This window comes from Ixodes scapularis, unplaced genomic scaffold (genome assembly GCF_016920785.2).
Source record: "Ixodes scapularis isolate PalLabHiFi unplaced genomic scaffold, ASM1692078v2 PGA_scaffold6__148_contigs__length_123643588, whole genome shotgun sequence".
In the NCBI taxonomy this organism is placed as follows: Eukaryota; Metazoa; Arthropoda; class Arachnida; order Ixodida; family Ixodidae; genus Ixodes; species Ixodes scapularis.
Genome location: NW_024609881.1, coordinates 89,729,737 through 89,835,376, shown reverse-complemented (window position 1 = coordinate 89,835,376; position 105,640 = coordinate 89,729,737). Strand labels below are relative to the sequence as shown.

The 105,640-nt window shown below is 46.9% G+C and overlaps 3 protein-coding genes across 3 annotated transcripts; all 3 read left to right on the top strand.

Moving 5' to 3' along the window:
• The first annotated feature begins 22,261 nt into the window (after nucleotides 1–22,261).
• On the top strand, nucleotides 22,262–77,012 carry LOC8028603 (sodium/calcium exchanger 3). Its single transcript, XM_029981093.3, has 13 exons — nucleotides 22,262–22,586; nucleotides 59,928–60,260; nucleotides 62,530–62,656; nucleotides 62,747–62,875; nucleotides 65,155–65,361; nucleotides 66,099–66,266; nucleotides 66,911–66,973; nucleotides 69,002–69,174; nucleotides 69,732–69,964; nucleotides 70,444–70,782; nucleotides 71,658–71,836; nucleotides 72,552–72,881; nucleotides 74,691–77,012. The coding sequence occupies exons 2-13, from the start codon at nucleotides 59,929–59,931 to the stop codon at nucleotides 74,919–74,921; spliced, it is 2,511 nt and encodes an 836-aa protein (XP_029836953.2). The 5' UTR covers nucleotides 22,262–22,586; nucleotide 59,928; the 3' UTR covers nucleotides 74,922–77,012.
• Nucleotides 77,013–89,566: 12,554 nt separating this feature from the next.
• On the top strand, nucleotides 89,567–90,402 carry LOC120837328 (uncharacterized protein K02A2.6-like). The gene is made up of 2 exons (XM_040499526.1): nucleotides 89,567–90,300; nucleotides 90,393–90,402. Exons 1-2 carry the CDS (start codon nucleotides 89,567–89,569, stop codon nucleotides 90,400–90,402), a joined length of 744 nt encoding a protein of 247 aa, XP_040355460.1.
• A 4,858-nt stretch (nucleotides 90,403–95,260) lies between these two features.
• LOC121045989 lies at nucleotides 95,261–97,780 on the top strand. Its single transcript, XM_040499528.1, has 3 exons — nucleotides 95,261–96,032; nucleotides 96,738–96,892; nucleotides 97,382–97,780. Exons 1-3 carry the CDS (start codon nucleotides 95,540–95,542, stop codon nucleotides 97,631–97,633), a joined length of 900 nt encoding a protein of 299 aa, XP_040355462.1. The 5' UTR covers nucleotides 95,261–95,539; the 3' UTR covers nucleotides 97,634–97,780.
• The last annotated feature ends 7,860 nt before the right edge of the window (nucleotides 97,781–105,640 follow it).

The following is a 105,640-nucleotide window of genomic DNA, read 5'->3' as shown; positions in this document are numbered from 1 at the left end:
GTATATAAAGCCCAAAGTACAGATAGTACTACTAGTCCGTTGCAACTCAAAAAGTTGGGGCGAGGGAAAGGACGGCTTGGGAGGATTAGCGTTATTTAGTGACTTGGTTCCGTCTGCTTCCTCCTCTCCTGCCTGCCTTTCCCTCACCCTACCTTATTTGTCTTTTATGCGACGGGATAGCCCTGAGATACTTCTGGAAAAACGACGAAAAAGTATTCCGGAATACAGATACATGTGTTCGCGAACGGTGCTATGTGGGGAGGGCGTAGTTCGTGGCGAATGCCAATGGCAATTTATGCTTGTGCTCCTCGTTTTGTGTCATTTCATGCACTTCCTCTTTCCTCGAACTAATGCAACTAAAAAAAGCATGTCACACCCGGTGAACCACATAGTTGCTGAACGGTAAAGACTGCGTGCTATGCTTGACACAAAGCTTGTTAACGTAGCAGCTTGGGCGAGTTGGTTGCACATGATTACACACACCACAGCGCACTATAGCAAACAACACTCACACCTTACACACGAAAAATAAAGCGAAATTCAAACAAACCGCGCTGACTGACAACTCTTTTTATATAACTTTGTCTTCTTCAACCTCTAGCACCACCGAATTTCCCAAATCACGCGCACCGATCTCCTAGATGCCTAAAAATGTTTTCTCTTTTTCTGTCAGGTGTAAAGATGGAGTACTTATACAGTTGTTATAGTTCCTGGCGATATGTTCTGCGTCGATAATTTCTCGAGTTAATTGGTTTCTGTTTCTACCTAAAATTGTACAGGATGGCAGGTGAACGTCGCACCCACAATCCCGGCAGTGTATGCCTAGATGCCCTGAGTTGGCTCTGGAGCTGTTGTTGTTGTGTTCCCGGAGCCTATCATTAAGGCATCGTCCGGTCTGACCTATGTACACTTTCCCGCACGAAAGGGGAAATGAGTACACCACTTCATCGGCACACTCAACGAACCTGTTCTGATGGTTTTTGGTGCAGCATACTGTTCGGTGGAAGCTTGGCAACTTGTTTAAACAAGTCAACTCACCTGATTTCCACCGAACAGTATGCTGCACCAAAAACCATCAGAACAGGTTCGTTGAGTGTGCCGGTGAAGTGGTGTACTCATTTCCCCTTTCGTGCGGGAGAAGTGTTTCGGCGTCTCGCCGCAGCGGAGCGCCCGTCGCGTGCTTCTCCTCTCATCCGTTGTCTGGCGCTCTAACTTTTCAATTTCAACGGCTGCTGGCTGCTTCTCGTGGCGATCTTCCAGGCCTTGCCAGTATAGACCTTTTCACCCTCCTCGGCATGGGCGCTGCCATCTTGAAATCACGTGACGCGGCAGCTTTAGGTTGCTTCAACTTGCTGCTCCGCTCTCCCCTCCGCGCCTTGGCGGATGCGTTGTATTCGTGTTTTTCGTTGCGTTTCACCGCGCTTTGTTGCCTTACCTCGGAAACTGTAGTCCGATACGTATACTCGACGACTAAGACATCTCGGGGACTCAGATGTCCTTCTGACAACTGAGGTTTGTTTACTAATAGTGGCGGAACATTCTCAGTAAAGCTTAGTTCACATGCAGCGGTTTTGGCCCTAGAGCGGCGCGATTTCTGCCGTAGCGGCGCTCTGGCCAGCACCAGCAATTCAGTGGCACGAGCACCGTGACGGCAGAAATCGCGCCGCTTTAGGGCCAAAATCGCTGCATGTGAAACACGCTTTAGAAGCGCGTGTATTTATATCGCGCATTTAAGATCGGAAGGACTCAAGAATAGTCATCGCAAGAAAACTATCTGTATTTCCTGAAAGTATCGTTCTTTGCAACGTTTCCTTTGATTATGTGAGGAAACTCGCAGAGGAGATAGACAACGAACGTTCAACTTGTATTTTATCTGAGGTCAGGCGATTTATTTATTCATAATATCACACCTACATGTGTAGTAGGCTCTCAATCTTTTTTTTTTTTTTTTGCACTTATGAAGTTTAAGAAATAGTATACCGTGGTTGCTCCCATTTCGACACTCATTTAAGTGATTTATTGATTATATTTAAATAACCAGTTCAATCCACTTAATTTATTTTAACACAAAGGTTGGGACTGCCCGCGTAAGAAACTGGTACAGACACTTTACAGTAGCGAGTTTTAGAAAAAAAGTGCACTAAGAGATAACGTCGTTTGTTTCTATTTGCAAATCCAAACGCGGTTTGGGTTCGACGCATAAACAATATTGACGACGCTTTTTTTTTTCTTTGCGTACGTTGTTTTGTTTTTGTTAGTATCTAAAATCCGCAATCATTGGCGCCGACAAAAAAAAAAAAAAAAAAAAGAGCCGTCTGCATAGCAATTACTCGAATTTAGGATTGCCGATGGCGAATATAGGTTTACTTTTGGTGGCTGGCGACGCCGAAATTTACAAAGCCAATCTGTTCAAGCAAATAAATAATTGTTCACACAGGTCTGCGAAGTTTTGTCCTAGCGCTAGGATTCAGCGAAACTTTCCGAGGGATTTCTCCTCCCGCGCCCTTTAATTTTATTTGGTCAATTTTTGGGAAGACAAATGCCAGATTTAGTTTGACGGGCCTGTTAGGTATATCATATCTTGAGTAAGCAAATGTTCATATAACAATAATTTATTTCATTGGGCCAATATCGCGAAATGCTGCTTATGAGTACATTAGGAGGGTTGATAATTTAAGAAATTTCCTACTCGGCCCGTCAAAACATGCTCGAGTACTCAATTAAAAAAAAAAGAGGCCTAGACGATACTACTTGTTTATATCACGATACATTTTTAGTCAGCGAAGTTCACTAAAGTTTGGGTGCCCTCGAAAACCAAACAGTGAGTAGTAAACTCGTGAGTTCATCAGTTCTGACCGAATCAGCACATTGCTAATCAAGCTGTCGATATGCTTCTTTACATTCCCATGTTAGTCTCGTCATCAGTTTGTTTTTCTTGAAACTAGTTTCATCGGGTACGGCCGTAGACGATATATATAGTAATCTTCCCTGTTCATCAGTCAGGCGTTTCGCAACCGACCATAATCAGGTACATCAAAGGAGTTGGTAAACCATATCTCGCAATTTAGGCTAAAATACACCTCGTAGTCCTCAAAGTGGCTCAAAAGCACTGTTTCATTGGTTGTGTGGTACAAGAAAAAGGACTGTATCGCAAAATTAAGCAAGAACAACGTAAAACAGCAACATAGCCGCGTTCATGTTGAAACCGAAATTAACCAAATTGAAGCAACCCAATGGCGCCGAGTGCGTCAGCGCCCTCTATCCGCCGGTGAGGCAACTACTAAAATGAAAAGGCGCTACTTTCAGGTTCCGCGGCGTCGGTGGTTCCACCAATGTGCAATAAACCGTTTTAGAGCGCAGCTCTTAGGGGCCCGTTCCCGGCTTGAGCGCCGTCGCCGTCGGCGTAACCAAGGTCATCCCAAGGTCACTTGACCCCAAGGTCATCCTAAGGTCGGTCACGTGACACCCAAGGTCACGTGACTCCCCAAGGTATCCCCAAGGTCACGTGACACCCAAAGTCACGTGGCTCCCCAAGTCACGTGACACCCAAAGTCACGTGGCTCCCCAAGTCACGTGACCCCCGATGACGTCACCAGTGACGTCAATGATGACGTCACCGGCATCCGCATCGTCAGCGTCATCATCACTGATGACGTCATCAGTGACGTCACTGATGACGTCACCGGCATCCGCATCGTCATCGTCATCATCACGGACGGCGTCACCGGCATCCACATCGTCATTGTCATCATCACTGATGACGTCATCAGTGACGTCACCGGCATCAGCATCGTCATCGTCATCATCACTGATGATGTCACCGGCATCCGCATCGTCATCGTCATCATCGCTGATGACGTCATCAGTGACGTCACTGAGGACGTCACCGGCATCCGCATCGTCATCGTCATCATCACTGATGACGTCACCGGCACCCGCATTGTCATTGTCATCATCACTGATGACGTCATCGATATCCGCATCGTCATCGTTACTGATGACGTCATCGGCATCGTCATCGTCACGTGACCCCCCAGGTTACGTGACCCCCACCCCGGGTCACTTTACCCCCTCAGTACCCTTCCCTCCTCCTCCTCAAGAGCTGCGCTCTAATTCGGCGTTACAGGGAGTTGTAAACGGCTTTCACTTTTTTTTTCTTGTTTTTTATATATATATATATATATATATATATATATATATATATATATGGGACGTTATTTTTTAAAGGGTTCTATTAGAAAGAGTGGAGGACTTTGTGAGAGGAGCGTATTTTGTTATTCTTGCAAGTAACCTTCTTTAAACCTAGAGGTGTTTTTCTTATGTTGGTGATCGTGATATACGGCAGATTCATGTAATAAATTCTGAAGAAACTTCCGCCAAACACATGTTTCGTATATTTTTAATTTATCGTAAAAATGGCAACAAATGTAACGGGATAACTAAGTCTGGCAAAGTATCGCGATACAAGTGATACATTTTAAATGTATTTCACTACTGAAACACAAATGCAATTTTTAAATGTATTTCACTACTGAAACACAAATGCATTTTTTAAATGTATTTCGATACAGAAGCACAAATACTCGAAAGTATCTCTGCGATACATTTGCATCGCGATACTGCCCCTGCCCTGTCAGGAAATTGCTACGCCCGTGTTCGGGTGTTGGGTGTGATGTATCGCGAGTAAGACCCAGTTGCAGCCGTTAGTCGCTCGACTTGTTCGTTTTAATCATGGCTCCCGACTGACCGAGACCCGTGCTCTTTCAAACCGCGCTCTTCCCAACATGTCCCGCCATCTGCTATAGCATAAGCAGATACATCACATCTTCCCCTCACTTGGCTGTGATCCCGTATCTTGTGGGCGGTCTTCTTTCCCGCGTTCCTGCCCGGATGGGCATAGCCACAGGTTCGGACAGTTCGTGGCCTTCTGCACTTATCACGTCAGCTGGTACCTCTTCGGCCTGAACGTCCAAGCCCCAGGCTGCTGAAGGTGTATCACTCGACCGACGTGCAGCTAATAGCCTTAGTCGTATGTGGTCCATGTGCCGTCGAACTAGTCCGTCTTCTGTCTGGATTATCCATGACCGCGAACCCAGGCGCTCTGTGATGACCCCCGACATCCAAATTCGTCCACTTGGGAACTTCAGAACCCATACGGATTGTCCCACCATAAACTGGTGTGGATTTTCGGTTGTCGCTTGTACTTCGTCCTTGCGTACGCGTATCAGTCTCTCAAGTGGAGATGGCAACTCTCGCCCAAACATCATCCACGCTGGTGTCTTGCCTGTCGCTGTGTGCACTGTGGTATGTTGCTTGTAGAGGAACCGTGGTAGAAAACACTTTAATTCCTCCCTTCCTCTTTTAGCAAGCGCCTGCTTCAGCTGCTGCACCATCCGTTCCGCTTGACCGTTTGTTGCGGGGTGGTACGGTGCACTTGTGACCGGCAAAACTCCATTTAGGCGGTAAAATGTCTTTATCTCATTTGAAACAAAAGCCGACCCATTATCCGATACCACTTTTTGTGGTACACCAAACGTCGCAAAAACGTTGCGTAACTCGCAGATAACGGATGCTGAGGTCATACTCGAAATAGCGCGTACTTCAAGCCATTTAGTGAACGCATCCACAATGACCAGGAACACTTTTCCGTCCACCGGTCCCGCAAAGTCTACATGAAGGGTGTCCCACGGAGTCGATGGTCTTTCCCATGTTGGGCTGCTTCCTTTGGGTATCACCTTCTGGTGTCGTTGACACGTGTCGCACTGGGCCACACAGGACTCAATCTCCTTGTCGATTCCCGGCCACCAGAGGTAACTTCGGGCGCAAGCCTTCATGGCGACCACTCCCCTGTGTCCTGCATGTACCAAGGCTAACGCCTCTGGTCTCATAGAAGTGGGAATTACGATGCGCGATCCCCAGATTAGGCAACCTCGGTGTATGGATAGTTCCGTGGACTTCATCTTGTAGGCTGTGAAACGCTCGCCAGCTAGCTTCTTGACCTCTCCGCTCTTGACTGCTTGTAGAACTTCAGGAAGCGTGAGGTCCACAGCAGTATGGTCTGCAAGGTCTTTAGCTGTCATGGGAGGCTTAGTCAATGCTTCCATCATAAGAACGTCCCCTGGTGGTGGCGGTTCATCTTCACTTTCTCTTAATGGTAGTCTGCTCAACGCGTCTGCGTTTTGGTTGTGTTTTCCTGCTCTGTAGACGAGTTCGTAGTCGTATGCAGCTAATTTCACACACCATCGTGTCATGCGCGGTGACAGAACCGCTGCCACTGGAGCTTTCGGACCCATTATCCCAGGCAAAGGCTGATGGTCGGTGGTTACTTTCACGTGACGTCCGGCAAGATATCGGTGGAAACGTTGCATGGCAAACACAATCGCCAGTCCTTCTCGATCCAATTGCGAATAGTTCTTTTCCGCTTCTCCCAAGGTTCTCGAGGTAAACATGATGGGAGCTTCGTTTGCGTCTTTGTCTAGCTGCGCTAAAACCGCTCCAACGCCATACGGTGACGCGTCGCATGATACCACCAAGCCTTTCTTCTCGTCATAATGTGCTAACACCGTTTCCTGGGTAATGGCTTCTTTCAATTGTTGAAAAGCTTCCCGGTGCCTTTTGTCCCATTTCCAGGGAGCGTCTTTTTCGAGGAGAGCGTAGAGCTCCTTTGCAATGGTTGCCCGATTTGCTATAAATCGGTCATAGATTGCTAACAGGCCGAGAAACGACTGCAAAGTTGTGCGATTCGTTGGCTCAGGCATCTCCTTGATGGCTTTGAGCTTATCGTCGGTAGCATGAACGCCTGCCGCATCAATGATGTGTCCGAGGTACCGCACTCGCTCAACTGCGAAACGACACTTTTCCCTTTTGAGACGAAAGCCTGCTTGGAAAAGTCGTGATAATACCGTATTGAGCCTTTCCAGATGTTGCGATGGTGTTGATCCGCTGATAATTACGTCGTCTAAGTATATTCCGATTCCAGGAATTCCTGCTAGCACTGTCTCCATAATTCGTTGAAAAATCGCCGGAGCTGCTGAAATACCGAAAGGCATCCTCTTGACCCTAAAAAGTCCCTTTGTGGTGTTGATGGTCAACACGTTTGCAGTCTCAGCAGTCAGGCTCAGTTGTTGATAGGCCTGAGTGAGATCCAGAGTTGAAAACACTGATCCGCCCTGGAGATTCGCTAGTATCTCGGAAATCGTAGGCAATGGGTACACCGCTGTCCTTGCTGCGGTGTACTGATGACCTCACCAGTGAGGTCATCAGTCATCAGTCATCAGCATCACACTCGAAACATTACACCCTTGTGAGTGTGAATCAACTTTCGCATCCCAGGGCTAACACCGGAAGGGGATAGGGTGCTAGATGTGAGTCAGTTGAAAGAGCACGGGTCTCGGTCAGTCGGGAGCCATGATTAAAACGAACGAGTCGAGCGACTAATGGCTGCTACTGGGTCTTACTCGCGATACATCACACTTTTGGCTCAGCTATTGCGTTTACTCAGTTACCTTCACACTCGAAACATTACACCCTTGTGAGTGTGAATCAACTTTCGCATCCCAGGGCTAACACCGGAAGGGGATAGGGTGCTAGTAGTGAGTCAGTTGAAAGAGCACGGGTCTCGGTCAGTCGGGAGCCATGATTAAAACGAACGAGTCGAGCGACTAATGGCTGCTACTGGGTCTTACTCGCGATACATCACACTTTTGGCTCAGCTATTGCGTTTACTCAGTTACCTTCACACTCGAAACATTACACCCTTGTGAGTGTGAATCAACTTTCGCATCCCAGGGCTAACACCGGAAGGGGATAGGGTGCTAGTAGTGAGTCAGTTGAAAGAGCACGGGTCTCGGTCAGTCGGGAGCCATGATTAAAACGAACGAGTCGAGCGACTAATGGCTGCTACTGGGTCTTACTCGCGATACATCACACTTTTGGCGATACATCCAAAAGTCGCCTCGTCGCCCCTGTGAGGCAGACCAAGTTCTAGGCTGTATAAACATACACACAACCCAATTTCTTTTATGGGTTTTATATTAGAGGCACAAGGATATAGCCAAAGAGGCAATTCTGCATAAACGCATTGAGATACCAACTCATACTATCGGGACTCGCGGTAATCAACCTGTGTATAGATCTCAATTTTTGCCATGTATGAGAAGAATGAGCTGTACCGAAGGAATCGGGCACGCATGCACTCGGCACAAACTGAAGGGAGGGGATAACCTAAACAACAGGAAAATTACTAAAGCTTGTGCCAGGGCGGCCACATCATTTTCAGATATGCCAATGTGGCTGTGGTGCCCAAACAAACTGTATTTCAATATGTGCTCATCGGCACATGTAAGTACTTGAGGCAAAGATGATCGTCACCTCCAACCAGCGAATCGCAAACTGGTTGAGATAAGCGTTTGCCTCACTGTCCCATGTGATGAAATCCTGAAGTCACTGCAAGAAGCAGAGACCAGAACGGTATACCTAGCGCAACAGTGCCATGTTTCTTTGTTCAAAGGGTTTTCAAGTAAGGAAGCTAAAGCAATACCAAAACAAGTCACGCAGGTATAAATACGTGTTGGCGAATTTATTGGCGTCCGCAGCACCTCAAAGTTCCGGATCGTATACCCAGATGCCGCTGGTATACTAACACTACGAATGGGCACCTCCTCATGCTTCCATGGAGTCTTCCAGTCTTCCAGACGTCAAAGATGTGTGCGGACTAGGTGGTAAGGGGAGCGTCAAATGGTAGATGTCTTCGAACGCAAGGTGGGCTTCAGGTCAATGATTCAGTTGGAGCGAGAGAAAAATAATATATAAAACTCTAGCGAAGCCTCATGAAGGATCCCGGCGCTCCGAACGCCATGTAGCCGGCCACTGCCACGGTACCCAGAAGTGTCAAGATGAGCAGGACACCCAACATGGCCGCCGCTCTGAACACGAGGGACCTCTCGGCCTCCTCCCGTCTCGCCCGGGTCACCATCTTGTTCATCAGGACTTGCTTGGCGTCGCCCGGCGTCGTCGAGCTCTTGCAGAAGATAAATTAGCGCTGAACCACCCGGTGTTCTGTATTGTGATTGGCACGAGATGCTCTAGGTCGCGATGATGTGTCCCTGATAGTGATGTTAATGTCAATGGTGATGCTTCAAAAACAACTTCTTTCTCTTTCTGTGGTAGCGCTTTAGAAGAAGTAAGGCGCGTGGTGTCACCGCCATGCAGAGTGCGGCGTGCGAAAGAAGAAGACGTGGCACGCTGCTTGTACGAATGCGCTGCGTGCAGGAATGCTTTCGGATTCCTACACGTAAGCAGTCTTAAGTGTCCTCCTGTAACCTTGTTGTGGAGTGAATCAACTCTTTATTTTGGCTGTCTTTCGGTAAGCAGCTGTCCGCCGCTTCTTAGAGAAAGTGTAATGCCACGTGAGTGGCTGAGTTCGGCAACGCACGCTCCTGTCACAAGAAGGAACGGGGTCCGCTTCCCCCTGGGCATGGTTCCTTTCTTTCATAAATCATTGTTCTTCAAGAAAGTTTCAGCCCATTCTTGGCTGTCATCGTGTGTTCTGGTTCAGAGCGTTCCTGAACGTAAGGTGTACGAGAGCGACGGTAACGTGCCGCTTCGAGACAGTCACCCTTCCTACTCAGGATGCTCGACGCCTTCTATTTTAGCTTGTAGGTACAAGTTCGCCTCATTAAACATTCAGTTTTCTCAGTTATTCATCGTTTCCCCACTCGTCATCCGCGACATTCTGATGGAGGTGAGGGGTAACGCTTACCCACGCTTACCCACGCTTCAGGAATGCAAAAGTTACGCGCTGATTCGGGTCATATATACCCTTCCGACACACGGTGTTTGAGGCCCTGGGTGGTTTCATTTGAAATCGAACACGCGTGTCGGGGTGGGTATTTTGATTTGTCTCAAGAAATTATATATTACAGCCACATTTCCGTAACGAACAAAGCCCTTTTTAATTATTTTTTGTCACCACAAAACTTTGGAACGTGAAATTCTACATTTAGGCTGCGTGATTTTTGTGCATGATCATGATGTAGAATACCCGAGACTGTGGTAAAAGCTGGGAAACTTGGTCGAAGAAAAAAGAGAGGGGAAAAGATCGCGCCCAGTTCTGTCGGTTGTTATGAACGTACCCAGTTCTGTCGGTTGTTATGAATAGATAAAAACGAAAACACTCACAATAATTTTTTCTTGCAAATGTATAATGCACGGTTTATTTTTTTATTTAAACTACACTCGTGTGGTAGATTTCACGCGAGAAATAATAATAATAAAAAAATATAAAGGCAAACATCGCATTTTTTACTATTTGGTTACATATCTGGAACCTCGTATCTTAGAATTTATTGTATATTTTATTTACTGTAATATTTTATACGCTTGTAGGTCTATACATGTGTTATCGACTGGTACCACTTTAGTTTAATTTATTTTCAGAAAATAATTTATTTAAACTCCTACATTTTGTCAAGAAAAAAAAAACAAAAAAAATATAACTATAATTTGAACTCGGCTTATTAAAAAAAAACATTTTATATATTTTTTCAAAAAATGTTATTTTTGGTGGGTATAATTAAAGCGACCCCCTTTTTTTCTGTTTTTTTCTGTGGAAGCGCTCAAACACAGCATCCGAATCGGCAAAAGGCAGGGCGGGGCAGTTATATAAAAAAATATGATGGATTACAAACACTGCGATATATGCATTTTCAAACCAAAATACCATTTATCTTTTATGTAACGGAATGCCTCTAAAGTACTTTTGCAAAAATGGCAAAAAAAATGATCAGAGATACCTTTTTTTTCTTCCCAGTATGAAGGGTGGTGTTCCTGGCAAACGCACGACCTTCCGGGGGCTTGTGTTCCTCTCTTTGTATCAGTCTATGACCCTCCCCTAACCTCTAACTCTTAATCCATTCGCAGTTACCACCCCGAACGCCGCTAAAAATTCATCATCACCCTCGGTGACCCACTGGAGGCCAACGACCGCACTTGCATGACTGCATGACTGCGTTAGATCTCGTTATGTACGTCCCTCTTTGATCTTTTCAGTGTGTTTTCTTTCAACCATGCTTGTTTTGAAGGAAAAATAAACCAATTGTTAGTTGCGCCTTTCCTGTGTGTGTGTGTTGTCCTTCTTCGTCCTAGATTGAAAACTTTCGCAGCGCAGAACAAAAAATAATGAAAAACCAAGTAGCGCAAACCCAAGCTTTATGCTTGCTTGATAAAAGGCGTCTGCCTGAAATGAACCCTGTTTCGCTGTGAGGGTGTGTCTCAAACTGTCGTTTAATTAGTCTGCACGCCATTGGTGACCTTCTCTTGTCTTCAAGGTGCCGAGTCACCGAAGCGGGCGTTGACGATCTTTCCACAAATGCCAGTGCTAGGGAAAAGGATCCAGTGAAAACTAAAATTGCAATAGCCTGTCCTGCTGCGGTAATGGTGAAGGGAAGTAAGCGGAATAAGAGGAAACAAAAACTGAAGGCTGCTGCAAAGCGTCTATTGTCTGATAACTCGGGCGGCGGAGAAAAGCTCACCGGAGAAAAGCTCACCGCAAAACAGGCGGATACGGAGAAAAGCTCACCGATCTTTGAGCGAATGCGGAGAAAAGCTCAACAATTCTTAAAATTGTTCTCTTAACTTAGCGGATTCTGCGTCATACGCGGCAATTTAACAGAATTCGAATTCGTCACTTCATTAAAAATATGTCATATTTTTTTGTAATATTATTGAAGTTCTTGGGCATATTTACTAATTCCTCAGAAATTAGTAATAATCTATTTTGTATATTACTGAAGCTGCAAGTATAAAGTCAGAACATCGGACACCGAAAAGAAAGACAACAATTTATTGGCAGCTGACAGTGCGCGTTTGTAGCTCTTTCAGATATAGAGGTTTGTTCTTCGCGAGCTAATATGAATAGCGGTGTGGTGAACCACATCAGCTACAAAGATTGTGTTGTGCCTGATAGATAAGTATGTGTTTGTTGATGTAATCAGTGTCGGCTACGCTGTTTTCTTTCTGTTATTTTCACTAATAATACTTTAGCTGAGAGAACAGCCTCGTCCTGGTCGTGTGTGTTGGCCTCACTCAGTCTTCGCCGTTTCAGCGGTTTCCATCATGTATAACGTTTACCAACTCGCCCAATTCGCTACCTTAGAGAACACTAGTTTTTATATAGGTCACGAGTAACAGCGGTGACAGTGTGCAGCTGTGAAGGTCATGGGTGGCTCGCCGTAGAAGGGCACTATCCCACAAAGGCAACGAGTGGAAACACCAGCACGAACGGCTAGAAAACGTGCATGTCCGTGGAAGAAAGACACCTCGATATCTTATTGACTGTTTTATCATTTTTTTCAGAAGTTAACAAAAGCCTCAAAGAGAATATCAGACATCGCGGTGTTGCGCATCCACTTCCGGATTTTTGGCATTTAGAGTTTTGATTTTTAGGTTTTAAGCAGATATTATTAAGTTTTCAAACTTTTTCCTGTTCTGCAAGTTCATAAAGTTTTCAGTCAGGATTTCGTTGCCTAGAGGGTAAACCACAAAAAATACTCGCCGGCAATTATAAATTTGGGAGCAATATACCCAATAAGCTTAACAGAAATGGACATTTTCTTTTTTACAAAGTTGACGAATGTTAATGATAATAAATTTAATATATGTTACGCATGATACAACAGCCTTCATCTATAAAAAAAAGGGAAAAAAAAATCGGTCAGCTTTTTTCTTCATACGCTCAATGGCCGGTGAGCTTTTCTCCGGTGAGCTTATCTCCGGTGAGCTCTTCTCCGGTGAGATTTTTTCCGGTGAGCTTTTCTCCGGGATTCTGATAAGTCGGCCCGTCACTCGACTCGATCGTCCGCGTCGCCGTCCGCCGTTGACTGTGCGCCTTGTAATTTTACAACGTAGATCTCACCTATGAAGTACACCTTTGGCGGAAAGTTTAGAATGCTACGTGCAGGCGCCGAGTTTTACGGGCCATTTTACATTGAGCCTCGGCATTTCAGACACAGCGATATATCGGCCCATCGGGACTGGGACCGCCGATGTCCGCGTCTCCGCCCCGCAGCTCTAAATCGGCCCAAATGCCTGGGATCTTGTTTTTTTCCTAGACGATTGCACGAACTCTGTGTACCGAAACCACGAACCAGATTCGCTGGTTGAACCTGCGGGCTACCGTTCTTTTCATACCTTATACATACAACAGGCTGACACAACGCCCGCGAGCCCGAAGGCCCCCTCCCTCATTGTCTTGGTGCCCCCTTGACTCTTGAACGCCGAAGGCTCTCTGACGACGAAGGCGCGGCGATATCTTATCCTTGGAGACTGACTCACCGCAAGAGCAGCGATCTCGGGGCGGCCTCATTGCGGCACCCGACGAAATGACCGGCTCCGGTCACGATGTGGATTATTCCGGGGCACGAGGGATGCGCGCATAGCGGTACTGAAGCGCGAGATGAACTGAAGTCTCGTCGAACTGGTCTCCCTTGACCTCTGAACCAGCTGCTACCGATCCCAGTGTAGACGGGGCAGCGAGGCCTCTCGCTACGTTTCGTGTACGCGCAGGTTTTTGTTTTTGCGTGGTGATGACACCTGCGCGATTTATGCGACCATTATGTGTATAAATCGCTCGCTACAATGATCGGAGTAAAGAGTTGGACACCAAGCGATAAACGCACGACGATCAGAGCTGTGATATGTTTCACCAGCCGACGCTACAAGTTGATGGGACCTATCGGAGAGTGTCAAAAACGCACCATCATGGTGTTGGTCATATTTCTGTACGGGATCTATCCTGGCTTAACCAATCATAAACATTAAAGACCTATATGACTTGCTCTTTTGACACTACCTGATTGGTCCCATTACCTCTGCAATTCAACGAAGTATTGTTCCACGCCATCTTTTCGAGAAAGTAGATAGGCTTTTGACTAAACCATATTTGCAGTTTGTGTGCAGCGTACAGTCGGGAGCAAAAGTTTGCGGGGCACCGGAGAGCGTGCCGAAATGCATTACCGCGCCGTTCGACGGCGCGGCGCCGCATTAAGGAGCCGCGCTTTGCGCATGCGCGCCTTTCGTGCACGCTATCCTGTCTCTTTCGCTCGTTTCTTTCCGACGCACTCCTGATAACAGGAGCTGGCGGCAGGGGCGCGAGTTAGCGCTTCGCTGGCTGTCATGCTGAGCGTCTGCTTCAGCCGCCTCAGCCGCCGCGGCCGCGCTTTGTGACGGAGCTCGGGGGGGGGGGGGGGGGGGGGGGGGAAGGGGGGGACAACCAGACGCTCCGTCACCCAGCGCGGCTGCTGAGGCAGCTAAAGAGGACGCGAGACATGGCAGCCAGTGAAACGGCAATTTGCGCCCCTGGCGCCGACCCCGGTTATCAGGAGTGAGTCGGATAGAAACGAGCGAAAGAGACATGACTGCCAGCACGAAGGACGCGCATGCGCAAAACGCGGCTTTTTAATGCGGCAGCGCGCCGTTGCACGGCGCGGCGATGCATTTCGGCACGCGCTCCCGTGCCCCGTAAACTTTTGCTCCCGACTGTACGTATGCTTGTTTCTAAAAAAATAGCGTAACTACAATTTTTGAACGGTTAGGTTTTTGCTTGCGATTTTGGGGATGGTTTCCTGGCACGAGTGTGCAAATGTCTCGTTTTGAAGTCGTTTACCGCGAACATCGGTTTGGTGCAAAGATGTTTAAAAAATCGTAAAAAACCATAATACAAAAAAAAAAAAATTAGCTTTTTTTTTTTTTTTTTGGTGAAGACGGAAGACCAGAGAAGCTGTACTATGGTGGGAATGAAGTGATGGCCGGCCGCAAGTCGGCAAGCCAGAGTGGAAAGGCTGGAAAAGTTGCCGCCGTCTATGAGTGACGGCGGCAACCAGGCAACCAACAAGCAGGTTGTCTGATGGACACCTTCGGTTATAGATGGCGGTAGCTGTCCAGAGTTTCGTGTCATCCTTTGTTTGCTGACGGACACGATGCTGGGGAAACTAGCCCTTAACAGCTTCGCTGTAAAAAATGACGTCAACTTAACACAGAAAAAAAATAAGAAACAAAAAACATACTGACGCAAAATGCAGGCCTCTATTCTAATTTTTGTGTGTGTAAATTGAGAACACAGTTTATTGCTTGCTTGAAGGCACAACCATGGGAGGTGTGGTAACCCTTGTATTGGTTGCGAATGGTCTGTGTCTTTTTGTTGGCTTCTTTTCCGTGCTATATTTAGTTGTAATAAACTTTTGAATGATATTCGTTTCGAAGATAATGACAATTCACTTTTGATTTGAACGCGCAGAGGTGGGCATTTTTTGTTTCTCTTTTTTTCTTAATGAAAGCACGAACTTTTTTCGGTCGAGAGTTATTAATAAATTTAGAATATGTCGTATTCAAAACTTTCTGATTAAGCGCGCGTCACTGTGAAGAAATAAATGGCGCTGCGTTATTTTGTGTTTTTTTAACACGATACGAGAAGGAAGAAAGGTAGCATTTTGGTATTATTCCATTCGACCACTGCGTACAACTGTTCATGTTGTTATTTAAAGTGTTGGGAAGTACTTTAAGTGCACTGTACTTAAAGTACTACTTTAAGTATAGGTAAAATAGGTTTAAAAAATGAAAGCCGCTTACAACTCCCTGTAACGCCGGATTAGAGCGCAGCTCTTGAGGAGGAGGAGGGAAGGGCACTAGGGGGGGGGGGGTTAAACTAACCAGGGGGGGTCACGTGACCCCCAATGCCGATGATGTCATCACTGACGTCACTGGTGACGTCATCAGTGACGATGGTGATGCGGGTACCGATGACGTCATTAGTGACGTCACTGATGACTTCACCAGTGATGATGACGATGACGATGCGAATGTCGGTGACGTCATCAGTGACGTCGCTGATGACGTCATCAGTGATAATGACGATGACGATGCGGATGCCGGTGACGACATCAGTGACGTCACTGATGACGTCATCAGTGATGATGACGATGACAATGCGGATGTCGGTAACGTCATTAGTGATGATGACGATGACGATGCGGATGCCGGGGACGTCAATAGTGATGATGACGATGACGATGTGGATGCCGGTGACGTCATCAGTGATGATGACGATGACGATGTGAATGCCGGTGACGTCATCAGCGATGATGACGATGACGATGCGGATGCCGGTGACGTCATCAGTGATGATGACGATGACGATGTGGATGCCGGTGACGTCATCAGTGATGATGACGATGACGATGTGGATGCCGGTGACGTCATCAGTGATGATGACGATGACGATGCGGATGCCGGCGACGTCATCATTGATGATGACGATGACGATGTGGATGCCGGTGACGTCATCAGTGATGATGACGATGTGGATGCCGGTGACGTCATCAGTGATGATGACGATGACGATGTGGATGCCGGTGACGTCATCAGTGACGATGACGTCATCGGGGGGTCACGCGACATCGGCGGGGGTCACGTGACCTCGAGGAGGGGGTCACGTGACCTTAGGGGAGTCACGTGACCTCGGGGGGGGGGGGGGGGGTCACGTGACCTCGGGGGGTCACGTGACCCCCCACGAGGTCACGTGACCCCGGTGGGGGGTTCGCGCGGTGCATTATGGGACATTTCCCATGATGCACCGCGCGGTTACGCCGACGGCGACGGCGACGGCGACGGCGACGCCGCTCAAGCCGGAAACGGGCCCCTAAGAGCTGCGCTCTAAAACTTCATTACTTGAAGTGTATATTCGTTGATGATGTACTTGTACTTTACTTAAAGGCCGACGACCAGACTCGAGATTCTGCAAGGCAGAAGATCCTCCTCACCCTGGGGGAAGAGGAAAGAGGCAACGGTGGACAGGGTAGAAGGGGGAGAGGAGGAAGTTGGGGAAAAGTGGAAAGCGCGAACTGGTCGTCGGTTTTTAAAGCGTAAACTTTCTGGTGCCTTCCGGTATAAGGCGGCTCCCTATGGACAGAGTGGTCGACAAAGGGCACGAAAAAGTGCATTTCGGGAAAGTTGGGATTACTCCGTTGTTTTTGGCATCCACTGCCCAATCCTTTTTCTGTCGGGGTGCGGATTTATATGTATTTTCACCAGATCGGTAGAAAATCTCCACCCTGCCGGGTTCCCGCAGGAGTGAACTTCCACGGAAGCCATCTCTTGTCACTCTCAGTAGGCAGTAACTACACCCTCCGAAAAAAAGGGTGTATTATTACACCCTTCGTCCCGTATAAGAAACCCCAAAACTTCAGTTTGACGTACAGCGGACTGACGTCGATCTGATGGTACAAACTTTCACGAGGGACTTGATAGCCGTGGGGTACAACTTATTAAAATAGTTAATGCACGTGTTATTGACTACAAAAAAATAATAAAAATAATCGGGTTTTTTTTTGGCCCCCTGCACAATCTGTTTTTTTTTTTTTTTTTGGGGGGGGGGGGGGGGGGGGAGGGCGGGGTCTTTGATACGTACTTTAGCTATTTAATAAGTTATATCGCACCGTTGTCAAGCCCCTCGTAACATTTGGGGCCGTATGTTCGACTATAGTGCGCTGTACGTCGAATTGAAGAGTTTGGTGTGCATTATATGTAAGGTGTGCATTTTCCGGTTTTAACCGAAAAACACCGATAAACATCCGTCGGTGACGAAAATATAAAATCGGTTAAAACCGAAGAACACCGGTGGTTGGATATTTACGCCCTGGTTAAAACCGAAAAACACCGGTCGTTGTTAGTTTCCGACCTAGCGAACGCGTTATCTCGTGGATCCTGCATTCTTCCAGTGTTTATACATGGCTTGCAGGTGGCGTCAGTGCGCCCTCCTTTTTGGGGGTCAAAAGCGTCTAGTGAACGCAGTGGAAGCTAAGCTCTCATACGCCTTTCCCCTATTGTGTCTCCCATGGCCCCCTTTTGTGGAAAAATTAACACAGTGGAGGGTAGGCTCTCACGTGCCTTTTTCTCATTGTGTCTGGCCAAGTGATGTCGGTGCAAGCCATGTATTCAGAGGTTGCTGTGGTTCCTGGAAGACACTGCCAACGTCCGTGTCGTACAGGAGCGTGCGTTTTCATCCTTGCGGGTTGCAAACCGCCAGGAACGTGCTGCCATGACGGCAGCACGTTCCTTGCGTGTAGATGTAAGCATGAAAGTATGCTTGCATCTACTATGATAACAAAGTGTGAGAAATAGTTGCTTCCTAGAGAAGAAGTGTATGAACTATGTGAATAAAATCGGAACTCTCTGTATGTGATCAATCGCTTTTTTTTCACCGATATTCACCGATTTTAGCCTTGTCGTGACACGTTCCACCGAAATACACCAGTGTTTTGAAAACAAATAAACACCGAAAAACATCCGCCGATTTTTCTCACAAATAAACACCGGAAAGTACACACCCTAATTATATGGGACAAAAAAGTGTAAGGTAACACTTCTTTTTTTAGGGTGTTATGGCTGCGTAAAGTTTTGAAAAAGGCACGGGGACGAGCGCGTTAATCAGAGAAGTGCCTTCTTACGCTCGATGAAATTAAACTCATTCAAGGAACACACGCTCGCGTCCTTGGCTTTCTCAGTGCTATACTAAACAACTTTCGAGGTCGAGTATATATATGAACACATCAACCTCTAACAAAAAAAAAAAAAAAAAAAAAAAAAAAAAAAAGAAGAAGAAAAAGGGTTATGGTCATTATGTGAACACGTGCTATCGTCTTTCGAGACGTTATCCGGTCATTTCTGTAAGCAATGGCGGCTATAATACCGATACAAACGGGTGTCTTAGAAGTTGATTGTGTTGAATATAGTTCATCAGCGAGAGTAAAACAACTTCTCTGTGGTTACTTGACTTTATCCAATAATCGCCGCCATTTCCAAAAAATAAACTGATGCTCTCCCAATTACCCCCAAAACAATGTACTCCAATTAAAAAAAAAAAAATCTGTAGAGCGAATGAAAGGAAATCATTAAAGATTGTGCTTAAAAAGTACTTCTACTTTACTTTGCGAGTACAATGTATTTATAGTACCGTAAAATCCCGGGGGATGCCCCACCCCCGAAAAGTCACCCACCCCTATTTTTGGCTTGATTTGCTATTCTCTTTTAAACTCCGAAAGACAGCCCACTCCTAGTAATCGTAGTGTCGGGATCAGCGATGACCTCGGCGTAAATGCGTCTAGTTAGCTATGGCGGTATCTAAGCGAACAGTGCTGACTGGGAAGTGCAGTCGTCTTTGCTTCATTGCCCCTCGCCGCGACAACAAGTTTGACAGAGACACGTAATCTAAAAATAGGATTTTTTATACTTTTTTTTTTATTGCACACCGAAAGTTAGCTTACTCCTTATATTCCCCAATTTTCTCTCGATTTGAGTTGGGTTCGAATTTTTACGGTACCTTACTTCGAATAAATTGTGCGCGGAGTATTTACTACTTTACTTGAAGTACATAACCCTTTGTACTTTACTTCAAGTACCTTCTAAATGAACTTTATAAAATACTGGTTATTTAATGTAGTCAATTCATAGTTTACCAAATCTTTGTGCTAAATTACTGCGCCATGCTTTAATAAACGGTGATCTGGGCTGTATGTTTAAAGAGGGTGTCAATCCAAATGAAGCCTTTAATAACATTATAATTTTATCGCACGACCACTAACAAAAGCGACTTGAAGCCATTTGTCCAGTTAACTCGTTGTCCAACAATAATGTTTACATACAGCGCAATGCTATTTATTTTTATTCAGTTAATGTGTTGGAGATTTCTCCGATGTAAGCTTTCTTCTATGAAATTTTGCCACCATGCTTCGTTTCTTCAATAGTAATTAGATTAAAGAGAGTAAAGAAATCTATTTAATTAATCAATATTTGGTAGGTTATATATTCGCGCCATCAGCAATTTCCTGTGGACTTGACAACCTTGGTATAACCCTGTTGTGGGTTATGCGAGCCCTTCTTTTAGATTGACTTGTACGTTGATGCCCCACAGCTCAATACGCAAGAGCAAAACGTAGCGCAAAAAGCTGCGTTTTTGCTTTTTATTTGACACCCAAATCTCGCAAGAAGTACTTCGCGTAGTGTACAGCTTCCTAAACCCTGCTACCCTGCGATCAATCAATAAACGTTTTAAAAATAAACATTGTGCCCAATACCCGGCTTTTCGCGCTGCAAGGAGCTTTTCGATTTCAGTGCACGAAGAGTAAAACACATAATTGACGCGAGTGAATCAGCTAAGCTAAAAACAACCAACGAGAAAATAACAACAAAAAACAAACATACGACGTAAACGCAGTTTAGATGGAATGACTGTTCCAAAGAAATAGAGTGAGCTTGTTTGTAAGAGCAAAGTTTCTCAAAACGAGGACAGAGTTCGGAGTTTGGACATCGTAACTCTAAGTTCCGGCTTGGGGTTCAGCTGCGACCTTTACTTTGTTTTCATCGACGCTTAAAAAAAAAAGCCAAGTTCGCATAGTTTTTTTTTACATTCTTTAGTTGCTTTTCGACTAAACACTTTTTTAAAAATTTCTTTAATTACTGAATTTGTCGTGACCCTGTGGTCGTAACCCACAGTTTGCCAAACACTAGTGTAGGTATAACTAAAATTCCGTGTTTTAGGAGTTTTTTTTTTTTTTTGTTATTTGCGTGGGACGTAAATTGAAAGTTGGGATGGGTCTGCGGGTGGAAGTAAGGAAGAGGAACGGACATTGAGGTAACTTCAAAACGTTAGTCAGTTACTACAGCGTGACTTTTCGACGCGCCACTAGTCACGCCGGGCCTTAGTCACTACGACTGCGTCGGCATGCGTCACTTTAGTCCGCGGTCAGACCAACGAGGCTACGGGACAGAAGGAGAGAAAAAAAGAACTTGGCATCATTTCTAAAACGGAGTAGCAGACATCGTCTCGCAACACCGGACCCCCGCCAAGGACAAGCAGAGAAAGAGAAACGACAGATTAGAGTGCGCGGTCAGCCACCGGATGTTACGTCTTGCCCCGAGCCGGAAGCGCAGTGGGGGAGTAGTGAGATGTCTTATTGAGGGAAGGAGGGCTTTGAGCTGAACCACTCTTTACAGCTTTCCGATGCTCCCGATTTATACCACATTTTTTTTTTTTTTATTGAAAACAATCGCTATGCAAAAGTTTGTTTTTTAAGAAAATAAAACCATGGAGGATTGGAATCACTTTCACCTGATTAAATACTACTTATCGACAATGGGGTGTCCCAGGGTGCCTTTATGTGCGCTTTGCTTAGGGTGGAGACATCTGGTCATTTTGTCCCGCACGTTTATTTTTCTTTGTTGTTGAAAGAGCGTGTCCCTGCAGGCGTTTCTGGCGCTGACTGTACTATGGCGACATTTTGTTTTCGTCAATTTCTTTGCATTTTACCCGTGAGCGCGTGCTGTCGGCATCGTGTACTACAAAGGGTGGCATCACCCTAAACAGAGGGACATTGAGGCACCCTAGGTTGTCCGGGGCAAGGACATACGAACACGATATCCTAGGATGCACATTATCTAATTTCTCCATTCCTTTCCCATTCATAAAATAAAAACCTGCTTCCGTTGCTGATTCATTCTGATCAAGAAACTTATATATACATAGTATATATGTATTGTGACATGATGCATGGGAACTTGAAATGCTGCATAATCTCGCAGATCACAACCCTACTTGTTAAAAAAAAGTTATATGACTGTTTTCTGATAAAATTTATATACCGCCTTATATGTTTACAGAACAGATCATAGGAGAAAATTTTCTGTTTTCAACAGGGAATGCGAAAAGACAGTACTTTAATGGTTGTGGAACACAAAAAAAAATCTCTCCTTCCCGGTGGAATTATGAATTGAAAGTATGAAATTATGACTGATTTTTAATAATTTCACCTAATTCAACCTGCCGAAATTTACCTTCCTCAACATTTACCTCAAACAAGTGCCGTTATCTTAAATAAGCGTCCCACGACGTGGTATTCGATGGGGAGGCGAGATCATATCAAAATCGTATTGTACGAAACAGCACGAATCGCAGACGACGAAACCACCTTGTGCGCGCTTCCACAAATCTCAGCATTCCGCGCGCTTGGACCATATCCCAGAGTTCATCCTGTGTTAGTCCTCCCTCCTGTCTCCTTTCTCTTCTCCCCTCCAGCTGAGAAGAGAAAATTCAGAGACAAAACAAATTGGCGGCGACTGAATGAAGCAAACGAAGCCGGCCCGTCGTCGTCCAACAGCGCCGACTCGCGGAGGCCGCAACCAGTTTACCTACTTTTTTTTTCCTTCTTATCCTTTGATATTTACGAGTCGCCGTCACACGCTTTTTGGCGCGGCTTTTCCATCTTTATTTGCTTGCTTTTTCCTCTCCGGTTCCTCTCCCCACACTTCGGCTACCCTTCGCTTGGCGCGGCGGCAGTCTTTCTGTGGGGCGTTGTGTGTGTTGGTGGAGTTTGCGTGCGTGCTGCGCCGTGGAGCGAGCCGAGAATTTCTGCTGCCACCATGTTTTAGCCGGGTTCGCGGTTAGCAGACGAAGTTAGCAGACGACGCGGCGCAACGGTCGTTAGTGGTGTGTTGCAGACGGATATACCCCTCCTGTCGTCCGATTCCGTTCCCATAAAGTGAGTAGATAGATATACTTTTTTTTTCGCTCGTATGTTATCAGATTGCGGGGTAGTTGGCTTGTCATAAACACGGAAACGGGCGCCGACGACGCTGGGTGCCGAAATTTAGTCGAGATCCATTTCCCGGATCGTTTACGACACTCCAATAAGGTGCCGGTTCCGGGGTGTGGGTGTGGTCAACGACAGTGGTTGACTTCACGCAGTGCTTGACGCACTCGCGTTTATCACTTGATGACTCCATGTCCGCGTGTAGTGACAATGGAATCTGAGTGGCGTTGCACGTGCCTGGTTTCATAACGTTCTTTTATGGGCAGTGAATAGCTTGGGGTTGTCGTGTCGGTATGCGGCAGTAATCCCTGACGCCTGTTGGATAACGATTTCGACCTGTTGGTCGGCCATGGATGAGAACGTCCCGTCTGCTTCGAGCGGGCGTAAAGTTTTGGGTACTACTGTTATACGTGCTGGGGGTCTGTGCTTGGATACATACAGGGATGGGCAAAATACATGCAAATATGTATCTAAATACAAATACAAAATACTTTGTTAAAAATGTATTTAATTAAAAATATAATTACATTTCCAAAAAAAGCATTTAAGTACAAGATACAAATACAACCAAATGTATTTAATCTCCTCCAAATACTTTTCCAAATACATTCCTCAAAATTTGCGTCAGCGACTTCAGGGCACCTGCTACGGGTTTCTGGGTATCTCATTTTAATTTTGCATCGCATACTCGGGAGTTATTGTGCGAGGCTCTAGTAATGTAATAGAAATATAATTACAAAAAAATGTAATCAGCCTGGACGTAATAGGTGCAGAAAAGTACAGAGCTTCAAGTAGCTTTTTTGTCGATTACATTTTGGTGTAGACCAACAAAGAACCGAGACGAAAAGACGCGCAGCACTAATTAGGTAATTTTTTATTGTTGCAACTCGCACCAGTTACGAAAATCTGAACGACCCACGCATTTAGAATGTTCCAGGCAAAAATATGGATGGAAATCAGGCTGAAAAGCATCAGAAGTTGTCACAGGCACTTATTTATCCAGTCTGCCCGTGAACGTCGATTTCGTCACTATCTTGCCCTGGATTAGCACCGTAATCACAAAGTCACTAAACGCTTGTGCTTGATTGAGAGACACTGCATTCGGTGCAGAACGTAGTTTTCTTCCTGCTCTGGACAGTGACAATAAATTGGAGGGATGTATTTTCGCGCACAAAATTGTATTTAATTACAATTGTATTTGAAATACCCATGTTTTAGTATTTAAGTACACACGTCAAATACATTACCCAATTTGTAATTAAATACAAATGCAAAATACACGAAGTATTTGAAATACGTATTTCAAATACTTGTATTTGAAATACTGCCCATCCCTGGATACATAGGGACGAGTTATTAACTTATATTTAGAAACCTAGCTGTAGTGCTTTCTCTTGCTTTGTATGTAACAAATATATAAATATTGCTGTAACACGCAAAGAAGCTTATGAGTGTCTTACTTTTTTTCAGTTTTGCATATAACATTGATGTGTTTATATACTGTAATTTGAAAATGTTTACGGTTTATGTGAGTGTGCGCTAGGAATATGGTATATACTACCATTGTTCAATGCTGAGTACAAGAAATATGAATGTTGTAAGTGATAAAATGCTTATAATCCTTTTTTCTTAAGATTTGTTCTGCTACAACCATTATGACTTGTCAAATGTTTTGCCCAATGACCCAGTGAAAAGTCGTTTCAAATTTCAAGAGCAATATTTTGACAGTTCGCTTTGTTCGTTTATTAACTTTTCCTAAGCGTGATTTTTTCTGCCCTTCGTATTTTATGTTTATTTAAAGGTTTATGCTCATGCAACATTCTACTTATAAACACCGGTTGTTTCTTTCACAATTATATACCATTAGATGTAAATTTTCTCATTTTATAAAGCATATATACAGTCCCACTAAGTACATCATATAACATCGACATCTTTGTGAGAAAAAAAAAGGAATACTGTATTACGTTATCTGTGATACAATATGTCAATTTACAGTGGGCATGATGTAGTATTGTAGGTTAGATATTACATGCATCCTGGCATATCTGGCACACGCCCATCTATGCGCCACTGTTCGTGTTATGTCATCAGTACACACAAGAGGTGGACCCAAATTTTGCTCCAAAGACAGCAGCGACTACTTTAACTTTTATAACTATATATATATATATATATATAACTATATATATATATATATATATATATATATATATATATATATATATATATATATATATATATATATATATATATATATATAATTTCTTTTTTTTTTTTTGTTTTCAGTGTTTATTTTTCTTCGAAGTCGGGGGTGTTTTTTGGGGGAGTTTATTTCTCGCATAGATTTTATGATTTTCGGTATCAATATTTTGGTGTCGGAAGCCGAATCGAAGTTGATTGGGGTTTAAGTCGAAAAAAATAGGACACGGGCATGGGGTTCTCCAGCGTCCGGGACACCAACGCAAAGAAAAAAGCTATTTTACCCGAGAACAAAGCACGAGCTAGGATGTATTGTTCTGAAGAAGGAAGAAGCCTCGCGGGTTGGTCATTGCAAACTGAGTTCTTAATCCGCATAAATGAAAGCCGTAGAAAAAAAAAATTGTTCCGTAAATTGTTATTATTATTATTATTATTATTATTATTATTATTATTATTATTATTATTTACATCTTCGACAAATTACCAGACGTTTTTAATCAACTCGATTCTCTACGATCTTTAAAAAAGCACCTGAAAAAAATGTGCTAGAAACCATGTATGCATTTTTTTTTTTTTTTTTGCGAATAACATTTTGAACTCTTTGGACCTTTCTTCAGTTGGTGATGAATTCACATAGGCATTTGTTTGTGTCTTTATCCGTGTCTATGCTGTGAGTACTGTATATTTGTGTATCCCTGAACGCATCTGTAGATCTAAATTTGTGTATATATATATGCCTCTGAGCATCTTTGTGTGATATATGCTTGTATACACATATCCGTTTTCTTTTTTTCCCAAACATTTACTTTTTTTATTACTTTTTGAAAGTGTACATTGATTTATCCATGTGTTTAAATATTGCTTTGCCATGAAGGATGGTATAGTGTAGTTATAGCAATAATCTCTGTGCTTCTTATTTTGCCATTTGTGAATTATTTCAAATATCTATACTGACTGCCATTTGTGAACTATTTCAAATATTTCTACTGACTGCCATTTGTGAACTATTTTTGAACTTCTAAACTGACTGCTATTAGCATACCAAGAACGCCCGTCTACCACTCACATTGGGTAACATCATTGCTGGGTCGTGTCACACAAGCCAACCCTGGCTTCGACAGACCCGAGTCTAACATAATGAAAAAAATCAAATGCTGGAATAAAATATTATTATTATTATTATTATTATTATTATTATTATTATTAAAGTACCTCCAATTCGGTGTTTTTCGAGTATCTCCGATCTTGGTGAAGGCTGTCTCGGGACTTAATTTTCAAAAATTAATCAATATTTTTGCACAAAAAAAAAGGACAAAACAAACAAACAAACAAACAAACAAAACAAAAAAACAACGGAACTTTATTTATAACATATGGACGTATCTCGTCATGCCTGACACATCTACTCACCTGCCACGTAGACATACTACAACATACTTCAGTTTTGCATGTTACTTGATCAGACTACCGGACAGATACTCCGACTTTAGCGTACTCAAAAAGCAGTTTCACTTTCGACAAGCACCCTAGCGGACATAACATGTGTTTCCCCTGGCGGTGGGCACATTAGTTCTTGATTTGTTTCAGTTTCGGAGGTGTGAACATAAGATCTGACCGGTACGAAGCGCCTCGACTAACTTACCGTCATCAAAGGGCTTTAGCGCCAAACTTGCGCCAAAAGACTGATCGGACCCCCAACCCAAAGTAAACACGTACGCAGTCGTTGTATCTAATTCACGCATCGTGTTGTACCGACGTCTCGAACGTGCAGGCTCCATATGTCCTCCGCTTAGTAGTATCTTCGACTTGTTTCTTCAACAGGCTCAACAAGACCGCCATTAGCTTGGCACAGACGCCATAGGCGGAGGGCAAGTTCGTCTGCTTTTTGCACAGGGGTTGCGATGATGTGACAGAATGTCGAGCCCTTATTGGCTAATTGGAAAAAAAACAAAATGGTGGGTAGACCAATTAAGGTATCTAGAATTGAGGTCTACCCCCAATCCTTTCATTGAAAGCCAATCAGAGCTCGGCATCGTTCTGACGTCACCACAACCCCTGCGCAAGAAGCTGACGAACTTGCTCTTAGCATACACTGAGTTGATGATAGCGATCAAGGTTGCCAGGCGGAATTTCGAAAAAGGGTCTACTGTTAACTTTTCTAATGGAACTGTTCGCTTTCGTTCGTCGGAGTAAAACAAACAGCTCCGGTTGCCCCAGTGACCCCCAGCTCTAGAGTTTAAGCACGTCTTTCCAGTTCAGCGTGCATCACGCTCTGCATACCATCAGGTGGTTTTATCTCTAACTTAATTCAGCGAGTCCGGCTATTTCCGAGAAAAAGAGGCTGTTAATGGCGCAGAGTACGCGTCGTAATTTCTGAAGCGAGCGGGGAAAGTCGCTTCGCCTAGATTGGCTTTCTCCTCATTATAGAATGAGTCAACTTCCTTTCATTTGGCTCAAGGTTCGTTCCGGGCTGCTTGGTATACCCATATTTGTGCGTGTTGTCTTGTCTTGGCTACTTTTTTTTTATGTAGTCTGAGACGCAGTATGGTTGAAAGCAAGGACCGAATGTCAGTTTACTTTAGTTACAATGCCTAACATTTAAGGTCCCCCCCCCCCCCCCCCCCCCCTTGCATATGCCTTTTTTTTTTGCAAATTATGACTTGCTTTTGAGTACTTTTAACGGACTCAAGTATCCTAAGTTTGATCGCCATGATGTGTGCTCAACTGCTGAGCGAGTGCTGACGGCGTGCTTGCACAGTTCTTTTGCCAAGTGTATTCCGCACCCTCGAGACTGCCGGTCTTAGCAGCCTATTAATCTGAGCTCGTTCTGAGCACGCGCTCTAAACGTCGCCCTGAAATATGACATCCAGTGAATACGCTCCGTAGCAAGTTGGTGAACTTCGTGGTAAGTAAACTATTCATATTATGCGCACTAGTTTAATCGTGAGTTCGTATAGTAAGTGACTTGAAATGTGTGTAGTGCAATGTATATGTGTCGCTAATATATTCAAGTAATGTATAATATACTGCATGAAAAGCATTGATTGGTAAAGTATTCTATGCAATATATCAACCTTTTGCGCTTAATGTTGCTTTTCGTAGTAATTGTTTTGCGATGCAGTCGATTTGGTATACATATATTTCTTGTTTTTCTTTTTAAATTAACTTAATGTTATAAGTATATCGTTTTGCGTAGATTTTACGCTTGTTAGATTTATAGATTTATAATATAGATATAAAATGTACACTTTAAGTATAAACGTGCGTGAGATCGGAAAATATATCAATCTCTCATGGGATATGTTTAGCATTGTGTAATAAATATAAATTTAACTCCGTATGCACGTGCATAAAATTACAATATTTACACAAACGTATTTTATACGCTTCGGCTCATCTTCCAAAAACAATTTCGATGCACGTGTACGCAAAGTTTTACGTATAATTATATACGCGGGAACAGCTAGAGTTAAACTGAATTAAATATTGAATTAACTGAATTAATTAAATTAAATAATAAATACATAATAAATTCACAGCCTTGTCATTTTCGGACCTCCCTCTATAAGTAGACGCTTTCCGAAATTGTGAAATGATGCATAGATTATGCGCAGCCGCCATTAGTTGGCCTCAACGCTTCCGGCGCGAGGCCCGTGATTGGTTCCGAGTTGACGCCGAACACTTCCGAGTGCACTCCGAATGCTGGCGGAGCGCTCGTGTCCAATGCGTGCTCACAGTGCATGACCAACTAATGGCGGCCGCACATAATCTATGCATCATTTCGAACAGAGTCTACTGCAGTGACCGGCTCGCCCAAGCGCTTTGCGGGAAAGTATAGACGCTACAAATATCATAGAGTGTAGAAACGTATCACTCTTGACGTAAGATAAGATGCAAACACTCGACGATGGGAGCGTTCGCAACCGTGCCCAATTTCATCACACGAAACCGGTACACATCAGAACGACAGAGAGGGGTCGATATACAAACAGATATACATTAAACACACGTTACATTACACACAGATTACTGGCGACTCCAGCGAAATCGACGGCACCTAACGGCTAGAACATAAAGTTGTGACGGCAGGTTTACTCTCCATCCTTCTCGAGCAAACAATCAGAAATGCACAGTGCCTGGCGGTCTAAAGACAAAGCCGTAAATGTAAGTTGAAAACACGCGATGAAAACCACGTGTTTTCACGCAACATACACATTACACACGCGTTATACATTATACAGATTATACGTTACACACAGTACACATTGTACACATGTTATGCACACATTGTCAATTACTCGCATATATTATACATACACATATACACCCATATATTGTACATTAGACACTACACACATTCCATTAGACAGATTTTATATTACACACTATACCCACGTTAAGCCACACAACATTGCATCACGGAAATGTAAACACTAAACACTACGCAGGAATTACATTACGTGCATATTTTATTACGGGTACATTATTCACCATGCATTAGACACATCCTATACATGAAACAAACACATTATAATGTGCACACACATTATACATTGCACACACCCAAACAGGCACGAGTTTAATAACAAACATAGACGTAGGAATGACAAAAAAAAATCTATTACACAATAGGACACAGAGCGCGGGTTACCCCAGTTCCTGCGGCTACATCGTCGATCCACAAAACGACAGCCGCATTTATTGTAGCATGTCACCCGCTTTGTCTCGCTGCTTATTTCTGTATGCACGATTTTTTTTTTTTTGGTCTTTCTTTTATGTCGCCCTTGGCAGTGTTCGGTTCCGCTTGACCTTCTTCACAGGCCTCGGATTACGTGACTAGGGGTAATATGGAAACGAGGGAGAGAGAGAGGAGGAGGGAGGGATGTACGAAATCCGCCTGGTGGTTACGGAAGCGGATCGCCTTGCATTGCTCTTGAAATGGCAGGCGTGACGGTAACGGTATAACACTAATGCGGTAACCGTAACCGTGTCTGGTTGGGAGGGACTGCTGTGGGAACGGCGCTGAATCTCTCCGTGTTCTCATTCGGATGAGAGGAGATGCATAAAAAGTCTACTAAGAGGTGCTGAAGGGTAGGTATATACAGATTCGAGGAATCCAGGTCAAAACCCTCGCTCGATACGCCTAAATATTGTCTTTGTTTTTTTCATTGTAAAGACCTCATAGTATTTGCATCGGTATAAGAAGCACCAAGTGAAGTCTTTGTTCATGAATTCAGAGACGCGCAACGCAAAAGATGAACACGGTGAGAAGGAATGCATCACAGCATTGACTTTCGACCGAAGCTAATAGACATAACATCTACAATAGACTGACGTTTATTATGACACACATTTTCTTTTTTGTAAACATGATTAACCAACTTGTTTAAGGTACCATCTGGAAGAATTAGAGGTGGAACCATAGTGGTTTTTCCAAGTGCAGTAATGGGACATTTACGTATTTGGCTGAAACGAAATGAAAGTATTTGAAGGCCTGAATTATTCTCAGACCCACAGAATATTTATTATAACTGTCAATATGCATTCGTAGATTCCAGTTTAGAATGCGTCATGTAATAAAACGTAGACTCGATACATTTGAATATGATCGATAATCAATTCTATGAAGCGCTCAGCCCCGGTACGGTCAAACATTCAAACACCTATAAGAAAGGTGCACACACACATAACGAGAAAAACATACAAAATTTAATCTAAACTAAAAACACAAAAAGAAAACTGAACTAGACACACCTTTTGTACAATCACAACAACTAGTCACAAAAAAAAATCGAAGGAACTAGCCTAGTTTTGTCAAAATTTTACTTACCTTTTACTGAGGCTAAATTCCACGAATTTTCTGCATTTATATGTGGATGGAAGGATCGACACGAGAACATGCCACGGTATCAAGGGGGTAATTAACCTGTTACATGAGTTTATATATAGCTAACGCACGTCGTACACAGGATTACGACGGAGAGAGTTGGAAACGATATGCCCCACAACTCTGCCACGCCAAAAATTCACCGTCGAACAAAGCACAATGGGTCTTTCGGCCTGATGAAATATTGATAGATATTTCTCTAGCGTGACGGCATGCGAATGTGTATATATATATACACGACAGTCAAACGTGAGCGTTATTCCGGAAGTACTCAGTACGGAAGGTACGCATACATCACCGTATATACTGCTTACCTGTTTTTGATTTTTTTTATTGTCTTTTATGTTTATTGTTTCTCCTCACTTTTGTTTTATGAACCCAATGCGCGCAGACTTGTACGGCTCTCACTGCAAGTAATCAAATAACTTGTAATCGATTACATTTCTGAGTAATTCTGTAATCATTGGAAAACATATTTAAGAAATTAATCCCAACAGTTCTTTGATTACGTTTGAAAATACTGAAATTACTTCATTATTTTTGCCTATTTTTGTTTCAGCGAGGCTGTTTATGCCTAGGGTTCCGTGGATTTTTCGTTTGTGTCAACAAAAACTCAGAGAGGGCTGGCACCGCCCCCTCTTTGTCGACGCTGCAAGCGCTTGCGTGCCTAGTTTCCATTCCTTCCGCCGGGAGGCGCTCCCGTCACGCGTGTCTTGTTTCCTCCGGCCCCTCGGGGCGGCGATAGTCCTCGACATGTGTGTGCGCACCTTTCGTCACGATGACCACCGATCGAGGCAATAAATGTGTTAGTATACCTTGTTCAAAATCCTGTGTCCCGTTTGTGTCGCGTGCTAAACAGCTTTGCTGGTCATCTACCTTTACAGAGTGGAATGGCTCAGGATTTTTTTTCTGTAAAGGCGCCCTTTGTTTTTACACATTTCTTTCAGATTAATCCTGGAACCAAGTCTCTTTACTCTAGCGCTGCCAAGCCTAGACAGTTACCATAGTTACCATCTGTGGGTCACGTGACGACAGAGGCAAAAGTCACTTCGAGCTATGATCGACATTGGTGACGTCGGTTACTAACCACTGATCTACTATAACCACCGGTCGGCCATCTTACGTCACCCGCTCTGGCGCTGCCAAGCCTAGACAGTTACCACGGTTACCATCTGTGGGTCACGTGACGACAGACGCGAAGATCACGTGACCACAGCCTTGACAACGCTTCAGCGGGTGACGTATAAGGTGGCCGACCGGTGGTCGCAATCGCTCAGTGGGCTCGAAGTGGCGATCAGCGATCCAGCAAATCGCCATAGAGATCAGTGTTACTAACAATCACGTTGGAGTAACCGAGAGGCCAAAGCACAACGAGAAGCCAGATTGAAACGGAGAAATTTCGACATGGTCAAAACCAGGCATGTATGACGAGCGAATGGCCGTTGTACGAGCGTTGAAGCGTAAGGCAATCGTCATGGAAGGCTGGTCAGAGGGGCTACCGGAAGCTACGCTCTGACAGGCTTCGGTATACCTGCTCAAGGTATTCCCACTTAAAAAAACAACAAACGAAGACCTATTTTCTCGAGTAACTGGGGAGAGCGCTTCGGAAGCAGCAAAAACTTTCGTTTTCTCTTGAAAGATGTGAAGTGTTCAAAGATATCCTACAATGTAATTGATCATATCAACATTCATGATAGAGTGAGGGCGTATAAAAAAAAAAGCTGACTTAACGATAATTGTTTGGCTTTACACTGGCCTAAGTGCCAGTGGGAAGTCCGTTTCGATCTGCATGAGCATCGTGCCGGAGTGCGGTCGTGTATCACTACAGCGTGATGCACGCTAAAGACCCCAGGATGGCGGTTGTACGTACTGGCTAAATTTCTCACCTACAAAGGAGACACCACGCGACCATTGGCATGACCGACTTCCCGCTGGCTAAACAAACACACAACACAATAACAATTTATTTTATAGATTTGATTTAAACAAAAACCAATGTCTCAATTTACTTTAGTACCCACATCTTTTTAGGGCTATTCATGATACGATTAACGTTTCTTTTATGCGTACCTGGTGCAGGAACTCTAAATTACCCCTTTATCGCGTTTCTTTCTTTTTCCTTGTTTAGCTGGTGACATAAGCGTTTGGAAGGGAGAGGGCGTGGCACCGCTAATCGTAACGAAACGTTAAATATAAACTAGTAGTAATTAAAACAAACGATCAAATACTTTTAAAACGATCGTTCTAAAAGTATTCAATCACGCTTTAGTATTTTCAAGTTTATAACTACACTTCAGTCACAAAGTTGTCATAATGTCCTATACCCTTAAGTATTCTGGCCTGAGATCAAAACAAACGACGTGACTCATTAGAGTAGTGAAACATATACCGAACCCCTCCAAGAGAGGCATCTTTTTATAGATAAGTTAAGACATTTTTAATATTCAATCACTACCGCTGGGTACCACAAACTCCCTGCCATTGATTATACATCTCTCGCACGTTCTTATTCAGAGATACCATAAATGTTTTTGTTTCCCACCATCATCCGCGATGTCCCACGGGAAACAAGAGGTAGAGCGCAAGACATGTCTTCGACTGGAGAATCAGAAAACTGAATACCCTCCCTCTGGCTTGAGCCGCCAAAAACAGACATCATTGTCTGAACGCAACTAGAGGCTACACACGCAACGTCCACTTTGAACAAGCAGCGCAAGCGGGACCAGACAAAACAAACGTATACCCTCCTTTTCGAGACACGACAACAGAAACAAGAAAAAAACAATGGAGGACCCAACCAGTTAAGTCAGAGGGAGCTTTGGCACGAGCACGTCACGCTCCGAATCGGTCCTTCTGACTTTTTTGTTTCGTTGTCTTTTTTCATCTGTGTTTTTGTTCTCGCAGGGTTCGGCTGTCACTTTTGTTTTTTTAAATGGCAGGCTTCCTTCGCTCGCCTATTTTGGTCAGCTGCTTGAAAGAGCAACAGCAGCAGCAGCTGCTGCAGCAGGCGCATCAACGTATCTTGCCCTACAAAAGCATCCTGTACTTGTTGTTCTCCCTGTGTTGTCGTTCGTTTTATATTGTTTGGAGTCTCGGCGAGCGGAAAAAAGAAGAAAAGGTGGTTGTAAAAGGAGATCGGCTTTGTTGGGGTCTCTCACGGTCGCTGGACAGCTGGCTTTCAAAGCGCCGCGGCGTGCAATCGTGTTTCTAGACCAGACCGGCTCCAGGGTCAGCGAGAGAAATTCCCGGTATGAGACGCGCCGTGGATCGGCCTCTTGAGATGCTTCGTTGAGTGTACAATACTTTGCGCGTTCCGTTTGTTGTGGAAAGGAGTGAAGTTTGAATCCGCGCGTACACACGATTAAAAGATTCGACGCGTACACGTGTATTCTATACTTACGGACCGTTTACCCTCCCTCCATCCCGCGGTGCACTTTGTTCTGTTAAAGATTTACGAGGGCATAGTTCTGTTTTTTTCGTTGTTTTTTCTGACCTGATACGGCGATAAAACAAGTTGTTCGTCCCGCGTTCGCGTTTTTCTCATTTTTTTTTTTTCTTATTCTTCTGTCTCGGTGGTGAAGACCGTTCCAATAATGGGCATCTACGCGCTACCGTCTTTACCTGCTGGGCTGTGTGACGTGTTCTGAGCATGCGCAGTGGCTACCTTCTTGCGGAATATCACACGCTGCGCACGCGCCCACAGCCCAATGACTCGGCAATTTTTGCCCGATTGACAAGAGCTGGAAAGGTGCATATGTCCAGATGCACTAAAGCGTCCGATTTTTATCGATCATTTGGGATCTCTTCACACAACTAAGCATTAACAGCACCGACTAAACAAAAGTGTCAGGCTTTTTTTAATGAATATAAAAATTAAGGACGGGAAATCGATCGATTAACCTACCAATTAATCGATTAAGGCTTTAATTGCGATTTCTTTCTAAACCGGTTAATCAATCAAGTTTTAACAAACCAAACGAAAAAAAAAAACGCTTTTCTCACGCAGACGTGTACGGGTATATCGGTAGGAAGGACGAAACCTTAGGTGACATTTTAAATTAAAGTACACCGTAGGGGCGAGATTTGTAATTCCAGATATGTGCAGGAGGATAGGTGTCCCGTCCACTTGAACGTCGTCCGAGTGTCTGTTAATCGCAGCAGAGGTTATTGTAATCAATCAAAGGAGGTCATTCTTTCTTGCGGAGAGTATCAACGAACCCCTTTCGCCGTGTGCAGCTGAAGTAGGAATCTGTGCGTGTGAGTACTTTTGAACTGTCCTCAACTACACATCGAGATTAATTCATAGTGGAAATTCTGTACCGTGCCGTTTATCACATATGTGACAAAAGCAAAAAATAAAATGCCATGTAAATTTGACGTTCTAAAAATATTATTAACGATACCGATTAGTCGATTAATTAATCGATTAAAAAGTTCCGATTAATCGGATTAGAACTGTTAATTGAAGCGCAGCACTAATTAAAAAAATATATGTGCATTTCGGCTTACCCAACGGTTTGGGTTTGCTTCAGTTCAAGAAAACAAACCTTACATATGTAGACTTCGATTTTTATTGTAACTGTTGAAGGGTCAGTATAAAATTAACGTAGGGAAATACATAACTGTTTTCTACTGGCTACGCCACCCGACAAAGGCACTGACTTACCATTCTATCTTACGAACCACGCATGAATGGTTTTAAGTTTTCCCTTTTTTCTTTTCCCTCGGACAGCCTAGTGGAATGGAATGGGCTTTCTTACGATATTACTAACCAAGAATCTGCTGGTGCATTCGTTTAACCTCTGTGTTCCAAGTGATTGTGTAACTATTTTGTATTTTTACATCTTCTTTTGTACGTAATTACACCTTGACATGATTCCTCCGATGGAATCAGCATTATTTGGAAATGAGAAAATAATTACAAAAAGTCGTGACTGACACGAAACCTCCCGCCATGCAAGGCTATTCATTGACTTTTTACTGCGATTTCGATTGTTAATGTATACAGGGTGTCCCCCCAAAATATGTTTACAGGGTTTTCTTTACCGCAAAAATAAACGGTGCATCGCCGAACGCTTATTCTCTGCCTAGATGCAGCGCAGGAGGTTCGAACCATATGTCGAAGCTCCAGCCCTAACCGTTATCTTAATCAAAAGTTATAAGTAATTTTCTGAAATGTTTAATGGAGAAAACGGGGACCACTTTCGCTTGTGTGAGCCAACTAACTGGTGCCATAGAACTCCGTGTAAGAGGTTCATTGGCCCCCATTTTCCCATCGAAAATTTCAGGAAATCGCTTATAACTGTTGACTAAGGTAACGGTTGGTGCTCAAACTTTGGTATCTAGTTCAGACCTCCAGCGCTACATTTGGACAGAGAATGAGCGTTTGGCATGCATAGTTCATTTTCGCGGTCAAGAAAGCCCTGTCACGTGACCATGTCATGTGACGCAGAATGTGTCTATGGGCGGCATAGACACGATTATATACGAACATTTTACGCTAAAGAATGTTGACAGGGGTGACCAAAACGGGCTACGTGTCATTATAACATCACGTGAGAATGTGAAGTCACATGACGTCACGGTTAGTATGCAGTGTGATTGTGCGTAATTCGTGTGCAGTAGAACAGATCGAGGAACCTCGATATTTTCGTAAACCAAGTGATTGTAAGTCCGTTTTAAAGTAATTAATAAGATTAATGTAACCTATTTTGGGCGCGGTTCCGACGTTTCAGTAGAGATTTCTGGCTACCAGATTTTGTTTGTGCTTTGCTCTTTCTTTGTGGTATGAGAATATGCTTTATCGTTGTAATTGAACTAGAGTAATGGAAAGCGGTAACGCTGTGAAGTACCACGGACATAGTCATGCATGACTATGAGGCTATCGTAATCCGAGCCTGTTTGAAACGTGATGCTCGTGTCGAAGTATTTTTAACAAGCAGTATCTTGGGATGCTGCATGTTAAAGAAGTGCCAAGCTGTGCTGTAAGGTTCCAAATCACATGCTACCTCACCTTTAATAAGTGATCTTCAGTGTCGGCGTCGTTTTTTTTTTTATGCTCTCACATTTTGTGTCGTTGTAATAATAAAAATAAGAAACTACTTTTTTATGTAGAGAAAGAACAAAGAATCAACTGTGAACTTTTTTTTTTTTAAATTAAAAGTCACTATTTGCACGAAAGAACCGTTAAGCTTGAAGAAGTTAAGCCAGGTTCTCCTTTTCTCTGCAAAAATATAATTATAGTTTCAATTTTGTTTTTGTAACGTTTACGAAGCTGTATGTCGTACATTACTAATGGCATATTTACGCTTAGAGATCCACACTGGAGAATGAAAAATTCTAATATGAAGGGAGAGCTAGCACCTGTACATTCAAACACGTGCTTTAACACTCCTGTTACAATGGCGATGTGGAATGGCTCAAATGCATTTCAAATGACATTTGAGCCATTCCGCATCGTTAGAGCCGGTTCCTCGAATCTCTTTTTTTTTTTTTTTTTTATCCAGATAGCATTTTCAAATGTCAAATGTGATATGAGTATGACGTGATACTCTTCTAAATCAATGTAACTTGGATTGGCATTCCTGTTTGGAGTAATTTAATTGATCAGCTAGAATAATTAATTTGTTTTACCAACCCCAAACTTAAACTTTTTTTTTTTTTTCACACTTCGACGTTTTTGAGCATAAAAGTTCAACATACTGTATATGTGCGAATATAAATACTGGAATGATGTTTACCCCAATGCAAAGAAAAAAAACTAGGAAACTTTTTTTCTCACTTGGTTACATAGTTATTAGTTTATTATTATTATCAAATATATTAAGTATACAAAATCTAATCATTCGATTAGAAATCGACTCAACAAATATATTACCTATCGATCCAAGCCAAATTTATTCAGGAACACTTTTTCGTTTGTTACGTATTGTATTGATAAATAAAATAGCATATTTACCAACAGGCTTCAATAGTGCGAACGTGTCTGCCTTTCTAGATAACACTCTTCCTCTTTCACGCTGCTATTACATTAAACGGGCTTAATCTCGTAACCTAGAGCCACTACATGAGCTACGCTTAGAGTATGGGCCCTCCGTTCCCCGATCTGCTACTGGGTGCCGCCATTTTGGTGCTTAGAGGAGAGCAGACGCAACTGTCGGTCGTCACAAGTCAATAATGCGACTTCCTCAGCCTTGTCGTTTTGCTCTATCGCGAATTTTTTTAAGACTTCTGGAAGACGGAAAAACGTTTCCTACGATTTCAGAGAAACTTCAGATAACTGGCAACCATGATATTAAGCCCCAAATTGACCCCGTAGGTGTGACGTCATGGATCCAAACAAACCGTTGCTAGGGTCGTTGTAATGGACAAATACATGTGGCTCGGTTTCGCTACGAAAACCCGACCGTTCAAAAATCGGGAGTATTATTTTAAACTTCTAAAAATCACAGATATAGAAACCTTGAATATCATATATGTTTCGACAGAAGTGTGCCGATAATCGCTTGTTTCTGAAATATTTACGACTGCAACTTCCGGTTCTCAAGATGCCTGCAGCAGACGACGAATGCAAGAAGAATGCCGTCTGCCACACGCCCGCCGGCCATGCCGGCGCCGGCGTTTGAATCGTGTGAATAAAGACGATATTCTGATATTGCATTTGTTTGAAATATAATGAGTTTCAGACACTTCTAAGAATTCGTAGTGGGGTGCGATGCAAAATATGGTTTATCAATCAAAAGTCTGGGCGTCGATCGAGATGATCGTCTGCTAAAAGATCGCAATGCACCTGTGAGAAAAGCACTTCAGGCGATCGGTAGAGATCCCAAATTTTGTTTGCGGACTCGCGCTATGGGAGGGTGCTTCGTACCTGGTTGTAACCATCGCGTGGAAAAAAATTCCTGCAGTTTCTTCAGATTTCCGCAAAACCCCAAAACGCGAAAGAACTAGATAAAAAACAAAAGGTGAGTTTATTACAGATTGTACTCTCATCGCGGGTTCGATGGAGATCTTCACCGAAAGAGCACATCCACTAAATTTAATGTATACAAAAAAAAAATTGCGAAATTGCGATTTTTTAATAACCTGACAAGCTCAATAATAATAATAATAATAACAAACGACTTACCTCGACGGCGTACGATTTGTTTCTTCTGCTGGCCTGCACTACACCGGTAATACACTTCAGGTCGTCGTCGTAACTGATCTGCATGACGCGGTTTGATTTTACGGAATTTTTGCCCCTCTAAACTAAACTGAGTGCTTCACAGCAAAAAAAAAAAAAAAAAAAAAATAATATTAATAATAAATAAAAAATAAAAGCGCACATTGCGGAGGCCTCTACGGCCATAGCGATGCACTTGCTTGTGTCGCTCGTTTACCGACGCAATTCAATGAAGACGCCCGCTGCAACAGAGGCCAGTAAATCTGTCGTGTTGTCTGCTACAAAAGCAAAGTAGAGTGGAGTACTTCAGAAATGGCTTTCATCGTTGCAATACGACGCTGAGATGACAAGAACATCTTCATAATTTGATATCAAGAAGTTAGGTTGCTTACCAAAAATTATTTACTTACTTGTAAGCAAAAATCTAGCCTCATCTGGAGTCTCCACGCATCAGTCCATAGCAACGCCCCTAGCAACGGTTTGTTTGAACCCAGACACCATGTTGTGACGTCATCACATACGGGGTCAATGACTAAAATGTCGTCACACTGAAGCGTAGCTTATTTGGTGGGTCTATCGTAAGCCTAGCCTCACGGCTAGCGGTATACATTAATAATAAAAAGATAATACGCATTTCCATATGAACGAGACATATTGTTGTTGGGATAGTTGGTGCACGATTTGAATATGTCTGACGCGGGTTATTGTTCGGGAACTTGCAATGCTTGTTTTTCTTGCGTCGTGTAACCGGAAGAGAATTCCAACTGGAGGATGGCACACGATTTGTCGGAATGCGGTGACGCAAGACCAGGGTTGCGGCCGCCCACGCACAAAGCAAATAGGAGGGAACGAAAAACAAAAACAAAAACAAAAAAAACGAGTTTTGCCTTTGGAATAACGGGGTCGCGGTAAGATTGAACGCGGGTCGTTTCGTTTCGACATCCAGCACCATCCAACACCCCGGATTGAAATTAAACAGCGGCTAACAGCAGTGTTCTTTTTACCTGCTATCATTCATGTCAAAGCTACATGGGGGTCAATATACTTCGTTTTATAATTCTTGTTCAACCGTTTGGTGACCGACTCACATGCATCTTTTTTTCCACCTGGCTTATGTGCACCCTATAGCTGTGATAGACGCACCTCGATGTGATAGATGTACTTTTAGTGAAGCACTACTCTCACACTTTGTTGAGTAGTGGCTCTGTCTGTCTGTTTGCACTGCTTCCGCTTGTTTTTGAATATTGTTTTTGTACACCTCCTGCCTGGGCGTTCTATAGAATGCTGGCAGTATCACTAAATAAATAAATAAATATATGTTGCGAATGATTAGGTTAGTGACGCGACGCCGAACATGATGTTTCCTTAGATCATGCCATACTAAGTGTCATGTCACGTTGCAGACGTCGATTTTATAGTGGAAACTTCTCTTTTAAAGCTGGTTCACACGCTTGTGGCTGTTTACGACCGTGTCCCTCAAAACATCTTAAAATCTCTTACGAAGAGAGGACACACTATCGCCATCTATCGGATAACCATGAAACGCTTGGCAGTTTCCTTAAATTTACTTTTTTATTCGACCGTCATTCTTTCTTTTTTTTTTTTGTTTGAAAAGCTTTTGACAATGTTATATACGACCATTTACGTACATTTGATATCGTAAATATTTAAAAAAACTTCGCTCCAGTGAAATGTAGTTACAGGGTTCCCTCATAGATGGCGCCAGCATGCCAGTGCGCGTTCTCGTCGCAGAAGATCGAAGAACTCGGTTGTAAGCAAACAGGTGTGTGAACGGGCTATTAGTCCTTCTCCGCTCTTTCCCCCTAAATAGCTGCAACCAATTCTTTAAAAAAAAGGTTTTTACAAAATGGCCTAAGCATACACTTATGAACTAGCAAAGATGAACCTGCGAATTTATACCCTAGTGGCGAGCAAAAAATATTCATTCCTGCTCGTTAAATCACATTGGGAGCTGCGATCCTTGACAAGAACCAATCAACAACGTAGTTTCGTGATTGACTTCCAATTATCCTTAGCGAGGAATGCTGCGACGTCATTGGCTACCCGGTAATGTGACGTGATCGGGCGCAGGACCTGGCCCTGCCGTCAATCACCGGTGCCATACTATAGCTGCGGTTATTGTCACGAAGGAGTTTGTTTCCACTGATGTAACCACGGCACCACCGTACCACTGTTTTCTCTCCTGGTAAGACGTCACAAGGGGTCGTAATGCTATCGGACGTAAGCACTCGCAAGTGTGTTATAGTGAGCCTTTTTACGTCATGACTCTGAATCTACACAGGTAGTTGGGACATGGCGCAAAAAAATACGCCCTGAAAGTCGGACACCGCATCGGGATGGAATGTTGGCGGAAGTTTGAGACGAAAACAATCAATGAAATGATATAACTATGGAGAACGGCGCGTGAGCCCATCGCCATTAGGCGGCGGGCGCGATCCCACGCGATCGACACCAGAATTCATAATATCGTTGCGTCACGCTGCTTCGAAGGTGGGACGGGAGAAGAGTGAGCGTCTTGCGGACACCCACGGGCACGTACTAGATAAGCCTATGGAGCACATCCGTCTCGGCAAGAAACACCGGTTCTCGAACGTCCTACAACGCGCGCGGCGGCTTCAATGGAATTATTAGCGATGCCTTCTTCCCTTTTTTCATATTGTTTTTGTTCTGTTTCTTAGACAACTGCGAAGAACTTAGAAAAAAAAAAGTTGTTTCAATGTTTTCTTTTTAACGCACGTTCTTTTTTGAGTTGAATTCGTTTTGTTTCTTTTTTTAATAAGATGAACATGGCCGTATTCATAATTCTTTTGGGCGTCAAAGTGTAGGTAGGGTTTAATAGAGTGCGAGTTGCAGATCTACCATTCTACAAGCCATACAAAAGAAAAACGAAGGGGGCGGGGGGGGGGGGGGGGTAGAAAGAGGTCAATGCTCTTTAAAATGCAAACGTGGTGAAATACAGAACAGAGTTATACCCCTGTGACGCCCCTAAAGCTCCTTTTCAATAAATATATCCTTTCCGCTAAAGGATATTCTGGTAAGAGAGCTAGCTGCTGTCACACGGCCGGCAAAACACTAGTTAACCACCTATATGGATTCTTTTGCGGCTGACCACACGAAGTTAAAACTGAAACTAAAATTATTATATATTTTTACAATTGTTTTAAACATTACATGAACTAATGTATCGTTTACGAACATTTTTTGAAACGCAAATAAGTCAAATAATAAGGAAAGGAAACATTCGCAAGAAGCTTTCGTGTAAAAATAGCTATACACACTAACAACCATGACAGCTCTACTAAATTTACAGTTGCTAAATTATTGTCCGCTTACTGAAACCTACAAATCATTGAAAACTTGTGTCTTCCCATAGGTAAAATCTGAAAATGAATTATCTCCGAGTTTAATGATTTGGGATACCCCGAAGGGGAGGCGAGTTGTTGAATAGCCCGAGGCACGCGAGGCGGAAGAAGATACACATCGTCTCCGACACAGTTAAGATTCTAATTATCAACGAAAGCTTTTCACAGGTACAGTACCGTCAGCCAACACCTGGAAAACCAATACTGAGGTGAGTCCTTCAAAGTTCTAACGGCAGGCAGACAAGATTCTGCCTCAGCTCGCCTCCAATGTCGTTAGCGTCGACCAATCATCCACTGAGCCCATGAATACGGCTATCCCGAGACACATGTCCGTGAATCGTCCTCCGTTAGGCCTAAGGCTGGCACCGCGCAGCAGCTCGCCGTATAGTACCTGTCCGACCAATTCCTTTGTCTCTATACTCGCGAGCTATTGTGTGTTGCGCGTCGTCCCGAATCCTTGAGACAAAGAAAGAAACGACAACAAAAGAAGGCATAGCCGAAAGAAGCCCAGAGGAAAATTGTCTGAGCGCTTTTGGTGCGCTATGCACACTGGTTAAAGGTACATATATGACGTGTGCCGTACGTACTTCCCTCCACTCCCCTAACACTTTTATGACGAGACAAAGGTGATGCTAGACTGAAAATGATCGCAAGCACAAAGACGGGTAGACACGCTAATAACAGGGGTGGGAGTTAGCGGAATGTGCATGAGTCACGCGCCAGTTGCGGCCTCCGAACATGTAACTTCCAACGTGACTCTTTCGCGTGTCGTTGGAAGAATGTATTCTACTTCAAAAAACGGAGTGATACTTTTTTTTTTTTTTTAAAATAAATGTTGGGTCTGTAAGTCTACCAACACTCTTAAAGACACCAGTGCTTCGGTTTTCTCCGTGGAGCGCTGGGTGGACCAATCAACCAATCACTGCGCCCTCAGTTCCATCGCAGACTTCATCTTTAGGCATAATTTCAGTCTTTCGTCGAGCTCCCGTCGTGGAGCCCACTGATTGGCTCTCCCAGTGCCACGTGAAGAAGCTTAGACACGGGTTTGGGAGTAAGAAATAACTAACCCAATGCCAAAGCTTCAATATACAGTCTTAGAAAAAAAATGTTGTTGTATATTTACTAACCGCTAGTAACTGCTTGTAACATATATTACTACCATCTTAGTATCTATATTTAGTAACGTGAGTGTTCGTAACAGTTAATAACCAAGGAAGTTAGTAACTAGCCTCATCCACAGAACCTATAGTATAGAACCACAAGAGATTGATTTAGAAACGAATACTAACTGCCACGAAAAACCTAGTTGCCGCCTAGCTTGAGAAGCTTGGTGGCGCTAGCTAATGCCCAATTCAAAGGCCACCGAAATATTTGCATTGCTCGCGTCCTTCCTAGCCCATGTTTACGTTTCTCCGCAAACTTTGTTTCTTTGTGCACGTGGCATTTCTTAATTAAGGAGTGAAGAGTGCTCGCGCACAACTTTGATCGGCGTTCAAAATGCTCAAGGTGCTGAAGCGCCCGTAGGTTTGACAGCATAGCCACGAAAAATTGCCCAGAAATATAGTTATGATCACTACCCCGACTTCCTTGGCTATTAACAACCGTATTAACTGGCTGGGGCGTATTTGAGGTGCTGAACAGTTAGTAAAATGGTAATAACGGCCATAGCGAGGTAGTTAGCTGCTGCAGTTCTATATTTTCACTCACCTTTCCTTTCTAAGAGTGTATAACTTGAGCTTTCTTCTACTCAGTTCAAGTTCAGCCGGTCGATGTGCATGCTGTATAATGATCATGCCGTTTCACTGGCACAAGAGCTGGACGCCCTCTTTGCCACTGAGGCGGCACGTCGCGCGCCGGGCATATATAGTTCGCTTTTCTCATTATGTGAAGAGAAACCCAATTATTGATGTTCCTCTAACTCAGTGTGTTTCGACTGACCGCAGTTGATATGCCTTAAGTAAGTTTGCTGTAATATGTGTCGAATCTTATTGATAAGCGCACGGCTGGTCTGATCGGGAACTCGGACTCTGGGTGCCACAAGGTGCGAATGCTGCCTTGAGCCGACCCATTATATAGTCCAACACCCGTGCCACACGGGCAACTCGAATGCCATTTACAACGAATGACATTCGCCCCAAATGTCATTCGACTGGTGCTATCACGGCCTGCACGAATGGCATTCGCCGCAAATGTCATTTGCCACCGCAGGGGTTCGGCGGAACTCATTCACATTCGGTCACGCGGGCCAAGTGTGTAGCTTCTACCCCAGCCCCAAGTAAAAAAAAAACACCAATGTGATTACGTTAATCAAAGTATACCCGAACTAAACGTTATTTAATAGTGTTTGTTTTTATGTACGTATTCTTTTATACTAGATTTGAAGCGCGGCTTGTCACATAATTGCAAGCGGCTACTCTTTAACCCAGATAGACACAGCCACTTCGCCTGCGTCGCCATCTTTTTCGCGTTTCTTCTCGGTTTGGTTACGTTTTGTTCGAACCTTGAAGTTTCTTCCGATGGAGCCGCAAGCGCCGCGAGCAGCCGCGATCGGTGCACTGGGCGGTGCGCAGCGAAAGCAGCAGCCAGAACCACGGAGTTCGAGAGCAGCTGCTCTTCGATTTCACGAACGCGAAAGTGAGCCTCCTCAGCTTCGGCTTCGAGCCTTTGCTGTTCGCATGGTGCTTGGGCGCGTAAATAAATGAGGGCGCTCATTAACCGACTTTGGCTTTGGCTTATTGCGGCTAGAGCAACTAGAGCGTCACCAACAAATGAATTACGGCGGAAACGTAAACAATATAGAGTAATTGACTGCAAAATTTGTTTAAAACTATACCTATAGACGCTTTTTAGAGATCATAACCTTGAACAAACGTATTTAGCTTGCAATAAACTTTACAATTAGTTTTCTTCGGAGAGCAGGCGCTATCATCATCGTGGCGCAAATTGACATTCGGAATGTATACGTGTAGCACGGGCTTGAAATGTAATGCCATTCGGCGCCCGAATGAGATTCGCCCTGTATGGCATTTGCCATGTCCGTGTGGCACGGGTATTAATACTCTGTCAAGAGTGGCGATGAAGAGCAACATTCAGTCTCAATCTATTACATCTATGCGCTGTCCCACAAATATTCGTTTTTTGAACAGCACCATCGTTTTTAGTGTCTTTTCGTCATTTATAGACGCTTTACACACGCGCCAAATTACAGCCGCCATTGCTGACCTTCTCTTGTCTTACCGAGATGCCGAGCAACTGAAACGGTAGTTGACGATCCTCTACAAAGGTCGCTGCTTTAGAAAAGGACCCACTTGAATCTAATGTGGCAATAATCTGGCCTGCTATGGCAATGATGAAGTGAAATAAACGAAATAGGAGTAAACAAAAACTGAAGGTCAGTTATGGCGGCGTCCATGCACAGCTGCTGCAAAGCGTCTATATACCAATATCTATATACTTCTAACTTACTCCTCTTAATTTTTGTCACTATAGGTGATCAGTGACGGTTATCAAAAAAAGAAAAAAAAAAGAAAAGAGAAGGTAATGTTCTTTCTTTTTTTTACACAGCTATTCCAAATGCACGCTCTGCGAAATCTGCATCGTCTGTTCTCCCGAAAAGCAGTTGGGCGAGCGAATTGCTGCATTCCACGGTGGGAGCTTGCCGAATATGACGGGGCTGATAATATGCTTAAACCTAAAAAAAAATTAAAAAAAATCACACCTGTCTGCCCTGTGGCATTGAACATACACGTTTCGCCATGCTTAGTGCCACAGCGTAGACCGCGTTTATTTTCGTGTGTCTAAACATAATGCAGACTTCGTCATTATCGGCAAGCTCTCCCCGTAGAATGCAGCGATTGGCGCTCCGAACTGCTTTGCGGGAGAGCAGACGCTCCAGATTTCTTAGAGTGAGAAAGTACGCATTCGCAGTGCAAGTCGAGTAATGCAGCTGTGTACTCAAAAAAAAAAAAAAAAAAAAAAAAACCAAAAAAAAAAACCCAGAAAGGTACGGTGTTTGCTGTTTTTTTATTACAAAAATAAATTACGGATTGCCGAATGTCCAGTGTCCGCCCAAATGTATCGCTGGCAGTCCGGACTAGATGCCAAAGTTTCAGAGCTAACCGTTACCTTATTCAAAGGTTATACGTGGTTAATAACATTTTCAATGGGAAAATGACGGTCGACGATGTGGAGCTGAATGGAGACAGCTACCAGGAACGGGCACCGTTTTCCCATGGAAACTTTCGGAAAGTCGCATAACTTCTGAATAAGATAACGGTTAGTTTTGAAATTTTGGCATTTGCTCCGGACCGCTACCACTATATATGTTTGTGCGGAGCGACCGCCGACTAGGCGTTAGGCGATGTATAGTTTATTTTTGCGGTGAAAAAAATACTGTAAATTTGTTTTCTGGGACAAGCTGCATCAATACAACGCATGCCTGAAAGACGTAGCTTCGGCAGTCCGAATGCTAAGCTTATTTGAATTGAAATACATACAGTTTGTCCGAATAAATTTGCAAAATAATTTACAACAAGTTGCGATTTCCTGGCTTTTTTTCCTTTATTCTTTTTAGAGATATATTCTTATCTACCGAGTTTTTTTAGATGCTGCATATGCCTGGCACCATTTCGCTATCAGATCTCTGCATCTCGCGATCTAGTCGATAGATCACGGGAACGTGAGTGAGAAAGTATGTGATTTTCGGTTTGATTTAGATGCTTTTGCTGCTGCCTTTTCGAATTTGTGATGTCCTGGTAAAAGTAGTGCGAGCGGTGCTACGAACAGGCCGAAAAAGTACATGGTGCTTTCGGGCAAATGCGAGGCCCACATCTAATTGGCGGTCTTTTCAATCGATATACGAAGCGATAAGAACATTTTCTTTTTACTCGTATTCCCTAAAGCCACAACACGAGTCACCCCAAGGTTCCGTAAACACGATCCAGAGCACAATATCCAATGACGAAACCGCGCCACAACACACAACACAGTCACTAAACAGGTCCATATACACGCCTCTGATGTTAATAAAAACAATAAAAAAAGAGAATACTAGCTCCTCTAATGGAGCAGCTAGGTCAAGGTGTTGAGTGTCGCGTACGGTGACCATAAATTAAACGCCTGTTGCCCTTGCAACACCTTTGGCCTCCTCGTTCAAAAAGAACGACGGCTTCTCTCTTTGTTGCGTCGTTGGAAAGGGGAGGGGGAGGGGGGCGCCACTTATGGCCCAATTAAGGCGTGCCAGCCCTCGCTCCATTTCGGTGTCGTGCTCCTTGACCTTATAAATGAGGTGACGTATACAAATTATACGTCTTTTTTTTTTACTGTCTTTTATTAAATTGCGTGCCTTATTGATTTGTTCGTGGCGATATCAGAGCCAGAAGTAGATGAACAAAATAAACGGCCGTATTAACAAGGCCCGTTCACAGATCTGCCTTTTCTTAGGACCGAGCTCTTGTGATCTCTCACAACGAGTAATAGTAGCAAAATCAGTTTATTAAAAAAAGCATTACTTGTCTGGAATTTTTTTACCCGTCGGAGACGGGAGATGGGAGGTCGGATGGTCACCATTTTGGCTCATGAAATGAGAAATTTCTCCGTAACCTCTTCATTCTTGGTGATCCGATCTAAATTCGCTGGTGACGGGTAGCTCTATGGAGACGTTCCTTGTATACCGATATTTAATTATTCACACACCAGCGGAACAAGCGCACATCTTCGTACCAACACCACACGCGGTGTCGGTGTTTGGAGGCATTGAAGAATAATTTTCCTGTTTTGAAATACGCAAGAAGAACAATATAATTGTAAGAGATCCATGGAGATGAGAATGATTGCTAAGTTGATTGCATACGCAGTGCCAAAGACGCTGTGCATGCAATCAGCCCGCGCTTACACTCATGGGGCAACGCTGGGGGCTCCATGCTTGCAGTTGTCTATAGGGTGTATGTTAGGAAGTTTTCGTGGGTCGTTCCTACAAGCACGCTAAGGATGGCGGGCCTTGCTAATGCGAGCTCGAAGTGACGGCTCGATGTACCACTGGCGAAGCAGCGATGTCAGAAACGGTCAACGGAAACTCCCCGTTCTTTACCAGTACCGTAGAGCCACGAGTCTGAGGGGTGCAAGTGACGACAATAGAATATTGGTAAGCACGCATTCACAAACACTTATGATTGTCTAAATGAAACTTTTGTACACGTCCTATTGATGCCGAGATGTCTCGGTGGCGCCCCCTTTCGGCTCCTGGACGTGACGTCATGTCATCGTGAACAAGAAGTTCGATGGTGTTTGTACAGTGCATGATGGAAGCATGAAGTCGCTACGCTCCTAAAACAACACCGTCAATAGGGTCAAAATTGCCTCCGATGAGAAATCCTTTAGCTGACGTCATAGTCAGCATTCGGCCAATCGTGGAAGGCCGACCAAGGCGACGCTTTGGATCGCGCACGTCGCCAATTTCCGGCGACAAGTAAAAGTGCTGCCTGTCATTGTTATACCTGTGACGTCACGACAGATTTGACTCAACGGTCGCGCTCCTGGTGACTTATCACAGCAAAAAGTCAAACTGAAGGAACCTTTTTTTTAAACCATTTTTTGTTGTTGTTGACTTATATTAAAACAGATTTTGCAACGATAAAAACATAATAGATACTCTTCTAGGGCGACAGTATAGAGCTTGCCGAAGAAGCGGAAAAAGGTGTTTCAGATTGTAAGGTTCGAACCGGTTCGAACCGTTATTTCTGCCCTGTGTATTTTATTGTCAACCCAACCATGGATCCGCTCACCACCAGCCAGCTCTGCGAGACGTGCCAAACCTGGAATTAGCGACTCCAGGGCCAGCTTTCCACGCATCTCGGACCGTTGTCAAGACACCCCGCAAGGACAACTCATGGCCCAAAGACTATGGGAGGAACAACGAAGCCCTCCTCACCAGCTGCGAACAGGAGAGACCAGCCGGTTGGGAGCCTCGGGAATTTACGAATCCGAGGATCCCCCTGGTGGGGTGGACTCGCTGGGGGCGTCTACTCCAGCATTGGGACCACCCCCACGGGCTATGTATGTGGGATGTGCCAACCATGGGGCTGACAACCCCAGGGCTAGTTTCCCCCACATGTCGTACCCGCGGCTGGCACTCCACTCAGAAGATGGCCCCAACCTTCAGAAACAAAACAAATACCAATTTAATAACTTACCCAATCACGAAGTGGCAACAACAGAAGGATCAAGATAGAACACAAGATATGAAGACACCATCAATTGTTTATACATCTGAAGATTTCAATATTCCTGGACTATTTCAAGTTGATTTATATTACTTTTAATTTCTCTATCTATAGAAGCCCACTATAAAGTTCTTAATAAAAGCGACTGACCGAGCCTGTCTCCCTGGCGGTGGTTGCGCACCATATGTATCCTACTTTAATTCTTTCCTTTCCTTAACTAATTGGGTTTTTCATAAAAAAAACTTCATTCTGATAATTTCTTTCACCCAATTTTTTTCAGGATATTCTTGAAAAAATAAACTCTATCTAGATTATTTGTTTCTTAAACATAAAAATATTTTCGATAAAATATTATCACTGCACGGAGAAATAATTTTAAAACGACCATACCACACGTCAATCACCTATCCAACCAATGAGAGCCGAGAATTTCAGCGCAGACGTTACTGGGCAGGGCCTAGAGATGTCTCCACCTAAATTGCGTCTAACGGCGTAAATAAAAAAAAACATTTTTTCCGTAAATTTATTTATACAGACAAAAAAAAAAAGATGTGTCCCATTTGGGCTTTTTAAAAAAGTGTTTATTTTTTAATTTTTGTGTATTTTTAAGCCACACGGTCGTAAGCATTCGCGAGTTTTTGAACGAGCTTTTTAACGAATGATCTTAGCGAGTACAAAAGAGATGAAAACATTACGAGATCGGCACGTGGCGGGCACGCGTACCGATATTATAGCAAAGCCCTTCACACTGATGAGCGGAACACTCGCAGAAATGGATCGAAATAGCGAAGTAGAAAATACTTTTGGCTAGAGCTCCCCTTTAATTAAAAACGCTCGAGGTACACCTAAGCACTTCTTATGAGTTGTGAATGCGAAAGCACGCACACCGCTCTTCGCTCCCTTCTTTAATCTGCGGCGTACAACCAACACCTCCTAGAGAAGAAGGCCAGAGCGCTCTGAGAGGTTACGTCACAATGGCGGAGGAAGGAAGTCCATGGCGCAACTACGTGAGAATACGCTATCGACGTGAAAAAAATGTACCTCGGCGCGGTGGTGTTCATGCGCGTTTATCCGGCGTTAATATACGTTTTAAAGGCGCAGTCTTGTACAATTTATTATATATATAATATAAACGTAATATACAACGCGTTACCAAGGTTGAGAGTACCAAATTTATATTTATGAGTATCCCCGTAACCGCGGGACTACCTGCAGTTCCGCAGCACCCCACACTTTTCGAAAGGACCGGCTGCGATGCTGCCGATGCCACATGGCTCTGATTCTGGTAAATTTACGTTGTGTGTGAGCTGCTGACTGTCTGAAAAGGAACGCCGAGACATCTCAGAAGGGAAGGAAACCGAAAAGAAATCCAGTCATTGTCGCAGGGAGCGCACACGAGCAAGAGATCGGTCGACAACGTCAAGCCTTTCGTCGCCGCTGCTCTCGTGTGTGGTACTTTTGAGACTTGTTTCCCGTCGTATTTTTGTCATCACCGTAGTCTCGGGTAGTTTTTTTGTGTTCGCTTGATACTACGGCATTTACGTGGATTCGTGAAAGAAGTCCTGCTTCGGTTTGAGTGACATGTGTAACAACTAGCCAACGAAGACTGGTCGATTAATCGATAGACCTCTCTCGACAGAGAGAGCTAGGCTTCTTGGAGTTCGTGTTCAAATGTGTACGTCACGGATATTGTGGGACGTATGGATACGATCGACAGGTGAGAAACAACTTATTTACGGGCTTTCTTGGTCATGTAGGACGCAAGTAAGATGCTGCAATCGTTTTTTTGTTTTTTTTTAATCGCATGATAGATTGCAATTTTGTTCTTTGTCATGATTCGCGTGCAGTTTCGTCGACATTTGTAAATATGCGCGCTAATCTTGTTTTCACTGGAAGGTGAAAAACAAGTTTGTGTGATTATTGAAAGTGCGTTGTTCGTGGTTCTGTATTTATTTATGCTAAAGTTATTTTATTGCCTTTTCCGCGTTTATACTAAAATCTTAACTGTATTAATGTAATAGTATTATTATATACAAAATAAGTTATGTGTTGTTCTAAGGCAGCTCGAGCCTCATAGGGAGAAGTAAATTAGTAGACTAAGTAGTAAGTTTAGTACCCCTGCCACACGGAAAAGTTAATATATTTTCATTCAGTGATATAGGATTTAATCAGCTCGCGGTCTTGAGTGGTTATACGAGCGCCGCAAGCGGATTTGTCGACCCCACAATGTCATTCGATCGAAATTGCATTAATTTTGCCATGTGGCGGGGGTATGATGCAAGAATTCAGTGACTGCACGCAATAACGTCGCTTACATGATCGTGAGAAACATTTGTCTTGCCTTGTCCGCGTTGACCACGTCTACCTGATTTTTAACTGTTCTGTTTTGCTGTTTCCAAATCACTGCGTGTCTCGCCATTTTGTCGAAGTATTTCTGTATAAAATATGCATTCCTAAAACAATAATTGCATGACTCAATGTTTTCGACTTAAAACAATCACATTTTTCTATAGACGTCTTGTACGCATACCTCGTGCCATTTCGTACCGATTATTTAGCGGTGTAATATTTTGCTCGTGTAATAAAATGTTTTCTAGACCCGTTGCTATGTGCAGCTTTCATTCTAGCTAATATGACACGCCTATGTGACTAAAAACGCGTTACGACGATCGATCGACGCGCGCCCCCGATGGCCTTCCTTTGCGACGTCACGAGGAGAGCGCTACGGCCTTGTCTTCTAGAAGGTGTTGGTACAACGGGCGTGGGAGTGGAAAGGTGGAGCCGCCGCCTCGCGGACACGCAGCGCCATCGCGTGAGCGATCGTTCAAACTGTCGTGTGCCTTGCGGCGCGAGGGAGGAACAGGCAGCAACGTAGTTCCCAGCAAAACGAATCCCTTGGTTTATTCCATGCGCCGTATATATTGCCACGCGCCGTACAACCGATAAGAGGCGAGCGAACGCGGTGATCAATGATAACACAGTCAGGATGACACCCTACAAACTGACGCGCAGCGGCCAATGGGAACCTCGTCCACGCGCGCCAGCCAATGGGACTGAAGTGTAAAAGGTGCCGTTGGCTAGCTTTGCGCGTGGTTTCATTAAGGTGCCGTTTTGCATGGTTTCAAAGCTGATGACGTCGGCTCGCTCCATGAGACCACTTAATGCTTTCGCATTAAAAAGTAATTGACAAATTCGAGCGAGCAGTTAAATACAAAATTCGACTATAATGAGTGCGCAAACGCGTCGCAGCTCGGAGCACGTGTAGCCTGCATTCGCGTGACGAACGTTAAAAGCCCCTCCCCCCTCCCCCCCTTTTCCCCCAGGCTATGGTAAAGTTCCTAGATAAGAGCTTCCTACAAATAGTGACATACTTTGAAGCGTCGACTGCGTGACGATGCAGGTTTTAGGAAGCGAATGGCGGCGCACAACATAGGACAGAACTGAACGACGCCATTTTGTTCCAGAGGAATGTGCTTTAGTCATCTGTATTGGTTGTCGTTACTTACTAATAATGAACGCTGACGACTCAAATGTTTTCTTTTCTGGTGTAACAAAAAAAAAGTATAGAGACGCTAGCTAATGAATATCTGTTGAAGCTATCCAAATGGTTAGAACTCAATCGCTTAGATATAAATACAAATAAAACAAAGTATGTAATTTTTAAGCCGGTAAATAAACGAGATGACAGCACTGTCCACATAACTTTTGAAGGCACGGTACTGGAGCAAGTGACAGATCAAAATTTTTTGGGTGTATGGTTCGGTGAGGACCTTTTATGGAACACACATATCAATAGACTCAAAGCTGACCTATCCCGAGTGACTGGTTGTATTTTTAAAATACAACATTTACTACCTACTAGGCTTAAACAGATCTTGTACTAGTCACTTTTTTACTCCAAGATGAGCTATGGCATTATGCTCTGGGCTACAACGACTGGTACAAACTACAATAAGTTAATCCTACTACAGGAGAAGATATTACGCATATGCGAAAATTATAAAGGGGACAGAAGGGATCTACGCACACAGCCACTCTTTATCAAATGTAATATGCTGAAGGCAGACTAGATCTATTATTTCAAACTCTTGCAATGCATATAGGTAGACAAACTTCACACCGCACCAACAAATAGTTTGAATCCATACGCATTACGAGATCCAAAGCGAAAGATGCCAGCCAAAAGGAGGAACTACGGTCGGCATGCCTTAACTTATCAGATAACTTGAACTTTAAACAGAACAAATATAGACATAGATTTGATCGAGCGTTATATACTTTCAAAAAACATTGCAGAAAGATGCTGGTATTTATTTATTTTATTTATTTACAATACTGCGGACCTTTCGGTCTACGCAGGAGAGACAACATAAAAACACACAATAAATACACACTCACGCACTCTGTGCGGGTAAAGCGTGCGCAGGCAATTCGAAGTGCCTGCACATACTTTTTACATGCAGGACTTAATTTAAAAAAAACAGTTAATTGGACTCCAAACAGCACAGGGCTGTTAAATGACATTACATTTTCGATTGTATAATGTGCTCTCCAGTTTAGGATGTGTCCACCATATAGTTTATTCGAACTAATGTCATTTTCGTTAACTGTTCATTTTGTTAATTTCTTCTTTTTTTTCTGGTAAAATAGATTTCTTTTCAAAAGCCTAGAGAGCTTGATCGCAGATTTTGTGCGTTTTGGTATATCTCGTAACAGTGGCGTGACTGATGTCTGGTGTTGTTTTATATCTGTTCCGTAGTTGTTCCAGAGTTATTTCATATCTGTTCCATAGTTGTTTTATAGTTGTTCAATAGTTGTTTCTTATTTTGTAGATTGTATATATTGTGTTGCTGAACTGCAAGGGGGGGGGGGGGAAGGCAGAGGCCCTGTCAGGCACCGTGCCTTTATCTCTGCCCCCCTACGCGGAAAAGATCCGCAAACAAATAAAGAAAAAAATAATAACTATTAAGGGACCTTAGGCTATGGTAGTGCACCGACTAAATTTATCATCTACAGCAGAGACACCAGACAGATTGGGGCTAACTTTCACACGCCGAAGCGCACATGCATCTTGGAGTTGGATAATCATTTGGATAGCTTGTATCTTCAAGTTTGTTTTGTTTTGGTTTCACCTGATGCTACCGCACCGTGATAAACGGAAGAACACGAGATAAAGTTATTACGCTGCATCGCCGTCTTCTCTTCCCGGACTAGACGGCATTACAACCGGATACGACCAATGTAACAGGTGTTGTATTTTGTTCCGTTTTTTTTTTTTACTTTGGAATTTTACACAGCCTGCATAGATCTGCAATGGAAATCAGTTATTACGATGCCCTAACGTGGGAAAACATCTTATAGTCCCTATTGCATGCAAGTTCGCGAGACTTCACTTCCCACGCAGACAGAGTTGGTTAAGCTCCTTAATCAATTAACCGGTATGCACGTACAAAGTCGGCATCTAGACACTACGAGAGAGAGAGAGAGAGAGAGAAAAAGAATTTTCAAATGGCCACTGAAACAGGATTTACTATTCCCGCTATTTTCTTTCGAGATTCGTGCGGACGTTTTGTAGTTTGTTGACCCCATGCGGTAACCTCTACTCACTCTCGCAGCTGGGCTATGACCTCAAACGCGGCCGTCTACCGGCGAGTTGAATTATCGCCGTTGTTTCTGCTGCTGATATTGTTGATAGCTGGGTCAACAGTTAATCGTTCGACAGCACACCGATTCACTGGAGCTGGCCTCCGCGTTGAACTTTTGTTAGATATATGTTTTTCTTTTACGTCTCGGACGGGTGACCCTTTTCGTTGCTCGTATTTGTTTGGTGTCTTTTGTTGAACGTCAGAGGCTGCGTTCCTACTCGTTCTTGATCTAGACTTGACCTCTATTTGAGCCGTCGGAAGGTCATCGAACAGCGACCCCCTCGTTTATGAACGATGCACTGTCGGCACTCACCGGCGGCCACGGCTTGAGTCCGGTTCTGCGGAGCGCGTGCTGACGGTTTCCTCGGCGCTTCAGGAACGTCGGTGATTTTTGTGTCGGAGCCAGTTCTGAGCATGCGTTGTGCGAATCCCGGACAAAAGCTCACCGGACAAAAGCTCACCGGACAGAAGCTCACCGGACAAAAGCTCACCGGACAAAAGCTCACCCATTTTTTCACAGACCCGGACAAAAGCTCACCCATATTTTCACAGACCCGGACAAAAGCTCACCACAAGAAAATTTCATGTTGGTCTTAACACGAGTGCGGACAACTTAGGTGCATGCGTGCGACACAAAAAGGCAACGATAAATTAAATCTGACAGGCGCATGGTTTGTTGATTTTAGTAGAAACAAGTTTATTTATCGATTGGTTAGAAGCGAATGCAGTGCCTCACTAGCTCCAGCAGTCTTGGTAGATCTCGATGTACATGCAAGCCCTCGCAAATGTTTCTAAGACGATTCTGCAGGTGCAGAGTAATTTTTCGCACCCGCTTTACGGTGGGCTCACCTCTCCGGGCTTTTGTCAATGCCGTGGCAACGAGCGCCTGATTTTGCTGTAGGCATTCAATCAGCCTCAAAAGGCTTGGATGAGCGTGGCCGACGGGCTTCTGGAACCCGGTACTCTATCTTTTGCAGGTGTTGCTCATCCGGTCTTTATCTTGAAGAGTGGTGTCGTACATATTCCACCGTACCGGGGGAAACTCCGGTCGCCGTCGGCGCAGAGTCAGGCGAAGGGAAGAATTCGCTCTGGGTGCCGCCACAGATGGAACAGAAGCATAACGGAAGCGGCCGTTGAAATACGTGCAATCAAAATAGTCCAGTAGGTAGCGATGTCACCGGTAGACTTTTCCCTGGTGGTCAGTTCTTGTAGAACAAGCTGTGGTGGAAGGAACCCGAGCCAATCTAAAATCCCGCACAATTTTTTTTAAATTTGTCATCTGTCTTGTACTTTTCCAAAAGGCCGAACTCCAGTTCTTTCAAAGTATTTTTAAAAAATTCTCAACTCAAATGTGGATGATTTACAAGTTCTCCTAAAAATGGTCCAATGTCCATTGCGTCCGCACTTTATTTCAGCCCCTGTTTCGCCCGGATAGTAAAAAAAAAAGAAATAGAGGTGAGCTTTTGTCCGGGTCTGTCAAAAAACGGGTGAGCTTTTGTCCGTGTCTGTCAAAAAACGGGTGAGCTTTTGTCCGGTGAGCTTTTGTCCGGTGAGCTTCTGTCCGGTGAGCTTTTGTCCGGTGAGCTTTTGTCCGGTTACCGCGTTGTGCATAACGGGTTTAGACGTATACGTTTAATAAATACTGACCACCGAAAATCTTACGTATTGGTAGTGTTACCCGGACTTTAACGTTTCGTCTTCCGAAAAGACGGAAGAATCATCTTGTTTTATTACTAACGTGATCCAGCATATGGTCACTGGATAAAGAACTCGACAAGGAACGCTCGAACACCACCAAGGAGAAGAGTTTTATGGTCGTCTGTTGTGAGCCCGTGGTTTCGTAGAAGTGCCTTCGCGTGTGTCGTGGTGCATGTAAGCCAACATGTCGCGTTCTGTCTTCTGCGCATGTGGTCGCAGTCCGCGAGAAATGACGACGGCGTAAAATGACTCGAATTCTCCCTTTATAATTTTGGGCATCTGGCCTGCACTCGGAAGAGGTTACGTAGCTCACTCTGTTTATGACTGCGTAGAGCTGCAGGCGTACACCTCAGACATTAGGTCGGTGCCCAAATACGCGCATATATTTTCTCCCGAAGAGAACAATACCATGAAAACAACCAGTGTAACTGGATGTGTTTTGGGGTGGTGCAAGCCAGTGTTGGGAAGCGTATATTGTATACCTCAAAGTGCTACTTCAAGTATAGGTTTAGAAAACTTGCACTTTACCTGAAGTACATTCTCTGAGTATGTACATGCACTTTACTTAAAGTAGCTTTTCCTGGTACTTTCTGGGAAAATTGCAACGCCCGACTTCAACATTCATCAAATTTGGACGACTCTCGCCAGAAACACGAGCAGACGGCGCATCGCTCTCTTTCTACCGGGGGCGGCTTTGCCGCAGTATTTCGAACTCCAGCTGCTTCTCGCAAGCGTGGAGGTTAAAGGTATAAAGAAGTTTTAGCAGACCGTGGTTTCAAGCCACGCTATTTGTAGCGGGAGCTCGCGCTGCCACTTCGATGCATGTTCTGAAGCGCGCGCACGTAGCTAGCGGGCCTTTGAAAACCCCATAGTGGGTAAGACGTTTCTGAAAGCAAGCCCCCACGAAAGGATTGCTTGCGGAAACAACGGTGCTTACGTCATGCTTTCTCCTAGTCTGTTTTAACCTCCTTGGGTTAAAAAAAGAAAAGTTCTTGAGTGCAAGCCAATGGAAGCTGCGCCAAATTCAAAGCCGTAGGGACTTCTGAAATTTGCGCCATTTCCAAAAATCCAATATTCGCTGCCATTTTCCGAATAACTGATGTGCTGCCGATTACCCTTGGGGCAATGCATGCTAGCAAAAAAAAAAAACACTGCATAGAGGACTGAAAGGGCATCATGAAAGACTGTGTTACAAGCCCTTGTATTTTAAAACTACATTGTATTTGTAGTACTTTGTTTAAAGTACATTGCGCCCGGTGTACTTACTGCTTTACATGTAGTACATAACCTCTATTTCACTTTGTACTTTAAGTACTTCTTAGATCTACTTGACCCAACACTGAAGAAAGTTGCTTGGTTCTTGAGACTAACCAATAAAAGAAATGTTGCGGCCCAAGGCACCGCTGTTGCGGTCTTGGTATAATTAAAATTAAGTTTCAGCAGGGTTAGGCTGAGGTTAGGTTATCATAGGATTAGGTTAGGTTAGGCTGTTTTGATATATTTCGTGCATAAATGCTCATAGAGCGGATTTTTAGTACGACGTAAAACGTTATTTGCTTGTCTATGCTGTGGAAGGTGCAACTTGATGAGTGCAGTATTCTGAAAGCGCATCTCCAAGTTGTGATTGTACGATTTGAACTGCCAACGCTCTTCGGTTTTTGGGAATGATGCCACTTTTTATATGCGCAATACCGGCAGCACTACATGAAAGAAAAGGTGCACCGAAAAGTAGCGATGGCGTAGAATCGGTGAAAGACAAAAGTCGAAACCAAGAAAAGCTCTTTCACTATCTCGAAAGAGAGAGAGAGAGAGAGAGTGTGTGTGTGTGCGCGTGTGTGTGTGTGTGTGAGAGAGAGAGAGAGAGAGAGAAAAACAACAAAAACAACGTGGCAATGACACTCTGGAACAATAAGAAAAACAATACAATAACAAGTACCATGATGCCCACGCGTACACGAACGCACTCGGATGTGCAACAACCTCTAAAACGAGATGCGAGAACTGCATCCACGAAGTCTGGCTCTTCAGCTCCAGCGTCTGTCTGCACGCCATGACACTACGCTGCAGTACTTTTCAACCACTTTAACGGTCCTGGCACGAGCACCAAGGTAGAGCACTGCACGGGCCGGGGCCAGCCCGAAAGCCCGAACCCGACCCGGCCCGCGGGCCGGACTCGGGCCTGGCAGCACACATTTTCTCGGGTTCGAGCCGTGCCTCTGCCGCAAATTCTAAACTCTTGATAACAAAATGTGTGCTCATTGATATTTTAGGTTCAATGAAAACAAACAAGTAAAATGCAAAGTCACCATGGTGCCGTTCAAAGGAAATAACGAAAATCCTTGGAAAGATTTAAAGTGGATAAAATAAAACGTAGGGACTCCACCGGCATTTTAGGTTAATGCATGAGAACGTTTTCGAGCTCATGTTTATTATCTGTCGGGCTCGGGCCGGGCTCAGGCTGATATTTAATAAAAGGTTTGTCGGGCTTGGGCCAGGCCCGGACAGTCTCTCTTCCGGGCCGGGTCGGGCCAGGTCTAGAAATTCCAGCCCGTGCAGTGCTGTATGGTCAGTTGCCCGGGCGGTTATAATCTCCGAGAGGATGAAAACAGTTGGGAAGTCTTTCATTTGTGTACCGCCTCCAGCGTAGGCATCCTATGCGGGAAGCAAGTCTTCTGCTTCTATGTTGCGGTGACGTCGGAACGAAGCCGAGCTGTGATTGGCTCTAATTGAAGGATAGTGGGTAGACCTCAAAGCAAGCTGTCTTGAGGTCTACCCACTATTTTTCAATCAGAGCCAATCAGAGCTCAACGTCGTTCTGACGTCACCACAACCCCTGCAAAAAAAGCAGACGAACTTGGGCTCCGCATTGCTTCGATGAAACTTCGGCTTCTCGTGTGCTTCCAGCGCTCAAACGCACCCAATGCCTGACGCAAGGCAACGAACGCGTGTTGGATGGCCGATCATCCGAAAGAGACGCTCTGCCGTTTTCATCCCGTCAGCGACTAGAGTCAACCACGCAGTTACCGGGCCCTTTATGAAACCAGTGATCGGCATCGAAACCACGCTGTAACCCTCTCTGTCTTCCGTCCAGGATGCCGGGCAACAGGACGTGTACCGACGGGCTCTTGCTTCCGTTCCTGGACGAGTCCTCCTGGTCCCGCGAAGGACGGTCTTTCGTCTACCTGCTGGGCCTGCTCTACTGCTTCCTAGGGGTGGCCATCATCGCCGACGTCTTCATGTGCGCCATCGAGAAGATCACGTCCAAGACGCGCCGCATCACTCTGTCCGCTCAGGTGCCCGGCGCCCAGCCGGACGTCATCGAGGTCAAGGTCTGGAACGAGACGGTGGCCAACCTCACGCTCATGGCGCTCGGCTCGAGCGCACCGGAGATCTTGCTGGCCATCATCGAGATCATTGGCCACAAGTGAGTCTGCCTTTCTGTCGTGTACCATACTCTGGAGCGTCTGCTTTCCCGCAAAGCCCTGGGAGAGCCAATCGCTGCAATCTGCGCTGCGACACTAAGCATGACATTTCATGATGCTCAGTGCCACATCGCAGACTTTTTTTTTTGTCTAAACACATTATTAGCCTTGTCATTCGCCGAGCTCTTCCCAGAGATTGCAGCGATTGGCTTTTCCAAGTACTCTGTGGTAAAGTGGACGCTGCAGATTTCTAATATTCCTGTCAGACCGGGAACTAAATGTCAGTTTCATCGAATGCCATTTATGTGATCGGCGAATAAGCTCGCGATCTGTCGCGCGTGGAATGAGCCACGCCAGGAGTGTCGCGCGCTAATCGTTCAAATGACATTCGATGAAACTGACATTTAATCGCCTGTCTGACAGGGGTATTAGTGTGTTGTGTACACACTTCGCCAGGTGTCGCTATGAGCGGTCAATTTCATGGACGCTGCCATTTTCTGCCTGACCTCGCATCTCTTACAAACTTTACAATGATATGTAGTGTGGCATGAATGAGGTTAGAGCCTCGGACAAAACTACAAAAGTTAAAAAAGCCGCAACAAGAAAAAAAAAAGGGGAGGGGGGCTACTTTTAACAAGAAACAATATGGCGAGGACAATTCTTTCCAAAGGGGACAAGTATAATCGTCAACTACAACAAATAACACCAGGGCCTCTAAACTCGTCAAACACAAAGTTGGGGCCGAAGTTGACGAAGCGCACCGATTGGACGATCGCGACAATGACTTAGCACTTTTGTCGCCGACGTCCCATCGGCGCGCTCCGCGAACTTTCGGCTCCAACTTTCTGCTTGACGAGTTTAGGGCCCCAGGGGCCCTAAACTCGTCAAACACAAAGTTGGAGCCGAAGTTCACGGAGCGCACCGATTGGACTGTCCCGGCGATGACTTCGCGCTTTTTTCGCCGGCGTCCGATCGGCGCGCTCCGCTAACTTTCGGCTCGAACTTTGTGTTTGACGAGTTGAGTGACCCAGGCCCTCTAAACTCGTCAAACACAAAGTTGGAACCGAAGTTGACGAGGCGCACCGAATGGTCTATCACGCTGATGACTTTGCGCTTTTTTCGCAGATGCCCAATTGGCGCGCTCCGCGAACTTTCGGCTCCATCTTTGTGCTTGACCAGACTAGGGCCCCAGCCAGCAGAACGTTTCTTCAAACGCTGAGCGAAAGTGAATGCATCCGCTCGCCAGCCACTCCTCCTGGTGCCCGTTATGCGTAATCGGTTCGAAATTCTTTGTAGAACAATAACGGAAACATGGACACTGGACACATATATGTGTCAAAAAATCAGTGCAGCTGTATGTACGTAGTGTAGTACAAGGTTGCCCAGACTGTGAGATTTTTTTTCTAGAACTTTGTTTTAGGGACGCAGAAGGGGAAAAGGGGCACGCTTACCAGGGAGCCGCGAGACGGACTTGGACCAGTAAAGAGCGCCGCATGCGGCTCGCGAGTCGCAATTTAGAAACCCTTGATATATAGTGTGCCAGAACGCCGCCGTAATAGTGGCATTTACTTTAAACGCAAATTAATTTTTTTTTGTTGGCTCGGGGGTACGTGATTTTGAGAAAGGATGTAGTAGGTAACGTACACCACAAACAAGACCATGTGATCTATAAGCCTTCATGTGGGCTTTGCTAGGGTGATGCCACCCTTTGTAATACCACTCGCCGACAAACCAGCAGCAATTTTGGCCTTCGCGATAATCCGTAGGCTTATAACCCCCCCCCCCCCCCCCCCCCCCCCCCCCCCGGAAACAAGCACCTTATCTCACAAGTTCGGAGCAGCGTTGTGGAACCCACGGAGGGACGATTAGCATTTCCCCCCTCGGATGGGAGGACCGATGGACAGAAAGGCCACTTTCCGGCGCACCGGGAAACAACGAGGACAAAATGGCAGTGGACGAGGGTGTGGGAAAGGGAAACAGGCAGTTGACATCACCCTATGCGAAGCGCACATGGAGGCACCCTAATGTGATCACGTGACGCCCGAGACCACGTGACGTCGTGGTGTCCCGCTAAAGTTAAAAACAGTGACGTGACCCTTTCCTTCTTGTTTATTGTGGCCGCTTGAATCCGTCAGCACTCTCACACAACCAGTTGTTGCTTTTCGGACATGACATTCGAAACTGTGCGGAAACTTTATGTGTATGTGTTGACTGACGTTGGGGAAGTCTTTGGAGGGGAACATTCTGACGCTGTTGCTCATCTAAACGCAGCTTCGAAGCGGGAGACCTTGGTCCCGGTACCATAGTAGGATCGGCAGCGTTCAACCTGCTGGTCATTACTGCCGTCTGCATCACAGGCATTCCCGGAACGGAAGTCCGAACCATCCGAATGGTCAAGGTACGCAAAGCGATTGAAGCAGTCACTGCCCGTGCAGGTTTCGACGAGAAAGCTCGCCACGATCGCGCTTTGTGTTCCAACTTTCCGCAGGTCTTTGGAATCACGGCCTTCTTCAGCGTCTTTGCCTACCTGTGGCTTCTGATAGTGCTGCTCGGCTTCAGCCCCCACGTAGTCGAGCTCTGGGAGGCCATTCTCACGTTGCTGTTCTTCCCGCTCCTGGTAAGACACTAGCAATCTGGTTCATGTATGCTGCAAAAGTTCCCATAACTGAACTGAGCAAGACCACAATGAGAATTGAGGCTATTATCTTTGCAGATGTATGCACCTTGCACAAGCAGCACTATGACGAATGGAAGTAGGGCATCAGGTCTTTCCCCTCTCCACACAAGGGTCTTGCCCCCGCAAACAAGTTGTCAGCACTACTTACTGAGGCAGTAAAAACGGTTTATAGGAGAGCAAGGAGGTCCATCTTCAGCAGTAAGGCTAGTTTGACAACAAGACATATTTGCAACCCGTGTTTGCTTAGTGTTCGTACAGCGTGAAGATGCCTTAAGGACCATAGTGCATGAAGCTTATTCAATGGCTAATTTTGTTGGCCGAATTTTCTAACATACGTTTGGCGACATATTTGTGTCTTTCTGCCCGCCGCATTACCAAATTTAAAAATCCCTACTTTTTTAAAATGAAAACAAACATCTGTGTCATCTTGTGGGAAAAAACAAATGTAAACAAGCCCAACAGGTAAAGACACAAGGGACAAACACCTTGCCTGTGTATGGAGAAACGTCTTTCCGCTTTTTGTACAGTGTGTATAATTTTAAGCTTTACAGATTTGTGAAAAAAAAAAGCTGTGAAAGCAGTACTAATGCGATTTGTGGAGGTACGTTATACGGCCAAGGGGGTTAACCGTCGCGATAAGTCGGCTAATTATTTAAAATTCGTGAACTAGCATTTTAATTAGTGAGAATGAACACATGGTTCTTATGAGAAACTAGCTAAGCGTAATCAAACACCCACTAAATTTGTTAATTTCGGAAAGTCTTTAACCAAGTGGGAAGCACGCTGCGCTGAAGTTACTACTCAATCCCAGGGGCGTGTCGAGCCCCGGGGCATCTCATTATAACACCACAACCAATGAGATTGTGGCATTCGCCAGTAAGAACAGCGAAGAACCAGTCACAAAGCACGAAAAGTTTACGTCACTCATAAGCCACGCCCTTCGTTTCTTAAGCTGTCTGTGACGTAGACATGAGATTGTGTGATCGCCTCTTTCAGATATACAGGATCTTTTTTTAAGTTTTACAGATTTGTTTTAAAAAAGCCGTGAAAGCTACACTTATGCGGTTTGTGTAGGTGAGTTATGCGGCCAGGGAGACTTTAATTATAAGCGGATAATGTTTGCGATAAGTCGGCCAATAAAATAAAATTCGTTAATGAACTTTTTAATTAGTGAAAATAAACATAGTGTTCCACTAAAAAATTGCTGAGCATCGTCGAAAACCGCTTTATAAACTCTTTAAAAAGACTTGAAGCTTGTGGGAAACTCAGGGGCGCGCCAAAGTTACCACCCGTGAAACAGGCGCAAAGCTGGCAGTGGCGGAACGCGATGATAATCTAATCATCCGCGTTTTGCCACTGCCAGCTTTGCGCCTGCTTCGCGAGCGCTAACTTTGGTGCACCACCGAGTTTCCCACGAGCTTCAAGTCGTTCTAAAAAGAGTTGATTTAGAGGTTTTCGATGACGCTCTCTAAGTTTCTAAATGGAGCCATGTGTTTATTTTCACTAATTAAAAAGTTAATTGACGAATTTTAATTTATTAGCCGATTTATCGCAAACATTATCTACTCACATAATGTACCCCTGGCCGTATAACTCACCTGCACAAACCACATAAGTGTAGCTTTAACGGCTTTTTTAAAAGAAATCTGTAAAGCTTTAAAAGAAAACCTGTAATATATACAGATTTATTACAAATTAGAAGTAAAATATGCACTGATACAGTTTGGGCAGGGGAGTTATACGGCCAGGTGGACATCATATAGGTGACTAGTCTTTGCGATACGTGAGATAATTAACTGCTTCCTTAAATAACCTTTAATTAGTAAAATTAATCGTAGGGTTTCAATTAGGAACATGCTGAGCATAATCGAAAACCACACTATCAGTCAATTTTAGAACGACTTGAAGCTCGTGGGAAACTCGGGGGCGCACCAAAGTTACCACTTGTTGCAAGAAGCTAGTTCCTCCTAACTGGAACCATATGATCAATTTGGCCCAATAAAATGTTAATTAAGGAAGTTTAGCTAATTATCTAGTTATCCACCTATATTATGTCCCCCTGGCCGTATAACTCACCTTCCCAAACTGTAATGGCGCATCTTTTACGGATTTTTTTCGTAATATATCTGTTCGAATTAAAATGGAACACCCGGTATATATCTTAATCTACATCCCGATCACCTTGTCGCTCACTTCCTTTTTTTCTTCTTTTCTCGAAGGTGTTCCTGGCTTACGCCGCGGACCGAGGCATCTTCTGGCCGGGAAGACGTGGGCGCAGCGCCCAGAAGCAGCTGGAGCTGCAGACGACCACGGACACCTCTGTGAGGAACGGCAACGCCGTGGCTCCCGTCTCGGCTCCGGGCACGCGGAAACAGTTCTTCCCCAACGGGGAACTCAACAGGGAAAGCCTGCTGGACTTCATCAGGGTAAGACAACCACCGACCGGTTTAGGGATTGCATGGCAGCACTGGCGATGCCGGCTTTGGAGCCCCTCCCCGCGGGCATTCACAGAGTCGGTTGCCGTGGAGAATGTTATCGAACCCTATTTTGTTATTCACTCCCGCGACCGAATCAACCGAATAGGACGCTGATGACGGTAGGTGCCGACCAGCTTGTGGTTCCTGTTTTATGAATACATATTTTTTTACATTTTTCAGCCATGCGGAGAGCAAAGCGTCTGCTTGTTTCACATGGAGTCGCGGAATCGAGCTCTGATTGGTTCTGATTGAAAGGATAAGGGGTAGGAACCTCAATGCTAAATACCTTAGAGTCCATCCACTGTTGTTTTTTTCATTCAGCCAATAAGAGTTTGGCTTTCTGACATCGTCACACCCCATGTGCAAGAAGCAAACAAACTTGCGCTCCAAATACCTTTTCTTATCAGGATTGTTTTTTTCTTTTCTGCGCAATGTTTTTTAGAGTTTTGAGGGACAGAAAGTGATTTTTAAAAGTTATATTTATGTCATAGCACATTGACCATTTCAGTGAAACCTATCATTTTTGTTTCTGCTCTCTTTTAGCAATAATCGTGTTCTTGCCAGTAAGTTCGCTGTAGAAATATGTTTTATGCGGTTGTATGGATCATTTGCTTTTCACCGTGATCGTTCCGGTTTAAATTTGTTTTTTGTTCGATTTCAACGTCTGTGTTTTTCTATTTTTGCAGGAGATCCGCAAGCACCCTGGGCTGACGGACGAAGACGCCGCTTGTCTCGCATCGGCGCAGCTCGCCGAGCAACAGCGCCACACACGGATGTGGTACCGCGTCGGAGCCATCCGCGACCTCACCGGCGGACGACGCACCAAACCCAGCATTTCGGAAAAGCTTCAGCACGTAAGAAACACCTGTCTGCGCCAAACTGCATCTTTCAAACGGTTAGCCTAAAAAATTATAGTAGCGAAGTCCGTAATGAAATAGTTTCGTATTGGCGTACACGCGTTCCACCCAGAAAGCAATCTTACAGCCTTAGACCAGAAATCCTTTCTCTTTGAGGAACATTGAAGTTAGTTGCTAGTATTTAAGTTGCTAGTATTTAAGTTGCTAGTATTTAAGTTGCTAGTATTTAAGGAGGCATCTGGGGACATTCCGACCGAGTTATGAGGCAAATGTATACAATTTCCTGCCTCACATATTGATTCAACAGTTAATGGGCATGATCGTACCGGCAGTGGTCAAGAGCGAAACGAAAGTGGGCTGTAGATTTTAGGTAGCCACAAGGTGCAAAATTGAACTTCGGTAAATTATATGAAAGATAATTTTTAAAAGTATTTCCTCTTACATGTCTGAATTTATGGTTGGTGTAAATAGGAATGAGAAAGCAGAATGAAAATGGGAAGGAGCCGACATAATTTATTGGGGACAAGGAGCATTCTTCAGAGCGGTCATTGCAATTGAACCAAGGCTGACTGCTAGATCCCAGCTCAAAGTACAAACGTTTACTTTCATCTTTAACGGCGAGATTTCGTGTCGCTTTACAGAAGATGGACCAAGAGGTTCGAGACATGTTTGCACTGGCCGTTAAGGACGAAGCTGATGCCAAGGTGAGATACTCGCTCTATACAACTACGCATGCAACTTGCCATTTTTCCTTTTTCAAAACTTTGGTTCAGATTAGTTGGAAATTCATAAGAATTAAAAAAAAAAAAACTAAAAATGTGCGAGCTATGCACAGACAATGGAGGGCACATAAAAAAACACTGTCTGGCACTACACACCTGTCTTGTACCCGCTACTGCAGAAAATAGTCGATTACAATTACAATTACTCTTGGTTTAAAAGTATTCAGTTAGGTTACTTGATTACTTAAAAGTCAAAAGAATTGGTCTTTACTTGGAAAAAAATAACCATACTTTTCCAGTTATTGCAGATTTTAAAAACGATAAATTTTTCTGTCGGTTTGAGAATAGGTTTGTATTGGTTAGTAAACACCAAACTAAAAACTGCTTATCTTCCAACCCACCAGTTTTAGTAAACCATCGTCTTGTCGGGGATTTGATTTGAGGATTCCTTGGAAGGAAACTTGTACAAAGAGCACCATTAGATAGGGGAGGAAAAATATCAACGGCTACAAGTAATTTTAGTACTTCCAAAATATTAAAATTGCGCTTGCGACTACTTTTTGATAAATGTGTTCAAATGATTACAAAATTATATTTTAAAAAGTAATCGATTACAAGTAATTTGATTAGCTGTAATGAGTGCCGTACAAGTCTTGACTACACCGTGAACGTATTTACACACTTAATGGTGCGAAAATGTTGTTCTGAATAGTTACAGGCGCTACACCCTTTAAGCACCCTTGTTTCGAGTGACACAGCTTTTATGGGTGCTGTTGAGTGGGGCATCCTTTAATTTGTTTTTAGGAATGTAGAAAGGCTGTAGAAGAGAGTGTTGTGCAGTGTGGGAACCGTCTAGCTCACTGTCGTGTGTGCAGCGCCAACCACTTATTTCAAACGGTTTTAGCGGGAGTTGCTTTAGCGTCCACATCAAATTTATATTTCCTGTACCAATGTTTTTTTTTACTTGAAAATACACTTGTTAAATTTGACAATATTACTTTTTGTGGGAAAAATGTATTATGTACCTGGCACGACTCCACATGTTAAAGGGGCACTGACACCCCAAGGGTCGCATTTTTTTATTGTCTAAAACGATGCAAATTGTAATAAAAGACATGCAAAAAAAAAAAAAACATCGCAAAAAAATTTGACGCGCGCGCACGTTTTTTTATTTTTGGCGCTTTCCTCTCCCGCTCTTCGCCTCCTCGCTTCTTTTGATTCGTGACGTCAAAAATCATGAAATTTAGAAGCTCTGTAGGCGACATTTTTATAACATTTAATAACGGCAATCGTAAAACATGTTTCCTAATTCTATTGCGAACGCACTACGGCCCTTCTTTTGGAAATACCAAAAATCGGAGTCCGGTGTGATGTCGCCTTCTGGAATTGTATCCTCCCCCGGAAAACATGCCGCCAAGAAAGTCGGCACCCCTCGCACGGAATAAAACCGTTTTTTCTAGGTCCGCCGGCGCCCTTGTCTGCCGCTCCTTTCCTCCTCGCATCGGGTCGCGGTGGCAACAGCCCAGAGCCGTGAAAGAAAGTCGACTCTCAGGACTCCGCAATATTTGACGTCAAGACACCGGCGCGGATCGCGCGGGAACTTCGAATTCGGCATTTGGAAATTGTTTTTTTACTTCACAAATACTGAATTCCCAACTTTCAAATTTTGAGGGCAATGCCCCGGCATCGTTTTCAATCGTTTCGGACAATAAAAACAGTGGTTTTGATGTGTCGGTGCCCCTTTAAATTTGATAATGTGTCTAATGATAGTGTATTAGGGGCATAGTTTACTGGTTTAAAGAGTCAAATACTGGTGTCTAAGAGCGTTGTGTTTCTTACAGTGTGCTGGATTTAACGGCAAAGTGTGTCTCACATAGCATACCTCTTCGCCACGTTGGACCCCTTACGCAATTCGCCAACTTCTTTTCGAGGTCCTTAAAGTTTTATCAAAGAACAATACAAAAGAAAGAGCTATTTAGTTGTCTGTGCGTTCATGTACATTTGGTGCAGACTGCGGACGAAGTGGAGCAAGGCAAGCTGCTCAAGCCCGTGCCGGAGTCCGAGAGTAAGGACGTCGCCCTGATCGAGTTCAACGCCAGCTCGTGCGCCGTGCTCGAGAAAGCCGGCAAAGTGGACGTCATCATCCGCCGGAAGGGAAAGATCGACTGCCCGGCGACTTGCAGGTAGGCTGATCCCGACGGAGGTTGTTCGAGAAGAGTTCTGCGTGCGCACAGGCCCTTCTCACGCAGCGGCGAAAACTCGAACTAAGGTTGGCGTCGCGGACGAGGCCAGAGAGGTGGCGCAATTCCCCTTCCGGACGCGGATCGAAATTTGAGCTTTAGCCGCTTGTAGTCGTCTTGCGACTGACTGAATAGGAGTCCCGGTCGAACGCCGACTCAGCGCTTGTGTCCGATTGGTGCCCAGCGCAGGACTCCGTTAGGTTATACGGGAAATTCAGTGATATACGACCTTGTTATCTAGAATGTTTTGATATACATATAACCGAAGAAGCCGCGATGCTGACAGAGAGAAATAACTCGAAGAAGAACTTTTTGTCAGCCTGGGTTTAAATGCCAAACAGACGTCCGCTGCCCCCTCGAGACTTCCGGGAGGTTCCGCTGCAAGAACATATGTGTCAATGTGTACCTACATTCCTGTACAACTTAGGAAATGTTCTTTGCCTGGTGGAGTCCTTGAAGTTACTGGGAAAGTATTCACAGTGCCAGGTACTTGATCGCAGGGTGGAGACCATCGACGGCACAGCCGTGGCCGGCGAGGACTACATGGACCTGCGCCAGATGGTTCTGTTTCAACCGGGGGAGGTCCAGCGCAAGGTGTCCGTGCAGATCGTGGACGACAACCAGTGGGAACCTGACGAGACCTTTTTCCTCCGACTCTCGCTGCCCCTGGAAAGCAGCAACGTCATGCTGGGACGCAAGTCCGTCATGGAGGTGACCATCATCGATGACGACGGTACTGGTCAAAGACTGTTCTTGATCCTTCCCGGCCCAATCCAAAGATGATCCAGTAATTTTTCAGGTTTAATGCAGGCTTATATTTCGAACATAATATTGGCATAAATACAGTCGAGGTTTATCCGAACAATCCTAATACTATTTAAACTTCAGAAGTACTCTATCAGAAGAGTCAGAATAACTTCATTTTTAGAGGTTTTGAACCTCTCCAAAGATCTAGATCATTCAGGTTGTGGAATTCTCAAAACTTGTTTAGATCTTAATGTTACCTGGTATACCCTTTCTTATTGATCTTGATAGGTTAGCAACCGTAATTATTTCCCACATTGAAACAAAGTGCTAGAAACGGATAAATCGGGGACATCCTGAGTGTCTGCGTCGCAGTCACGAGCTCAGACCTTCACCAGCTTGCCTGCGGGTCGACCATAGCACGAATATGACCTTTCCTACTCTTTTTTTTTTTTAATTTTTTTTCAGAACCGGGCACTTTTGAGTTCCGTCGCAGAGGTCTGTTGGTACGAGAGAGCGTAGGCTCGGCTCAGGTGGCCGTGGTCCGCTCGAAAGGCGCCGACGGCACGGCGTTCGTCCACTGGCGCACCAAGAGCCAGACGGCCAAAGAAGGCGAGGACTTCCATGGCGGAGAAGGCAAGCTGGTGTTCGAGCACGGCGAGACCGTCAAGAACATCGAAATCCCCATCGTGGACGACTTCGAGAACGAGAAGGACGAGCACTTCGAAGTCGAGCTCTTCGACCCATCGCCCGGATCGAGCCTGGGCCACCTCACCAAGACCACCGTGACCATCACCAGTGATGAAGGTGAGCTTGATGACTTGGCTTGTTTTGTTACATACATGAGTTTTGTACATATTGGTGTTACGCATAGCAAAAATAGCTTCACATTGATTAATTAGAGTGTGTATGTAGGGCACATGGGTCGATGTGTAATGGTAACCGGGGAGGCTATTAGTGGACCTTTTCCGATTCTGAGCACGCATAAATCACCTCCCCTGATCCTTGCTTCCTGCTGTCGCCATTTCTTGGAGAACACCGTCCCGTCCGACCAACATTTTGAGCATCTACCTCCGTGCATATTTCGTCTTTTTTGACGATTATTTCCAGAGCATAGGCAATATGAGGCATAAAAAACCAATAAAAACTGATACAACGGCACGATGCCTACGTGTTCTTATTCGTGGCGGAACGTTGAGATGCCCATCATTTGTAGTTAGCACGCAAACCCCCAGACGGCGTTCGTCACTTGAAAAAGATCATTTGAGCTATATAGTTGCAAAAAATATAGCCGTCCATACAGTTCCTTCTAGATGTTATCGAAAAACGCAACTTTGATTTGACACTCGGAAAGTATTGTGAGTGTTCAAGAAAGCAGATGTCTTAATTTGGATACGAAGAGTGCTGTTTTTGTTGAGGAGTAGGGCGGATAAACGATTTCGAAAAAAAAAATTGGACAACAATAGATAAAAAGGAGATACTTTAGGATATAAAGTCCGGTGAAGGGAGTGACCTTGCAATAGAGTATCATAAGCTCGACAACCAAGTTCTAGCAACTCTTCCTCGACATCTGTGAGGAAAGTTGCCATTCTGCCATTCGCAATCTACAAACTTTAAATTGCCGCGGCAAGATTTTTGTTTCTACGTTGCAAGCATTTTCGCGCCACGCTCCCTCCCTGCAGAGTTCAACACGATCGTGAACCGGCTCATGCTGATGACCAACACCAACGTGGACAAGCTGCGGTTGCACTCGGAGACTTGGGTGGAACAGATGAAGGACGCCATGAACGTCAACGGGGGCGACATCGAGAACGCCACGGCCGTGGACTACGTCATGCACTTCCTGACGTTCGGTTGGAAGGTGCGTATACGTAAGGGGAAACGTCGATGCGTCGCATGACAAGCTGCGTATCCGGCGGCTTTTCTGGATCTGGATCTGCGCGGTCACGGCACGGTAAACTGCGTTCTCTTGCGGACCTCACCAGCGAGAGGCCCGCAAAGCACCATTTTTGAAGATAAACATTCTTTTAAAAATCGGCATTCTCAACTGCAGAATGGTTAAACAGCACGGGCTCTCATGGTATGGACATTAGGCTGTTAACTTTCCTTCCGAGTTTTGCACCGAAGTAATATTTGTGGCCTTTTTTATTTCCTGCCAGTAACGCATCCGGGGGGCTTTATTAAATACATCGCTGAAAGCAAATTATACGAGTCCCTATACGAAAGAAAGATAGAGCCACGCATCTGGACTAAAGTATTTTTTTTTCACGTAGGATATGTTATAGAGGTGGAGACTATATAATCGACACTATGATCTAATAAAGTAAAGCAGGCAGCGCCAAAAGTGCGTCGTCACGGCATCCATCGTCTTTGTGCGTTTGGTGTCACTTACTAAGCCAATGACGATCGGTGAATGCACTGCGATTTTTTTTGTCTTTGCGCAACCAAGCGCAATGACCGAGCGCAATGACAACATACTTTTGGCGCTGACTGACTGATTCAATCAGATCGAAGCTTCGGGTGCGGACGCACTCTCGCCTGATTAACCAAGCGTCTCTACGGACGTGGTACCACAGGTCATCTTCGCGCTGGTGCCACCGACGGGCTTCCTGGGCGGCTGGCTCACCTTCTTCGTGTCCCTGGGCGCCATCGGGCTCCTGACGGCCATCGTGGGCGACCTGGCCGGAATCTTCGGCTGCCTGGTCGGTCTCGAGGACACCATCACGGCCATCACCTTCGTAGCACTGGGCACGTCGTTGCCAGACCTCTTCGCGTCCAAGGGCTGCGCTCGGTCCGAAAAGTACGCCGACAACGCCATTGGCAACGTCACCGGGAGCAACTCCGTCAACGTGTTCTTGGGACTCGGGATACCGTGGGTGGTGGCGGCCGCCTACTGGCAAATCAAGGTGAGTCAGAAGTTTATTTTTATTTTATTTTAAGCGTGAAAGGATTTTTTAAATTGAACCCGCAATTCAGAAAATGTGTTCCTCTATCGTTGCCATTCCGGCTAAATTTAGCGGGAGAATTCACGTCACGTGACCTTTACGCCAATTCAGTTTGTTCGATTGATTTAGCGGGAAAAATGACGTCATGTAGCTCAACGCCACGTGATCTATACTCTGCTTTAGCTTCCCCGCTCAACTTAGCGGTAAAATTGACGTCACGTGACATATGTACCATCAGTTTCCCAGCGGGTAAATTGATAAAAATATAAACGCCTCTTCACGCCCCGAAACGACTGTTTCATGTCTTCTAAACAAATTTAAACGCTCGCTCCTTAAATACTACATTTTGTACATTATTGTACTTTGGAGCTAAAGGTACAGCTGGCGTTTTTTTTTTTAAAGGCATAAGCCTTATACGTCTCGTTGTTCAGTCGACCGTTAAAGTCTTTGAGTGAATACACGTCGTCGACACGAAAAGTACCAAAGCGTTTACCGTGACCACTTAGGCGAATTAGAGGCAATAAAATTAAGAGGGATGACAAAGCGAATTGAGAGGAATCAAAGTGAATTCCTAGACGTACTTCTCTTGGCGTCGTCCTAGACGTTGTCCTTGAGGTCGTCCTGGACTGGCTTTCGCCTCCCTACACGTAAGCAGTCTTATGTGGACTGGTGTGGTTTTTTCTGTCACGTCATCGATTTGGGGTGGTTATACACAGGTGCAGCGGCAGAAAACACAAGAAATTCCGTGTCCTTCGTTCAGTCACTTGAGTATTTCAGGTTCGCGTACCCTTAGATAGGCAGGGTCGTCCTTGCCAGATTTTAAACTTGCACCAACTGTGTCATATTTCAAAATAGAACAAAATAAATGTAAGCGCCAAAAATTGATCCATTCACGTTTTTCTTTTTTTTAAAAGTTGATTTGTTGCTTTATTAAATTAGTATAAAATAAAACACAAGCACGTGTCGTACGACACGTTGAAAAGATGGCCGCATATCTGACGATGCGCCGGAAAAGACAAGTGTCAGGTGAACCCTGTGATTGGCCGGCGCCTGATCGGATTCGGGCATCTTACCGACGTATCGTACGACCCGTTGTACCTCTCGTCACGCATGTGCTGTCCGTTTTTTTTTTGTTTTTTTTTTTTACACGCCGAAAACAAAAGGCCTGCAAGTGAGGGAGACTTGAACCTGGAGCCTTCGACAGGTGCCTTAGCCTCCCTCTACTCTCAAGTTCTCTAATCTCATAAACAACAAACTAACTGATCCATCTACGGCTCGTCCAATCGCTTCATCGGGTGAACAAATTCAACTCAAGTCCAGGGGCAGCCGAAGGAGGTAATGAGGCCAATCGTCAAAAGCGCGAGTCATTATGACTCTTTTGTTTATGATTGGTTCAGCGATGGCAACAAATAAAGCAACAAATCAATACGTACAGAAACATGACAAACGCCATGGTCTTAAATGAGGCTGTCTGATTGGTCCCGTCAGCTCGTAGCGTTGGCTGCGTCGGGAGTTATGGTGAAACGAAGTATAGTAACTAGTGGTATGGTTGCCGGAAAGTTTAGTATATCAATACAAAAACCAAATTAAATTTCTCAAAGCACACATATATATATTTGTCAACTTGCAGAAGACACGCGCGAAAATAATTGTCAGTGCTTTTAGTCAAACCTCGAAACGTGTTCTGCCAACACGTCGATAGCTATCTAGGTCGCACTGCCCTCCCGCCCACGTGTTCTTCATATAACGTTGCGTGTCACTCTCTTACAGGGTGGCGTCTTTGGCGTAGATGCTGGCTCTCTGGGCTTTAGCGTTGGCATCTACTGTGCTGTGTCGGCAAGCTGCATCGCCCTCTTGGTACTGAGGCGAAGCCTAAACTTCTTTGGCAAGGGCGAGCTGGGCGGCCCTCGCGCAACAGCAACGGCAAGCGCCGTGTTCCTGGTCTTCCTCTGGGTCCTCTACATCGTGTTGTCCGCCCTCAAGACCTACAAGAAGATCTGAAGACGTCGCTGTGCTTACTGCGTCAGAACGGGGGTGGGGAGGGGACAGCTGCGCCTCGAGATCGACCATGAGAGACAGTTGAGGGACAAGTTGTCCGTCTTGATGTGGACAACTGTGGGACAGCTGCTTCTTAAGATGGACAGCTATACTGACCACGTCGGTATACATGAATCGCAACTGTTGATGTCTTGGTGTAAACCATTTGGAGGCGTTCGCTGGGTGGAGCTGTTTTCTGTCAAGTCCGATATGGGGCATAGACAACGGGGGAAAGCGTGTACTTCTACATTCAGTTTGAAGCATCTTCTCTTGATGTCCAGGTTAAGAGAAAAAAGGCGACGGGCACCTGCAAAGGTTTGGGTTAAATTGGACACTTTAAATAGCGATTGAAAATCGACTTCTATTTGTGAGATATGAACGTGTTTTTTGGATAAACATAATGGTAACGATCAGGTAGCGGAGGGTTACAATAACGTTTGGCGCCAACTACTAAATGACATCTATGAAAAGGACCAGTTCAGATATTTTTCCAATCACAAGGCGATGAACTAGCACTTTTTTTTTCTTCCTCGTAGTAAACGGCTGCCCCCCCCCCCCCCCCCCCCCACCAAACAGATATTCACTGCTAGGTATCTGCAGCTATCTACTATAACAATTGTTTGAAGATAAAGCTGAACAGCAGATGAACAGGCATGGGGACACTGGGCACCAAGATCCAAGATATCAACTTGGGTTTGGCAAGTCGGACGATTAATGGTCACTGATGCATCGAAAAATCATCTCAAGGTCACTATCTGGGAGCGCATTTGGAGGCAGCTAAAGCTAGATTCCGATATGTCATGCTTTAAGGCGATTCAAAAAGTTGCCACAAATTATCACACTGAAAAGATTGGTGAACCCAGGGTGGGCTACATTGAACTCAGTTTCGAGATACTTGAGTGGTCACAACAAAGGATAAAACACTGAATTTTATATGAAGACAAGCTTTTACTGATTGTACTTATGACATAAGCCAGGCGATTTAACTTACCGAAAGACGGGTCGAGCGGCAGCTTTGTCACCGCCTTGCGTGTTCGTGATAATTACTCGAGCTTCGTTTTATCCATTGATATGTGGACCTCATTGTATATATAACCATCGTTTCAAGATCGCAAAATATGCTGCATGTTTTTTTTTTTTGTTTTTGTTGCTTTTCAGACACGTAAAGTGACTCTTTGCTGAGAGGTCAGCATTAGTTCGCGCGGTTGATTCGCAACTTCTGCTAATTAGTGTTGGCGTTCACACATGGCTGACTTAATTTTAACACGAGTCTGTTTAAGGTGCATTTTGAGAGCTATTTTAATGTTGCGTATACCACCATAAAAGTTCCTGGTTAACGCAAGTGCAGAATATTAGGACCATCTATTTTTTAACTATATACTTCATTTCACCTCATGGACATAGTACCATAAGACAAATATTGAGCGAACATTGCTTTCAGGTATGATGTAATTGCTCGTTGTTAGAAATGTTATGGTATGTGACCAAGCGGTATTTGCAGGGGCGTGAAATAACAAAACAAAAGTTTTTATGTAGGGAAGCGGTGTTCGCTGTTTATTCTTCCGGTGAGATCTTATCGTTTTGCGATTCAAGTAGTAACAGAGCGAAGGCTGTAGCGTGAGTGCCTTGCCTTTGAATCTGTCTTTGACTCGTGGGCGGAAACCGCCTGCTGTCAAGGCACGTGCACGTGCGCCTAGCCTTGGCTTCACTACCGGTAATACGAAGTAGTAACCTTCGCGTGTCTTTCATTTGCAGTATTGTCGACGTTATGCTGCAGGAAGTACAAAATTTGATTTACCCTTTGTGTTGACCGAGAACTGGCATTCGCCGTATTTTTACGCATGTCTATTTTAATTGTTGAACCATGTATGTTTTATTTTTTTGTTCAAAAGAAAGAAATGTGCGACCAGCGTTTGCTTTATTTACACGCTACTCTATAAGAATACCACATCATAAAGGCCTATACAGGGTGGGCGATATTTAAGTGCATCATCTGTGTGTTGTCTGTAATGTTGCTATATTCGAATTAAACAACTCGTACACATACATCAAAAATCATGTCATTGTACCACATATGTAATAACGAACGTTGTTGTGATTTCTTTGCTCAAAATGCTTAGAAACATTCTTAAAAATAGTTTGAACATTTTTTTTTTTTGTAATTGACATGTGTCGTGGGAGAGGTGTGAAAGCCAATATTTTTGTCAGATTTTTTTTTTGACGAACATTTCTTTGTCAGAAACGTGCTTGTAAAGACTGAAAAAACTGCCCGTTTCTGATATATCCCAAAGACGCTATGAATGCATAGCACTTGTAGCTCCTCTGTGACATCGGAATGTCACAAGATGTGATGTCAATACACGTCACATGACGTCAGTGTCACGTGACGGCCGTCACGCTGATGACGGTTGTCACGTGACTTGATTGCATTATCGAGGCTGGAAGTCAGGCACCGGACAGAGAAGCGCTAAAGAACCGGTCCTATAAACGCCACGTATTTAAAATAAAATAAATTATTTATTTATACTTTGCTACTTCATCAGGCGCAGAGTGATATTACAACATCCGCTATAGACACGCGGACTCGCACCTCTGACGTCACTTCACTCCTGTGCCATATTTAAGACGGGCTTGCGGAGTTGCGCGCGTCCGTGCACTGCAAGGGCTCTAATCTGGAATATTGGCGAAAAAAAAAATAATCGAAAAAATTCGACCATCGTGATTGGACAGCGTCAAAGCCAAGAGCGGCGCCGGCCAATCACGACCGCCGGATTCCTCTCCAACGTCTTTGCTAAGTGTCTAGATTAGAGCTTCAGGGCAGCGGGCCGACACAACCTAGAAGACAAGTTCTGCGCACTATATATATTTGTGAGTAACCAGTGGATCCCCGACCTGCACGCTTGATGTGATATGATATATGATATATTTATTTCAGCTACAGGAAGCCAAACCGCCCATACTTTGGAGAGCCTGCGGCGCCGCTTCTAACGACGATGAAATGGTATACTACAGTGTACTAGACTACGGGGTAGTGTTTTGGACCCGCGCGGCTCGGCAATGGGAGCTTGTGAGGCTGCGCGTCTGGACATCAATCGCGGCGCTGCAGTCGACAGGGCAGCAGGAAGTCGCTGCAGTCCGCACGTCCTGCCGCCGATCTACACCACACGCCTCACGCGAGCCGCTCCGGTCCCAACACTACCCCGTATTCTAGTACACTTAATGGTACTGTACAAATCAAGGAGGTTAGAAGTACTAGAAGGGGGCACGTTGCAATATTGGTGAAGCCTAGTCATAAAAAGTTTAAACGGCTTTGTGCCCAGCGTGACCGCAGATCTCTCTGGCGATTGGTGCGCGTGACATGTCACGTGTGAGATGGATGATTGATTGTAGAAGGACTCCTTGCAGGCTTGCGCGCGCTCCGTCCGGTAGGTTTTATCAGATCCAAGGCTAGACTGGGGTGTATTCTAGTAGCCCGTAGTAAGACGAAGGCTAGCTACGGCCACGTGATTTGGTCACGTTGGCATGGTAAGTGAGGAGAGTAAGGAGGAAAATGAGAAAGAGGCGAGGCGTCAAGGGAGCATGGCTTGTGGAGGCTACGCGGCCGACGTCATGCCCTCTCCTACCCTTTTATTCTCCATGGTACAAATGGATCGCATGGATGATGACGATGATGATGGGTTGATGAAGAGGGTGAAGAGCGTCAGGCCTAGCGGCGGTCTTCGCGACGGTGGTCTTCGTGTGGCCGCCATGGGCTGCTGACTTCTAGCAGGCTCGAGTGCCTTGCGCGAGGGATTGCTGCTTCTCCTGTAGGGAGTATTCACTGGCGGCCATATCCGTGTGCGCTGCTGCTGAGCGCGTGCTGACGGCGAGCCTCCGCAATCCTTTTGGAGCGTGCATTTAGCACCATCAAGGTTGCCGGTCTTAGCAGGCTATTAATGTCAGCTCGTTCTGAGCATGCGCTTTAAGAAGCTAGGAAGAAGAAGGCTCATCGAACGTTAGTTTCACAGCTAACAAGCTCACTGCCGGATCCCGATTTCGGGACCCGACGATCCATTAGAAACCTTGGACCCGACCCCCCATCTATCCCTGGAAGTCGGCGGCATCGAAGAGGACCTTCAGGCCCTCCCAGCCACTACACAGGACTCTCAAGCCGCGGGGAAGATTCGACCCGCAAAAAGAAACATGGCGCTCGCAAGCCCATATTCAAGAACGGAGGACGAAGCTTCCGCCTCAAAGAAGGTAGGACTTGTTATTTCCGACGAGGACTGGGCAGAGTTCCAGGCATTCAGAGAAAGAAAAGAAGAATACGCTCGCATAGAGCTAAACAAAAAGAAGTACACCGCTTATGAAGAGCACGAAAAAGACATTGGAATGTTCTTGCAGAACAAAAACGCGATCTTCAACTACATGAACCAAATCTCCAGCGAAAACACCGAGTCACAACCTTTGACTCCTGGCACCGAAGCTTCGAGCCAGGGCACACACAATCTCGTCGGTGGCGATGGTATTGCGGCTTCCATGGAACAAAACAACCAAGATGGCACGTGGCAGCAATACAAGAGACGTCGCCGACGCAACCGATCCGATAAATCCACGTCACAGACACCCACGCACACGGTCGTCCTTAAGCCCGTGGGTCGCGAAGACGTTTACAACATTGCGAGCAAGAACATCCGCGACGCTATTACCAAGACCGGCGTAAGCGACAAGGAGTGTTCAGTTCACACGAATGAACTGAATGAACGTTCAAACACCATCGCCACCATCGCTATCACCACGCAGAACCGTGAAGCCATCGACAAGCTCATGACAATAGGCAAAATCGACCTCAAAGGAAAAGCACTTGAAATGAAGCCATACGTGGCAACCTCAAGCTCGCAAATCAAGGGAGTCATTTATCTGCGAGGATACGACAACGACGAGACTCCTGATTCGCTAACAAAAGAACTGGAGTGCAAAACCCACCAGATCTCCTCGGCCAGAATCATCGGCCAGTCAGGAAGAACGGTCCTCATCAGCTTTGAAGGCCGGTCCCTACCAAACTACGTCCGATACCCCTGCGAGGCCTTTAGGGTAACCTCATACAGACCTAGGCCCTTGGTGTGCTATAACTGTCACCTCCTTGGACACAAAGAAGACGTCTGTCCTATAAATATTGCCGCGCGCCAAGTAGACAGCGCGGCCGTAGCCTAACGGTTATCGCGCTTGCCTCCCACGCGAAGGGCCAGGGTTTGATTCCTGGCCGCGGCTACGCATTTTTGTTTACACTGTAATGTGATGTTCTGGTGAATTCAAGAACCGTCTAGCTGATTCGAGTTTAGAATGTTCTACGCGTCGAACCTCTACGTCGAATGCTCCAGAAGCCAACGTGTGTACAAAAGCGGCTCCGCGTGGCAAGCCGGAGTCAGTTTCACTCCAGCGTTCGTCTCTGCTGCTACGCCGACTTCGACGCCCGCGACGCTCTGTATTATCTTTTGTACCCTTTTATTTTTTTTTTGTCACAAGTTCGCCACATTAAACGTTTATTTTTTACTGTTTATTTCTTGTTTATTGGTCACCACCCGTGACATTTTGGTGGAGCTGCGGGGTACCGCATGCCCCTGCCGCGTACCCCTCCGAGGGCCCGCAGTGCAAGTCCGACGCCTAGCCCACGAAGAACCAACGAAAGCACTTCAGAGATCCGGTTCAGTCGTCGCACCCAAGGCCCACACCCGGAATTTGGACCTCTGCCGCCCAAGGCTAAGCAGCCAACGAGGCCAACGATGGACAGCCAGTCGTCGCAGAACCCGTCCACCGCCAGCGTCGTGTACCTGCCCATCGCACCCAAAACTCCGACGCCTTTCCACGGAGACGCCCACGAGGACATCGAGGACTGGCTGCAACATTATGAACGTGTGGCCCGACATAACGGGTGGTCAGCTGAGCACTGCTTGCAGAACCTTTACTTTTCGCTGGAAGGAACTGCGAGGCACTGGCTGGAAAACCACGAGGCTTCTTTGACGTCGTGGGAACTGTGCAAGCAAGAACTGAAGAAGACGTTTACCAGCCAGCACCGACGCGAGAGGGCCGAAGACATCCTTCGAACAAGGACCCAAGGTCCGAATGAAAGCATCACCAGCTTCGTCGAGGATGTTCTTCGCCTGAGCGCCCGCGCCGATCCTCAGGCTACAGAGGAGAAGAAGCTGCGACACCTGATGAGGGATGTGAAAAGCGAGATATTCGGAGGTCTCATTCGCAATCCTCCGACAACTGTTGACGGGTTCGTCACGGAGGCGACGAATATTGAGCGCGTCTTACTAGCACGCGCCAGACACTACGAGCGACACCCTGGCGTGACTACTCTGGCGACATCCGGATACGACCTTGGTACCGACCTCCCAGGCATCCGTGACATCATCCGTGAAGTCGTCCGGGAAGAAATCCGCAAGATGCTCCCCGCTACGGATCGCCCGTCCTCCCTGTCGCTCGCCGAGGTCGTCCGAGGGGAACTCCACCGAGCCTTCCAACCTGAGGTTCCGATCAACACGACGACGCCAGAGGAGCCAACTTTGAGCTACGCCGCCATGGCCCGACGACCGCCGCAAGCTAACCGCCAGACCACGGCGCCACCCCGACGAGACCCTCCGATGCCACAGTATCCTCGACGCCAGGAAGGACAAGTCGAGGACGTTCGCCCGGAGCAACCCTCGTCGAGGAAGACCGACGTGTGGCGAACGGCCGACGGACGCCCGCTCTGCTACCACTCTGGGGAAGCCGACCATGTGTACTGCCGATGCCCATACCGACGACTCGGGCTGCGCGGATTCCACCCAAACGACCCGCGCCCCCGGTATGGTGAACGCCCTCGGGAGATCGACGAGTACCTGCGACGACCCCAGTCCCCCGAGCCTGCGTCCCGCCGAGAGTTCCGGTCGCCATCTCCGCGACGTCCAGCTTCGCCGATGCACCGACCCCGACGTGAAAGCCTGTCGCCCCTCGCTCCTCGCCGGGGAAACTAGGCGCGGCAACCCCTGGAGGTGGAGTTGCCGAAGACGACCGACGTAAAGAGCCTCCAAGAACGACGGAGCGCTCCCACTCTCCCGACGCCACGCATCACAACGACGCTCCTGCATCGGTGTCCAACAACCTGAACGTTGTGATCGACGGCCTCGACACATCGGCACTCGTGGACACCGGAGCAGACTACTCAGTCTTGAGTGGGAGGCTCTCCCGCCGCCTTCGAAAAGTCATGACGCCGTGGGAAGGACCCCAAATACGAACCGCCGGAGGACATCTCATCATACCAGTCGGGAGATGCACTGCTCGCGTCGAGATCCACGGTGAAACGTGCCCTGTCAAGTTCGTCGTTTTGCAAGACTGTTCGAGGGACGTTATCCTCGGAATGGACTTTCTCTGCGAGTATGGCGCCGTCATCGACCTCGGAACAAACCGGCTGACGCTACGAAAACCTGCTCCACCAGCGGAGGAACCCCAAGCGACGTCACCCACGGTCCGAGTCCTCGCAAACCACGTAAACCTACCACCGCGGTCGAGTGTTTTCGTACTATCGGGATCGATGAAGCTTCCTGTGGCGAAGTTCTTCTCGAGGGAAGCCTCCAATTGCTCCTGGGAAGAGGCATAGGCGTCGCAAGGGGAGTAGCTGAACTTCAGGATGGGCGGACTGTGGCCCTCGTGACGAACTTCCGAAACGAAACGCAACACCTCACGAAAGGTGCAGCCGTGGGCCACGTCGAGGAACTCCGAAACCCCGCCGAGATCACCGCGATTACTGACGAATCCTCGCCGCCCCAGTAAGACAGTACGTCGCCAGCGCAGCTCGACATTGACCCTAAGCTTCCGGACCCTAAACGACGTCAGCTGGTTAACCTCCTCGCCGAATACCGCGACTGCTTTGCGACGTCGTCGAAGGTGCGCCACACCGCGGTTGCCAAGCACCGCATCGTTACCGAGGCCGACGCGCGCCCTGTGCACCGATCGCCGTACAGAGTTTCCGCTAAGGAAAGGGAGGTGATCCAGCAGCAAGCTCAAGAGATGCTGAATGACGACATAATCCAACCTTCAAGCAATCCATGGGCATCTCCAGTCGTGCTGGTTAAGAAGAAGGACGGAACTCTTCGGTTCTGCGTGGACTACCGGCAGCTCAACACGGTTACGAAGAAAGACGTCTACCCACTCCCCCGCATCGACGACACTCTCGACCGGCTGCGCCACTCTCGATACTTTTCATCGATGGACCTGAAGAGCGGCTACTGGCAGATCGAGGTCGACGAACGGGACCGAGAGAAGACAGCCTTCGTCACGCCGGATGGACTGTACGAGTTCAAGGTGATGCCCTTCGGACTATGCACGGCGCCAGCAACTTTCCAGCGTGCCATGGACACCGTACTGGCAGGGCTGAAGTGGCAGAGTTGTCTCGTCTACCTTGACGACGTCGTAGTATTTTCAGCTGACTTCGACGAGCACTTGCGACGACTCCGCGCGGTTCTCCATGCCATACAGACCGCCGGGCTCACTCTCAAGCCGTCAAAGTGCCGGTTCGCATGACGAACTGAAGTTCCTAGGCCACGTGGTTAGTAAGGAAGGCGTCCGCCCAGACTCCGAGAAGACTCGCGCCGTCGCGGCATTTCCAGCGCCGAGAGACGAGAAGGCCGTGCGAAGATTCCTCGGACTTTGTACTATCGACGCTTCGTTCGGGAGTTCGCAAAGATTTCCGCACCGCTCACAAACCTCACGAAGGACGCCGAGAAGTTCGAATGGGCCGAGGAACAGCAGCAGGCGTTCGACGAGCTGAAGCGAAGACTCCAGACTCCTCCTGTTTTAGGACACTTCGATCAGGATGCTGAAACCAAGATTCACACGGACGCTAGTAATGCAGAACTTGGAGCGGTACTGGTTCAAGTGCAAGAAGGCGCCGAGCGAGTCATCGCCTACGCAAGTCGGACGCTGTCCAAATCAGAGAGAAATTACTCCACGACTGAAAAGGAGTGTCTTGCAGTCGTCTGGGCAATCACGAAGTTCCGCCCGTACTTATACGGGATCGAGCCCGTTCCGTGTAGTCACGGATCACCACTCGCTCTGCTGGCTTGCTAACCTGAAGGACCCGTCAGGACGCCTCGCTCGATGGAGCCTCCGGCTAAAAGAGTTCAACATGACAGTGGTCTACAAGTCCGGCCACAAGCACAGCGACGCCGACTGCTTGTCCAGAGCCCCCGTCGAAACCCCTTCCGGCTGCAGCGACGACAATGACGACGAGAGCTTCCTAGGAGCAGTAAACGCCGACGACATGGCACGACGTCAACGGGACGATCCTGAGCTGCGCGCATTAATCGAGCACCTGGAAGGGGGTGGGGGTACCGCGCCACGTGTCTTCTCACGAGTACTGCCTTCGCCATTCGAGAAGGTGTACTCTACAAAGAGAACTTCGGCGACAACAGCACAACGTGGTTGCTGGTAATCCCGACCGACCTTCGGGAGGAGATCTTTCAAGCATGTCACGACGACCCGACGTCGGGACACCTCGTTTACAGCCGAACACTGGCCCGTATTCGTGAAAAATATTACTGACCAAAGCTCCCCAAAGCCGTCCACTTCTACACCCGATCGTGCCACGAGTGCCAGCGACGTAAGAAACCGCCAACGAAGCCGGCATGTCTCCTGCAGCCGATTGCTCCCCCTACCGCACCGTTCCAGCAGATTGGAATGGACCTACTTGGCCCCTTTCCGCCGTCAACGACGGGAAACCGCTGGATTATCGTCGCCACCGATTATCTCACACGGTACGTCGAGACGAAAGCCCTTCCAGCAGGCACGGCTGTTGAAGTCGCCAAGTTTTTCATTGAGTCCATTGTCCTCCGGCACGGCGCCCCTGAAGTCCTCATCACAGACCGTGGATCTTCGTTCATGGCCCAGCTGATGCAAGAGATCTTTCGTCTCAGTGGCACCGGCCATCGTCGAACCACTGCATACCACCCGCAGACCAACGGGCTGACGGAGCGACTCAACAAGACAATCGCCGATTTGATCTCTATGTACGTCGACGTAGAGCACAAGACGTGGGACGAGGTGCTGCCCTACGTCACGTTCGCCTACAATACGGCGGTTCAGGAGACCACTGGATTCACCCCTTTCCAGGTAGTACATGGCCGGAAGGTAACGGCCATGTTGGACGGAATGCTGCCCCATGAGCCATCTGACAATGAGAGCGACGACGCCCAGGCGGTTGCTCAACGCGCCGAAGAAGTCCGCCAGCTCGCCCGACTCATGATTCAAGACCAGCAACACGTCGACGCGGGCCGCTACAACCTTCGTCGCAGGGACGTTCACTTCCAGCCCGGAGACAGGGTGTGGGTGTGGATGCCCATCCGTCGCCGCGGCCTCAGTGAGAAACTGCTGAAACGGTACTTTGGACCAGACAAGGTACTTCGTCGCCTCGGCGAGCTGAACTACGAGGTGATGCCCGACGGAACAAGAACATCATCACGCCGCCCACCACGACCTGAAGTCGTCCATGTCGTGCGCCTGAAGCCGTACTACGTTCGATAGGACTGTGGATCTTATGTGTTTCAAATGACTCTTTAGTTTGCCGTTCTTTTTATGTGCTTTGTTTTGTTTTGGGTTGCATCGGGGCGATGCACTTTTTAAAGGGGGAGTAATGCCGCGCGCCAAGTAGACAGCGCGGCCGTAGCCTAACGGTTATCACGCTTGCCTCCCACGCGAAGGGCCAGGGTTCGATTCCTGGCCGCGGCTACGCATTTTTGTTGACACTGTAATGTGATGTTCTGGTGAATTCGGGAACCGTCTAGCTGATTCGAGTTTAGAATGTTCTACGCGTCGAACCTTCAACGTCGAATGCTCCAGAAGCCAACGTGTGTACAAAAGCGGCTCCGCGTGGCAAGCCGGAGTCAGTTTCGCCCCAGCGTTCGTCTCTGCTGCTACGCCGACTTCGACGCCCGCGACGCTCTGTTATTATCTTTTGTACCCTTTTATTTTTTTGGCACAAGTTCGCCACATTAAACGTTTATTTATCACTGTTTATTTCTTGTTTATTGGTCACCACCCGTGACAATATCAAGCACTGCAGCAGTTGCGGACACGACACGAACACGACGCGTCCGAGAACTGTAAGCTGCAACCCAAATGTGTCAACTGTGGAGGGACACACGTTGCCACGAGCAATGATTGCCCCAAACGCACGATCCCAACCAAGAAAGTGAAACCTCCACCTCCACACAAGAAATTGCAGAACAACAGCTCCTACGCGAGTGGTCAAGCAACAACAACCTCGTCCCAACAAACAGCGTCACCGGAGTTTCTGCAATCCTTTAAGAATTTTCCGACTCTGCCATCAGCCATGCAGCCCCTTAGCTCCAATGCGTGGAACTACCCTCTGCATCAGAGCGGAGGAAGCAACACAAGCCACCCATGGCAGAATTGACACGCTTGAAGGGAAAGTCGGATCCCTCGAAAGCAAGGTTGACAAGCTATGCGACCTCGTCTACGCACTCTTCAGCAAACAGCATGGCAAATAGCGCCTCGGCGTCCAGACCCAAACCGCCACGCCAAAGAAAGAAAATAACCAACGTATGGGTCCTCCAGTGGAATTGCAGGGGTCTCCAACAAAAACTTTCGGAGCTTAAGCTCGGACTCGAAAAACTCAAAGACAAGGCTCCCGATGTTATCCTCCTCCAGGAGGCGAACGTGAAGAACCTCAAGATTCGAGGGTATAGTGCTTTTCTCCAGCCAATAATCGTCAGAAAGAATGGTAACTACGGACTAACAGTCACCCTCGTTAAAAAATCCCTACCGCAAACTCAGATCGATACCAAAAATGAATGCAGCGAACATCGTGAGGTGGTTGGCACTCGGATTCGATAGGGAGACACCACCGTCGATGTTTTTAATGCCTACATTCGTCCAGGCGCCACAGAGCTAGACGACGCATGGATACGAAGACTTATAGACAGCCGAACCCCAACTATACTGGCGGGAGATTTCAACGCCAAGCACACAGAATGGGGCTACAACTCTAGAGACAACAGAGGCAATGTCATTAAGCGTGCCTGTGAAAGAAAGGGGCTCGTTCTCCGCAACGAAAAAGGCATCACAACGAGGCTCGCACAACCTAACAATCAAACGGACACTACTCCCGACCTCACGTGGACTTCGAGACAACTTAGAGCGAGCTGGTGTGTGCTACCAGATGCCATGGGTAGTGATCATTTGCCCATCAAAATTGCGCTTCCACTTAGTGTCGCACCAAAGCAAAAAGTATGTTTTATCAAGTGGGGCGCTTTTCGCACCCACGTTCAAGATCTCAAAGAAACTCCCCTGGCAGAAAGGATTGTCCAGGCGGTTAAGAAAGCCAAAAAGGTGTACAAAGTGAAAGAAGACGCGCCGACTCTAGACTCCAGAACACACACACACACAAAAAAAAACAAAAAAAACACGTCTTACGCGGTTTAGTTGGTTTCTCCTTCTTTGACGAGAGTACGACGGAAAGCGGCAGACGCCTGCGTTTCGACGTCGTCGCGGGTGCTAGCGCCCCCGCTTGCTGTAAGACGCTACAAGGTACGTTGGCGGCGACGCTGATCCCATGCACTTGGGGGCGCTGCATGAATTTACTAGGCACGACTTTGAGCGGAAGGAGCATGAAGTCGCAGGTTCTCAGGTGGTATTGAGGTGGTATTGAGCACGCTCGCGTTTAGAGGTTCGGTTTCGCTCTCACCTATGGTGAAACAGAGATGGTATTTTTGCATATGTGCAGTATCCACAGCTCTCACGTGACCACATACGCATTTACCTATAGACGCTTTCAGCGCGCGCCAGATTGAGCCGCCATAGCCGACCTTCTCTTGTCTTATCGAGATGCCGAGCCACTGAAGCGGGCGTTGACGGGTGTCCACAAGGGTCTATGCTGGGGAGAATGACACAGTAACACTTAAAAGGGCAATAACCTCTCCTGCTGTGGTAATGATGAAGTGGAGCGAACGGAATAAGAGGCAACCAAAACTGAAGGTCGGTTATGGCAGCGCCCATGCACAGCTGCTTGAAAGCGTCTATATTCAGTTGATGTCAAACACATGCTCCAACCTGCGGACAACGTTCAGGTTCGTTCACGTGTGTTTGACGCCTCATATAGGTCAGAGCCGTTTATAGGGAGAGCTTGGACATTCATTGGTTTGAATAGGCGAGCATCTCGTGGCCAACCACAGGCCGCGAAATAGCCCCTAGCGGTGGTCGTGAGCTCTAAAAATGCGACTCTACTCATTTAAGTCGTTTTAGCGTCGCTAGAGTAAAACAGCTGAACTCTTTGTAATTGAAAACTTGGCGCGTGTGAGGTTTTCGTCCAGTCCACATTCAACGGTACAATAAACGAACGCGCGTTCCGAACCAGAGCAAACTGCGTAGTTGCGATCATTGCTAATGTAATGTAATGTAATGTATTTATTCGGCTCTGGGGCCCTACGTTGCGCTTTTTGAACTCCCAGGGCGATCAGGGAGAGGGAAGTGACGTCAAAAACGCTTTTTGGATGTTTATTGGTGGAGTCGCTGATGACAAATTTCTGCAGAAGAAAACAAAGAAAAAGTGAGCGAAAATCGGTAAGCTGAAAGATGCGTAGTGTTGCTAAGATACGTTTATTCACACCTACGTCACCTTCTTCGCCGTAGTCGCCGTGGGAGTCCAAAAAGCGCAACAGGGCCCCTGGAGAGCGGCGGCACCGCGGAAAAGCAACAGCCCGTGCCATGGAGGCCCGCGGTGCCGCGTCTAAGGAACATGATAATGCGATGCAAGATGACGACGAGATGAATTTGTAGTGAGGACATCTGGCAATAGATGGCACCACATGTGTCGTGCTGCGGGCTTACCGGAAGCGAAGCTTCTTCCGGTTGCTGATTTACGATTAAAGGCACTTTTTGACGAGCTGTCACACAGGGCGGTTGTGTTCTTCTGCCTGGCGACCATGTGGTCGCACTCGGACGCCCACGGTCACAACATGGTGTCAGAAGTGGCCGGCCTCCCGCTCTGACGTCCTCCTCGCTGCTACGCTTTCCGTCTTCTCGTCACCGTCGCTGCGTTCCTCGTCATGTCGCAGGAGAGAACAACGGAAGCTGCCGCCGCCACCGCCCCCGTCGTCTCACTCCCGAGCTTGGTTCCACCGCCCAAATTCGACTTCGCAAACCCCGACAAGTGGCCGCAATGGTTTCTACAATTCGAAGACTTCAGCTTTGCGTCAGGCCTCTACCAAGCGTCGGACGAAGTTCAGGTGCGGACGTTACTGTACACTATGGGATCCGAAGAGGCGCGGCGTGTTCTTGAGACGTTAGGCCTCACCGCAGAGGAATGGCGGTCGTTCGCTGCGGTAACAGACAAGTTCAAGGCGCACTTCGTGCATCCACCGAACGAAGTGTACGAGAGCGTGCTTTTTCACCGGCGGGTCCAGGAACGAGGGGAAACCGTCGACAGTTTTTACACTGCCCTTCGAGCACTCGTCCGCAAGTGCAACTATCCGTCCGCAGAGGTCGAGGACAGGCTCGTTAGAGACCGCTTCGTCGTAGGACTTCTCGACTCGAGACTCTCCGACAAGCTCTGCCGCTGTCCGACCCTCACCATGGCCGAGGCCCGGCTACAAGCACGCATCCACGAAGACGCCGTCAAGGCGCGGGCGACCGTTTTTCGGGACGAGACAGCTGCCGTCGCACCGGAGCAGCTCAAGCTGGATGAAGCACGTGTGAAGAAAGGAAGGAAACCGGCCCCCAAGACGTCTCCCAAGCGAGACTCGGCGTCGTCGCCGAGAGAAGGCAGCAAGAACTGCAGATTCTGCGGCCGTCAAGCGCACCCCCGTAACGAGTGCCCGGCTAGACAAGCCAAGTGTCACTACTGTCGACGCCTGGGTCACTTCGAAGATGTCTGCGAGAAGCGGAAACGAAGTTTGAGCACTGTTCATCTACATGCCGTTTCGACCGCGGGCCGAGCGAAGTTTGTCAAGGTCGCCGTCAACGGGTACGACGTCGACTTCAAAGTGGACTCCGGAGCCGAAGTCACGGTGGTGCCAAGCACTTTTCCCGGAGCACCTCGCAGTCTCCAAGAGCCTGAAGGGCAACTCACTGGACCGGGCAATCACCCATTGACAGTTCTCGGTACCTTCCAAGCCACATTGACTTGGAAAGGCAAGTCGGTAGTCGAGCGGGTTTACGTCCTGCCGTCGCAAGACCCGCCTCTTTTGGGGTTTCCTGCCATCCAGAAGCTGGGTGTGGCGAAGTTCGTTGACGCCCTCTCCAGTCTCAACCAGCAGAGCCCTCTTCACAGCGACATCTTCGAAGGGTTGGGTGAGCTGAAGGACGAGTATGTGATTCGACTCCAGCCAGGAGCACAGCCGTTCTCCCTCAGCGTTCCTCGCCGCATTCCGATTCCCCTTCATAACATTGTCCGCGAAGAACTGGATAAGCTTGTGGGCAACCTGGCGATTCCAAGCGGTTGGCCCAGGCTGCCCCTCCGACAATCATAAGTGGTCATCTTGGCCACGAGGGGGCCAAGGGCAACTGGCCACGCGAGCGGCGCTCCGCCGCTGATAAAAGGCCGTCGCAGCGGATGCGCGGGGGCGGTTGGGATCGCGGCGCAGGCGATAGCGGTCATTAAATGTTTACGTGTTGTTGAACCGGTGTGCTGTGTCATTCTCCGAGACGGGTAGCAGCAAGGGAAATCCCACACTGGCGCCCAGACGTGATATGCTGCTCGTCTGGGAGGATGGCAGCAAACTGGGTTCGTTCTTACGTTTTACATAGTCAATTTTGCGTTCCTGAGTTTGCCCAAAGTTGAGGGGGCGTTTCTTCGGAAGCCCACGTTCATCGAACTGCGCAAGTCTCCACTACAACATGATGCCGTCTACAGAGGACGCCGACAGAAACGTGAGTGAGGACGACCTTTTGACGCTCGGTGCACTCGCGGATAACGCCGCCAGTGACATAAAACCAGACGCTAAGCCTGCAGTCTCAGTCCCGGTAGACGCATCATTAGAGGGTGGTCTGGCAGAACTAAGAGTGGCCATGACCATGCTTCTTAACATACAATGAGAGCAGATGATGCGCTCAAGACCCACTCCTGCTGAAAGTACGCCCCCCAGGGACTTCCTAAGGCTCTCGCTTAGCGTTCCGGTTTTTTCGGGGTACGCAGATAGAAAGTCAGTTGCGATGTTCGTCTCAGAACTGCGGGACTACCAAGCTGCGTCGGGAATTGACGACGAATCCATCCTCACCCGCCTTTTGCCGGTTGCACTGACAGACAGTGCAGCACTGTGGAGGCAAAGACAAACTAAATTCACAAGTATGTCAGATTTTGAGGCACGATTTAGGATGGAGTTCCTGCCTCCGGATTACAGCGTGCGGATAAAGGACGAGCTGCGCGCGCGCACACAGCACCCGGAAGAGTCACTTATTGAGTTTGTAAGGGCTCTCCAGGGCCTGTACGATATCGCCGACGCCGCGGCACCGGACGCGGAGAAAGTACAACGCGCCATCCGCCAAAGCCACCCGCGTTTCCATCCCCATCTCAGGGGACGTACCTTCACGAATTTAGACGAGATGGCACGGGAGGCAATCACCATCCAGGCCGACATCCTCGCGGAACTAAGATACCGACCCCCTCCACCGCAGAACATGACTCTGGAACCATCATTTGCGTGGTCTGGAAACGCACGTGCACATAGAGTCGAGAGAGAACAAGACGATTCCAATCAGGCGCCCGTCCCCCGAACCCCAGATCCTTGTGCATACGAATCACGAACCCTAGATCCTCGTGCATACGAATCACGGAGGTGCAGCGGTTACGAAGGCACGCAATCACAACGCTACAGCCCCTCCATTGGTCAAGATGAGTTCTTGTCCTCTGGACCGGTAACGCGGAGCTCGGGAGAGGCAAAAGAGAGCGGGACACCGCACGAAGCCGACGGGCGGGTCACGCCCCGTTGTTTTCGATGCGACCAGCCAGGACACATACACCGGGACTGCAGCGAACGGCAGCGGCCGCCTCAGACACAGGGAAACGGCTACGGCCGGCGGTGGTAAGAAATTTCTACTCTCCGCCGGCCGCGTCAAAAACACAATCCACGAGATCGAGTCGCCGCAGCCGCCTCCGGGCCTCCCGGAGGCTCACACGGGCTCCGGGGACTGACGCTTTTCTATCGACCCTCGGTGGCCCTCCATCACTTTTTCTTCCTCATAACACTCCTCGTTGTGAGACTCCCGGCGTGTCCGATTTTCCATGGACACCCGGGCGCCCAGCTCACACCGTTCGCGGTGTTGAGACTCCCGGCGTGTCTGCTCTCGCATCGACAACCGGGCGGCCAGCTCACAACACTTTCCGTCATGAGACTCCCGGCGTGTCCGCGTTCGCGTCGACAACCGGGCGCCCAGCTCACACCGTTCGCGGTCTTGAGACTCCCGGCGTGTCTGCTCTCGCATCGACAACCGGGCGGCCAGCTCATAACACTTTCACTCTTCGTCGTGAGACTCCCGGCGTGTCGGCTTTCACACCGACACCCGGGCGCCCAGCTCACACCGTTCGCGGTCTTGAGACTCCCGGCGTGCCTGCTGTTGCAGTGACACCCGGGCGGCCAGCTCACAACACTCCCCGTCATGAGACTCCCGGCGTGTCGGCTTTCACACCGACACCCGGGCGCCCAGCTCACACCGTTCGCGGTCTTGAGACTCCCGGCGTGTCTGCTCTCGCATCGACAACCGGGCGGCCAGCTCATAACACTTCCACTCTTCGTCGTGAGACTCCCGGCGTGTCGGCTTTCACACCGACACCCGGGCGCCCAGCTCACACCGTTCGCGGTCTTGAGACTCCCGGCGTGCCTGCTGTTGCAGTGACACCCGGGCGGCCAGCTCACAACACTCTCCGTCATGAGACTCCCGGCGTGTCGGCTTTCACACCGACACCCGGGCGCCCAGCTCACACCGTTCGCGGTCTTGAGACTCCCTGCGTGTCTACTTTTGCACAGACCCCCGGGCGGCTAGCTCATAACACTTCTCGCCGTGAGACTCCCGGCGTGTCGGCTTTCACACCGACACCCGGGCGCCCAGCTCACACCGTTCGCGGTCTTGAGACTCCCGGCGTGTCTACTTTTGCACAGACCCCCGGGCGGCTAGCTCATAACACTTCTCGCCGTGAGACTCCCGGCGTGTCTACTTTTGCACAGACCCCCGGGCGGCTAGCTCATAACACTTCTCGCCGTGAGACTCCCGGCGTGTCGGCTTTCACACCGACACCCGGGCGCCCAGCTCACACCGTTCGCGGTCTTGAGACTCCCGGCGTGCCTGCTGTTGCAGTGACACCCGGGCGGCCAGCTCACAACATTCTCCGTCATGAGACTCCCGGCGTGTCGGCTTTCACACCGACACCTGGGCGCCCAGCTCACACCGTTCGCGGTCTTGAGACTCCCGGCGTGTCTCCTTTTGCACAGACATCCGGGCGGCTAGCTCATAACACTCTTCGCCGTGAGACTCCCGGCGTGTCGGCTTTCACACCGACACCCGGGCGCCCAGCTCACACCGTTCGCGGTCTTGAGACTCCCGGCGTGCCTGCTGTTGCAGTGACACCCGGGCGGCCAGCTCACAAAATTCTCGGTCATGAGACTCCCGGCGCGTCTGCCTTTGCACTGATCCCCGGGCGTACAGCTTCCACTGTTCCCGGTCCTACGCTACCCGAAGCAACTGCATTTGAGTTGGACCCTAATGCGATTCCCTTTCAGCCAAAGGCCGGCACGATCCCCAGCGTCAGAGCCGCTTTGAAGTTCTCAACACCAAGGATGGTCGCTCTGGATGGCCGGCCGCTAATGGACTCGCACCAGCCGACGGGGGTAGGAACAACCTCAATAAACGAGGAACCGACATTGCTCATCCCAGCTGTGAGTAGAATCGAATCTACACCCAAGTCTCTTGAACCTCGTATGACTGTGAATGTACTAGGTATGCCAGTAGCCGCTCTTTTAGATACTGGAGCAAACATATCGCTTATTGGGGATGCAGTATTTGCGGAATGTAACAAGAGAAAGATACATCTTCGGTCAGCAAACGTGAAATTGCAAGTAGCATCGGGGTCCGTACTGCCTGCTGCCGGCGCAGTCAGGTTACGAATTTCCTTTCATGGTAGAAAACGAAGACAACGGTTCGTATACCTCCCAGAACTGCCGGTGCCCATGATCCTTGGTAGAGATTTTATTGCAGCGGAGCGGGTTTCGCTCGACTTTGCCCAGGCTGGATATTGGTTGGGTGGCGAAACGAAATTAACGCCGTTTACCAGACGGCAGGATTGTATTCGCGGCCAAGCGTTCCCGTTAAACTTTGCCGGGCAGATGCCTTTACTTCCAGACAGCGTGCTCAAAGCCGTGCAAAAGTGTTCCGGTGAAGACAAACAGAAGCAGCTCCAGCAACTGCTGGAACCCTTCTCGCCGATGTTCACGGAAAGACCTGGGAAAACCGATCTCCTACAGCACCGCATCGAAACCAAGGATGCACCTCCCCGGAGGTGCAATCCGAGACCCATAAGTGCTCACAAGCGCGAACTTCTTGATGCGGCGCTATTGGAAATGATCGACACAGGCGCAGTACGTCAGTCAAAAAGCCCGTGGGCTTCCCCGGTAGTCCTTGCTCCAAAGAAGGACGGCACAGCAAGGCTTTGTGTTGATTACAGGCGCCTAAATGAAGTGTCAGTCAGAGACAGTTACCCGTTTCCTAGTATTTCCTCAGTAATGTATGCCCTTGGAAACGCGACTGTTTTCACAACCCTCGATTGCAGCCGCGGATTTCTTCAAATCGAAGTTCATCCGGCTGATGTAAAGAAGACCGCATTCATTTGCCATAGGGGGTTGTTCGAATTCACTCGCCTTCCCTTTGGTTTGTCCAACTCTCCCGCCAGCTTTCAACGCCTAATGGACGTTGTCCTCGGTGACGCGAAGTACGAGTTTGCGATGGCGTACATGGATGACGTAGTGGTCTTTTCACGAACATTCGAGGAGCATCTCGTGCACCTTCAGATCATACTCGAACGAATGCGTCAAGCCGGCCTTACGATTCATCCAGATAAAGTCCAGTTGGCATCGCCTGTAATCAACCTTCTCGGATCTGTTGTGGATAACGGAACGCTGCGGCCGAATGAAGATAAGCTGCGCGCAATAACGGAGTACCCACCCCCTTATGACGTCAAAAGCCTACAAAGATATCTCGGGATGATTGCGTTTTATAGAGATTTTATTCCGCAATGCGCTGAGATAACTGAACCCCTGAACCGATTGCTCCGCAAAAAAACGAAATGGTGCTGGGGGCAAGAGCAGCAAACCGCATTCGCGTGTCTTTCAAGGGCTGTGACTGAAAACGCGTGTTTAAACCTGCCCGACTTGAATCGTCCGTTCGTCTTGCAGACTGACGCAAGCGATTACGGATTAGGAGCAGTCCTTCTGCAGGAACATGACAGCGTTCTTCGTCCCGTAGCTTTCGCCAGTCATACGTTAACCGGAGCGGAGCGAAACTACTCAACGACCGAAAAAGAGTGCCTGGCAATTATTTTTGCGCTTAAGAAGTTTGACATGTACCTTGACGGCGCTTCGTTTAGCATTCAAACCGACCACATGGCTCTCTCGTGGCTCAAAGGGCTTCAAAACCCTGCAGGACGACTCGCTCGATGGGCCCTTTCGCTCCAGCGCTACAAATACACAATCGAGTACAAGCGTGGAGTGGCTAACCACGTTGCAGATGCGTTGTCCCGTGCTCCACTTCTCGGGCAGGAAATGCAGGTGGATCCCGACTTGGTGGCACTAGCCAATGCGGCGCCCATCACACCAGAGTCGCGGTGGGGAACCCTGGTGAGCAGAGAGGAGCTCCGAGCGGCCCAGCTGTCCGATGGACTTTGTCAGAAGGTGATGCACCAGCTGGCAGAAGAAAACTCAGCCGACGCTGGGAATCCCAGAGACTTGGACTCATACCTGCTCAGCAGCGACGGCATCCTGCTGCGATACATCCCCCAGGCGGACGATGGGTCCAGCGGCCCGCCATTCCGGTCTGTAATACCACGTAAACTGCGTAAGTCATTTATAAGATATATGCATGATCCCGCCTTGGCAGGCCACAGCAGTGGGAGCAAAACTTACGAAAAGTTGTCCCAAATTGCAACGTGGCCAGGTATGAGGCAGGATGTGATGAGGTACGCTCGTAGCTGCCCGGTTTGTCAGAAGGCAAAACCCCGAGGTGGCCAACCACCAGGTTTAATGCAGTCGGTCGAAAGCAAGTACCCCTGGGAGTGTGTTGCCTGCGACGTTGTCGGTCCCTTTCCCCGTAGTCCACGCGGCAATCAGTATTTGCTAGTAGTGACCGACCATTTCACAAAATGGGTCGAAATGTTTCCTTTGCGCAAACTAGACTCTAAGAAAATCTGGGACTGTCTTCTCGAGACGTTCGCGCGCTTTGGCTTTGCCGCAACGCTTATTACAGACAACGCTTCTTATTTTGTTAGCAAGGTGTTCGTGGATGCGTGTAAGGCGCTAGGCATACGGCACAAACGGACTTCGCCATACCATCCACAGGCGAATATCACGGAAAGAGTGAACCGTAACCTGAAGCAGATGCTTGTATCGCATACAGAGCGACACAAAGACTGGGACGCGAAATTAGCAGAAATGGCATTCGCTACCCGCACAACAATCAACCGGTCCACGGGTTTTACTCCGGCCCAACTTAACTTTGGAAAACAGCTCGTGTTTCCCCTGGGAAACGGCCTCCTTTGCACAGATCCTGCAAGCACACAGCGCACAACCACGCAGTTCGCAGAAGATCTCCGGAAGCGTTTCACGGAGAACCTGCGTGAAGCTCGAGAGAGCCTCGACGTCTCGAGACTGCAGCAGGCAAACCAGTACAACAAGGGGAGACGAAATCTGCAGTTCAAGGTAGGAGATCTGGTACTGAGGCGAACTCATCCGCTGAGTGATGCTGCTAGAGGCTTCACGGCCTCTTTAGCAAAGAGGTGGGATGGCCCCTACCGTGTTAGTAGCAAGCTCTCCAACCTGTCTTATGAGCTGGTGCATTGTGAATCTGGTGAAGTGTGCGGGTCTATTCATGTCGCCGACCTAAAAGCTTTCTATGAACCCGAGGAGGTAGATGTGTCGCAGGTTCCAGATGACGACTATCCGGACCACCTCTCGGAAGATTCCACACCGTCTCTACCGCGGTACAACTTGAGACGGCGGTGAAGACGACCGGGAGTAGCACGAGTTCTAAGCGTATTATCTTCAGGCCCTCTTCGGTGTTTTGGGGGGGGGGGGGGGGGAGAAGAGAAATGGTCCGCGCTCCCGCATGCACAGTGGGACAGGCATCTTTCGTGTGCGCGGCTACTTTTTCCTACCGCGCCATGGCCTCATGTTGTTTTTAATTTCTAGTTCCTCGTGCCAGACAGCGGCGACGCAGCTCCCATCATCAGACCACCCCCCAGGGCTGCATCGGTACTGTCCGGAAGTACTGACGTCGGACCCGTGCTCGCTCATCTGAAAAGACCCTTGCTGACCAAGAAGGAAGGCCCCCCCGAAGACCATCAAAGACGTCCTCTGTTTTCGTTTTTGGAAGGGGGGAGATGTGTGGGCAACCTGGCGATTCCAAGCGGTTGGCCCAGGCTGCCCCTCCGACAATCATAAGTGGTCATCTTGGCCACGAGGGGGCCAAGGGCAACTGGCCACGCGAGCGGCGCTCCGCCGCTGATAAAAGGCCGTCGCAGCGGATGCGCGGGGGCGGTTGGGATCGCGGCGCAGGCGATAGCGGTCATTAAATGTTTACGTGTTGTTGAACCGGTGTGCTGTGTCATTCTCCGAGACGGGTAGCAGCAAGGGAAATCCCACAAGCTAGAAGCTGACGGTGTGATCCGCAAAGTCGACGATCCGACGGACTGGTGTTCTGGTATCGTTGTCGTCCCCAAGTCCTCTGGAGGTTACCGGATCTGTGTCGATCTCACACGCCTTAACCAGGTGGTCCAGCGGGAGCGTCACGTCCTCCCATCGGTGGAGCACATCCTGGGACGTCTGGGTCCTGCACGGATCTTTTCCAAGCTCGACGCTACAGCCAGTTTTCACCAGATTAAGCTATCTGCCGAAAGCCAGCTCCTCACGACCTTCATTACCCCGTTCGGCAGATACTGCTTCTGTCGCCTTCCTTTTGGAATTTGCTCCGCTCCGGAGTATTTCCAACGTCAAATGGGGAGGATCCTGGAGGGTCTCGACGGAGTCGTCCACATGATCGACGACATTTTGGTTTTCGGACGCACCCAAGAGGAACATGACCGGCGTCTTGCAACAGTGTTGGGTCGCCTCAGCAGTGCCGGAGTGAAACTGAACAGAGCCAAGTGCGTCTTTTCAGCGTCCACTGTTAGGTTCTTGGGAGTCACAGTCAGTGCAGACGGTATCAGCCCCGATCCAGACAAGGTCCAGGCTCTGGTCAACTTGGAGGCCCCAGCGGACGTCAGTGGTGTCAGGAGACTTCTCGGCATGGCTAATCACGTAGGCCGTTTTCTTCCTCACCTGTCCGACGTGACTACGCCGATTCGTGCTCTTCTCCAAAAGAACAGTGCATGGTGTTGGGGGCCCAGTCAGCAGTCTGCCTTTGATCGTCTTAAGGGCATGTTGAGCTCCAAGGTCTGCATGGCCAAGTACGACCCTTCGTACCATACCACAGTGTCGGCTGATGCAAGTTCGTATGGACTGGGAGCCGTTCTGCTACAGGACCAACCATCGGGAGAGCGTCGTGCCGTTGCCTACGCTTCGCGATCTCTTACACCGACAGAAACCCGGTATAGCCAGACGGAGAAAGAGGCTCTGGCCGTCACATGGGCCGTTGAAAGGTTCGACCAGTTCGTCCGTGGCATCAGGTTTGATGTCGAAACAGATCATCGACCCCTCGTCACTCTGTTGGGATCTGCGGAACTGGACACTATGCCTCCTCGCATTCAGCGCCTGAGGATGCGGCTTATGGCCTACCAATACAATGTACTCTATGTACCGGGCCACCTCCTTGCGACAGCAGACACCCTTTCCCGAGCTCCTGTACAGGCTGCCGACACCAAAGCAGACACCGTCGAGCTCTTCGTTGGGTCACTGCTCAAGGACATCGAAAGTCTTGCATCCACTCGCCTCGATCGCCTTCGCCAGCACCAAGCAGAGGATGGAGTCTGTGCCGGCCTACTCAGATTCTGCAAGGATGGGTGGCCCAAGAAGGTGTCCAACGTTCCAGTTCATCTTAGGGCTTTCTGGAAGGAGCGAGGCAACATCACAGCCTTCGAGGGCCTGTTGCTGAAGGACTGTCGCATCGTGGTTCCTCAGACTCTTCAGAAGGAGATGCTAACATTACTCCACGAGGGCCACCAAGGCGTGGGAAGATGCAAGGCAAGGGCTCGCGACTCGGTGTGGTGGCCAACCTTGAACAGCGAGCTGGAGCAACTGGTGGGGACGTGTGAACGTTGTGCCCAAACAAGAATTCAGCGCTGCGAGCCGCTTCTCGGGACTCCTACACCCGATCGCCCATGGCAACGTATCGGGGTTGACCTCTTTGAGCTGCAAGGACGCAACTACGTGGTCATGGTTGACTACTATTCCCGTTTCCCCGAGGTGGTCAGTCTTGCGACCACAACATCAAGCTCCGTCATCGCGGCTATGAAGAGTTCCTTTGCCCGCTTTGGGATTCCGGAGACTGTGGTCTCTGATAACGGTCCGCAGTTTTCGTCAACGGAATTTGCCTCTTTCGCAGCCTTGTATGGGTTCGCCCACCGTACGAGCAGTCCGAGGTACCCGCAAGCGAATGGCGAGGCAGAGCGCATGGTTCGAACACTGAAGGAGCTCTTCGTGAAGGCAGAGGATCCGCACATGGCGTTACTGGTGTACCGGGACACACCCGGAGTGACCGGCTACAGCCCTTCGGAGCTGCTCATGGGTCGTCGTCTCCGGACCAGGCTGCCAGGGTTACCTGCATCGCTGATGCCGAAGTGGCCGTCGCCAAAGCTCGTCAAGAGCAGGGACCAGAGCGTGAAGAGCCATCAACGCAAGGACTTCAACAGGCGTCACGCCGCCCAGTCACTGCGCCCTCTGGAAGCAGGGGAAGAGGTGTGGGTACAAGATATACCATGTGCTGCTAGGGTGTTGAGCCCGGCCAAGCGGCCGCGCTCCTACGTGGTCGAGACGCCAAGGGGTGTTGTCCAGCGCAACCGTCGCCACTTGGTACCGTTTACGCCCAGTACTCCCAGCCAGCCAAGCGACTTAGTTTGTACCCAGCCTGCAACTTCAGACGGGCCAGTTCCTGTAGCCGAAAGACCAACAGGCGATTCAGCGGTGGTGCCCAGTTCTACACGGCAGTCTCCCCCACCGGGTATACGCGTCACACGTTCGGGGCGGCAAGTCAAGCCTCCTCAAAGACTGAACTTGTGAAAGCACGAAGTAAAGCTCCCTCGAGCTGGAAGGGGAGATGTAGTGAGGACATCTGGCAATAGATGGCACCACATGTGTCGTGCTGCGGGCTTACCGGAAGCGAAGCTTCTTCCGGTTGCTGATTTTCGATTAAAGGCACTTTTTGACGAGCTGTCACACAGGGCGGTTGTGTTCTTCTGCCTGGCGACCATGTGGTCGCACTCGGACGCCCACGGTCACAACAGAATTGTTGCTGTTGCGGAGGATGTCAGTCCATTTTGAAGATGTCCCCATTTCGTTGAAGCGGGTCAGCAGCGGGACAAGGGAATCTGCAGCCTGCCGTTCGATCGGTGCACTGTTGCACAAAGAAGCCCCAGGAGCATGATGGTGCTGTCGCTCGTTGGGGTCGAAGCATCAGGGTCCAAGGAGGTGGCCCAGTCAAAGCAGAAAGCTGCCGCCTCCGAGGTACCCAGACCAAGTGCTTAGATTGAGCCGACGCACGGTGCGGCATCCTCACAACGTCGTCGTCGTCGTCGTGCTGCTGCGAGCAACGTTACTGGAGGTCGTGCTGTGAGCAACGTTGGTTGCGGGGTTGAACGCTTTTATTTCACGCTTTAAATGTCGTTTCCAATATTGTGACGTTCGGGTTTGCTTATTGGACGACGCGTTGTCGCATATTTAGTTTACGCTCTAACCGCGGGGGGAATATTCGGCGCTGGCGGCGGCCTTTGCTTAAAGCTTTACCTTTGCTCAGTGACACTACCTAGAGCCGCTAAATGAGCTGTGACACTTAATAAGTGTCACTTTTGACACGACAACCATTTGTCAAACGCCAACTCAATATTCACATTAAAAATAATTTTTTTTTTGTATATCTGAACTAACCAGAAATAAGGACATTCTGAAGAGCTATTAACTACATCTCCGATATAATTAAGTAAATAAAAATATATTTTATCACAAAAGTATTGCATAATTTGACAAAGGCTATACAATTATTTCTTGTGGTGATAAGCGTCAAAGGTAAAATTTTTACGTTATATATTTAGAAATATTTCTCCCCACTCAAGAGCTTACTGGTGCTCAAAGAAGAAAAAAACGTAGTTGCGCAGTCGGACCATCCGAGAGGTAAGTCGGTTTAGATCTCGTAAATTTGAGGATCATTGTGAGAACTTAGGAAGCAATTGAAATCAGCAACTGTCTTGAAGGGACTTCGCGTAGACTGTTGGCGTCTGTGTGGCTGTTGCACGTGGACGAATGATTGGCGACTTGCTCGGGCAATGTGATTCATCAATGCTAATCCCCTCGCCGGGTAACCGTAGAAAAAAAAAAATATATATGTAAAAGCAAGAATTGTGCAGTTTTGCTATATTGTATGTGACGTGGACGCTTAAGCCCTACAACTATGCAGTTCAATGAGCCAACAAGTTCTTTTTTTATAGCGGAACATATAATCTTAAGACTATGAGATGTCCGACATGGAGAATAGGGGGCCCAAACATTTGGGTTCCCCTAAGATATTGGGGGACCGAAACGCAACAAGGTTGGCGTCGACGGTTTATAGAATAGGAGTTTCGCAACGCAGCGCAGCCAGCGCAGCCACGCCTAACTCTTCGTCTGCTTTCTTTTTCTACTCTTTTGTCGCTTTCTTTCTCGTTCTTTCTCTCGAACCGGAGATGTTAGATCCCAGGACTTGCCGTGTTCTGAGTTTTGGTTCTGCTTTGGTCCTGTCTTTACCCGCCTTTTCGAGATCGTGTCCGCGTACCAGTCGGAGCCACTCATGACGCCGGCGAAGCGATTGCTCGAGCGTCCTAATGATTGCCGGGATTCAAGAAAAAACTATACTGCTGGCCGTAGCTCCGTTTTGTCGCCGGCTTTTACGGCTGGAACAATTAACTGCGGCGTGCTGACATTTCAAACCTTGAGTAGCGAACAAGCTACAGTGTGAACACGGCCCCAAAGCACACAGAATATAGCATAACAGAGACGAATGCCTCCAACATGGATCCCGGCTGGTTCCGGTGAGATTTACGAACCGGTACAGTAGCGTTGCATCACGGTGTCGTGCAAGAACCCTATAGCAACGAAGCATTCCGTCGCTTGGTTACTATGGTACCCATGGCGGTGCAGTATCCGGATGTAGCCCCGCACAGCGTGGTCACACACGTCTGTGTATCGATCGGGTTTTAAATGATGTCGTTTTGAACGGAACCTTGTGAAGGAAAACCAGGCCAAGCGTCGTCTTACGGCACTTTCACTGGAGCAGTCCTAACAAATAACAGGACAGACCATCGGCACAGCTAGGTCACTTAGATTGAGCTAGGCTTTTACTACAAGAACTCGAGATCGACTCGTTTCATTCATTTTTGCCTACCTGTTTGCTACCCTTTATTTCCTCCAAAATCCTATCCAAGGTGCAGTAAAAGCTTTTTTGTGTATTTGGAAACGTTACGGAGGTTCCCAACCTTGGTCTTAATCGCGCTAATGCAATGAAAATAATTCATTTTAGTAACTTTTACGCTAAGCCGCTTCGAAGAATGCTGGTCGTTAATTGTTTTAATATTTCTTTAGGCAGTCAGGAACGAGTACGAGCCTCAAAAAGATTTTTTTTTTTTTTTCAATTTGTATCTATAGGTAAACACAGTGAAGCTATAGCGTCCTAAAATTGCGAGGGTTCCGCCGCAGGTTTTGTGGGCTATAAGTCGAACACCGTGAAATCGGTTCTCACATTATGGGCACGTCTTAGTGGTGATAAATCATTTTGTGCTCGCAAAGCATTTCATGCATTAAAAAATAAACGTTGAACCGTCCTTTCGTAAACATCTGAAAAAACAACAAAAATAACAACAGTGTTGGAACTTTTTCTGGGAAATCTTATTGTATTTGCAGTCATGAAGAACTTCCTAGGTACACCTGAATCAATGAGGTAAGTAATGTATTGCCAAGCCTACTCTATCGTTGACTTTCAAACTTAAAGCGAGCTTGCAGTTCCCATTTTCACGAATCGCCGTCCCTCATTTGTCGACTTCTCAATGTATCTCATCTACACTCTAAAAAAAAAGGGTATCACCGTACACCCTTTTGTCCCATATAATACACCCCAAAACTTCATTTCGACGTACAGCGCCCTATAGTCGAACGGGCGGCACCAAATTTTACCAGGGGCTTGATAACGGTGCGATATAACTTGTTAAATTGCTAAAGTACGTATCAAAGAGCAAAGAAGAAAAAGACGGAGCTTTTGCAGTACGGCCAAGAAAACTCCGATAATCTTTTTTGTAATCAATAATACGTACATCAGCTATCTTAATAAGTTGTACCACACGGCTATCAAGCCCCTCGTAAACTTTAGGGCCGCCTGTTCGATTATGGGGCGCTGTACGTCGAATTGAAGTTTTGGGGTGTATTATATGGGACAAGGGGTGTAATAATACACCTTTTTTTCTGAGAGTGTATTTTCTTAAAGGGTACAATTCAAGTTTTTGAGAAATTAACTTATGCAAATTACTTCTGAATAACAAAAAAAAAAAAAAAAAAAAACTAACATCAATGTTAGTTTACCGTTTTCTTACTACAAATAAAAACATCCAGACAAAATCGGCGAGACATGTCAGAAATCATCAATTGATAATTGGAAGGAAGGAGCTACTGCAATATCTGTTCAAATTTCGGGCGAAGTCAAATACTTCACTAGGGGAATACGTTTCACCTGGCGGAAATACGATGGCCTTTGGCGTGGGCAGGTTTTGCGTCGTTCGAACGGCTGGAAGCGACGCTGCATGGCTTGGGTTTTTCTCCCTTGAATTGGGAGGGGTGCCTGCTGCCATCTATCGTCGTTGGTGCGCCAGTCCAAAAGGCTTGCAGCCGTCTCGCTTGTCTCAGTGAATCCGGTGTCTCGGTGTGCCGTCGACAAAGGGGGGGGGGGGGGGGGGGGGGGAAGAAGGGAAAGGCACGCGGCGCAGCGTGGTGGCGGCCATGATAAAACTTGTAGGTTGTTGGACTACGTTTCAGCTCTCAGCTTTAATGAAACAACTTCTCGTTCCTTTAAATCTCGAAAAAAGCAAGTGTATTTAATGTGTCATGCTTCATAGAGACTTCTCCATCTTTGATTACTAATATAAAATCCACGCTTCTGAAGTTTAGTCAGTCCTTTTAGAGAAATATGTGACTTGATTTCGAGTTAACTTGCTCAGTTTCGTGTTATCTGGTCATATGATCACACACAGCTGCGTTGCATGTTTGCTTCGTAAACATTGTCGAAGAAGAAGTCGAAATCGCCTACAATTATCGGCGAACCGTGACTGGGACGTTAATCAGCGCTCTCCTCAAGCACGTCATAGGCAAAGACATCGTTGATGAAACGAGGATTAAACTTAATCCTCTCGGGGCACCTACACGCGCCGACTCGCACGTCTCGCTCGAGGTTGTGCAAACTGACAATGGTAAAGAGGCTACAAAAGGGAAGCATCTCCCCGTTTTTCTGCTTCCAGTCCCAGTGCGCTGCCTTTATATTATGCTGAGTTTCGAACACAAGCGGGTAGATTTCATATGTTACCGCCACCGCTCGAGTACAATGCAGCCTATAAGGAGTATTCACTGGGCCCCATATTTATGGGTGATGTCTAGAGCGCATGCTCTGAACAAGCTCACATTAATAGGCTGCTAAGACCGGCAATCTTGAGGGTGCGGAATGCACGTTGCAAAAGAACTCGGGAAGCTCGCCATCAGCACGCGCTCAGTAGTCTTGCACACAGCTATGGCCGCCAGTGAATACTTCCTATACTTCGTCTCACCTTAGCATGAACTAACTGCAAAGACAGTGCAAGCGCGAGCGGCTAGCCTTGAACGCCTTGACTGGAGCGCTCGTTGCATGAGCGCTCGTGCAGTTACTGAGGCTTCATCCAAAGCAGCTAGCTCGCGTTATTAGCTTGTGTGACTAACAATATTCCATGCTAAGGTGAGACGAAGTACAGGTGCATATTCCAAAGCAGAGGCTTACGCTGATAGCCATCACTGTTGTGCCTCAGCTGAGCGTGCACTCTCCATATTCACGCGATGCCTCGCGAAAATTTTAGGACAGCAGAAAGACGTCCCAGCCGTTCTGTATCGTTCCTCTAAACTGATTAGTGTTTGAAATGATTTAAAATCCTTGGCAAGCTTAACTCGTGCACTTCACAATGGTCTGATTGCGGCCTTCAAAGAAGGTTGCAATCGGTCGAGTTTCATTTCGTCTTATCTGGCCTGCAATGTTTTTTT

Bases quoted from the DNA above. Each gene is read 5' to 3' on its own strand.
- LOC8028603 (XM_029981093.3), top strand. From the start codon at position 59,929: ATGCCGGGCAACAGGACGTGTACCGACGGGCTCTTGCTTCCGTTCCTG. The intron at 60,261-62,529 runs GTGAGTCTGCCT...ATCTAAACGCAG, and splicing joins ATCGAGATCATTGGCCACAA to CTTCGAAGCGGGAGACCTTG. The intron at 66,267-66,910 runs GTAAGAAACACC...GTCGCTTTACAG, and splicing joins TTTCGGAAAAGCTTCAGCAC to AAGATGGACCAAGAGGTTCG.
- LOC120837328 (XM_040499526.1), top strand. From the start codon at position 89,567: ATGGCCGAGGCCCGGCTACAAGCACGCATCCACGAAGACGCCGTCAAG.
- LOC121045989 (XM_040499528.1), top strand. From the start codon at position 95,540: ATGTACCTTGACGGCGCTTCGTTTAGCATTCAAACCGACCACATGGCT. The intron at 96,033-96,737 runs GTAAGTCATTTA...TCCTTTGCACAG, and splicing joins TGTAATACCACGTAAACTGC to ATCCTGCAAGCACACAGCGC. The intron at 96,893-97,381 runs GTAGGAGATCTG...TTTAATTTCTAG, and splicing joins GACGAAATCTGCAGTTCAAG to TTCCTCGTGCCAGACAGCGG.